At 42.6% G+C, this 144,179-nt stretch overlaps 3 protein-coding genes and 3 long non-coding RNA genes across 12 annotated transcripts; 3 read left to right on the forward strand and 3 right to left on the reverse strand.

The window, feature by feature from the left end:
• Positions 1-2,601: 2,601 nt before the first annotated feature.
• Positions 2,602-51,107, reverse strand: cenpa (histone H3-like centromeric protein A). 6 transcript variants are annotated; one of them, XM_079591308.1, is made up of 5 exons: positions 50,976-51,106; positions 50,512-50,649; positions 19,568-19,683; positions 19,358-19,432; positions 2,602-3,233 (listed from the first exon to the last, which is right to left on the reverse strand). In XM_079591308.1, the coding sequence occupies exons 2-5, from the start codon at positions 50,618-50,620 to the stop codon at positions 3,105-3,107; spliced, it is 429 nt and encodes a 142-aa protein (XP_079447434.1). In that variant the 5' UTR covers positions 50,621-50,649; positions 50,976-51,106; the 3' UTR covers positions 2,602-3,104. The 6 variants fall into 6 exon arrangements, with proteins under 6 accessions (XP_079447434.1, XP_079447438.1, XP_079447437.1 ...); XM_079591312.1 differs by having other exon boundaries at positions 2,741-3,233; positions 19,568-19,680; positions 50,976-51,107; XM_079591311.1 differs by having other exon boundaries at positions 2,741-3,233; positions 50,982-51,050.
• On the forward strand, positions 35,015-38,450 carry LOC306987219 (uncharacterized protein). Its single transcript, XM_079591307.1, has 2 exons — positions 35,015-37,952; positions 38,006-38,450. Exon 1 carries the CDS (start codon positions 35,043-35,045, stop codon positions 37,857-37,859), a length of 2,817 nt encoding a protein of 938 aa, XP_079447433.1. The 5' UTR covers positions 35,015-35,042; the 3' UTR covers positions 37,860-37,952; positions 38,006-38,450.
• A 10,680-nt stretch (positions 51,108-61,787) lies between the features above and the next one.
• On the forward strand, positions 61,788-64,805 carry LOC306987076. The gene is made up of 4 exons (XR_013795088.1): positions 61,788-63,691; positions 63,836-64,165; positions 64,242-64,292; positions 64,418-64,805. It is a non-coding gene; the product is annotated as an uncharacterized lncRNA (long non-coding RNA).
• Positions 64,806-73,325: 8,520 nt separating this feature from the next.
• LOC306987074 lies at positions 73,326-89,197 on the forward strand. Of its 2 annotated transcripts, XR_013795085.1 has the most exons (6): positions 73,326-75,714; positions 76,684-76,824; positions 85,703-85,804; positions 86,563-86,684; positions 86,827-86,942; positions 88,068-89,197. It is a non-coding gene; the product is annotated as an uncharacterized lncRNA (long non-coding RNA). The 2 variants fall into 2 exon arrangements; XR_013795086.1 differs by lacking the exons at positions 73,326-75,714; positions 76,684-76,824 and adding an exon at positions 78,060-78,206.
• On the reverse strand, positions 74,161-78,670 carry psmb10 (proteasome 20S subunit beta 10). The gene is made up of 8 exons (XM_079591056.1): positions 78,397-78,670; positions 78,057-78,150; positions 76,929-77,026; positions 76,676-76,816; positions 76,400-76,515; positions 76,247-76,305; positions 75,474-75,625; positions 74,161-74,300 (listed from the first exon to the last, which is right to left on the reverse strand). Exons 1-8 carry the CDS (start codon positions 78,453-78,455, stop codon positions 74,189-74,191), a joined length of 831 nt encoding a protein of 276 aa, XP_079447182.1. The 5' UTR covers positions 78,456-78,670; the 3' UTR covers positions 74,161-74,188.
• Positions 89,164-90,897, reverse strand: LOC306987075. The gene is made up of 3 exons (XR_013795087.1): positions 90,799-90,897; positions 89,987-90,088; positions 89,164-89,302 (listed from the first exon to the last, which is right to left on the reverse strand). It is a non-coding gene; the product is annotated as an uncharacterized lncRNA (long non-coding RNA).
• Positions 90,898-144,179: the final 53,282 nt, after the last annotated feature.

Consider the following 144,179-nt stretch of genomic DNA (forward strand, 5'->3'; position numbering starts at 1 on the left):
GTATCCGCTGACCTCCCTCAGGGAGTGTTAAACACGATCACACAAGCTAGAGCTCCGTCTACGCGACGGCTCTATGCGTCGAAATGGTCAGTTTTCCCTGGCTGGTGCACGTCTCGCGGCGTGTCACCCCCAGACTGCGGAGTGATAGAGGTTTTATCCTTCTTACAAGAGATGTTGGATAGCGGGAGATCCCCTTCCACACTCAAAGTATACGTGGCGGCTATAGCGGCTTTCTCTGAAACCGCGCACGGCCAGTCCATAGGAAGGAACGATTTAGTCATTCGGTTCCTTAAAGGAGCTAGGAGACTTAATCCACCCAGACCTCCCACAGTTCCCATTTGGGACCTTTCCACGGTGCTGGACGCCATGAAGGGTCCTCCTTTCGAGCCTCTTCAGGAGATTGATATGAAACACCTGTCGCTCAAGACGGTGTTTCTCCTGGCTCTCGCTTCAGTGAAGCGCGTTGGGGACAGCGCGTCGTGCATGGAATTTGGGCTTAATGACTCCAGAGTCGTGCTCAAACCTAAGCATGGTTACGTTCCGAAATCCCTAAACACACCGTTTAGGGCGCAGGTTATTTCCCTGCCTGCCCTTCCGGTCACCGGGGATAGTATGGACGAAAATCTCATCTGCCCGGTTAGGGCGTTGAGAGCTTATGTGTCACGCTCGTCTGCTTTCAGACAGACAGAGCGGCTCTTCGTTTCATTCAGTGGGCGTCTCAAGGGACTGGCCACTTCGAAACAGAGCCTATCCAGATGGATAGTGGACGCTATAGCTCTAGCGTACGCATCCAAAGGCATTCAGTGCCCTTTGGGTGTTAGGGCGCACTCCACGAGAAGTATGGCTTCTTCGTGGGCTTGGTCGAGTGGGATTGCCTTACAGGATATTTGTATGGCGGCAGGCTGGGCCTCACCGTCTACATTTATCAGGTTTTATAACCTTGAGGTACCCGCCTTACAGGCCAAGATATTTTCGGTTTAAATAGCCGTATTTGTTAGACTGACTTTTCAGTCGTCTATTATGGCATAATTATGCTAAAGCTGCTGAGCGCAGTTTTTTTCTGTACTGATCTGCTAAGCGCAGTCAACTCTATACTGATCTGCTAGGCGCAGTCATCTATATACTGATCTGCTGGATGCAGTCACTTTTGTGGGAGATGGTGGTTAGAATCCACCTTTTTCAGGATTCTCTGTGAGTCCTAAAGGTGATTATGTACTGTATGAACCCCAGCTCAGTGCTCTGGGTCTATGGTGTCGGATCACTGCACACACGGCGTCTTACAGGGTGTTCCCCAATGCGTTGCTACGACAATGCAGTACGAGAGTATCTCTCGTAAGAGAACGTACTCGGTTACTAACGTAACCTCGGTTCTCTCTAGAGAGAGGAACGAGTACTGCGTTTCTTGCCGTGTGTGCGCTCTGGTTGCTTTCGCTTTAAAAATCAGAGTTCATAAGCCTGTGAGCGAAATATATAGCCCTAAGCCACGCCTGTTTCGGCGGGACGTGACGCAGGAGGGCGCGAAGCGCCCTCATTGGGTGTGACGTCACTCATGGGCTCGCTCCATTGGCTTAAGCATTTGCCGCACAGCAGCCAATAGGCGCGCGAGCCGTCTCGCCTAGGTCTGTATGCTGTGGCAATGCGTTTTACATTGATACAAAATTAAGGATAATTTTTTGCTTCAGTATTCTCGTGGAAAAGGATTTTCCCCAATGCGTTGCTACGACAACGCAGTACTCGTTCCTCTCTCTAGAGAGAACCGAGGTTACGTTAGTAACCGAGTACGTTTTTTGTCATTGCATGCATGTAAAACTGTTGTTGGGGACTCCCAAAACAACATTAGGAACATTTTAAATGTCATAATAGGTGCCCTTTAAGTGTGTCCCCGGCTTTAGCAGGGATAGTTAAAGAAAAATGGACATCCAAAGTGAGGTGCGATACTCTTAAGCCAGTGGTTCCCAACCTTTTGTCCTTGAAGCCCCCCCTCCTTACATATAAGAAAAACCTGACCACGTATAGAACCCAAAGGAAGTAATTATCAACTGGTTCCGATCAGTGGCTGATTATTTGGAGCATTCCTAGAAACTACCTGTGAAGAGGTTTTTCATATCCATATTTGACCTAAAAGCATATAAGCTCCTAACCTGGCTCCGCATTCCTACGTACTTCCGCTCAATTTTCATTTTTCTTCAGAACTATGTCTGGGATTGTGGTGTATTCTTGGGTTTTCTCCAGTCAAATTTCAGTCTTTTACCGGTCCAATCAGCAAACAGAGGGAGTGGCTGAGAACGATGACGTTGAGGTTGTGCGCTAGTTTGAGTCGTCATACGTCACGACCAAACGTTAGCGATTGGTTATGGCAGATCCAGAGTGGCTCTGGGCAGTTCCAATAGTTTTAAACTACAACAGAGTACCCGCCTTCAAGGAAGTTAACGCTTGTCAATGGAGAGAGGCCAGACTCTCTGTACAAAAGAAATGTACGAGAGTCTGGTAGAAACAGGCTAATAAGCTCCCGCAATCCCCCTGCAAACTTCACATGGCTGTATCTAAGCAGATAAAAGGACTGAAATGAACTGTTGTATAATTAACTTTTGATAATGTGGTACTTAGGAGTGTGAGGATATCAAAGCCCAACTAATTTATGCAATAATTTAGCATGCAGTTAGCCACCCATGATCAAAAACTTAAAGAAAATACATTTTTCTGATATGGATTGCCCAAAACAGCTGCCAAACACAAATATCTGAATAATCAGCAATACTACAAAACATCTATTTATTAACAACAAACATCCTCAGAAAAAGAACACAATCTTTGTAACTTTACAACACAGAATACAATGTTTATATTACAATTCTAAAGAAATTAGCATTTTTTTTTTAAAATTAGTTAACCAATAGAAACCTTTGTTAACCTTTGTCACCAATAGAATTCCATTTCACACAAACATTTGGCTTCTTTGGTTGCATATATGCAACTGTTTTAACAACTGATTTGAGGTCTGAAATAAAAGATTTCAATCGAAGAAATATATAAAAATTGTCCATTCCACGTCTGGAAGAAAATTGGTCAAATCCAAAAAAGAGAGAGAGAGAAAACAGCTAACATTACATATGTTCAACACCTCTGATTCGCCGAGCGAGCTGTATGTCGCGTGGAAACAATGTCACCCTCTTGGCATGAATAGCACAGAGGTTGGCATCGGAAAACAGACGGACCAAGAATGCTTCTGCAGCCTGAAAGCACATAGAAGAGTAACAATTTAACAACTATAACATACTTTAGATTATTATAATTAAAGAAATATATATATAACTCCTAGTGTTAAATGTGCAGTCAATGCAATGAAAAAAAAAAAATCATTAAAGGCAATGACTAAAGCAACTGCCATGATAAAAACAGGTTCAGGTGTGACATTAGCCGTGATAGAGTTAATCACAATTCCACTTGGTATTTACATGCATTCCAAATGCGTCTTCTGTTACCGCATGCTTTTCAGAAAATCTGATTCTGCTTGTTTTTTGTTTGTTTTTTAACATTTAGATTACAAATAAAGTAGGGGTTTAACCCTGGCATCCTGGCCGAATTTGCCCATTGGCCCCTGTCCATCATGGCCTCCCATATACAATGATTGGCTTCATCACTCTGTCTCCTCTCCAACAATAAGCTGGTGTGTGGTGGTGGTGGGCATTCTGGCGCAATATGACTGCCGTCACATCATCCAGGTGAACACTGCACATTGGTGGTGGTTGAGGAAATTCCCCCCTTCTATATAAATGTAACAAATTATTATTATTGGGAATAACTGTACTTTATTTACTTGGGGTTAATGATTGTACATTTTATCTTTTGTTATACTTTATTGGAATGAAATAAAATAAATCACAGAAATTGTTAGTGCAATTTCTGTCTTAATGACTGATGTGATGTGACAGATGTGCAATATTGACCTGCTCATTCACTATAAAGAGCATTTTCCACACTTTAGAATAATATTCCTCAAAACTAAAAAAACACAAATGGAAGCATTGAAAATATATCAAGTTCTGTCATGAATCTCTCGATGGCACAGGTCCTTAGTGAAATCTGCAAGCTATCACATCATTCACTGCATGGTGAATGATTGGTCTCGGTTGCATCTGCAGCCAATGAGCTTGCTGCTCAACATTTAAATACTTTACTGTTAGCAAGTCTTGAAGTGCACTAACAGAATTAAGTAAGTGAACAGTCTTTTCAATATTCCAGCATTCTGCCAGCATTTATCAGTTCCTGATAAATTAAGCAAACATGGTACAAAATCATGTTTGATGTTTAAGAAGTTGTACCCCAATAAACCAGTTAAAGATGAATCTATCCAGTTGAAAATGAAAGATCTAAGACTTGAGAAATTATAAAATGTCGGGCAGTCAGGTTGAGGAACGACCACTCCCCGAGAAGACAAAGGAGATATCAGGATATTAATATTTTAACTCTCTCTTGTGAAATTAGCATCACCATTCGAGATGCAAGTCTCACCTCAGTACCATCCTAATCTACATCACTTTCCCTTGACCCCCCCTTCCTTCTCTCTCTCATGCTGAGATTACATGAATTCACCCCAAAATCTATATGGTTTCATGTGAACAATTCACTCCGTGCACAATATGGCTATCCAAATCATTCGAACTTGAGTGCGCGGGCCAGTACTTCTGGTGATCTGACGGCGAGAGCGGGAGACAGCGAGAGCAAGAAACAACAGCGACTGCGATGCATTCCCCGTTGACGCTGCGGTACGGGGTGAGTGGATGCAGAAGATCCGGAGGGATGACTGCAACCCGACCAAATTTTTAAATGCATATAATTTTCAGTGTAAAATATACACAAACTTATATTAAATTGTTTGTGGTACCTAGTCAAGTCAAGTCATCTTCAATGTGGATTGTTTCAAAGCAGCTTTACAGAGATAAACGGGATAATTTAAGGTAACAGATTGTTTTGGCTTTATAGCGGTTCTTGAATAAAGATATTTTCCAGCTAAATTTAGTTTTGATTTATTCACTTCCGTCGAAGTGATCATTTGTTATTAAATTAGGGGCCGCTAAGACGACACCGTTTTTTTCTCTATACAGACTTTAAACGCGAACCTGTGAGAAACGCTGATGACGCTCACGTGCGCATCAAGAATTAATTCTATAGTGATATGCGTTTGAATATATATGTGCATGTTTGTAATTCCCTGCAAACCATGCCTAAAAAAACTACTTGTCTTAAATTTTGAAACAGAATTTTATTTTATCACTTCGGGGTAGGTACGCGAGTCAAATTTCCCCACAACGCTTTATCTGTAGAGTGGTAAAGGGATCCTCCATAGGGAGAGGATAGTTGGCACTTCAGCACTGCGTTGACATTGGGTCCAGGCGAAGGTCCTTTGTCAGATCTGGATACGGCCTGGATCCGGCAGGCTGCGGGAAAACCTCGGGATAAACAAAGACACTAAAATTAGCGTAGATGCCATTCTTCTTATGATGTAACGAGTACATCAGGATTTAAGGGAAGTGTTCCCAGTTCCGGCTGACCTAATCTATGCAGCCTAACATTGAGTTATAGAAGTTTATAATGCATTATGTGAATGCTAGGTCAAAGAGATCGGTCTTTAATCTAGCTTTGAACTGACAGAGTGTGTCTGCTTCCTGGACAATGGTAGGAAGACTGTTCCAAAGTTTTGGTGCTAAATAGGAAAAGGATCTACCGCCAGCAGTCGATTTTGATATTCTAGGTATTATTAACTGGCCGGAATTTTGAGATTGCAATAGACGTGAAGGACTATAATGCGTTAAGAGCTCGCTCAAGTACTGCGGAGCAAAACCATTTATTGCTTTGCAAGTAATCAGCAATATTTTAAAATGTATATGTTTAATAGGTAGCCAATGCAGCGTTGACAGAACGGGGCTAATATGGTCATACTTCCTGGTTCTGGTAAGAACTCGAGCTGCTGCGTTTTGAACTAGCCGTAGTTAGTTTGTTAAGCGTGGAGGGAAACCACCTAGTAGAGCATTACAGTAATCTAGACTTGAGGTCATGAACGCATGAACTAATTGTTCCGCATTTGTCAATGACGGAATTTATATTTTTAAGATGGAAAAATGCTGTTTTACAGATACTAGACACGTGACTTTCAAATGAAAGACTGGAGATTGGTAAAAAATATAGCCTAATAATTAGTTTAAATTAATACATTTAAAATTGTTATTCTGAAAATAAGGCCTCGTTTACACTGCAGGTCTTGATGCCCAATTCTGATTTGTAACCTTTATCCAATTTTTTGACCGTCCGTTTACACGTTCTTTCAATTGTATCCGATTCATTACACTTGTCATATATCTGAAACATCGTGCATGCTTAAAGGGTTAAATTCTCTTGCACAGATGGACGAATGCGAAATATGCTTGATACTAGCTCTGCGATATGTAAAGTTCGCCAAACTTAACCATGATTTTGAGGTGGAGGACGACGAAAGAAAAGTGCCATCATTGCAGCCTGAGAGAGAGATCTCAGGACTGGCGGGAGCATATTGTGTTTAAATATTGGCTTTAATGGGGAGCACTGTGTCCGAAATTTTAGGATGAGCAAGCCAACCTTTGATATGTTGATATACATGTCAACGTTTGTCCACATTCCTCTCCTACGATGTTTCGTCGGGCCATCCGTCCCTTTGCAGATGCACGTTAGGGTTTCTCTCGTCATTTAACCGTGGAGACGTTGCCTAATGCCTCAGGAAATCCAATCTGTCTGTTTACATGTCGCATTGGCACATATCTTATTAATATCCGATTTGTTTCCACATATGAAAGAGGCCTGAAACCGATCTCGAAATATCCGAATGCAAGCGTTTTTTTCCTGTTTACACGGTAATAGAACACATCCGATCCATCACATATGAGCAAAAAAATCGGAATTAGGTCACATTTCACTTACTGTAAACGAGGCAACATTTCAGCACTTTTCATGTTAACACAAACAATGATAAAAGTGAGGAGTTAAGAGTCTGACATTGCTGTGTGTGTGTGTGTGTGTGTGTGTGGGGGTTCCTTTCAAAGTTTTCTTAGACTTTGAAAACCCCTGATTTAAACCATGCTAGTGCAATTCCACTAGTGCCAACATAGTTTTCTAGTGTATATAAAAGGATGTTGTGGTCAATGGTGTCAAATGCAGCACTAAGATCAAGTAACACTAATAGAGAGATACAACCACGATCGGATGGATAAGAGCAAATCATTTGTGACTCTAACGAGAGCTGACTCGGTACTATGGTACGGTCTAAATCCGGACTAAAAATCCGCACAGATATCATTTCTTTCTAGAAAGGAACATAGTTGTGAGGATACTGCTTTTTCTAAAATCTTTGACAGAAAAGGCAGATTCGAGATCGGCCTGTAATTGACTAATTTTGTATGATCAAGTTGCGTTTTTTTAACAAGCGGTTTAACAGAACAGCCTTCTATCTGTACCGTTTTGAGTTCTTTGCTCGCTGTTTTGCTATTATTCTCGTGCACTGACTCGTTCACTAAGCTGAACAGCCAATCAGAGTTCCCTCTTTCACCGACGGCCCAACAGTGATTCAACATGTTGGCCCAAAAAAAAACCAGACGGTATCAGACTACAGCCAATGGTGCGGAACACACCGGGATAACGGCGTCGGCCGACGTTCAAAAACGGTCCAACATTGCCAAACGGCCGATCGTAGGCTTGGTGTGTCCCGGGCTTACAGAAATGTCACAAGAGGCTCGGCGCGATTTGTTGCTCAAATCAGCCTGTGATACTGAGTGTGCTCAAGACACTCAGCATCATGTATTTTCTAATGTCAGGTTTGCATCTTTTCTCTTCATTCCAGAGCATTTGATGTTTTGTATTTTTTATCTTTGAACTGATTATGTAATTGGCATGATACATTTATCTGAATTTCCCTTAGTAATGCTCATGACCTCTGTCTAAAGAAATGATTACTTTAATGTTACATTACTGGTATTTTAAGTGTATACAACCAAGGGGGCTATACAAAAAGATCTTAGATAGAGTAATCGTGAATGTGACCGTCTAAGGTATTAACCAATTACCTCTGTTTAGTGACCCAAAACGGACAAGTTTGTGATCGTGGGCCCACATACCGTATTTTCCGGACTATAAGTCTCACTTTTTTTCATAGTTTTGCTGGTCCTGTGACTTATAGTCAGGTGTGACTTATATCAAAATTAATTCAAACTAACTGAGATGAACCAAGAGAAAACATTAACGTCAACAGCCGCAAGAGGGCGCTCTAGTTAGCGGAGTTGTTCAGAAGTGACACAGAGGAAGAATTCAATGGATTCAGTGTTGTGGAATGAGATCACGGGAGCTTGGTGAACTCGCTGGCTTGTTAATTTAGCCTATTCAGCCTCCCAGGTATATGTTTTTGTGTTCTTTATGCTATTGTGTAGGGTTTCCCGCAGAAAATGTGTTAGTTAAGGTGTAACATAACTTTGTGTTAGCCTACGTGTCGCCACCATACACATCAGCATAAATGCTGATAAATTATTTGTTATTAAAGCATTAACATTCACAATCCACTATTAATTTAACATAAAAGCTTGCAGGCTGTGTGCATGGTTTGCCATGACTGAATGCGCGCAAAGTGCGCTCCCTTAATAATTCCTAAAAAGCTGACATCAGTTCATCGCGATCTCATACATCTCTGTTATTATCAATGAACCTGACTGCATAATAAATCTTTCATAATATCTTTTATAATCAGAGGATTTGCCAGCATGCAGAATTCAGCACTGAACAAAAAGTCAATTTTGAGCGGTGAGGGGATTCTCTTAAATGCTTCTGATTGGCCATTGCGTTCAAGAAATCAACACATATGTCTGTGATTGGCTACATCGCTCAACGCTGCAAACATGTTGAAACTCTGGCCTGTAAATCGTTTCTATTTTGTTTTAGTTGTTCTTGAGGCTTTTCTGCAACAGATGAATAACAATTTATTAGTTTTTGTTTTATTCATAGATGTTTCTATTTAATCGTTTTATTCTCCCGCAGCCGCACACACAGAGCAGTGCATTAGGCTACCGCCTGCACTCGTCCATCAAATCTAGTCCCGCGCCGCACGTCTCTAGATCATGGGCCCGGCCCGAGTATAGCAGCAGGAAATTTCGGGCTCGGGCAGAGAATCTAAGTTCTAAACAGGACAGAGTAACACGGCAGATATCGCTCATATATATTTTTTTGACGACGTAGTTAAGGCGGCAGGCGTGTGTTGCTTAGGCGGCCGCCTAAGTTCCAAAGTGCTGCGGAAAACCCTGTGTTACGTTAACTTAACATGCCGGACACCTATTCAGCCTGTTGTTCTGTGTGCTATTGTGTAGTTGAATAACTTGCCTTTCCAGATTAAATGTCTGTTCTTGGTCTTGGATTTTGTGAAATACATTTCTAAATAAATGCGACTTATAGTCCAGTGCGACATGTTTTTTTTTCCTCTTCATGACGCATTTTTTGACTGATGCGACTTATACTACGGAATGACTTATAGTCCGGAAAATACGGTAATATGAACGGCCGGTGTGAGGACCTCATGTGCGACTTTGGCACCCGAGTAAACGAGGATAATAAGAGTAAAGACTTAAATAGAATAATCAAATGCTAAACTATTATATAAATGACCAATAACTAATTGGCATTCTAACCTAAATTCGAGGTTGTGATAAAATGGAGTCAGATAAAAGCTTAATTGGAATCAAATTACTTTGCCACGCGGAAAAGACAGTAACAGGCAGTAAACCTTCACCCGCCTATCGGAAACTGTCGTTGGACCGATTGGGCAGGCCTTAGAAGACTACACAATAACGCAAGGCAGCGGCATTTGCAATATTTTACTTTTAAAGTGGTGTGGACATGTCCCACCCACAAATTACATCTATGCCAGGAATGCTCCACTAGTGAACATTATTGCTGCTTGTGAAGAGTGAAAAAAGAAAGAAAGAGAAACAATATAATTGGTTACACTTTATTTTAAAGTGTCATAGTAACATTGTACTTAAGTACTGAGTAATATTAAAGGGATACTTCACCGATTAGCATTAAGCTTTGTATCAGTAGAAACCCGGTAGTATTTTCGAATGACCGTGCTTCCCTCCCTCATGTCCTCCTGAGACGAGAGATTTATGTAATTTTTTGTCTGAAAAAAACCTCCGATGGCGCAAAAATCGTCATTTTGTGTTATCGGAGGCTTTCCTGGCCAGAGGCTAAAAACTACAGCGAGTAGTAGGAGCTAGTTCCTCATGTTTTTAACCCGCCCATAGTGGGTGGGATCTCACTCACAGAATGTACAAACAGTATCAGCCATCTTTTTTCTGAAGCTAAGCTAACAGGCTCTTGCTCTGTGGAGAAAGCTGAGTAGTAGGGGTGACCATACGTCCTCTTTTTCCCGGACATGTCCGGCCGGGATTGCCCGGGCTCTTCCTCCCGACCGCCAAGCAGGTCTTGCTCTTGCTTTAAGACTAAAATGTTTGGGACTGATGTTGCTGCAAGAATTGGTAATTCTTGAAAATATTCAGTAACCAATATTTTAGTTTTGAATTAATAATAATAATATGTTTAATTTATATAGCGCCTTTCCCAAGCTCAAGGACGCTTCACAATAACAGTAGAGAACAAACAATAATTTCAAACATGAGTGGACAATAGACATTTGCCTAGTCCAAGCGAATTAAACATTCTTATTGCCTTCTGATGAAAGATGCAGAAAGAATGAAAGTCTAATGTCTAAGGGACAAATTTAAACCAATTCAGGTTAGGACTCAGAAAGAACTGAACAAGTCTTATCAATCAGGAGTTTTCTTTTCTAGAAATGAAACTTAGTCTAAAAGTGAATGTTTTGTTTTAAATGTAGGATTGAAAACTAAGATGAGTTAGTAAATTAATGATTTGTGAAATGGTCAGTCTAAAAAAATGCTGAGATTTCAAATCTGAAAAAGTAGCTTAAAGACTTTAACACCTTTGTTCTGCATTTCCACCTTTGAGGGGACACATCTGCTGTACTGCCATGGCTGAGTTTACACAAATCAAAGATAAGAGCCAGGCAAAAAGGCCAACCACAGAAAAGCATGGAACAGACCCCCCAATCATGTCCCCAAGAAGAACAAAAAGATTAGACTTGCTCCTGTAATTGTCAAGAACAGAAGGACTGAAATTGAAGTTGACAATGAGGAGGAGTATGAGGAGGAAGGCGAAAGACGAACCTGCATCGTAACTGATTGCAAGCTGAGTTTAAAACATCAAAGCGATGACGAGGATAACCTGTTGAAAAGGTTTCAGCAGTTGACAGCCAAACAAAAACAGACTCTGCTAAAAGCTGTTTAGCCGCAGGGAAACTGAAGAGCCTCTCTCTGCAGCACCAACAAGTGACATCTCATCCAACAACTGATGGACTATAGGAGTATGCAAAAACGACAAATGAAGACACCACCCCAAAGTTAAAAGCATACACAGACGTCTCAAGAACTGGAGCCAAAGATGATGTCCTAGTAGATTGTGCTGCTATACAAGCCATAAAGGAGAGCGGTGCACATACAGCGGCATTAAGACAACTAAAGCAAGTTTTGCCATGTAAACTGATTCAAGATTAATCATCCAGAAAACAAATGCCATCAGTGGTGGAAGCTAAAACAAAACTGCATCACGACAAGCAATGCAGTAAGGATGACCACAAGGAAATTGGACTATGCTCTTTTGAACATGTCCAATAAAAACCTAACATCTGACAGCCTTGCCCAAACTGATGAAAGACTCAGCCTGGTAGGACACAATGCCAAGAATCAATTTTCACCATTAGAATCCAGGAGGGAAATTCAGGATCTCGTGGTAACTGATGAAGCAGTTAATGTGCAGAGAAGAGATGGACTGACGTGAGCCATTGGGATTTGAAACATCTGCCTAGAGACGAGGGATAGACGGCAGTAGTGTTTATTAGGGCTGTCACTTTTTGTTCGAAAATCAATTGCACAATCGATCGGACCAACCAACACAAGTTTCGAAAATGAAAATAGGGAATCGATTTTAAGGGCTTTCAGGACGCAGAATGCGCGGCGCTGGCCGCTGGGTTCAGCGTTGCGCTTCAGATTTAACGCGATTTGCGTGATTGAACTTTGACCGCGGCGTGTGCAACGCTTGGTTGGCCCAGCAACAAAACGTCTCGCTTTATCTGTAGCCTATTGAATGGCTCAGCCATTGAACCGCACAGTCCAAAGGCATAGATCTGACCAATTGTTGGTGTGTTTTGGAGGTAAAAACAAAAGAGCTGCTTTCACAAAACAGAATGTCCCGCAAGCCATTGAAATGAATGGGTCTCATAGCGCCGCGAATTCCGTGCCCTGTCTGAAAGGCGCTTTCTCTCAGAGCGCGTCCAGCTCGTCACGATACGCCCGCAGCGAACGCGCATCACACCGCAACTGCAGGTTCTGATAAACACATAACAGCAAATTATAGCCTACTTCTGCATAAGGTGTCGCCAGTATTTAGAAAATTTCAAGCATAGGCTACAGATAGCTTACAGACTCGGGCTACAGGCTACGTAGGTGAAATTTGTTTGACATTTCTAATCGTGAAAACAGCCAATTACAGCCTGCAATAATGTTTTTCATTGATGTTATGGCAGTCCACTCTGCTTTTCGAGAATGTTACACTCCTGTTTGTAATTGTACACGAAATTTCATGTCAATAAATCATCAGAAATATTGTGCGTCTCAAGCGCCCTCTTTACGTTTGTCCTAATGCCTGTTAGTGGTCCGTGGATTGGCCTATATTTGGCGTTGAAAATGGAAACGTCTTTAGACATGGAAAATTGATTTTACAATCGATTCAATGAACACTTATGTCTCGAAAATCGTAAAGGATTTTTTCACAAAAGTGACAGCCGTAGTGTTTATCAGAGTCCAGATATGGCGGGACTAGGGTTTTTAGGCTCTAGCTTGTCGCCTGAGGATGAAGACATAAACCTACAGCCACTGATAAACACAGTAGTGTCCTGCCAATATTAAATAGGGACAGTTTTTCAGGCAGTTATGAACTATGCGTTTAAAATATTTTCCTTGGCAAGATACGTTCTTCGTTTCTCTTTTGTGTGATTGCAGGTGTTCCAGCGTTCCAGAGGATGAGCAAAGACATCCAACGTTTAGACTGCACTGGCCACCTAGATGAAAACTCATGAATATACACAGAACACAACACTATCTGCCATTTCCAAAAGATCACCACTCCAAAATAAAAGCTTCCAGAGGATGCAAAGTTTCACCATGAATTCTTATACTGTAATTTTAAGAAAGAACCTGTATACAGCATGTGTACATAATATCTATTTGTTTTATGTTCTTTATTTTTTTATGTGATCAAATATGATCAAAGGTAGGATTGAAAGATTTTGTATTTTCAGTCATCAGATTCATTTACATTGTGACTGTGTATCAGATGTAATCCACTCTGTCTGTGTCTGCAAAGGTGTGTGCCAAATGGCCCATACAGATGTATGGCCCATTCAGATGTATGGCCCATAGAAACTGATTGGTGTGAATGAATAAAAAGAATCAGCATTGCTCAGAGTGGATTAGCAAGTTAGATCGATCTCCTGTTAGATCGATCTCCAGAACTTTGGGTTAAGATTGTTGAAGGGCGACATGCTAACATCGCTGCTGAAGGACTGCTACAATACAAACCTTCAATAAGTTCTTCTCCCCACAAGAACTCTGGTCAAGCTTACTTATTTTATGTATTGGAGAAATCGAATACATTGGCGAGCCACCCAAACCACTGCTCGGCCAAATACAGCAAAATCTAACAATAGCCATGCAAAATGGCTCTATATCAGATGGGCTGCAGCGTTCATTTTGTGTGAAGATTGTTTATTGATGAAATTAAACAAAACATTTCAGATATATTGTCTTTCAATGATTCAAGTGCCTTTTCCTAAATATGGCTGTTTTCAAGGGTTTCCAGGATTTAAATGTCAAACAGTCAAATTCAAGTACTTCAAGTATTTCAAGCGCCTTGTACGAACCCTGGTAGGCGCGTGAGGCGCCGGCTCGATCACTGTTTTTTTTTTTTTCTTCTAAGAGAAGAAACTGTTACTCTGGTACTGTTTTATGGTCATACAGATAGAAGCAAGACATCATTCAAAACTGTAAAAAATTTGTAAAATAAAGAAAACAAGCAGGATGCCATTCTCGGTTTCCTTTCCGTGAACTTTGGAGCGCGTGATGAACAATGAACTGAAACTCAACAATTTTTCCTTTCGTTTTGTTAATCTGTAATTATTTAACTGAAATATATTTAGACATTAAGCCTATATATTCCTTTTTATACATGTAGTTTTATTCTGTTTTCTCCGTTCACAGAAGCGATTTAAGTGCGTAATGTGACGTTGTGTGAATTCATGTTCTACACTATCCAGCAGTTTTTGCTGGTTTCAAAACACACAACAAGCTGCATTACCTGCTATTCAATTTCACTTAAATATAGGCCTGATGCTTGACGGTTGGTGACATATCCTTGGAAAAGCTAACGCCAGCACATTGCCATTGCAACCTAGGCCTGCCTATGATGACTTGACAGCGGAGCACGGGCATTTTACTCATGTTGGATGCGTAAACATCACATTTGCATAGTCCGTACTATTTGAATTCGTGATTGTTTAACTGACAAATGAAAATATTAAACAGAACGATAAAATAACGTTATTAACCGGTTAATGGCCATTTCAAATACCGTATATACGGTACCCGAATATAAGATGAGGTTTTTGTCCTAAAAATAGGCTGAAAAATGGGGGGTCGTCTTATATTCGCGATATAGACAAAATCACGGCGGCAAAGGGAGAAAGAACAACGGAATTAATATGAAATAGTGACTGAAACGCGACCCATTATGACAAAACCAGCTTTCCCTTTCAAGATGTTAATCTGCACAAAAATCCTGATAATCGAGCCATCGTCTGATAAAATCAAATACACATAAGATAAAAACAATATCTGTGCTGTGATTTCGGCTATACTTGCATGTAAAATTAGAGAAGCAACATAATATCTGTGTTTAACTGAATTAAAACGCTGCTCCTCTCTGCCGCGCGAGACGCAGAGCGAGAGAGAGGTGCGCGAGAAAGGTGCGCACGGTACACAGAGAGAGAGAGAGAGAGAGAGAGAGAGAGAGAGAGAGGAGAGAGAGAGAGAGAGAGAGAGAGAGAGAGAAAGAGAGAGAGAGAGAGAGAGAGAGAGAGAGAGAGGAGAGAGAGAGAGAGAGAGAGGAGAGAGAGAGAGAGAGAGAGAGAGAGAGAGAGAGAGAGAGAGAGAGAGAGAGAGAGAGAGAGAGAGAGAGAGAGAGAGAGAGGTGCACGTGCTGGAAGAGAGAGAATGAATTATCAGTGCAATTTTCAAATAGAATGATTTTCTGTTGAAAACCAGATTATTTTTTTTTTTAGAAAAAAAAACTTGTTTTGTCCCAAAAATAAGTCTGCAAAATGGGGGGGGTCGTCTTATATTCGGGAGTCGTCTTATATGCGGGTATATACAGTAAGCGTTTTGGTTCAGAACGATTCAATTAGATTTTGTTTCTGTTTCTGGTTGTTCCTGTCAAAACTTAGTTCTGTTTTCGAACCAGTTCGGAGCCCTGCCTGTGAGACCGAGCTCTAGAAAAGCAAAGCACTCTTAGCAAATCACTAAATTGTTTAGCTCTTCAGTACTTGAAAGAGCACTTAAAGGGATAGTTCACTTTAAAATTAAAATTCTGTCATCATTTACTCACCCTCAAGTTGTTTCAAACCTGTATTAATTTATTTCTTCTGCTGAACACAAAGGAAGATATTTTGAAGAATGTCGGTAACCAAACAGTAGACTGTACCCATTGACTTCCATAGTAGGAAAAAAAAATACTATGGAAGTCAATGGGTACAGTCTACTGTTTGGTTACCGACATTCTTCAAAATATCTTTCTTTGTGTTCAGCAGAAGAAATAAATTAATACAGGTTTGAAACAACTTTTGGGTGAGGGTGAGTAAATGATGACAGAATTTTAATTTTAAAGTGAACTATCCCTTTAACGCATTATAGTCCTTCACGTTTATTGCGATCTCAAAATTCTGGCCAGTTGATAATCAAAATCAAATGCAGGCGGTAGATCCTTTTCCTATTTAGCACCCAAACTCTGAAATAGTCTTCCTAGCCTTGTTCGGGAAGCAGACACGCTATCATCTTGGCAGGTGAAGAGGTGGTTCTGGTGTGCCTTGTAAATATATAACATTTGATGATTGCATAACTGATCACAACTCTTTTCAAAACTACTTTAAATCTTATAAAATTGTGTTAGTTATTTTTAGGAGTGGAGTACTGAACTGGGGCTACGCAAATTCCAAACAGAGCTATATTCCACACACTAGCGACGCCAACATGCTCAGAATTTTCAGAACATTTAAACTGTCTGAAGAATTTATACAACATTATACTTGTACTGCCTGTAATTTGTCCAGATTTAATGAATGAATGAGGCATTTATATAGCTATAGGTGGAGAGAAGAGAGAGAGATAGAGACAATTCAATCGATGGGGATTATTAGGAGGCCATGATTGGTAAGGGCCAATGGAGGGAATTTGGCCAGGACAACAGGGTTACACCCCTACTCTTTACGAGAAGTGCCATGAGATAATAAAAAAATTAAAATAAAAATGTATAACATTACTGTATAAGAATCTAATTACACATTATAGTGATTTTTTTTTTATTCCTTTGCTTTAATGATCTTAAGGACCCTGAATTTATTTTTCTTTTGGGGTTATTTGTGAGCTGCACATTTACTGACATTTACCTTTACTACATAGGCCCACAATTTTCCCTTAAAAACTAAAAGAAGTTCATAGTTCATAGCCTCTACGGTTACTGTGCAATGATTTAGATATACTAGTAGCTTTTTATGGAGCGAATTATGTGCCATAATTAAACAAACAAATCCAGCATTTTGCAAACAAACTCGATCTGCTTTGCAAAGGAAAACTCGACTCGCAAACAGAGAGCAATGTTCAAATACAAAGGTCAATTTGAGCGAAAACGCAGTGGAGTAACCAATATTGTGTTTTACAAATATAAATAAATGAGCCTAGATAATATTTTACAAATAAATACAAACCATCCTACAAAAATTGCATGTAACCTTTGAACAAATACCAAATTTAGTGCATACAAATGCATATCTGTCTGTTAGGATTGTGAGACACTTGGCTTTTTATGAGATCTCTCGGCTCGATTTTCTCACAAATGTGTCCAGGCATATTTTCTTACAAATGCAGTGGAGTAACTTCCTCTTCTAAAACAGCAGATGGCGCTAAAATAGGGGATCACTAATTTAGTAATTTCACACTATCCAATGTAGAAAAAAAATGTAAAAAGCAACATATGATGGCAGAGCTTTCCGCTTAGATTCCCCTATCCTAGAGGGAGTGAACTGTAAATTGTATTAGCCTAGTATTTTCAATTCAAAATGGTGAAATTAGTCAAAAGTTTATGAAGCTGACTTGACTTTATGACCATTAACAAATTATCTTGATGCTATGGAATATCCTTGCAGCACTAAAGTCGAGTTAAAATATTAGGCAATAATTTCACAATCTTTATTATACACACCTCTGAAAAACACAGAGATCTAGACCTCGATCACCTCATAGCTGGCTACAACCAGGCTTGACTTACTACAGGTGAATAATGCAAAATCTCACCTGTAGTGATGCCCTGTGCTAATGTGGATTTCTGTCTAAATATGTAATAAACATTTAGCAAAATAAAACCTCAAGATGTTTATTAATTATACATAAAGTATATTTTTCCTCAGCTGTAGGCAAAGGCCAGCACGTTTCAGCGTGCTTCTGCCGGGAGACTAGCGCTAAATTCACCTTTGGCTAAGCCACGCCCTAGAATGTAGATTGACCAATCACAGCGCAGCCAAGAACGAGGTCCCACAGAGGTCCGACACTTTTTCACAGCGCTCCATTGACTTTAACACAGGCGTCTCATATTTTTGGTCTCGGCAGGCTATTACCGTCGTAGTTTTATCAAAAATATGGTTTAACGTTGTGCCTGGGGCATTTGTAACACAGATACGGGTTTCCCAGAGAGGTTGGAGGGGGGTGTCCGTTTTTTTCCCTTCCCAAAACCGAATTCAAATCCTGAAGTGTCGTCTTTGAATTTAAACTGTGTGGACATCCTCACTGTCAGCGAAACCCCTAAAGATCAACAAGCACACTTTTGCGTGCCCTATTTTTGCTTTTAACCTTACTGTGAAGTTATACTAGTTAGACAGTTTTATGCTGTTTAGGTTATGATTTCGGTTCTCTACCCTAATTGTTGATACTCTGCTAATAAATACAACTTTATACTCTTTGTAATAACGATTACAGAAGTGAAAGGGACCTACCCAGCTTTGCATGAACAGTGTTGCTCCTGATATTGTTAGTCCCAGCCTCCGTCTCGATTAGGATATGTGGTGGTTCATTTTTTGACTGTGACCGTTATGCTTTTGCCTCTATTTGGATGCCTTGTTGTTGCTTGCGTTTCACCGCTATGTCTTGAATATAGCCTTCGAACGCATATTGCAGCCCCTTTTGCCTACTTCTATCGGACACTTTATTTGCTGCTTTATAAAAGTTTGATAAAATTCCAGCAGGAAGAGCTGTCACAGCATAAGCCATGTTGATACCAAACCAGAGCCCAGATTAAGTTGTCGGAGGTAGCAACAGTAACTAAGGGGGGCGGGGCTTAGCCAAAGGTGAATAATTCCCCAATTTTAGCGTCATCTGCTGTTTTAGAAGAGGAAGTTACTCAACTGCATTTGTGAGAAAATATGCCTGGACACATTTGTGAGAAAATCGAGCCGAGAGATCTCATAAAAAGCCAAGTGTCTCACAATCCTAACAGACAGATATGCATTTGTATGCACTAGATTTGGTATTTGTTCAAAGGTTACATGCAATTTGTAGGATGGTTTGTATTTATTTGTGAAATAGTATCTTTTCTCATTTATTTATAAAACACAATATTGGTTACTCCACTGCGTTTTCGCTCAAATTTACCTTTATATTTGAACATTGCTCTCTGTTTGTTTGCGAGTCGAGTTTTCCTTTGCAAAGCAGATCGAGTTTGTTTGCGAGTCGATTTTTCCTTTGCAAAGCAGATTGAGTTTGTTTGCAAAATGCTGGATTTGTTTGTTTAATTAAGGCACATATTTCGCTCCATAGCTTTTGCCATGGACCAATAATGGACCCATCCAAGAACTATACATTTTATAATGCAAAATAAAAAAAAATTAATCGTCACCTACCTCCTGTAAAGCCATTAGAGCATATCCCTGCCACATCATGTGCTCTCGACTAAATGTCTGACACACCTCTCTCACCTGTAAGGGAAAATAAAAAACTTTTACAATACTGTTACATCTATGAAAACAGCTTGCTCATGTTTAGAATTAGGTGTCAAAGGCTATTCATGGGATCTGAAGTGAATGTTGAATTATGCACAGAACCAGCAGTACCAGTCGCGAAAATGGGGCCTTGCGCAGCAACAGATCAGTAGACTTCTGATATTTCCGTATCTCCATGAGAGCTCGCGTGCCAGGGCGAAATCTGTGTTTCTTCCGTGGGGATGCTTCTAGTACAAAAACAAAACAGCAGGTATTTAGCTGATGCTTTGACATACAGGTCACTTTTCACAGGTGAAGCAGGAGTAGCCACTGATATATAGAGAGAACATTATACAGATCAGTGGGGTTAACTGACCGTCCCATAAACCCTGAACTCTCGTTGATTAACCCTAAACCTTTCTTACTCGTAGGTAGTAAGATATGACCAAAAAATATATATATATCGTATTTCACTATATGAAAAATGTATTTCATGATAATGAAATGCAGGGGCGATGCTAGACCTAATTGACTTGGCACAGATTTGATCGATAACGTAGCTTGATAACTTCTAAAATAATGTTTGATTATCTCTTCTTATTTGGCATTGTTTGCAAGTTGATTTAAATATCATCAGTGAAATGTTTGTTACATAATGGATTAAATAAAATTAATTAATTAATTAATTAATATGACCCCCAATGTCACCAGAATGGTGCCGTTTTGGTGCCGTTTTTGCCAACTATGCCTACTATGTCTCCGTTTACATCTCACAATTCAAAAAAAATTTAAGAACCATGAGATATAAACTCGGAATTGCAAGAAAAAAAAAGTCAGAATTGTGAGAAACTCGTGACTTCCATAGACTGCTACTGCAGAACTGTAATTTTCTGCTACCATGTGCAATTACACATGCAGAAGGAGCATGTGAAACCCTAGGGAGGGGTTCTATCAGACCAATAACAGTGCTTGCGGTCCGCGTAGAATTGACTGTGACAGGACAGAGAGTTGGGAGACGAACGCAAGTAGGTAGAGTGCAAAATGACGAACACCTGTATCTCGTTGCAGTAATTGCCGTGAGGAACCGGATAAAAGCCACCTGGAAGCAGGAAGCGGAAAGAGAGAGGCTGTGGAATCGTGTGCCGTTGCTGTCTGGAGAGAAGCCAAAGGAACTGCTGTTCCTGAAGGCGGCCATCCTCTAGAGGGTCCGCCTGAGCCCGGAACAGCGCCAGCGCTTCCGGTCACAGGAAATGGGAGAAGGTGGCCCTTTGCGATGGCCAAGCAGCTCCGGGACGCATGCCGCAAATGGCTGTTGGCCGTGGAAAGCGACATAGATAGAAGGTTGTGCTGGAACAGTTCATTGCCTGCTTGCCGAAGAGGACAGTGCAGTGGGTCCAGTGCCACCGGCCTACATCGCTGGACCTGGCCCTGGCGAGGCTGGTCTACCTATCAGGCTTGGGTGGATTCAGGTTGTAACCAGACCTCCATCCATCAAAGCCTGATCCAGTCAGGGGCATTGGATAAGAGCCGCATGGTTAAAGTGAGGGGTGTGCACGGGTGGTATGGCCGGGGGGGTGAGTGCACAGGTGGGAGAAGCTGTTCTGGGACCAGTGGCAGCTGATCCAGGGGAACCAAACGTTCTGGAGAGGCTGAATGATGATTGTCCCCAGAACAGTCCCACGATGTAATGCTAAAACGGGCATTTGAACAAGTCTGTGCTATCGACGGACAGCTTCTCCATCCTGAGCGAGTGCTCAGATATCCTTATTACTAAAGGGATACTTCACCTCTGTAAAGATGAATGTGTATTTAAAATAGGTAATTTATGCAGTAGAAAAATGTGAAATTATTTTTGAATTTGGAGCCTTCTATACTGAGAAAAGCCAGAAAATGTATTTGTGGTTCATGTGGATGAAAGACAACAACTCCCAGAATGTATTTGCTTCACTGCCCTATGAGGCCACGCCTACCGGTAAGAGAGTGCAGCTGTTAAAGGAGAACTCCGGTCAATTTTTTTTTTTTTAAATGTAAATTTGGAGTGCTGTCAATACAGAGAACAACAACAAAAATCGGTGTTGCCTACACTGTGTTATCCTCTTTATAAATTTGCACCCTGTTGACTTCAATGGGGCAAGTTTTAAACCTGCTTTTAGCCTCTTGATGTGGACATCCTTGATGTGTCATTACAAGTTCCCAGCCATGTGAGTGATTATTTTAGAGTTAACACAGGTGAATCTGACTGCAGTAGATGTGAAAGATATGAATAAAAATTATGTTATTTCAGACAGCGCAAATACCTGTATTTACATCCTGTTTTCAGTCGAAGTCCAAAGTAGTCGATTGTCGAGTTCACACGCGTGATCATAGGTAACTAAACCTATGCGCGTGAACTCGACAATCGACTACTTTGGACTTCGACCGAAAACAGGATGTAAATACAGGTATTTGCGCTCCGACCAGAACATCGACCAGTTCAGGGTCATCTCATTGCTCAGTGTGGAGGGTAAAATCTTCTTCAGCATCATGGCCAAGAGGCTCTCCAACTTCCTGTTGAGCAATAAGTACATTGATACGTCTGTGCAAAAGGGAGGAATACCAGGAGTTCCTGGTTGTCTGGAACACACAGGCGTAGTAACCCAGCTCATCAGGGAAGCAAGAGAAGGCAGAGGGGACCTGGCTGTACTGTGGCTGGACCTCACCAACGCCTATGGCTCAATACCCCACAAGCTGGTGGAGGTCGCACTGGAGAAACACCATGTACCGCAGAAGGTGAAAGATCTCATCCTGGACTATTACAGCAAGTTCAGCTTGAGAGTCTCCACTGGCCAGCTAACATCTGACTGGCACCCGCTGGAGGTGGGGATAATCACTGGCTGCACCATCTCAGTGACACTCTTTGCACTGGCAATGAACATGTTGGTCAAGGCAGCTGAAGCAGAGTGCAGAGGCCACCTCAGCAAGGCTGGAGTAAGGCAACCTCCTATAAGAGCATTCATGGACGACCTCACAGTGACAACAACGACGGTACCAGGAGCCAGGTAGATCCTCCAGGGGTTGGAGAGACTCATGTCATGGGCACGCATGAGCTTCAAACCTGCAAAGTCCAGGTCTCTGGTCCTAAATAAGGGGAAGGTTACAGACAAAGTCCGCTTCAGGCTGGGAGAACACCAGATCCCGTCAGTCACTGAGAGACCAGTGAAGAGCCTTGGGAAGGTCTTCAACTGTAGCCTGAATGACAGAGACTCCATCAAGGCAACCGGTGCTGACCTGGAGCGATGGTTGAGAACAGTGGATAAGTCTGGGCTCCCTGGAAGATTCAAGGCCTGGGTCTACCAGCATGGAATCCTCCCAAGAATCCTCTGGCCTCTGCTTATCTATGAGGTCCCCATGACAGTGGTGGAAGGTTTTGAGCAAAAGGTGAGCAGCTATCTGCGCAGATGGTTGGGCCTGCCACGTAGCCTAAGTAACATCGGGCTATATGGGAACACCAACAAGCTCAGGCTCCCTTTTAGCTCAGTCAGGGAGGAGTTCATCGTTGCACGGACACGGGAACACCTGCAGTACTCTGGATCTAGAGATGCCAAAGTGTCCGGTGCAGGGATTGTTGTGAGGACAGGGAGGAAGTGGAGGGCAGCCGAGGCAGTCCAGCAGGCAGAGACGCGGCTCAAGCACAAGGCCATCCTTGGAACAGTGGCGCACGGCAGAGCCGGACTTGGGAGTCTAACAGCGACACGATATGACTCTGCCAGTGGAAAGGAGAGGCAGAGACTGGTACAGGAGGAGGTGCGAGCTTCAGTCGAGGAAGAGCGAACCAGTAGAGCAGTGGCCATGCGTCAGCAAGGCGCCTGGATGAAGTGGGAGCAGGCGATGGAGAGGAGTGTCACCTGGAAGGAAATCTGGAAGTGGAACCCCCAGAGAATCAAGTTCTTGATTCAGGGGGTCCATGACGTCCTCCCAAGTCCATCCAACCTGTGCACATGGGGCAAAATAAAAACACCTGCATGCCCTCTTTGTTCCAAAATAGGGACATTAGAACACATCCTGAGCAGCTGCTCCAAGGCGCTGGGTGAGGGCCGGTTATCGATGGAGGCACGACCAGGTCCTCAAATCCATCGCTGAGGCAATCAGCAAGGGGATCAAGGACAGCCGATACACCCAAGCTACAGCCAAGGCCATTCACTTCATCAAGGAAGGACAAAAGCCAGAGAGAGAAAAAATGTAAAAACTGCTCTGTAGGTTTGCTCTCCACGGCCCGAGACTAGGTGATGACAGTCGACCTGGAAAGGCAACTGAAAATCCCAACACACATCACCCAGTCCAAATTGAGACCTGACATCATCTTGGTCTCTGAGGCCACAAAACACCTGATCTTGTTAGAGCTGACAGTGCCCTGGGAGGAGAGGATGGAGGAAGCTCAAGAGAGAAAAAAGAAGAAATACCAAGAACTGGTGGAGGATTGTCAGAGGAACGGATGGAGGACCAGGTGTATGCCAGTAGAGGTCGGCAGTAGGGGATTCACCAGTTACTCCCTGAGCAAGATAGAATGTTTTGCCGGACTGGACAAAAGCGAAGCGAACTGGGCGAGAGAGACCGAGAGTGTCTGGGCGCGAGCAATAGTGCGCGAGAGAGACCGAGTGTGTTTGGGCGCGAGCAATAGAGCGCAAGAGAGACCGAGTGTGTCTTGGCACGAGCAATAGTGCGCGAGAGAGACAGAGGGTGTCTGGGCGCGAGCAATAGTGTGCGAGAGAGACCGAGTGAGTCTGGGCGCAAGCAATAGTGCGCGAGAGAGACCAAGTGTGTCTGGGCGCGAGCAATAGTGCGCGAGAGAGACCGAGGGTGTCTGCGCGCGAGAGAGACCGCGCGCGTGTCTGCGCGCGAGCGATAGTGCGCGAGAGACTTCAAAATAACAAGAGACTTTTCAAATAACAATGACAGAATTTTATTCACTGACATCGGGATCCCGCTTACATGGCTACCTTCCAAGATTCCAATATTCCAAAATATTGATTTAAAAAGGAGTGTATTGATTAAAAAACTATTGTATTGCTTCCGTGTCCATGACAACGCTCTGTTTTTCATGGCAATGGTGTGCTATCAAGAAATAACAGACTGCATTCTACATTAGAATTTAACCAAGCCATGTAATAATAGGTAATAATAATTATAACAGAATATAATATCTCTAGTCTATCCTAATAATTATTATAAATACAATGTATATAAAATATAAATACAATTAAAAATATTAATAAATTATTTGTTTTTATTTATTCTGGAGATGCACTGAATTTTGGTGAATAAGAGGACCCAATTTATGTTGATGCACATATTTGTACATTAGCAGGAAATGTAGCACAATATGGATGTAAAAAGCAGTTATAATTAGCCTATGTGACAAATCAACAAATAATCGTGATAATTAATCGTGATCTCAATATTGATCAAAATAATCGTGATTATCATTTTGGCCAAAATCGTGCAGCCCTAACGTGGAGGCAGCGGAAAAACCATCCAGATGGCTCTGGTTAAAGAGGGGAGAGCAGTGGGGGCAGTAGAATGCCACTTGGACACAGGCCGGGGTCTGATCAGCCTCGGTCGGGTCGCCTGGACGAGGGTGTCTGTTGTAAGACCCGAAACACCCAGTAACTCCTGGAAACAACACTGATGATGTGTCCAAGGTTGTGCATCAGAGGATGTTTCTGTAAACTGTATATTCTGTGAGTGAAATCTCACCCTCTATGGGCAGGTTGAAAACATGCGGATCTAGCGCCTTCTACTGGCTGTAGTTTTTAGCCTCTGGCCAAAAAAAGCCTCCGATGACGCAAAATTTTTGCGTCATCGGAGGATTTTTTGCAGACAAAAAATACATAAATCTCTTGTCTCAGGGGGATATGCAGTCCTGCTGTATACCACAATCAAAAACAGCTTATACAAAAAAAGTGAATGAACATCTGCAGAGAGCACAGTCAAAATGTAACTTTTTGTGACTGGTATTGCACTGACACTGTGACTGTGGAGCAGGGCCGGCGCTACCAATAGGCGGAGTAGGCAGTTGCCTAGGGCCTCGGGCTTGGAGGCGGGGCCTCCAAAACATCCCTATCGATATGCTTGACTAAGCTGTTTGTCCATTGGATATACCGGTAACAATTGTCATCCACCTGTAGTTAAAACCAATTAATATCACTGTTTAAATGTGAGTCACTCCCACCCTCTGAATGTATGAAAGAAGAGATTGCAAATGATGAATAAATAAATCCAACTTTTCTGCAAATTGATCTGATGGCGCAGAAACGAACGCATCCTTCAGGGGGCTGCTAAGCGTAAGGCTAAGCAGGCACGCAAATACAGTCCAGCTCGTGATGGAGGTATCATCTATTTTGGAGTGATTTTAATGTATTGTAAAAAATAAACTGAGCCTGACTGACGATCGGCGTCGGTTTGGGATCTTTTTTTACGGTTATGAGTTCAAAAGAGCGCAAGCACCGTTGATGGACTGAATTCGCTTCTGACACTTTGAATCCGAGCGTACAATGCTGACTTTTGTTAGAAAATATAAATACGTTCTAAACGAACCGTCCGAAAGAATCTGTTCGTGGAAATGAATTGGACTTCACTGTGGGAGAGATGGAGGCGAATTCATGAACTGTTCATCTAAATCTTTCAAAGGAGTCGATTCCCCTCGATGGTATCGAATACAACCTGTGGAATCGAATCTTGATTCCTAACGCTTCTGCATCAAGGAATCGATTCTTTTGGAATCGATTCCAGCCCTAGTCAGGAGCTGACTGGCAAAATACTAAAGAAAAAGTAAAGAAGTTTGTCAGTCAAAGAGCAAACGCACTTTACCAGAGCATTGCTTATTATGTTTCAAAACAGTAGACTGCCTGTATATCTTCTGAAACGCAGATGTTTAGCCTACATTTACTGCTCTATCATAACAGACCTAGGTTACTTAATTTTTTTTGTTTTCCAATCAAATACTGTTCTAATATTTATTGAAAATAAGTTTGCAATTTCAAGCATATGAATAAGTACACGATTACAGTTGAAAAAATTAACTAGGCTTTTTATTTCCACTAGGAGCTGATTTGTGTATATTTATATTAAATGTATTTCTCTACTAAAATAATATGACTATTTAGTCTATCAAAAACAAAAATGTTCATTATCCCAAATAGTGGGTTATTGTGTAAGCCTACTATAAATAAATTACTGAACAAAATTACTGCAAACAAATTCCTGACTGATAAAAACAAAACAAAATAGACATTAAATTAACATTAAGCAATGAGGAAAATAAACATTTTTAAAACAAAACCAATAATTTTTTACAGTGTAGAAAAACATGTAGCCTGACATTATTTGTTTTAAACACTAAAACATTTGAGTTTGCTTCCAAAAAAAAGCAGAAGAGTGCCTCTGTAGGTGGCCATGGAATAAGAATAAGTGCTGGTCCAGATTACTTTTCAGATCAAATTTTTTGTGTTTACCTTAATTAAAGTTAAATTAATTTGCAAATTTAAAGCTGCAGTCCGTCGTTTTTCCTCTTTGTCGCCATCTCTGTTCGAAATCTGCAATTGCAGTTATTCGCGGAATTATTAACTGTGCGTGGGTAGTAAATCGGCATGAGACAGCGCGGATGAACACAATGTATTGAGGAGAACCTGTCGCTGCCGCGTCGCTGTGGATACTGTACTGTCATCAGCAATGTCAGAGTATACCTTTTGAAAGTGTCAACATTAGAATTTTCATCGGTAAATGTCATCTGAACAAGTAAGTAACATTCACTTTTGTTCTGACCAAATTCAGGGGGTGGGGGGAAGCATTGCAGTAGGCTATAGCATGCTGATTAAATCAAACGATTGCTTATATCACGTCAAAACGTGAAAAATATATTTTTTCTGAAGTCCGAAGTCTTTGGGTTTTACAACTGGTGAATCTCCAGTTGTCACTGGTGATTGTCGCTTTAAACTTTCGGGATCCGCCATACCAAGTGCTAAGCTAAAACTCCACCATCATCCACACACGCTATAATAGCCGACTAGCCGGGGACTCCTTCTCTATGTGTACAGAAGTGACGTAATGACGCAAAGACATGCTCGAAATTCCCGCGGAAATCCACCAGTACCACTAGAATTAAAATCATTATTACAAGCTTACCGTTTTGAATCGAGGTAAGGCAAGCAGATCGTTTTGAACACTGTCTGGTTACGTTTTTTTTCAAAAATTTATTTTTTTATATTTTTAAACCCAAAAAAGTGCCGGACTGCAGCTTTAAGTAAAAATGTAAAAATACTGATAACAGGATTTGTACAAATAAAATGGTTAGGAATCATATTTGTTTCAAGTGCTTTTTATTTAATGATGTTTTATTAAAGTTCAGGAGGAACACGTTCACAAAATTAAACCTTATTAAACACGAGTGGAGCACATTCAGTTAATCAACCCAATCAATGAATAAGAGGTGTATTCTGCAGACTTACTTCTGTTCATTGACAGTTTATCAGCATCCCTCCACCACCCCATCTCCTCACTTTGATTTTAATAATCTCTTATTGGATGTAAACAACACAATCCAAAATACAATGCAATCTAGTTCTAGATTATTCCCATCACAAATGGGGCACGCCAAATACGCATAATCTTTACTCAATTTAATTTGATGCAAGAGTGAACTCGTGAATTCTGAAAGGTGGAGGGGAGGAGGGCGTGGCGGGGGCCTCTAACATACATTTTGCCTAGGGCCTCCAAATGTCTAGAACCGGCCCTGCTGTGGAGGGCAGTATAACATTTTGTTTGATAAACACCTTTAAGTAGCTTAGGTCCTAAACCCAAAACTATATTTTGTATCTTTATTATATTTGGTTTCGTAAAATAATAATAAAAAATTAACAGAAGTAATTCAGGGAAGAATTTTTTAAGTATAAAATATACGAGTATAAAGAGCTATAAATTCACTGCAACTTATCCAACATCCTAAAGATAAATGATTATAATTAGAAGATATTTATGGTGTTATAAAATATCGCATAGCCTATTTATTTTCCAAGCAAAATGTATATATTAGTCAGAATTATTGCACTCTTATTTGGCGCACATGCGCGCAGCTGCGCTTGTTCAATGTGAAGTTTAGCAGCAAAATGGAAATATTTGCATACTATTACTTTGCATACTAATACTTTCCAAGATTTACAGATGAAGAATATTCCAGTGAAATGTAAGTTTTGCAAACACCATGTCTCAAACGCATAAAACAACACAAAATATATGCTGTTTGATGGGGGATCGATTTGATCTATGATCGACCTCTAGGGCTGGACCATCCCGGCCGAGCCCCCAAATTGTTATGAACCTCCAGTGGAAAGTCCGGGGAGGAGGAGGTTGGTGACAATAATAAAACCATTTCGGGTTGAAGGAACAAAGGAGACCGATTTAACAGCAAGTGTGGCGTTTATTTACAACATTAAATAACCAAACAATACAACAAGACAAGTCTCAAAACAAAAGAACAACTACAACTATGGGACGATTACCGGTTTCACAATAAAATGTACTGACGGTTAGTATTATCGTCTAAAATGTAATTATCATTAAAACCGTGTTTGATTATCGCGATTTTAATAACTCACTGTAAATCCTGTCCAGCCAGCAACAGTCTGACGCAGGCGCAATGTTGTTGTTTTTTTATTCGAGAAGGAATGGCGGATGGCAGCGACCATGCTCGGGAGATTTTTCAGCCTTTTAAGAGGACCAAATCTGAGGTGTGGTCATATTTAGGCTTTTACAAAAGTCATGAGGGAAACTTAATCGAGGATGGCCACCCTGTCTGCAGGACAAAAAGTCGCTGCAACAGAAACACTTCAAATCTGCCGAGTCGTCTTGTGTGACCATCACCCACTGTTGTATAGCGAACGCAAGGCAAGTTAACTTTGACCTCAATACCAAAACTACATCTGTGAAATAATTGGTTACAAAATGTTGTTTTGAGTTTAAGTATTTTAGCTCACTCACAAAGAAAAGTTTGCAGCAAGTGGCTTTGAGCCAAAGACGAACGAACATGTTCAAACAAGACTATTATTAAAGGATAATTCCGGTATTTAACACCTTGAGTCTATATTGTAGTTTGTTTTGGAGGAACAAGAGTGGTGGACAAAATTTTTGTGACAATGGTTCCTCTCTCGAGTTTTTGACTATAATAGAATTGGCCATGGACCCATTTAACATTGGAGTCAATGGTCATGTCCGAAAATGTTATTAAAACAGCCAATAATGTTCGTTTACAAAACTGTTAAACTCACCGAGTGGTTAGTGGTGTTCGTTGATAATTATAAACAATATATCGTTGCAATATATGATTCCAATCCGTTTATTTTGCTATAGTGGAACTATTTTTTCAGACACTTCACAACCATGTAACTTCCGCTCAATATTTGAATCTGAAGCGTTAGCACACTCCCGAGTCCCGACCACTTGATGGCGATAACCGATGTTTATGTCTTGCGGGACACTCACGGTCACAGTCGAGTTCAACTTCATATTGCACTGGTCAGTGGTCACGTCTTTCAATATGGTTTGAATTTGTGCGGTCAAAAATTGCTGTAAAGTTCCTAAAAAAATTATTGTTTATTTCGCTTACTCTCCCGGAGCACAGTTGCTCTGCTCGCTAGCCTTATGGGAAACGGAAGCGAGCAAAAAGACTACATCGACCAAATGTAAACAGCCCCCTTTCCGTTTCTGGGAGCGCATTTATATTAACGAGCACTCAGTCCTTAAACAGAATTCAATGGGATTTTACAAAATGACGAATAAAACACGACAGAAACTGTATTTCGCAACACTTTTTGTTTCTGGAACATCAACTAACATCACTAATCACTCGATGAGTTGCACAGTTTTGAAAACTAATGTTAAAGGTTGTTTTAATTACATTTTCGGACATGGCCATTGACTCCAATGTTAAATGGGTCCATGGCCAATTCTTTTATAGTCAAAAACTCGAGAGAGGAACCATTGTCAAAAAAATGTTGTCCACCACTCGTTCATCCAAAACAAACTACAATATAGACTCAAGGTGTTAAATACCGGAATTATCCTTTAAGACGAGTGCCATTTAAGGGATAATAATGTATAGATTTATTGTACACTTATTACACAGATTTTTTAACCACATAATTACGGGGACATATTGAATTGAGATTAATGTTTTAAATCTTACTTGTTTATAAATCGATTTTGTACAGCGAGCATACAAAACAATCGTCCAGTCAAGATGATCACAACAAAATTATCAAACTCTGTAAACAATAAATCAACTCTGATTTCATTTTCAATACAATCAAAAATGGAGACGCAAGACGGCAAGTTGTATTTGAATGAAACGAGAGCGCGCACCCGTTGTGATACATGGATGTGCGCTTTGTTATAATGCGTTGCTATGACAACGGTCATTCAATAAGCAAGGAAATGCCACAGAATAGAATCTTGCTTAAAAAAGTGCATAGAGCTGCTTGTTTTATTTGTTGTTTGTTGATTTTCAAAAATAAAACTTGTTGAAATGTTTTCAGGGTGAGATTCAGTTATTTTTGAACACATTCATCTCACATTTTGTTTGAACATTCATCACACATTTTGTTTGAACAAAACCGTGATAATATTTGATAATCTCACGATCATTTTGGTCACTATAATCGTGATAAAAAAAATTCATACCGTCCCATCCCTACTCAGGACATATGGAGGATACAAAATCAGTGGAGTTTGATTCTGTTGCAATTTGTTCACGGTTGACCCCCATTTTGGCTTAAAACGCCTGGACTATATAGCCTATCCCTCACACACACGCAGAGTGCATGCATACTCTACCAGGGGTCTCCAACACGTCGCTCGCGAGCTACCAGTAGCTTGTGGCCTGATTGGAGGTAGCTCGCTCACCAAGGGGCCTTTCACATATCACGATCTTTTGTTTTTTCAAATGTCATCTCATTTTTTCCAGGCGCAGCGAGAACTTTTCAGAATGCCGCATACACGCAGGTCATGTGACAAGAAGTCGTCCATCTTTTGTTTTTACAGTCTATATCTATGATACCAATATATATATATATAAATTTTCTTTCCACAGCCTTGATTAAAATTATAACATTGATAGAGTTTATTTGGAATAGAAGACACCTAGAATTAGGAAGGTACTTTTGCAGAGGCCCAAATCAAAAGGAGGAATGAGATTGCCAAATTTTCAGATTTATTACTGGGCGAGTAATATAAGGATAATGGCCTATTGGTTACAAAAACAAGCTCAGTTATGGGTAAGCGTAGAAAATGCATTCTGCTATCCTTCTTCGCTTTCAGCTCTACTTTTTTCACCTCTACCAACTATACGCCCTGGACCAATAGACAATCCTGTAGTTTCACACAAACTCAAGATTTGGTCCAAGGTCTTTCGCTCCCTCATTTAAAGGGCACCTATTATGACATTTAAAATGTTCCTAATGTTGTTTTGGGAGTCCCCAACAACAGTTTTACATGCATGCAATGACAAAAAACACTTTTGTTGTCGTATAATACGCATTTATTTTTACCTGATTTGCTCACCGACTCCCAAATAAATCGTTCAACGACTCATTTTTCCAAACCCCTCCTTTGCGCGACGCTAATCTGCGTTGATTGGTCAGATGACCCAGTCAGTTGTGATTGGTATACTTATTGTTTAACACGGAGTACAATGATGCTTTTATCAATTAAACTGTGTTATAATAATGATTATAGTCCACTGCTTTGTAGTTTGTAGTAAAAAACTAAAAATAAGATAAAGAATTTAATGTTATGTTAGCGAGCATATAGCCCAGAGTTCATATTGTAAAAGCACAATCAGTCTTTGTTTGCATTAGCCCGATGCATAAACATAACGTTCTCTTACGTAGAGTTCTCTCGTACTGCGTCGAAAGAACGCTACGGGAAAGATATTTCTTTGTCGAGATTGAAGCCAAAAATTAATCCTTAATTTTGTAATATTGTAAAACGCTTTTCTGAAGCATACAACCTAGGCGGAGCAATACAGCTCACCCATTGGCTGCTCTGCCAGAAAAGCACAGCCTATGCGAGGCCAGGACGCTGACCAATGAGGACGCTTCGCGCCCTTCTGCGTCACCTCCCGCCCAAACAGGCGTGGCCTAGGCCTATAAATACGAGCATAGCTGTCTAACACGCCGATTTTCTTAAATTCAACGAAGCTGCACGCATCGCTGGATTGATTCGAGCCACCACAGCCGTCTGGATACAAGCACCTCAGCAGGACGAGCCCTTACCTGAAGCCGCTGGTCTTCGCCGCCTTCAGCCGCCGTTCCCTGCTGCGCTTCTCCGGCGTGGATATATCCTTTCAGTTTTGTGTGTGTTTTGTGTGTGTGTTCGCCTACCGCGTCACACGCTTTTTCCTCACAAAAGAGCACGAGCGTCTTTATAAAGATGTCTCGCTTTTCCTGCGGCTCCTGCCGAGCTGCGCTCATCGACGGGGACCACCACGAGTTATGTGTTTCCTGCTTGGGCGAGGAACATGCAGCTATCGCTCTCGGTGATGGCGGCTGCCATCACTGCGACATGATGCCAATCGCGACTCTGCGGACTCGCCTTGCATCTTTCGCCGAAGCTGCTCAACCGCCCCCTGTAGCGCCGCGCCGTAAAAAGCGCCGTGCTCAGCGGGTCCCGGAACCTCCCTCCACGAGGAGCTCGCCGCCGCCGCCGCTAGCTCCTCTCAACGTCTCGCTCGAGTCGCTCACCGACGGACAACAGCCGCAGCACGCCGCTTTGTCCGTTATGGATGACGACCAGCAAGCTGTATCAGAGGGAGATGATGATTGCTGTTCGCTTCTCGCTTCGGAGAGCGAGGGTTGGGCGAGCTCTGTGGACCTCCCCTCCCCCGCTGTTCGAGAGCGCAGAGGAGGGAAGATCAGCATCGAGGCGGAACTGATGCGTCTGCTCACACAGGCCGTGTCGAGCCTCGGCCTCGATTGGTCGACGCCCGAACAACCTGCACTCAACCGGCTGGATGGACGCTTCCTCTCTGGAGACCGCGCTGCGCCCCCCTCCAGACACGCACCGTTTCTTCCTGAGCTTCACGAAGAGGTAGCGAAATCATGGAAGGCGCCATTTTCAGCCAGAGTACGTACTTCTGCCTCGCCAGCATTCTCCGTAGTGGACGGTGCTCGAGACAGAGGCTACCACGCTCTCCCTCCGGTCGAGGAGGCGGTAGCGACTCACCTTTGCCCACCCTCTGCGGGACGGCGGGCTAAGGGAGTCCTACCATCCAAAGCTTGCCGCACGTCTTCAGCTCTGAACGGTCGCGTGTATTCCGCCGCCGGACAAGCTGCATCGGCGCTGCACACCATGGCGGTGCTTCAAATCCACCAGGCCAACCTCCTCTGCAAGCTAGACGAGGAAGGCCCGGGCGCGATCAGTGTTCCGGACCTGCGTAGCGCCACAGACCTAGCTCTTCGCGCTACAAAGTCCGCCGCACACGCCATCGGCAGGATTATGGCCACAGCTACTGTTTCTGAGAGACATTTATGGCTGACTCTCTCTGAAATGGCGGAATCCGAGCGCTCTGCGTTTCTCGACGCCCCCATTTCACCGACTGGCCTCTTCGGATCCTCCGTGAAGGACTTCGCGGACCGATTCGCCGAGGTACAGAAAACTTCGCAGGCCATGAGACATTTCCTGCCAAAGCGCTCCAGTTCCGCAACAGGCCGCCCTAAACAGCCGCCTGCCCGAACTCAGCAGCGCCCCGCGCCCGCCGCGCCGGCCCAGCAACAACAGGCCCGAGAGAGACCACGGTCTCGCTCCGCCGGACGCCGCCCGCCACCGCGTGGTCCTCGGCCCAAGATCTCAATCAAGCCCGAGGCCTCGACGCCATCCTAGCCCTGCTAGGAAAAAGACGGTGTTCGGGTCCCGCTGCGGCCGGACTTCCACCAAAGATTCCCGCTTGTACAGCCCTAAGTTCCGTGTTTGTACCAGTGTACTCAGCAGCCAACAAACCGGCCGTAAAGCCCGTTTGCCTGCACACAAACGCCGTTTTCACGGCGACCCAGATAAATCTAAAAAAGAGTTTAATTTCTGGTGTTCCGGCCAAGGCCGATGGTGTAATGTGTGTAACTGCAATGCCCACCCAGTGCCCATTCATTCACACAAGCACAGCCCCGTTCAACACAGGGTTTGCACACATAAAATCGGCTCACACCGATTGTGCTTTACGTGTAGTGAGCGTGCCCACTGTCCAGTGCCCACAACCACTACACACTGCACGTTCCGCGGTTTCTGTAAAAACGAAACTAACGAACGGTCAGTCAGTACACAAACACAGTGTCCCCGGTGTTATAAATGTGCCCGCCACCAAGCGCCCACGTTTATTCACAAACATAACGAGCCCCGTAGGGCTCGCCCCGCGTGCTCTCTCTCAACTCAGAGAGTCGAGCGCGCGCGGGACGCATACTGTGTTAAACATGTCCCCCGCCTCAGACGCCACGGCGTCCATGTCACAGCACATGGTTGCTCTCGTGTCGCCGCCATTTCGCGACCAGAGCCCAGATTACATTCAACCCCTAGTCACACGTGCAGATGCATGGGAAGGACTACCCGGGGTTTCAGAATGGGTGCTAGAGACTATAAAAAGAGGCTATTCGCTACAGTTTTATCGACGCCCTCCCCGTTTCACGGGAAAAGTCGAAACCACGGTAAAAACAGAAGTAGCACATCTACTTCGAGCCGAAATAGCGAAGCTATTGAGCAAAGGGGCCATAGAGCCTTTATCTCAAGCTCAGAGCGAAGGGGGCCTGTACAGCAGATATTTCCTGGTACCGAAGAAAGACGGGGGTCTCAGACCCATTTTAGATCTAAGGCGTCTGAACAAAACGCTTGCAAAGCGGAAGTTCAGAATGCTCACGACCAGAGGTATCCTCGCGCAAATTCGCCGAGAAGACTGGTTTATGGCAATAGATCTGAAAGACGCGTATTTTCACATACAAATTGCGTCACGTCACAGGCGATTTTTGAGATTCGCCTTCGAGGGCCGGGCATATCAGTACACAGTCCTGCCATTCGGCCTATCCCTAGCACCTCGTACATTTACAGTGTGCATGGACGCGGCGCTGGCACCCCTGAGACTCCGGGGCGTTCGAATTCTGAACTATTTGGACGATTGGCTAATTCTGGCTCAATCGCCGTCAGAACTCGCTCACCACAAGACACTAATACTCGATCACCTCGAGTGCTTAGGTCTGAGGGTCAATTGGGAGAAAAGTTCACTGTTTCCCAGTCAAAGGATCTCCTTTTTAGGACTGGATCTGAACTCACTGTCTATGACAGCACAGCTGTCATCACAGCGCAGGCGAAATACCCTGCAAATGGCGAAATCCTTCCTCAGCGGCCACATAGTGCCACTCAGGAGATTTCAGAAAATGCTGGGCCTCATGGCCTCAGCCTCAACAGTGCTGCAGTTGGGCCTGCTGCGCATGCGCCCACTACAGTTCTGGTTGAGAGCGCGCGTACCGCGCCGAGCATGGCTACACGGTCGCTATCGCCTCAAGGTCACTCAGGAATGCATTTCAGCCCTGACACCATGGAGAGCGTCAGACTGGTACCGGTCAGGTGTAAGCCTGGGGACTTCCTCGAGCCTGAAGGTGGTGTCCACGGACGCGTCCACCTCAGGCTGGGGAGCACTGCTCGACGGCAGTCCGCTCTTTGGCCAGTGGTCAGAGCGAGCCAAACTACCGCACATAAACTGCCTGGAAATGATGGCAGTGGACTTTGCGCTGAGGCGCTTCTGTCCCCGGATAAAAGGACACCACGTCCTGGTCCGCTCGGACAACATGTCGGTAGTAGCCTACATAAACCGCCAGGGTGGCGTGAGATCCCGGAACCTATTCAGGTTAGCGGAACGCATACTGGTGTGGGCCCAGCACAACCTGCGCTCGTTAAGAGCAATGCACGTGCCAGGCCACTTGAACGTAGGCCCGGACAGACTCTCACGGAACAACGTTCCCACTGGAGAGTGGTCCCTACACACACAGACAGTGCGTCTGCTGTGGAAAACGTTCGGCAGAGCGGAAATAGACCTGTTTGCAAACCAGGAAAACGCTCATTGCCCAGAATTCTTTTCGAAGAGCACGAACGCGCTGGCCAGAGTCTGGCCCCGCCGCCCGCTCTATGCTTTTCCTCCTGTCTCACTCCTGCCTCAAGTGCTGGAGCGTATCAGGGAGAGCGGATGCTCAGTACTGCTAGTTGCTCCATTCTGGACGAATCAGACCTGGTTCCCAGCTTTGATGCAACTGAAAAGTACTGCCCCGTGGCCGATACCAGTGAGGAGAGACCTCCTCTCACAGGCCAAGGGCTCGATTTTGCATCCTCACCCCGAGCTTTGGTCCCTACACGTATGGGCCATAAACGGGTACCCGCTAACCTCCCAAGAGGAGTGTTAGACACGATCGAACAAGCTAGGGCTCCGTCTACTAGACGGCTCTACGCTTCCAAATGGTCGGTGTTCTCTGGATGGTGTTCAGATCAAGGTCTGTCACCACTTCAGTGTGGAGAACCGGAGATTCTCTCCTTCTTGCAAGAGCTATTGGATAAGGGAAGAACCCCATCCACGCTCAAAGTCTATGTGGCTGCCATATCAGCGTTCGTTAATCCAACGCTTGGCCGTTCACTAGGCAGGAACGACCTGGTGGTCCGCTTCCTGAGAGGCGCCAGGAGGTTAAACCCTCCAAGGCCTCCTTCAGTCCCCGTTTGGGACCTTTCTACAGTGTTGAACGCTATGAAAGGGGCCCCTTTCGAGCCTATTCACTCAGTTGACATGAAACACCTGTCTCTCAAGACCGTGTTTCTTTTGGCTCTCGCTTCAGTGAAGCGTGTGGGAGACTTGCAAGCGCTCTCAGTGAGAGCTTCTTGTATGGAGTTCGGTCCAAACGACTCTATAGTCGTGTTGAAACCGAAGCATGGGTACGTGCCTAAGTCCCTCAACACACCGTTCAGGGCTCAGGTCATCTCCCTGTCGGCCCTGCCGGCCTCAGAGGACGGAAATAGCTCCCTTTGCCCGGTCAGGGCATTAAGAGCTTACGTGTCCCGCTCCGCTGTTTTTCGACAGACGGAGCAGCTCTTCGTTTCGTTCAGCGGGCGCTCCAAGGGACGAGCCGCAACGAAACAGAGTCTGTCTCGATGGGTAGTGGACGCCATTGCGCTAGCCTACGCATCTGGAGGCTTGGAATGCCCTTTGGGCATCAGAGCACATTCCACGAGAGGCATGGCCTCCTCATGGGCTTGGTATAGCGGAATCTCGTTACAAGATATCTGTATGGCGGCAGGCTGGGCCTCCCCGTCTACATTTATTAGGTTCTATAACCTAGAGGTTCCTGCGTTGCAGGCTAAACTGCTCTCGGTCTAGAAGACTATGTATAAGTGTTCCTGCCCCGCACTGCGGCCCAGGTCACTTCAATGGTAATATGTACAAGTGCTCCTGCCCCGCGCTGCGGCCCAGGTCACTTCAATGTCTAATATGTATAAGTGCTCCTGCCCCGCGCTGCGGCCCAGGTCACTTCAATGTTTTAAGCATCACTCACTGACAATGTGTCCCATGAGCATGCTATTACCCCTCATATATATCTATATTTACATATATATGCTATTATGCCTTGAGAGGCACTACTATAAGGGATGATGCTATTTTAGCCGCTCTCCTTATACTTCTTGGGGTAGGCGCTTGTATACCAGGGCGCGCGCGCCCTTAGGTGTCTGTGTCGATCCAAGAACACGCACGGCGGTTTGCATGGGGTTCCCGTAGCGTTCTTTCGACGCAGTACGAGAGAACTCTACGTAAGAGAACGTACTCGGTTACTAACGTAACCTCGGTTCTCTCTAGGAGAGGGAACGAGTACTGCGTCTCATGCCGTGCGTGTCCACGCTGCGTCGCTTCATTGACGAAAATCGGCGTGTTAGACAGCTATGCTCGTATTTATAGGCCTAGGCCACGCCTGTTTGGGCGGGAGGTGACGCAGAAGGGCGCGAAGCGTCCTCATTGGTCAGCGTCCTGGCCTCGCATAGGCTGTGCTTTTCTGGCAGAGCAGCCAATGGGTGAGCTGTATTGCTCCGCCTAGGTTGTATGCTTCAGAAAAGCGTTTTACAATATTACAAAATTAAGGATTAATTTTTGGCTTCAATCTCGACAAAGAAATATCTTTCCCGTAGCGTTCTTTCGACGCAGTACTCGTTCCCTCTCCTAGAGAGAACCGAGGTTACGTTAGTAACCGAGTACGTTTTTACAAAAAAAAAAAAAAAAATGCAGTTACGTTACTACGAGGTATTACCTACTCTGTTTAAGACAACTCCGAAAACAACGACAAACACTTCACATATCTCAATACAATTGTCATTAAAGACCTAGAAGCTAAACGGTGCTTACACAACAAACAAAATAATTATTAAGCATGCTACATAAAACAAATGCAACAATTATTAATAACTAGGGCTGGGATAAACGATTATTTTTTAAACGATTAATCTAGCGATTATTTTTTCGATGCATCGATTAATCTAACGATTATTTTTCCCAGTCCGATTCGATTCGATTATCGATTATCTGCCCATTAATTGACTATAATAGCAATTTATACATGTTGATTTACATGTCTGAATGAAAAAAACATGAATTCCTTAACATTGCAATATATGTTTATTGCTCTTAAAATTCCAAAATAAAACATTATACAAGTGCAAAGTAATGCATTTCTTAGTCAGAGGTAGCATTCAATAAAACCTTGAAAACACAAAGGCCGGAAAAAAAGTGCATCTTGTAATGAAAATAACAACAACTTGATGTCTAGCATTCAATAAACAAATTAAAAGGTCACCCAGGCAGCCACCCTTTCTTAGAGCTATTGAAAGAATACAGTAACTATTGTAAACTTGGGGGCTTTAAGCTAATACAGAAAGTGCTTTTCCAACAAAAAATAATGAAAATAAACATTCAGAACACAACATTTATGTTGAACATAGGCCTAGCTTACTGAAAAAAACTTCATTCACAATTTCACATGCAAATAACAACTTACACTAGTCTCTGACACTTTCCTTTCACCTTAAGAATACTGTGTGTGTGTGTGTCTCTGTGTGTGTGTGTCTCTGTGTGTGTGTGTCTCTGTGTGTGTGTGTCTCTCTCTGTGTGTGTGTGTGTGTGTGTGTGTGTGTGTGTGTGTGTGTGTCTCTCTCTCTCTGTGTGTGTGTCTCTCTGTGTGTGTGTGTCTCTCTCTCTGTGTGTGTGTGTCTCTCTCTGTGTGTCATTCAAGACAAAATACAGTCATATATTGGAGTGGAGGAATGTGAGCATTTCAACATGCTCAGGAGTCAGGCTTGCCCTTTTTTTAGTAACAATGTTCCCAGCAACTGAGAAAAGCCTTTCAGATGGCGTTGATGTGGCAGGTATAGACAAATAGGATTTGGCTACTGCAGCCAGGATGGGGAACCTTGTGGCGTTATCCTTCCACCATGTAAGGGGGTTGTTATCCCTTGGGATAGGGTTTTCCCCGAAATACAAAAGCACCTCTTTCCTGACTGTCTCACTGTCCCCATCACCATCCTCCTGGTCCATGTTTTCTTCATTGCCGTCTTCCCCCTCAGAATCTGTGCCCAACAAAGTGTCCAACAAAGAGCAGGACCTCCTCTTTGGTGGGGAGCTTGCTGAGGCTTCCTGCCCCACAGCTGCCTGTAACAATCTCTGCTTCCTTCTGATATCAAGAGCAACAGTCTGTATTTGTACTTGTAGTTTGAGTGCATCATCTGCTGGAAGGAACTTCAATTTCCGAAAACGGGGATCAAGTGCAGCAGCAATGAGAGACACATTTTTCCCATCCTCTTGAAATACAAACACCTCCTGCCACCTTGACAATATCTCCTCTTCTGCTTTGGTCTGGAAAAAGGTCATGGCAGCAGAATCAAATGATTTATTTCGGGTGGATTTCAGGAGACCCTTCAGCAGGGGGGGGGAGAACAGAGGCTGTGACATAAGATTGACCACTAAGGAAAACCGTGGCTTGCTCATAGGGCTTGAGCACCTCTTCCAGTTCCCCCAGAAGAATCCATTGATCGTTTTTCAGATCAAGATGGTGCTTTCCGCGCTGTGTGATTTCTGGATCTGATAGCGTCACAACCACTGGCCATCGCTGCTCTAAAAGACGTTCAATCATATAGTATGAACTGTTCCAACGGACTGCTACATCCTGTATCAGTTTATGTTCAACTGTGCCCATCTGTTTTTGTTTTAGCTTCAGCTTAGTGGTAGCTGGCTCACTTTTCTTTATGTGTTTTACGAGGCACCGTGTAGCTGAGAGTGCCTTGTTAATCACAGGGTTGTCCATTGAATGATTGACTACCAGTTGAAGTGTATGCCCAGCACACCGATGGGATACCACCCCAAATCTCTCTTCCAAGATTCTGAGAGCTGCCACAATGTTACGTGCATTGTCATGGACAATAGCAAGGATATTCTCAAACGAAATGTCAAATTTTTCTGCCACATTCTCCAGCCAGGAGGCAATATTTTCTGCTGTGTGGCGTTCTTCAACTGGAAGTGTTGTCAAATTGAAGGAGACAAGATCCCAACTGTCATTAATAAAATGACAAGTTACCCCTAAGTAGGCTTCTGTGACCAGACTTGTCCAAGCATCAGTGCTAAGGGAGATTTTGGATGTGGCCATTTTAAGTTTGTTTTTAAGTTTCTCCACTGAAGTTTCGTACTTGTTCTCCATCATAGTAGTGAAATGGCGCCTACAGGGCAGAGTGTAACCTGATTCAAAGGTGGTCAGCATTTCTTTGAATCCCTCGCCCTCAACCACAGAAATCGGCCTCATGTCTTTAACAATCATTGATAAGACGCTCTCAGTAAGTATGGCAGCCTCCTGGGGGGTGCAGGGTGTTGTATTTTTCTTGTGAAAGTAATTTTCCACACTATTCTTCTTATCCCTGAAAACAAAGTACACACACATTAAAATAAATATAATAATAAACCAACACCAAAGAAACACAATATACGATTTTTTTATATATCCACCTCAGCCTACAGGCTATGCCCATTGATTAAGTATCAACAAGTAGGCTAATCAAACCCTATGTGTGTAACAACAATATATTCGTTTTCCTTAAAATTTGAATTAACAGAACAACTTAAACACTTTGCAGTTTGAATGATGTTCTGTATAAACAAAATGACGGAGTATGTTTTTGTTTCCACTGTTCGATCGCGCCTCACACACACAAATATAATTAAACACTCTGCGACTTTGCGATCGCGCCTCTCTCTCTCTCTCTCTCTCTCTCTCTCTCTCTCTCTCTCTCTCTCTCACACACACACACTGCGCCTTTTCGATCGCGCCTCACTCTCACACACGTACAGTCGTACACAAATATAATCAAACACTCTGCGACTTTGCGATCGCGCGCCCCTCTCTCTCACACACACACACACACACACACATATAATCAAACACTCTACGACTTTTCGATCGCGCCCGCGCCTCCATCTCTCTCACACACACACACACACACACACACACAAATATAATCAAACACAATGCGACTTTTCGCTCGCGTCCGCGCCTCTCTCTCTCTCTTTCTCTCTCTCTCTCTCTCTCTCTCTCTCTCTCTCTCTCTCTCTCTCTCTCTCTCTCTCACAAACACACGTAGTTAAAAAACATACACTGTAGCCTAAAACCTTAGGTTTGGACAACGTATTATAGCCTACTCCAACATCGAGTGCAAAGTGGGGAGTTGAAGAAAAACTTACGGTGCTCTGTCATCTGCAGCTGCTCCCGGGTGGCGCCTCTTCAGGTGCTGGTGCATTGCCGTGGTGCTAGAATGGAAGGCCATCTCCATTTTGCACAGACGACATATCACGGAATTGTTTCCTTTTACATTAAAGAATTCCCATACTTTAGAGGACCGAGTGCGTTTGCACTTCTGAAAGTCTGAGGAGCGAGTGGTGTTGCAACTACTCTCCGACGCCGCCATTTTTGTTTTGGGTCTGACTAATCGACGTGCATATTTTGCGTCGACGTATTTTTTGCGTCGACGTCATCGATGACGTCGACGCGTTGTCCCAGCCCTATTAATAACACTTACAGGTTGTGATTTGGAGGAGGAAGCTGATGCAAATACACTTGGAACTGAACCTTTCTTCAATATCAGCCGAGTCGCGAATCCAAGTTTGATTGCATTTAAGTTGGTAAAGCAATCGTCTTCAAAATGGCGCGAACAAAGCACAAGGCTCGGACTATAGGCCTACTTCTGTGGTATAGTTGTTAGGGGTGTAACGATACCTTCATTTCACGATTCGATATATATCACGATACTGAACTCACGATACGATATTATTGCGATACTCCCAAGACATATGATAAAAGGTTAACAAAAAATGTACTGTTGATTAAAATGCTAACTTTGATATTACATTGTGGGTTTAAATTAACAGGTTTGGACTTGGTGCTTGTAATTCAAGGACAATGGTGACACCAGAATAAAAATATTCATGATTCTGAAGCTGACCATTGCATTATTATACATTATAATCAACATTATATAGTAGTTTAATGTAGTACTGACACTAAAACTCTGAAAACATGATTTTTTTTCTTATACAGTAATTTCTATTTTGGGTGAACTATCCACGATACATATTGTCACTATCCACGATACGTATTGTTGCATTTTTGTATTGCGATATATTGTGGCACGATATATTGTTACACCCCTAATAGTTGTATATATGAATTGTAGCCACTTAGTCTTCAAATGCTCCTCCTTGGGCAGATGAAAAAAAGTTGTCTTTTGAGTCGCACTTCAGAACACCGCGTCTCATCGCCATGACGTTTTCAAGTTTTCCCTGCTGGCCTTGGAGCGCAATAAGTGGGCGTATCGTATTCAAATAACTTGACAAGTTGACGTCAACTAGTCAGAGAAAAAGCTTTGGTCTTCTAACGATTCATAAAAATTACTCAGAGTCGACTCTTACTTTTGAAAGACAATAACTTTATATACGGTGCACTTTCATATTTCAAACTTTGCAGGATGTTTTTGTTCACTTAGATCTATGTTACACACTACATGAAAGGTAAATTTCAAAATTCCATAATAGGTGCCCTTTAAAAATACAATATTTGACGATTGGGTTGGAAAAGGAATTTATAGTTTTATAGACCTATTTATTGATAAACTATTTCCATCATTTGAACAGCTACAAAAATACAACATACCTTGCATATTTGCAGGTGCGAAACTTTATTAAACAAAATAATCCATTGTATCCCAACTCTCCCAATCAATCCATAATGGAATTGATACTTATAAGTGACCCCCACAATAAAGGAGGTATTTCAAATATATGAAATATATGATGTCCTAGGAGGAAGATTTGGGTATTGAAATTACAGAGGAGCAATGGGAGGCAGCCCTTAAACAGATTCATAGCTCATCGGTATGTGCTTCATGCGATCGTTGCCAGCTCCAGATTTGGAGGTGCGCAAAAATTGTGAACCTACTGGAAAAGTATTTTTCAGGCATTGTCAAGAATATTGCAAACATTTATGTAGGAAAAGTTCTTGAAGAAGAGACACTGAATTACTTTTTAAACAAGTAGGATCTACTTAATTTTTTTTATTATGGTTATTTCTTACATTTGTGTATATGTGTGTTATTGATAAAAGTATGTATGAGTGAATAGATGTTGGTTTATATGTCTCAATAAAAAATACAATAAATAAAGTAAAAAAAATATATATATAAAAAAATACAACCTATAATATTCGACAGGCAATCTTCGGCCATAAGCGACAGAGAGCAACCGCTAAAGACCATTTTATGACGTGATAGTATGTCCCAAAGCTTGTCTACTCTTCTGTTACACCCTCAAGTATGTACTTTTTTTTCGTAGTATAAGTAGACAAATTGAGATGCAGCAATTCAGGCATTAAAACAGATTTACAGAAATGGAGCAATTGGTCAGTACGGTATATGATTATCAGTGTATATATGTGGAAAAGCTGCTAAAGACACAGAAGTTGTTTTTATGTTTAATTTAATGTCTTCACTGTTTCTTTTACCCTGTGTAGGCAACATCTAAGCAGCTTTCTCTACCGTGAACAAGATTGTTATTCCCCGATGCTGATGTACAGACCAAACGTTAAATCTGAGGTAGTAGACATATTTCTCTCGGTTGTTTAGTTTCCTTAACTTTATATCGCGGTGCTATATCACTAGTGTTTCCCTCATACGTCATACTCCAGGATTCCCCTGCCGTCGGGACATTTTAAGCACTTAACGTAGCTTAATGGACTAATACAGTGATATAAAAGACCAAACTCGCACCTGGGAATGCATGCTAAACCATAAAAACTACAGGCAAGCAGATGGACTCAGAATATGAACGTAACGTGCAAAATTTCAAGTGTTTCCCAGTGAAATACTGGCATAAAGATGGCTTAACATTGGATAGACGCAAATTTAGGTACATCAGCATCGGGGAATAACAATCTCGTTCACAGTAGAGAAAGCTGCTTACATGTTGCCAACACAGGGTAAAAGAAACAGTGAAAGCAGCTTTTCCACATACATACACTGATAATCATCATATATACTTTATAAGTACCGTCTCTCTACCCCGTTGCTCTGGTCTTTGTCAACAGCCGCTTGCAGTCGACTAACAGCAGATGGAGATTATGGATCGCAATCTACTGCTATTCCTGCAGTTCCCGGATGTGCTATGTTAAATTTTCTGTCGAATTTGAACCACCGAATGTGGAAGCAAATTTGTAAAGTGAAATAAAATCGACCCAAAATTGCCGGTTGAATATTATAGATTGTATTTTTAAACAGAATTTATATTTTGTAAGTGAAGTCTGAAAATGTAATATATATTATTGAATTTTTAATAATGAAAATGTGTGTGAAATATTTTGAATTGAAATACTCACAGCATAAATATACAACCATGTTGAATTTCAGCCCATAAAAATACAATGCATTAAAATTAGGGATGCAAACGATTAATCGATTAATTGTCGATAATACATTAATCGATCAAACTTATCGATCATCGATTAAGCAGGTTCATGCGCGTGCGTGCTGCTCAACCGCGAAACAAGCGAGCGCGCCGGAGTTATGTTTGGGACTGTTTTACACCTTCATCATGACTAAGTTTGCGTGTGCATTCGCAGCCTTTTGTTTTGTGCAAATGTAAGTTGTAATAGTTTATTATGTGTACGTTTATTATGTGTTTTATGTGTATCTATATCTGATTTATCTCATAGCCTATATTGGATGCATTTGGTTAAGAATTGTTGAAGCGTGATCTTTAGCGCGCGCAGCTCAAACGGCAATGAACGACTAATAATGACTATTGGGACTGTCATATTACATAACATTATAAAGAGAACAATAGTGTAATAAAACATTGTGAAGTATTTGGGTTTAGTTGCCGTGTCGCGTTGTTCCAGGAAGAGCGCGTCCACAACATGAGTCATTCTGAATGGCACGTAACTCAAATTCACTTGTGCATTCACGTCATTTTGTGCAGATATAATTTGTAATATTATGTTTATTTTGTATATGTCTGACTAATCTCATATAGATTGCGCTTCTTTGAGATAAATAACGCGCTAGCAAAGTGCTCAACGGTTATTCATTCAGCGCGCGCCGCTCAAGCAGCATTAATGCACGACTAATAATAACGATGATTAATTTGGGACTGTCATATTACATAACATCAGAACACTATTTTATTAAATCGTTGTGAATTCATTGGGTTTAGTTGCCGTTTTCAGTGCGTTTCAGTGCACGTCTAACGTAACACACTGCAAGCACGCATCTGAGGCGGCGTTGGTGACACGTTGTATTATTAGTCGTTATATTTGATTATTAAATAATTAATTTAATTTAATTATCATTCACATCGAAACATTTTACAATCCTACTAGCCCTTCATTTGGATTAAAAAAACATTCTCATTCATTTGGTGAGTAACATAGCGTTTTGAGCAAACCCTGTCATGCTGTTGGCCATATGCACTGCAGCAGACGCATAATTGATCATTAATTTAAATTACGATCGATCATGGGAATTTGTGAAAATTGACATCCCTTTAGTTCTATATTTGAAGTTTCCAGGTCTAGTAATCTTACTGTTACCTTTCTCAGACCAAGCATCAATAAGTGCTGCTAATGTTTCAAGTTTTTCAAGTTTACCAGATAGATTATTATGTAGACTTAATATAGTTTAGGCTATGCCTACCCATATAGATTTTTATTTAACATTTATTTTATGTTGCTTAATGTTTGCAACAGGTGAGCCAGTGCACAATTATTTTTTATGTATTTTAATTTTCTGTGCATAATTTATTTTGTTGCCATTATGTACCGTATCCCAACTGTTACAATAAAACATCATTTGAGCAATATAACATGCATTTTTGTTCAGTATATAAGCAATATTTTGCTTTTTATGTTAAAGACACTATTGATACCGTGAGAAATGTACATTCTCAGGAAAATAGCCGCTTATCAGTTAATCGTTAATCGATCGATAAGGTCAATCAATTAATGATTAATGAATTAATCGATAATTTGCATCCCTAATTAAAATGCAACCACGGTTAATGGAATGCATATTTTTTCAAAAATTGCAAGTAGTGCAATTCAACAAGCTGTCAAGCTTGAAAATTATGTTATAAAGTTACTCTTTATACTCGAGTTCGCTCGGCGGCTGCTATGACACACTTGTTGCACACTGCAGTAAGCTAGATCGATATTAGAATATTAATAAATGCTGGATGGTTTGTGTTGCTAAATGGCATGGAATTAATTTTAAAATATGTATGACAGAGAAATGTTGCATTACTGTTACTAAAAAATAAAGCTGCATCTGATTATGTTATGCTGGCCACTTGACAAAATAGTGTTTTTCTCTGAGGCATGGTAAAAAAACATTGAACTCAGGGAAAATCAAGAAAACAAGTCATTCAAACAATAAGACTAACAGTGTTGAGCTATATACAACGATTAGTTTTCTGTCTATAAGTGTATCCAGGGTGCGATTTGCCGGGGGGGATGCGTGGGATTTCCCCCTTTCTGGTCAATGTATCCCTGCCTCTGCTTAATTATTTGTATCCCCGGTGGGGATAAATTTATCCCCCCCTCAAAGTGATCATAGTGCTACTACATAGGGGCGAGACGGATCACAAAACTTATCACGGATTTGTGGTTTGATTAAAGTCAATTTTATTTTAAAATGATTACTCACTCACTCTTGAGCGTCTGGCGCGAGTGATTTCAATGTAACGCGCGTCTAGAGGTCCTGCGGCGTGGTGTTTAGCGCGGCGCTGTGCTTAGCGCAGCGCGGTAGACGCGAGCCTCATTCGCGCATCCAGTTTGCGCGAATGAGGCGAATTGCTAATACAGATCATGTCTTTTCTATCATTTCACTGTAGCTCAGCATCGCGATCGATTAGTGTTGTGCCAGTTCATACTTAAAAAGAACTAGCTCAAATTTCAGTTCACACATCTGATAATGAACTATATCATGTTCATAGTTCTTTTTTTTATGAACTAAGTTCACATATCTAACACGTTCATTTGTTAAATTATTTTAACAAAGATGTAGGCTATTATTATTATTAATAATGTTATTTCAACACAATATCTCGTTATTTCGAAATAATATGTGTGCGTGTAGCCTATTGATTTTTATTAATAAACAAGTGTTTTCTCTAAAAGTGTCGATCGCCATCTCCGTGTGAACGCGCTTATAGAGAGAAATGCACATAAGCCTAATAATGGATTACATAATCAGAGAGTAGCCTTTTTCTTTTTTCGTTTTGAATGATTTCGTTTAAAGACATTTCAAGCTTTGTGTATTTGATGTATTTGTTATGTCTGTGTGAGGCATACACTGAGTTTCGTTAAGTTAGGATGTGCTCTAGTTCACGTGCAATACAAGTGAGCGCGCGGGCGCCTCCGTTAGGCTATATTTGTTTCGTCGGCCTATTCATTAAATACAGGCAATTGGTTGATGAAAAATTGATTAAAATTAAGATACAATTTATACAAAACGAAATTCACTTTAAAGAAAGGCTTTCTATAACAACTTCAACTTCAACGGTCAAAATCATGTCTGACCCGCTCCATGTCTCATATTGCGCATCCTATCTTACTTCGTGCTGTTCACTTTTCATAAATCAAATGGAAATCAATGAAAAAAAAAAAAACATAAACAAATATGAAACGCGCTTTTTTAATGGCTACAACAGTATAGTAGGCCTACTAGCCTACTCTCTATTTGTACAAATTTCTGCACATTAATTTAATTCTGAATTTTGCACACACAAGTTGAAAGGCATTTGTTCAAATCAAGTTCACGGATAATTGTGCGTGCATTTATTAGCCTAATCATTATGATACTAAAATCCTAACAAATAGGCTATGCTATGTTCAAAAAAATCAGATGAGCCAATAATATGAACGGTTAAGCATTTTCCTCCCATAGAAAACCATTAGGCTATAAGAACGCTTAATGCAGATTAGAATGTCCCCTTATTATGTCGAAATAACGAGATATCGATACTAGGCTACTGTGTCCACCGTGGTCTCCTTTTTGATCAGCGGAAACGATTATTGCTTGTTTGGGATCTGACTGTCCAGCGTATTTGAAAAAGTTAAGCAAACTTTCCTGTCTTTTTGACATTTTTCCCCTGAGTGAAACGACCGAGGCTAACAGCAATCTCAACTCGTAGCCTACAACAAGCGCGCAAGTCATGTGTCACAAACATTGAACACTAGGCTACACAAACAGTAATTTTTTTTTTTCATTTAGGCAATTAATTTTAGTGACACAGGAGGTGCCGGATCCAATAAAAAAGGTTCCGGATCCAATGTCGGATTAAGCCCTGGTAAAACCTGACTTTTCAAATGAGCGTGAACGTGAACTGCGCGTGTGCTGCTCATTCCTGCCAGAGTGAGCGCCGCTCTCGTTCACGTTCATTGTATGAAAAGTGATTCGTTCAGTTCGGCGAAATATGAACGTCGTTCATTGAACGCGTTCATGCACAACACTGAGATGTAAAGTTAACGCTATTGCATGATCACAGTTCATATGTGTGGGGAAAGATAAGCTATTAGAGTAAAAATATTGCGTTAGGCTACTTCAGTTAATAAGAAAAAAGATTTTACAATTCCTCCAAATGCAGTGATGTTCATGTTCTCATGATCTATTTTTATGAATAATTTTTTTTCAAAACATCCCCCCCTCTGTTTTTTTCACAAATCGCACCCTGAGTGTATCCAATCAGTTGTTCCCTTGTCTAATAAAACACAATATATTAAAGCGCCTTTGGTGTTTCCATGGTTTCTGCAAAAAGTATGCCATCACTGATAAGCGACACAATGACACGTCCGTGTGCTGGTTAAAATTGCTTATTTCTCTGGATTTAAACATTTCTTGGAAACATATGGGATAGTGCAAGTACACAAGTCAACAAAATATATAACACTGTTCTAGTAGGTTTTGGATATTTTAATCCAAAAATCTTACATATTGTGCCTTTAAATTAAGTACCAGACTAAAATGCATGTTTGAGCTGTTTTAACTGAAAGCATTTTGCACTGACAAGATGCACATCAGTTATGTTTTTTTGTCTAAGGCATGTTTATAAAAGCTATTTAAAATGTCCTAATTTAACTAAATTCATCTAAGCTCTGTCTGTGAAACCAGGCCTTGATTTACTTGTTTAACCCCACCAGTGACATTTGTGACCAAATTTGCCTGCGACCGAAGAGTTATATTTTAACTTAACTATAAAATTGCTAATCTCTTGAATTATTACATGGCTGGTATAAAACATGAATAATAACATGATCAGAGCCCTTTAATGGCAGTTGCATTATACTGCTGCTGATGTTGTCTTTAACCACTACACCAACCCACCTGCCCTAAAAACTGCATGAAAAATGTTGAGTCTGCGTGCATTATGCACATAAGAGAGGGAAGCCAATATAAGAGCTCACCGGAGGGTCCGCTGGTGCGGCGGGTTCTAGCTGTTAACGGTGGTGCAGGGGGAGATCTGCGTCTGGGGGTCGTTGGCTTTCGCTTGTGTGCCGATTTATCGTGCCGCATGGCCACAATATCAGATCAACAGCACAAGACTGCAATACAACAAATGCATCTGTTAATAGCGTGTCAAATGATGCAGATCACATTATTCTCTAAACACACATCAACTGTTTGATCTATGAGATTAGTGCGTCTCCATAAATAACCGAAACGTAAATGAAAAGTGGCAATCTCACATTAACCTTCAGAAAACGTATTCTTCAGTTCACATGCAACACTTCACAAACTATTAAAATGAATTACGTTAAATGAACAGCGACTGCTCAACATCAGACACTTTCTCTCTATTCTGAGCAAATTCAACAGGCAATCAAAGTCCAGGTAATCAAAATACACAAAAAAATAACATCATATTTACCAGTACTTAATATCGTAGTTTGGAAGTCTTCTATCACGCACGAATTCAAACAGTATTGTACACTGCCCACACAGCTCCCTAGCCAATGAGGGAGGTAATTCGCACGTGACGTCATCGTAAGGAGATGTGTGATTGGGTAACTCCTCTAAACGTATTTTCTATGGATTTTTTATACAACAATTCAGTTTTACTATGATGTGTACTACCATGTACCAGATAAAGTGCTAAAAATATGTTTTATTTCCTTCCAAAGAAATAGAATGAAAGTTTGAATCAAGGAGCATTAAACAAAAAGCGATGGAAAATGAGTGGACTTTAGCTTCAGAAGCTTATGCATGTACTTCCTGTTACTTTTCTCAGCGCTAGTCCCGATGATCAATCAAAATCGTATCTAGTTGGTTGGATAAATAAGTATATTTAGGGTGCTCCTCGCTCACAGCCAGTGTTGCCAGATTGGGGGTATTTGATCGGTTTGGACCGGAGAAAAATAAATGCATTGGACAGGTGGACAAACATTGGGCTACTTTTAAAAAATAAAAAGCAGCCCAAGCATTAGTCATGTTATTTTAATACATACGAACACATGTAAAAGTATCACAGAAAAATAATGTGTAGTGTTGTGCAAAAAACACATGCAAAATGCATTTTCCCTAACTCAACCCTCATTGGTTCGGGGCCGAGCGGGTAAGGGAGACCTAGGGTAGAGGGTTGCCACCTTTCATCAAGGACACAAATAAAGAATAAGTCAGGAACTGATTATTTCAACACATGACAACTTGACAGCTCAACAATAAACCAAGAAAACATATGTAAACTTGCAACAGAACACCACGTTTTTTTTTTTTTACAAATCTGCACCTGGATGGGATGAATTTAAATTTTTTATATAAATTTACATAAATTAGGGCTAAATTATTATGTAATTATTTGTCGCATTTTTATCTAAATATTTTTTAATGTCATAAACTGTATATGACAGGATTATTTATTATGTGTATACAGTATTGTGCAAAAGTCTTAAGCACGTTAGTGTTTTCACCCCCACAATTTTTTTTAAGCCAGTTAGCCTATTTCTATCTTTTGCTAGTGTGTCCATCAGTTTACATTACCAGACATTCTTTTTGCCATTAATTTTAATAATCCAGTAAGGTTTTTGTTCAAGTGCCTTGGAGATGTTACCACAGTTCTTTTAGATTTAGTCTGTCTAGTTTTTTTTCTGTCGCTTAATGTAATCACAGACAGACTCGATGATGGCGAGATCAGATCTCCGTGGCTGTTGAGCCGGTCGGCTGTTGTCAGACTCCTTGTGCATACACTACACATTTTTGTTAAAATCTCACTGTATTATAACTATTATTGTCTAAATTAATGTTTGAGAGACAAAAGAACACTTTGTCGGTTTCCTACCAGTGCATGACTCTTTGGTGGACTGACAGAGGTGCTCTTGAAACACAGAGAATTTGGGATTGGACATCTCAAAATGCAGAGGACAAGCATACGACATAGGGGAGCAATATGAGGGGTACGAATTGCAGTGTCCAGCATTATTCATGCCATGCACTAGCCACACTCTAGTCAAGTCAAGTCATCTTCATTTATATATTGCTTTTAACAATGTAGATTGTTTCAAAGCTGCTTTACAGAGATAAACGTATAATTTAAGGTAACAGATTGTTTTGGCTTTATAGCGGTTCTTGAATAATGTTATTTTCCAGCTAAAGTTAGTTTTGATTGATTTACTTCAGTCGCAAGGATTATTTTTTATTAAATTAGGGGCCGAAATTAATATTAAATTAAAAACAGACTTTAAACGCGAACCTGTGAGAAACGCGTGATGGCGCTCACGTGCGCATCAAGAATTAATTCTATAGTTATGTGCATTTGAATATATGTGCGCATGTTTGTAATTCTCTACAAACCAAGCCTAAACAAACTACTTGTCCTGCCTATAAATTTGATACAGAATTTTATTTTATTTTATCACTACGGGGTAGATACACAAATTTTCCACAATGCTTTATCTGTAGATTGGTAAAGGGATCCTCCATAGGGAGAGGCTAGTTGGCACTTCAGCACTGCGTTGACATCGGGTGCAGGCGAAGGTCCTTCGTCAGATCTGGATACGGCCTGGATCCGGCAGGCTGCGGGAAAACCTCGGGATAACAAAGAATTAGCGTAGATGCCATTCTTCTTATGATGTAACGAGTACATCAGGATTTAAGGGAAGTGTTCCCAGTTCCGGCTGACCTAATCTATGCAGCTTAACATTGAGTTATAGAAGTCTATAATGCATTATGTGAATGCTAGGTCAAAGAGATGTGTCTTTAATCTAGCTTTGAACTGACAGAGTGTGTCTCCTTCCCGGACAATGGTAGGAAGACTGTTCCAAAGTTTTGGTGATAAATAGGAAAAGGAGCTACCGCCAGCAGTCGATTTTGATATTCTAGGTATTATTAACTGGCCGGAATTTTGAGATCGCAGTAGACGTGAAGGACTATAATGCGTTAAGAGCTCGCTCAAGTACTGCGGAGCTAAACCATTTAGTGCTTTGTAAGTGATCAGCAATATTTTAAAATGTATACGATGTTTAATAGGCAGCCAATGCAGTGTTGACAGAACGGGGCTAATATGGTCATACTTCCTGGTTCTGGTAAGAACTCGAGCTGCTGCGTTTTGGACCAGCTGTAGTTTGTTTATTAAGCGTGCATGGCAACCACCCAGTAGAGCATTACAATAATATAGCCTTGAGGTCATAAACGCATGAACTAATTGTTCTGCATTATTCATTGAGAGCATATGACGTAATTTAGATATATTTTTAAGATGGAAAAATGTGGTTTTACAGATACTAGACACGTGACTTTCAAATGAAAGATTGGTATCAAAGAGCATACCCAGGTTCCTAAACGCCGACGAAGACTTAACCCTTTAGAACCTGAAGCTAAAATGGGTGTTTTTCACATATTTTGATTTTTTGACTGTAAAATTCTAAAACAATGTGCTATCTTCATGTGCAAGGTGTCATCTTTTTCAGAAAAAGATTAGCTTTCAACAAATAACAGTTATTGACCATTATTGTGTGTGGTGAGTTTGTAAATAGAATTTAAATATACAAAAATAGACAAAAAAAGGTTGCACAGTTTTCATTTAGGACACTTTTTTTCATACACGCACACATACAAATGCGTCCATTCATATTGGCACGCGCACATACACATGCATACAACACATGTAAAGATACGTGAAAAAGTAACGGCCATCCGCCTCCCAAGTTTCATTAAAAATCATCCCAATCCCCTCTTCTGCTGTCTACCACTTCTTTCACCATGTATTTGTTCGTGTCTTTTATTATTTTATGCAATCCAGAAACACTCTAACCTGCCGCGCTTCGTATCTCTCAGTGCAAATCCTTCCTTCCCGCTCTGCCAGAAAGCCCGCTGTCATTTGCTGACGGAAAGCATGAAATTACCGTAATAAGCCGTATATTGCCGAAAAGCGCATGTTGTCTACTGTCAGAGGCAATTTGAATGGTTTTGATAGTGCAAACGGCTGAAGACGAGGAAGGCCCGGAAGCGATCTGCGTGCCGGATTTACGGACCACCACGGACCTCGCTCTCCGCGCCACTAAATCCGCTGCACATGCCATCGGGCGAAATATGGCCTCCATCACCGTGGCAGAGAGACATCTTTGCCTGACGCTCTCTGAGATGGCGGAGTCGATCCCATCTCTACCGCTGGCCTCTTCGGATCGTCCGTCAAGGATTTCGCGGATCGATTCGCTGAGGTACAGAAAACATCGCAAGCCATGAGACACTTTCTGCCCAAGCGCCCCAGCTCTGCGACAGGTCGCCCAAAACAGCCGCCTGCCCGCACTCAGCAACGGTCTACGCCCGCCGCCGCGCCTCAGCAGCGACAGGCCCGAGTCCCCAGACCCGAGACCGCGCTCTCGCTTAGCTGGACACCGCCCTCCGCCGCGTGGGCCTCGGCCAAAGATTGCGATCAAGCCCGAGGCTTCCACGCCTTCCTAGCCCCCCTAGGAAAGCGACGGTGTTCAAATCCCGCTGCGGCCGGATTGCACGGATTTCGGACCAAATATTTTCCCTCGCACAGTTCCAACACATGCGACCGTGTCAGTGTATTCTGCAGTCAACAAACCGGCATCACGGCCCATTTGCCTGCGCACAAATGCCGTTTTTACAGCGACCCAGATAAATCTAAAAAAATGTGTATTATCTGGTGTCCCGGCCACGGCCGATGGTGTTATGTGTGTAACTGTAATGTCCACAACTCGTACACACAAGCACAGCCCTACACAATATAGGGCTTGCACACATAAAATCGACTCATGTCGATTGTGCATCACATGTAGTGAATGTGCCCACTATTCAGTACCCACAAACAATACACACTGCATGTCCCACAGTTTCTGTAAAAACTAAACCAATGCACGGTCAGTCAGTTCTGATAGACAGTACTCTCAGTGCTATAAATGTGCCCGCTGTCACGCACCCACATTTATTCCCAGACATGCCGAGCCCTACGGGGCTCGCCCCGCACGCTCTCTCTCAGCTGAGAGAGCTGAGCGCGCGCGGGCTGCCCGCTCGATTAAGCGCGCCCCCTGCCTCAAACGCTGCAAACACAGCGTCCATGTTACAGCACACGGTTGCTCTCGCGTCGCCGCCATTTCGCCACCAGGGCCCAGATTTCATTCTACCCCGCACTCATGCGAGTGCATGGGAAAAACTTCCCGGGGTTTCAGAGTGGGTGCTGAACATTATAAAAAGAGGTTATTCGCTACAGTTCTCACGATGCCCCCACCGCTACACGGCGCGGGTCGAAGCTACGGTGAAAACAGAAGTAGCACATCTACTTCGAGCCGAAATAGCAAAGCTATTGAGCAAAGGGGCCATAGAGCCTTTATCTCAAGCTCAGAGCGAAGGGGCTTTATACAGCAGATATTTTCTGGTGCCAAAGAAAGACGGGGGTCTCAGACCCATTTTAGATCTGAGGCAGCTGAACAAAGTGCTTGTGAAGCGCAAGTTCAGAATGCTCACGACCAGAAAAATCCTCGCGCAGATTCGCCGATTGGTTTATGTCAATAGATCTGAAAGACGCGTATTTCCAAATACAAATTGCATCACGTCACAGGCGATATTTGAGATTCGCCTTTGAGGGCCAGGCTTATCAGTATACAGTCCTCCCGTTCTGCCTGTCTCTAGCACTTTGTACATTTACAGTGTGCATGGACGTGGCACTGGCCCCCCTGAGACTCCAAGGCATACAAATTCTGAATTACTTGGACGATTGGCTGATTCTAGCCCAATCGCGATCAGAGCTCGTACAGCACAGGACCATATTACTCGAACACCTCAAGGTTTTAGGTCTCAGAGTCAACTGGGCAAAAAGTTCACTGTTTCCCAGTCAGAAAATATATTTTCTGGGCACAGAACTGGACTCGCTGTCCATGATAGCACAGCTATCACCACAGCGCAGGCTGGGTATTCTGCACATGATAAAAACTTTCCGCTGCGGCTCCATAGTTCCGCTCCGGAAGTTTCAGAGGATGATGGATAATCATCCTCTGAAACTTCAGACGCCCCCATCTCAGCATCATCAGTACTACAGCTGGGCCTGCTTCGCATGCGCCTGTTGCAGTTCTGGCTAAAAGCGTGATTGCCGCGTCCAGCATGGGCTTCCAGTCTTTGTCGCCTCAAGGTCGATCAAGAATGCTTGTCAGCTCTGTAACCATGGAGAGTGACCGACTAGTACCAGTCAGGTGTAAGCCTGGGGACTTCCTCGAGCGTGAAGGTGGTGTCTACGGACGCATCCACCTCGGGCTGGGGAGCGCTGCTCGAGGGCAGACCGTTCTTCGGCCAGTGGTCAGAACGGGAAAGGCTCCCACACATAAACTGCCTGGAGTTGTTGGCAGTGGACTACACGTTGAGGCGTTTTTGTCCCCAGATAAAAGGACATCACGTCCTGGTCCGTTCGGACAACATATCAGTGGTGGCCTACATAAATCACCAGGGCGGTGTCAGATCCCGAAACCTTTACAGGTTAACGGAACGCCTCCTGGTTTGGGCCCAGCATAGTCTGCGCTCGCTGAGAGCAGCGCACGTGCCAGGGCGCCTGAATATCGGCCCAGACAGACTCTCACGGAACAACGTTCCTACAGGAGAGTGGTATCTACACCCACAGACAGTCCAACTGCTGTGGAAGACATTCAGCAGAGCAAAAGTTTCACGGTGTCTGGTTCATGTTCCCTGGTGTCCACTAGAGGTCCTCGTCCCCCACGGTGTCTGTCACATTATGAACTGCATTCCCCACAATCACTGTTCATTGCACTCAGCTGTTCCCCGTCATTGCTGTTCCTGTGCCCGTTGCTGTTCCTGTGCCGGTGTCCGTTGCTGTTCCTGAGCCGGTGTCCGTTGCTGTTCCTGAGCCGGTGTCCGTTGCTGTTCCTGTGCCGGTGTCCGTTGCTGTTCCTGAGCCAGTGTCCGTTGCTGTTCCTGTGCCGGTGTCCGTTGCTGTTCCTGAGCCAGTGTCCGTTGCTGTTCCTGTGCCGGTGTCCGTTGCTGTTCCTGAGCCGGTGTCCGTTGCTGTTCCTGTGCCGGTGTCCGTTGCTGTTCCTGAGCCAGTGTCCGTTGCTGTTCCTGAGCCGGTGTCCGTTGCTGTGCCGTGGCTGCCCGAGTGGTCGTCTTCGCCCTGGCCGCCCGATGGACCTGCCCCGCCCCGGCCGCCTGCACAGCCGGATCTGCCCCGGCCACCCGAGGGAAGGTCTCCGCCGTGGCCGCCCGAGTGGTCGTCTCCGCCGTGGCCGCCCGAGTGGTCGTCTTTGCCCTGGTCTTCACCGCCGTGGCCGCTCGAGGGGTCTTCACCGCCGTGGCCGCCCGAGGGGTCTTCACCGCCGTGGCCGCCCGAGGGGTCTTCACCGCCGTGGCCGCCCGAGGGGTCTTCACCGCCGTGGCCGCCCGAGGGGTCTTCACCGCCGTGGCCGCCCGAGGGGTCGTCTTTGCCCTGGTCTTCACCGCCGTGGCCGCCCGAGGGGTCTTCACCGCCGTGGCCGCCCGAGGGGTCGTCTTTGCCCTGGTCTTCACCGCCGTGGCCGCCCGAGGGGTCTTCACCGCCGTGGCCGCCCGAGGGGTCTTCACCGCCGTGGCCGCCCGAGGGGTCTTCACCGCCGTGGCCGCCCGAGGGGTCTTCACCGCCGTGGCCGCCCGAGGGGTCGTCTGCTTCGCCTGGGCCGCTCGATGGACTGTCTGCTTCGCCCTGGCCGCCCGATGGACTGTCTGCTTCATCCTGGCCGCCGGCTAAACTGTAAACCTTTGCGATAGCTGGACCCAGGCTATGGAACAAATTGCCATTATACATCAAAACAGCGTCCACAGTGTCTGAGTTCAGAAAACTTTTAAAAACTTATTTGTACTCGTATGCGTTCAATGTCTTGTGAAAGTTGATTTAAATTTTTGTAATGGTTCTATTTTAGACATATCTTATCTTGTACAGCACTTTGGTCAACCAAGGTTGATTTAAATGTGCTTTATAAATAAAGTAAACTTGAAACTTGAAACTAGAGCCCCGTCTACTAGACGGGTCTATTCCTCTAAATGGTCTGTGTTCTCTGGCTGGTGCTCAGCCCAGGGCGTATCACCCCTGCAGTGCGGGGAAACGGAGGTTCTCTCTTTCTTACAAGAGCTGCTGGATAAGGGTAGGACCCCATCCACGCTCAAAGTTTACGTGGCGGCTATAGCAGCGTTTGTCAATCCAACGCTTGGCCGGTCACTTGGTAGGAACAATCTGGTTGTTCGTTTCCTTAAAGGAGCTAGGAGGTTGAATCCTCCCAGACCTCCTTCAGTCCTCGTCTGGGACCTTTCTTCGGTATTGGATGCCATGAAGGGTGCCCCGTTTGAGCCTGTGCACTCAGTTGACATGAAGCACTTGTCTTTTAAGACAGTGTTTCTTCTGGCTCTCGCTTCAGTGAAGCGTGTGGGGGATTTACAAGCGCTCTCGGTGAGAGCGTCGTGTATGGAGTTTGGGCCTAATGACTCTAAAGTCGTACTAAAGCCGAAACATGGGTATGTTCCTGAGTCCCTCAACACACCGTTCAGGGCTCAGGTTATCTCCCTGTCGGCTCTGCCGGCCTCCGAGGAAAAGGACGACGCTAGCTTCCTTTGCCCGGTTAGGGCATTAAGAGCTTACGTGTCCCGCTCCGCTGTTTTAAGACAGACGGAGCAGCTCTTTGTTTCGTTCAGCGGACGTTCCAAGGGACTAGCTGCATCAAAACAGAGCCTGTCTAGATGGGTAGTGGAGGCCATAGTGCTAACTTACGCATCAAAGGGACTGCCATGCCCGTTGGGCATCAGAGCACATTCTACGAGGGGCATGGCCTCCTCGTGGGCCTGGTCTAGTGGAATCTCGTTGCAAGATATTTGTATGGCGGCAGGCTGGGCCTCCCCGTCTACATTTATAAGGTTTTATAACCTAGAGGTTCCCGCCTTGCAGGCCAGACTGTTCTCGGTCTAAAATAGACACATATGGTGTTTCTGCCCCATTTTGTTACTCAGATTGCCAAGCTGTTTTAAGCATCACTCACTGACAGTTATGTCTTTATGAGCAATGTATTGACCATAGACTGTAAAAAAATATGGACGTAGTCGTGTCCGTGACGTCACCCGTAGGTTTCTGAAGAGCATTTTTGAAGCCTAAAGTGGGCGGAGCCGGCCGTCGCCATCTTGGCCTCGCGTCACAGCTCGTCACTCCCGGATAACAGAATATGGGCAAAGAGGCGGAGCTGAGGAGCCTGGCTATCTGAAACCACGCCCACCTAGCGCGACGTTATGGAGTTAGCTCCATGGTTAGCGCAGGCTTGGGAGCTAATGCTATATGCTACTGACAGTACCAAGTCTGCGACTGCACAGGGGCTCGCGCTAAAGTGACAGTTGATGATTAAAATCAGAATGCCAATTAAAAAGGTCCTGTTTTTGCCCTTCGAAATATTATAATAGTTAAAAGACATAGCTACAAGTGAGACTGTGTATCGTGATTCTGTACAGCTATTCTGCTAGTTGAAAATGTATTATGCAGTAACTTTACAATATTACTCCGAGAGTGTGTGTGAGTGTGACCGTGATTATGTGCATACATGTCAGTCACTCTTTTATTACAGTATCTGGTCCTTCAGCGCGGCATCGCTCGTCAAGTTCGTAGAGAGCTTTATTATTCAGTCCATTTTAAATTCTGATTTTGGCCGCATCTCAATTCTCAAATGAGTCAAAACATAGATATATTACCTATGAAGTTCAAGTAAATGCGCTAGAAATCCGCGCTCATTCAAGGACGTGCATTTATTGCATGGACGGAGAGACACAGACACCTGCAGGATTTCATCTGACGGTACATAAGCATGTTATAATCTGTTCTAGAGCAACGACACCGCAGAACGAGTGTAACCTTTATATCTATTTAACGTATAACGACGTTTTTAAATCTGAAAACTCCACAAAAGCAACGAAATTGTCAGACATCCATTAGTGCATGTTCACAGAGGAGAACAACTGAAATACAGCGCTGGTTGTTCTCTCGAACGATACTCGACGACAACGGCGGAATCCAAAACCGTGGGCGAAGTAATGGGTGTATTAAATTATATGAAATAATCCCGAAAAAAAGAACAAACACGGCAGAGATGGCAAGTTCAGCAGGTGGAATTTGCTGAGGTGAAGTGACGGCTAACCGGCTAGCATTTACATCAGCGGGAATTCACCTGTCACTCAAAAGTGGACACACCCTTAATTTTGCAGAACTTTAAATATTAATCAACTAAACGAGTGAGTTCTAAAAAAATTCACCCCCCTCACAGTTGTTATGAAGGGCAAAATTAGCTGTATCTATAAAGCCACAGAGAGAACCAGGCTGTAAACATGTTTTTTTCTGCTGTAAAGTTGGACATTTTAACATGCGGGAGATACAGATTTGACTCCCTTCTGCAGCCAGCCAGTCGATGAATTGCCGTTTAATTCACTTCCGTGTTGGTTTCAAGAGAGAGACAGGGAGGTTGCCGCTTGGTATTGACCCATCATATATATTTATATACATATATATGTTATAAATGCCCTTTGGGGCACTGCTTATAAAGGAATGATGCTATTCTAGCCCCTCTTTCCTGGAACTCTATGTGAGTTTTTTCTGGTGATCATACACTATGTGTGCTCCGGGCGCGCGCGCCCTTGGGTCTCTGGTGTCGGGTCTCAGCATGCACAGCGCTTTGCACTGGGTTCCCGTAGCGTCTTCGACGCAGTACGAGATAACTCTCGTAAGAGAACTTACTCGGTTACTAACGTAACCTCGGTTCTCTCTAGAAGAGGAACGAGTACTGCGTCTCTGTGCCGTGCCTGCATCATGCTCTGGTTCGCTTCGGCGATGAAAATCAGAGAATGGCAGCCGCTGCTCGGGTATTTATAAGCCTAGGCCACGCCCATTCTGGGGGAACGTGAAAGCGCAAAGCGCCCTCATTCGGTCAAGCGTCATGAGAGGCCTTGCATAAGCTGCTGCTTTTGCTGCAGAGCAGCCAATAGGCGTGCAAGCTAGTTCCGCCTGTGGCTGTATGCTGCTGCAAAGCGTTTTACATTATTACAAAATTAAGGATACATTTTTGGCTTCAATATCTCGAAAAATACTCTTTCCCGTAGTGTCTTCGACGCAGTACTCGTTCGTCTTCTAGAGAGAACCGAGGTTACGTTAGTAACCGAGTACGTTTTCAGCGTTTTCTGTATAATCAAAAATATTTATAACAAATAGTTGTTCTGATAAAAAAAATACTTTGAACCTGTTTATTTATTTAAACACACTTGACATCAATAATCAGCCTGTGAATCTCAACAATGGTGACAATAATAAAGCATGCACATTCTGGGTACCACCAAACAAAACTCATCCATGGCTCCCATCATGCATTGCTGTATGAATAAATTATTATCTGAATTGTCTTAGTAATTTCCTTTTCCTAATTGAATATTCTTTTTGTCACCATTGTTGAAATTCATACACTGATTCTTGATGTCTGTGTGTGCCTAAAATAAAGATTTTTTATTTATTTATCAGAACCATTTATAAGAAATCCTTTGGATGAATGTATATCGTCACAGGATCTTATGATGTAGATTCACTGTGATGCTATAATCAATAATAATATGTTAAGACATGACCACCAACACCTGATCACCTTTTCTTTTTGTCCATCTGTCTGTTATAACTCAGTTACAAAAGCAAAACAAAATCTAAAGTTAAATATGTAAGGGTCAACTGGCCAAGGGTCAAAAGCAAACACGGATCTCCATAATGGCGACTTAAAAAATTAGATTTTCTCCTTCAGTGATTCTGCTTGTTAACATCAGGTGTCTTCAACAATGCTCAATCATCACTCAATTAATCACATAATTATCTCATTAACTTTTACACTCTTGAGTGTTAATTTAACACTATATTTTAACACTTCCATCCTCTCTCAAGGAGTGTGGTTCCAGAGCCCAAGCCGTGCGTGATTCCAACTATCTCTAGCTGGAACCTCTCGCACAATCTCAGGCTCCTTCCCCACCAGCGAGGTGACGTTCCACGTCCCTAGAGCTAGTTTCCGTGTCCAGGGATCGGGTTGTCGAGGCCCCCGCCTTCGACTGCCGCCCGATCCTCTCATCACCGACCCATTACGGTCTCTCCTGTAGGTGGTGAGCCCACGGGAAGGCGGCCTTCGAGCTGAGCCCGGCCGGACCCCGTGGGGGGAGGCCTGGCCACCAGGGGCCTGTTTCAATAAGGAGCTTCAACCAACTCTGAGTTAAAACTTGAACTCAGAGTTGACTTACCTTGAGATGGGAAACTCTGAGTTTTCGGTTTCAGATCAGCTGAAATTAGACTCTGAGTTAAGCGTGTGCACCACAACTATAAAAAGCCATTATCAATGGAGCGCAGATATTATGAGTCACCATGGCAACGGCGCCAGACAAAAAGCGGTCTTCATATTTTTCACCAGCAGAACTGGATGTGCTTATGCAAGCATATGGAGAGTACGAACATATATTTTTTTTAAAAAAGCAACACGGCTGCAGCGGCGAAGGATAGAGAGTTAGCTTGGGAGAAAATAGCTGCTCGGGTCAATGCGTAAGTTTACATTTGAATTACTTTTATACAGTGTTGTGTGTAATTAATTACTAAGTAATCTAAAAACTGTAATTTAATTAAAGGGATTACTCCGTAATTTAAAGTAAAATCTGATGTAATTGCATTAAATACTGCATAGACTATAAAGCAATTATGTATAAAACAATAGTGGATTTAACATCAAATTTTAAAAGATATATTTTTTCAAGAATAATTCATGCATTTGTAGAATGATTATTTGAAAGCATTAAAAGTGCAGTTTCTTGTCTCTCCTTGTATTGTTCAAGTGGTTGATGTTGATATGGGATTTAGAAAGTAATTAGTAATAAGTATACCAATACTTTCTAGAGATAGTAATTATTACATGAATCTAATTACACTGTTGAAGATGTAATTTGTAGTTAGTTAATAATACAAGTAACTTGCCCAACTGTTATAATATCAGAGGTGAAACTGGAAGAGCATGTTATTCAACCTAATTTTACATGATTGTAGGTGCAATCCTGCAGGTGTTAAAAGAACATGGCAGCAGCTGAAAATGAAATATAAAAACGTAATTCAATCAGGTAAGGCTTGAGCATATCATGGTTGTAGTCTACCTGACTTTACAAACATTTGACATATTAAATAACTAAATAGCATCTAGTGTCTAGCAGTGCAGCAGCATTTTTGACCTAGGTCTAAATGTTCATTCTCATTTGACTACTCAGCCAACAGAAAGAAGGCAGACGCTCGCAAAACGGGGGGAGGACCTGCACCACCACCTCTGACAAATGCAGAGGAGATGGCCCTGAGCCTGAATGCTGGAAGGCCAATGGCTGAGGGAATTCCTGGAGGGACTTCATCAGAGCCAGTCACTCCTGAAGATTCAAGTGCCTTCATAAAATGTATGAGGTCTACCTATGTGTTTTTTTATATAGGCTATTTGTGATCTTTCTATTTATTTTACTTTGGAATGGGTTTTTCGTTGGTCCCAACAAAATTCTGATGGTAAAATCTGTCTTTTGGAGCCTCCTGTCCCAACAGAACCACAGGCAGTTGTAAGTAGCCGACTCAATACAACAGAAATTATGACAAATAGTGTTATAAAGTGTACTAAAATGCTAATCTTCACAGGATGATGGGGATGAAGAAACCGTTTCTGCTGCCACAGAGAGGCCTACAGAGGTAATGTTAGTAGTATGTGTCTATCAAACAATCTACACATTCACATTTCTTCACCTTTTTTATGTGGAGTAGCCTATAGAATCTAAGTTTATATCCAAGTATAAACGGACATCTCTCACCCCCAGAGTGTGGAAGAACAGCAGGAGGACGGTCCATCAACTTCTGGTGCACAGATGAACACAGTTCAGTGATTTTCAGTAAATGCCACAGTTTAATTCTGTAGAATTTTAGAACTACATGATGTAACTGTAATCTACTGTATTTTCAGTTGCCAGTTAATGAGTTATATAGACTTCTTCTTATTAAAAAGATAGAAAGAAACGGCAAAGAACTTATATACTTGGACCGCCAGATCCAAAAGGCAGATCTAGAAATCGAGATTCTAAAACTAAAGCTAGAGGTGAGTGCATGGTCACAGGTGAATTCTAAGAAGTATTGAAAATATATTAAAATCTTTTTTCTTTTCTTTTTTTGAATGTGTAGGAAATAAAGAACACCATATAAATTGCTGTGATTTTGTGTTTATTCATTTTTTTTTTATTTTGTAGTTGGTGGTGGTGGATATAATGTGTATTAATCTGAGAAGGCATTGCGGCATATCATATCCCGGACTACCCTTCCATCCTGGAAATCTGCCGGGTTGATGGGGTCTTCCTCTGGGTCTTGTATTTGTAGGGCAGGGTGTTGCTCCCCTCTAATTATTGCAATATTATGGAGAACAACACATGCCACAATAATGTCGCAGGCTCTTTCAGGGGTTACCCTGAGGTGACTTAGGCACTGGAAACGTGCTTTCAACAGGCCTATGGTCATCTCCACCCGGGCTCTCGTCCTGCAGTGTGCCACATTGAAGCGGCGCTGGGGGCCTGGTTCAGGTTCTGGGTAAGGGGTAACTAGTGTTGGTCGGCATGGGTAACCCCTATCTCCCAGCAGAAAGCCATCAATCTCTCCTGTAAGAAAGTTCACATTGCTTTAGAGCTGCATAAGTTCCCCTGTAAGTGTGTAGTGCATACATTGAAATACGTGCATTTACTTACCCCTTTCCAGTCTGTTGCTCAGGGTTGACTCACGATACATTCGTGAGTCATGAACAGAACCGGGCCACTTGGCCTCCACATTTGTAATGAGATGTGCAGCATCACATATGATCTTGACAGTGCAAAGAATGAGACATGTTATAGTATTGTGATGTAGTCTTTGACCATTAGAAATAGTAGGCTGTCAGTGTACCTGCACATTAATACTGTGGATGGACCTCCTGTTGACATACAGTAGTCAGCTTCATTTTCGGAAGGTGCAATGATGGGAATATGTGTGCCATCAATGCATCCAACCACATTCGGAAATCCTAAAAGGAATTTTAATTATTAGTTTACTTCCAGGGGTCGCAGCAAGATGCTCTTAACTGAACATCATTTATCAGGTTAGCTCATTTAAACCGATTTATACATCACTGACCTGCAATCCTGTGAAACTCCTCTTTGATGGCTCTGATGGGTTTGTGCCCAGGAAACAGCACAAAAATTCTCAAAAAGCGCTTAAGAGCGAGGCACACTTTCCTTACAACTCTGCAAACAGTATCCTTACTAATATGTTCTGCATCCCCGATGTTATACAGAAAACTACCATTTGCCAAGAAACGTAATGCAACGCAAAGCATCTGCTCGGATGTAAGAGCACGGCCGCGATGGCTGATATTTCTGATGTAAGGATGGATGAGATTATGGATGTATCTTATTGACTGTAAAGAAAAACGGTACCACTCAAATAAAAATGAATATGGATATGACAAAAAATCCACTCTGGGCCTCAAAATCCTCTCCCGACGTAAATGTAACTCCCTACGGATTAATGCAGCCTCTTCATCCACAGGATCGTCCATAAAAGGACATGCCATTTCATTCATTAATTTGATCCGCTCTGCGTGACTGAAATGTGCGCAATGAATGAATGTACCGAAAGAATGAATGAGGTGTTTAAATACCACTTCCTCTTTAAAAAGGGGGAGGAGACCGAAATAAACTCTGGGTTTACTGAAGAAAACCTGCTCCCGACCAGGTTAGGTTCACAGAGTAAGTTACCATGGTAACTGACTCTGAGTATAAGTTACCTCTCTTTCAGAAACGGGCTTGACTTACTCTGCTTTCTTGGGTTTGATTTACCTTCCATTCTGAAACGGAAAACCCAGAGTTTCCCTCATTTCAGGGTTTTTACTTAACCTCCTTTCTGAAACAGGCCCCAGGTGCTCGCATACGAGCCACAACCCCTTGCTTTAACTACGTTGTGTGGTGAAGGTTGTTACAGCGTTGTCACAATGTTGACATTAAACCACCGTTCAGGGCCATTGCTTAAGGTTTTGCCTATGGTCTCTGGACAACCACTGGACTACATATGTACTCGTCACTGCCCTGAAGCGGGAAAATCAGCCTTTTAGATTCCAACCACCTGTTGGGCTCATTGTGTTCTCATTCATCATCGAGCAAGGATACGGTAGTATTGCGTTTAATTTAGCCTCAGCTATCAAACAACCTACAACGGTTAACGACCTTTATCGGCCGGCTTTCGATTACTGTCTGCCACACAGAACCCGGTTTTGTTTATTACATTTTCTGATCTGCCTTTGCTTTTTATGTTTTATTTATTAAACTTAAAATACATTCGTATATTCGTTTATTTTTTTTATTTTTTTTTTCACAAATGTATGACTTTTGGAAGTGCAATTTGATTACCATATGCAGTTTTAATAAAGTTGAATTAATGAAACGTTTTTACTCCGTCATTTTCCGGAAAATGGAACACAAAATGGAATTCCAGTCATTTTTTACTATATAAGAGGAAGAATGGTCTAAAAATGTTAAATCATCTAAATCAGTGTTTCCCAACCCTGCTCCTGAATGACCCCCAACACTGCACGTTTTCTTTGTCTCCCTAATCAAACACACCTGATTTACCTCATCAGCTCATTATCACATGGGTTAATGAGCTGATGAGTTGAATCAGTTGTGTTTGATTAGGGAGACAAAGAAAACGACAAAGACCATATACCTGTCAGTGTTTTGCTTGTTATGTCATGTTTTGGCCTCTAGAGGTCCTCATGGTGCTATCGTGCCCTGCTTATTCAATTTGTAATTATTGTTATATATTAGTGTTATTAGGTTCACATGTGTCTCATTCAGATGTGTGTATTTAAGTCACTCTGTCTCATAGCCTCTTTGCTTGGTGTTTAATTGTTCTAAAGCCAGTTGCCCTAGTAAGTGTTCTTTAACTCGGAGACATTTCATTTTCTCTTTCCTGTGGATTATTCCCTTCTCTGTTTTATCTTTTGTGAACTGTCTCCTCTGGAGTCTTTTGCTGAATAGCTTTGGAAACATTTTTGATTTTTTTTTGTGAAAAGCCCCGTTGGTAGTGATGGTGAAATTAAGCTTTGTGAAGCACTGAGGCTTTCACCTCAAGTGTATAGTAAATTGGTTCATTACTCTAAGCTTTTCAAAATGTTGTACACTAACGACATCTTGTGGTCAAAAGGTGGAAAAGCTACCTTTCCCAATTTTTTAAAAATTGTTTTATGTAATAAATCACTTTGTGCTGAGAACCACAAAGCAATAAAAAGCATCAATGTTGATGTTTACACTATGTATGAACAAATGAGTCTTAATTAATTTATGAAAGAATTAATACATAGGACAAATTAACTCTGCTTTGTTCAACAAATGCAGCTTTAGCCGTAGTCCTAAACCTATGAGGTCATAGGCAAGGCTCATATAGGCATATATAATCTTTTCTTGGCTGGTTCCATGCTGAAAATTCAAAAGAGCTCACTCTATGTTTCAGTCTGTCGGTCTCAGTTCACTACCGAAGCGCATGACACTCGAAACCTGCGCAAGGGGTATTTTGGAATCAGAATATGAAGCAGTCACGTGGTTTTCTGTCGAAATTAAGCTTCGGACGTCACTGATCACATGGTTATGGCAAGACAAATCAAGCTCCGGAACAGTGGTTCATGTGAGATGTTTCGGGGTTTTTTTTTTTACAAGCTTCGAAGCCTAGGTGCCGAACGTCACATCACTACCCGTTGGACTGGTTTTGCTTTTTGAGGATTACTTTTTGATGATTTTTACTCCAGCTGTGTATTTCTGTTAACTAATTCTGCATCTCATCTTCTTCTGAGTGTGCCTCACTGTTGGGTTCACCATCTCCAGTGGCTCAAGGATTGAGAGTCTGACTCTCACGCCAGAGACCCGAGTTCTAGTTCTAGTAGGCTCTGACAGAAACACCAAGCCCAGAGACGCCCAGCGCACAAGAACTCTTCACTACCGTGGCTCAGCATGAGTCCTCAGTCCAACGTCATGAAGAAATGCTAGTCCAACAGGAGGCATTGGTGGTTAAGCATTCAGAATTACTGTCTGATGTCATGTCTGTCAGATCTTTGATCGGCTCCCTTCTACCCAAGCTACTCCTTCAACTGCCGCTTCTGTACCTCAAATTTCAATTCCCCTTGCCTACCTCCACCACAACGATTCTCGGGAGACCCCAATGTTTGTTGTGGATTCCTCACTCAGTGTTCCCTTACATTTGAGCTACAGCCATCATCCTTGCCTTCAGACAGGGCCAAGATTGCATATGTCACCACTCTTCTTTTGGGTAAGGCCCTCTCCTGGGCAACAGCTCTCTGGAACTCCCAGAGCCCCTTCTGCTCAAGTTATTCTGCATTTGAAGAGGAATTCAAACGGGTCTTTGATCATCCCATCAGCGGCCGTGAGGTGTCTAAATGACTGCTGTCCCTCCAGCAAGGTAGTCGCACTGCTGCAGAGTATGCCATCCATTTTCGCGCTATTGCAGCCGGAAGTGGTTGGAACAATGAGTCTCTCATGGTGTGCTTCCAGAACGGTCTTTCTGAGGTACTCAAAGATGACCTTGCAACAAGAGAGCCTACCCGTGATCTCGAGACCCTCATTGACCTGGTGATCCGACTGGATAATCGTCTGAGGGAGAGGAATTTGAGTCGCCAGTTTGTTTTCACACCTCCTGTCAGTTTAGTTCCCACAGAGAAGTCACCTCCGTACCAAGGATTTCCTGAATGAGGGAGCGGTGTTGCCTATACAGTGGACTGCCTGGACATTTCCGTTCTTTCTGCCCAGAGCTCTCAGGAAACACTCGTTCCCATACAGGCAAGGAAGGACTGTAACATGAATTACTCGCATTGCCCCACCTTCCAATTCAGGATTGATTCTCCCCATCACACTTTCTTGGGGAAATCAGAAGCATCAACTTAAAGCCTTGGTGGATTCAGGTACAGCCAGGAACTTTATGGACTTATCTCTTGCTAGGAGTCTCCAGATCCCCTCTGACTCACTCGAAACCCCTCTAACAGTTACCGCAATGGATGGGAGACCTCTGGGCCCCGGGAAGGTAACCCTTCCTACCGTTCCTTTTCACCTCTCAATTTGTCAACACCAGGAGGAGCTGTATTTTCATCTGATACAATCTCCAGAGTTCCCTGTGATTCTCAGCCACCCCTGGCTTCTTCACCATAACCCCCATCTTGACTGGACCACTGGCGCTATCCTCAGTTGGGGTCCCACTTGTCCTGTCACCTGTTTGAGCCCGAGTTCCCCTGACCCTACTCTCAAGACTCAAGAATCCCTAGACCTATCTCAGATCCCCACTCAGTACCACCTCCTCAAGGCAGTTTTCAGTAAAAAGAAAGCCACCTCTTTACCACCACACCGCCCTTATGACTGTGCCATTGACCTGCTTCCAGGTACCTGTCCCCCCCCAGAGGCCGCATCTTCTCCTTGTCTTCTCCCGAGCGTGCAGCTATGGACAATTACATTGAGGAGGCCCTCGCGGCAGGGATTATCCGTCGGTCCACTCTCCCTGCTGGTGCTGTTTTTTTCTTTGTGGGTAAAAAGGATGGGGGCCTTCGACTCTGCATTGATTATCGAGGCCTCAACAAAATCACTATCCAGAACCGTTACCCATTGCCACTTATGGCCACAGCTTCTGAGATACTGCAGGGAGCTTCCATATTCACTAAACTTGACTTGCACAACGCTTACCATCTTGTGCGCATTAGACAAGGGGATGAGTGGAAGACCAGATTCAACACTCCTACCGGGCACTATGATTACCTAGTTAAACCCCTCCTGAAAAAGAGCAATCTGGATAAGACTATATTAAGCAACTATAGACCGATCTCAAATCTTCCTTTCATTGGCAAGATCATTGAAAAAGTTGTTTTCAATCAGCTTAACAAATTCTTAAGCTCGAATGGATACTTTGAAAATTTTCAATCTGGTTTCCGATCGCATCACAGCACAGAGACAGCGCTCATAAAGATAATAAATGATATTCGCTTAAATACTGATACAGGCAAATTATCAGTGATGGTTGTACTCGACCTCGGTGCTACATTTGACACTGTTGATCACAACATACTTATTGACAGGCTGGAAAACTGTGTGGGGCTTTCTGGGATAGTCCTAAAATGGTTCAGGTCATACTTAGAAGCGAGAGGTTATTATGTGAGTATAGGAGACCATAAGTCTGAGTGGACATCCATGACATGTGGAGTCCATCAAGGCTCAATTCTTGCGCCACTCCTATTCAACCTGTACATGCTTCCAATGAGCCAAATAATGAGAAAGAACCAAATTGCTTACCGCAGCTATGCAGACGACACACAGATCTACTTAGCCCTATCGCCTAACGATTACAGCCCCATTGACTCCCTGTTCCAATGCATTGATGAAGTAAACAGTTGGATGTGCCAAAACTTTCTTGAGTTAAACAAAGACAAAACTGAAGTCATTGCATTTGGAAACAAAGATGAAGTTCTCAAGGTGAATGCATACCTTCACTATAGAGGTCAAACAACTAAAAATCAAGTCAGGAATCTTGGTGTGTCTCTAGAGTCAGACCTTAGCTTCAGTAGTCATGTCAAAGCAATAACTAAATCAGCATATATCATCTGAAGAATATTGCAAGAATTTGATGCTTTGTTTCCAGTCAAGACTTCGAGAAACTTGTGCATGCTTTCATCACCAGCAGGGTGGATTATTGTAATGGACTCCTCACTGGCCTTCCCAAAAAGACCATAAGACAGTTGCAGCTCTTACAGAATGCTGCCGCCAGGATCCTGAGCAGAACCAGAAAATATGAACACATCACACCAGTCCTCAGGTCTCTAGAGGTCCTCATGGTGCTATCCTGCCCTGCTTATTCAATTTGTAATTAGTGTTATATTCGTGTTATTAGGTTCATATGTGTCTCATTAAAGATGTGTGTATTTAAGTCACTCTGTCTCATAGCATCTTTGCTTGGTGTTTAGTTGTTCTAAAGCTAGTTGCCCAAGTAAGTGTTCTCTAACTCTGAGACATTTAATTTTCTCTTGCCTGTGGATTATTCCCTTCTCTGTTTTATTTTTTGTGGACTTTCTCCTCTGGAGTCTTTTGCTGAATAGCTTTGGAAACATTTTTGAATATTTTTTTGTGAAAAGCCCCGTTGGACTGGTTTTGTTTTTTGAGGATTACTTTTTGATGATTTTTGCTCCAGCTGTGGATTTCCGTTGCTTGTATTTGTGAGTGCGTCTCACTGTTGAGTTCACCATCTCCAGTGGCTCAAGGATTGAGATTCTGACTCTCACGCCAGAGACTTGAGTTCTAGTCCCGGCTCTGACAATACCAACTACAAGCTAATACGGAGTAAGATGCTTCCAGAGGTCATAGATTAGGGGTCATCAAATAGCAGACTGAGAAACTTAATTACAACGCTACCTTGTCATTACATCTCGCGGTCCAGCAAATACAATTAGCCTATTAGTAATACAAATGCCTCTGACCTTTTTAAATAAACAAATTTTGACAAGATGTTTTTTTTTCTTCTTCTACATTTATGTGATGTAACACATATGTTCCAATTCAAAGAATCACATTAAACAGTTTTGTGTTTGTTTTACTCTAGTGGCAGTCACATGAAAGGTGCACATTCCATGGTGACTGTTATCAAAGTGGAGCATACAAGGTGAAGTTGGACAAACAATGTTTGTATATAAATGTGCATGTCTCTTTGTCTTACCGGCCTATCTACTATTTTGAATTCACTGAAGTATACATTTCATGGTCCATATATTACAGTAAACACAATTCGTCCTAAGTTTACCCCTTTAGTATAATGCAACTGAAAGACTAACATCTGTGTGTTTAGTTGCATCTAATAATTTTGATAGCATTTCATTTTTTAGATTTGGAATATTTTCAAAATGGTATTATACTTTAGAAATATGTATAATATCATGAATATCCTGTTCATGAATGAAAAAATAGTTAATGTAAGCTACTTTAAAAGATCTAACTATTGAACGCATTTTGTGCTAAAGCAATGATAAATGAATCCACAGTTTAATTTACATTTACACATACATTTCATGATCACAGGACACATAAACATGTAGGTGGTCGCAAATGTGTCACAAACTTTGCATATTACAAAACAATGTAAAAATGAAAAATTATACTTTTTATATTTATTCTTGGTTTATCATGCCCTTTCCCTACATAATTACATTTTATTTAAAAAAAACACATTTTTTACAATAAAATATTGCAACTTTATAATGGGTCTTATTCAGCAGCTGATACATTTTTACATTTACATTACATTTATTCATTTAGCAGACGCTTTTATCCAAAGCGACTTACAAATGAGAAAAAATAGAAGCAATTAAACTAGCAGTTGGACAACAGTATGTAAGTGCTATGACCCTTCACAGTACAATCCAATGCAATTTTTTAAATTTTTTTTTAGTTAGAATAGAGAAGAAAGTGTTAGTATTACTGGATCAAGTGCTGCCGAAAAAGATACGTCTTCAGCAGTTTCTTAAAAATGGCTACGGACTCAGCAGCTCTGGCTGAGTTAGGCAGATCATTCCACCAGCAGGGAACAGTCATGGTAAAGGTCCGAGAGAGAGATTTTGTGCCTCTTTGAGATGGCACCACAAGACGACGCTCGCTTGCAGAGCGCAAGTTTCTGGATGGCACATAAGTCTGAAGTAGTGAGTTAAGGTATAAGGGAGCAGTGCCAGTGGTCGTTCTGTAGGCAAACGTCAGTGACTTGAATTTGATGCGAGCGGCAACCGGCAACCAGTGCAAGGTTTTAACTGACTGATTTATAGTTCCCCACCGGTAACAATTGTGACCAAGAATAATTCTCATGCTTTCACTAGCTTTAAATATTTAAAAGGCATGCAGTTTGTTTCTTCATGAGTTTGTAAAATATGTCTGCTCACTTTGCTGTGAACAATGTGGTAGTAATCAATTTGTGAAAAATACAGATGTCCCATTATGTTGAAATATCTGGTTGTAAGCTCTTATAAGACGATAAAACAATTTATGGTTAATATTTCCTTTGTATCCAACAAATTAATATTTAGCTTGATTGTTGTATTTGTTGTTGTTGTTGTTGTATTTGTATATGTGCAATGGAAGCTTCAGTACCAAGAAAATTCCTTGTGCATGCAAGCACACTTGGCAATAAAGCTCTTTCTGATTCTGATAGGTTTTTTAAAAAATACAACAAAAATGACAAACTTTCATTTTTTAATCTTACATTTTATTGAATGAACTATTTTATGTCTGATGGGTTAAGGAAAGGTATAAGGAAACACTTTTCAATATTATACATTTTTCCAAAACAGTCTTGAGTAGCTCAAATGCAAATGACTGAATACATGGAAAAAGTCCTAAAGCATATGGCTACTTCTAAAAATAGGAAAAATATAGATTTCCAGTTTATATCCAGAAAGGAAACCTATACACATTTAGGCTACCTATACACATTTAGGCTACCTTATTTCTCAAAGAGTGAAGGAAGGAGTGTAAAGAAATGTGAATATATTCTCATTCAGTGTCCATCACTTGGACAGATTCATCCACAACATCCAGTGTTAATGGAATAACTGTTTTTGTGAGCACAGCAGTAGTGCCTGGCTTGTATCTGTACGAACCCTCCCTGGTGCATTAGAAGAAAGAGAGAAAACGTTTTTGAATGTTAAGATATTTTATAAAATAAATATGTGCAGTTGTAAACTCAGAAGGTTATTAAACCATAGATCAGGATGAGAGTTGATTAGGGGTATATTACAGAAAGCAGGTCATGCATAAGTTTACGTGGCATAAGTAAATATATAGCATTATATAGTATATATAAAGAAACCTTGACATTCGATTTCATTAAAAATGTCTATAAATGTATTATCTTTAGTAAATCCTGACTGTTTTTTTTTTTTTACCCCAAAAATCTGGCCCTATTTTTACTTAAAAAGGGCATAGAATGGTTCACAAGTGAGTAAATATAGAGTGCAGCAGGGATGACATTTTGTAGACCAAAACCCGGAAATGAGTTAGCATTTTAGCACTTCCGGTTCCACCGTCCTGAAGTCAATAGATTTTTAAATGTTTATTTATTTATTTTTAAGCCAGAAATAAGGTCTGTGGTTAGGGTTATCATTGCAATTTTTTAAAAGCTTTTACTTGTATTGAAAAAGGCTGTTGCTAACAAGTGGCTATGTGAATGGGACTACAAAGGTTGTCAGGGACATTAAATGTCATCACACTGTGGAAAACTCATCTACTCGCTAGTCGGAAGTTGTCAATTTGTTGGAAGCTTAGTGATGTTGAAACTGAGGTCCCTGTGATGTGGTGTAGTTTGTTTATAGCCTTCAGACAATTGTATTTAGGCTTCAAATTTAAAAGTTGATTACTGGTGAGTGACACCTGCGCAACGTCTCTCGTGCCATCCTCCCACGGCCCTCGACCTCGTCCTGCTCGCCATATTGTTCATTTGTGAAGATTATCATGATGAACAAAAAGTCTAAGAATCTTTTTTTTATTATTGTTCACAGAGCTTATTTTCTGCAATAATTAAAAAAAAAGCCAATGAAAACATCCTATTGAGTTTTTGTTGAGGAAACCAGGGTGATGCTAATTTCTGGGTTGGCCAACAAAAATAGTAATCACTGCAGAGCTCTACTAGATGTACCTTCCTGTATGAACATACTACTGGCCATGTTTTGGAACCGATAACAGAGTAAGAAATGTAATCAACCTAGAGTTCGGGGTAACCCTGCTTTCTGGAAAACCCAGGAAAATGGATACATTGTACTGCTGTCTTCCATAATCTTACCTCAATCCTTTCTGAACAGGCTGGTCATATCCCCTCAGATAATCCACAGCTTTCTCTGTGATCACACATAGGTCTACATTGCTGCCAGAACCAAGATCACAGAAGATGCCTGCAGTGATGGCATCTCTCACCAGCTGCTTTCCTTCCTCCAGCTTTACATTCCCAAGCGTAGATGTGGGATTGACAAGAACAAGAACGTGTGTTTGGGAAGTGGGATTCAACAATAAAGATTACATTGAGGGTAAGAAGCAAAGAAAAAAAGAAAAGAAAAAAAGTCAGATTGTAATAGAAAACAGGAACAAAATTCCTTAAATTCTGAAACAGGATGCAACAGTTGGTTAACAGTTGGATGTTTAGCAAAAAACTAAATATTTTTATTTTAAAATATGTTGATTATACGTGCCGTATAATCGTTAGTTTTATATTGTACTGTTTCGTTATTTACAATTATTCATTGGATTGTTAGTTCATTTCCACATAAAATTTGTTCTTTTAACTTTTGTCAGCAAATGTTACATTGAGCACTCAAATTTGGTAAAAGGAAGATCAAACATGCTTGCTTGACACACAAAAACGATTGAGGTCCATTCATTGAGCTTCCGCAGGGACCAATGAGGATTGTTTTCGAGCATCAAGCTAGTTTTTGGGTGTACTTCCCCTTTGAAGGGCCCTCAGGGGTCCCTAGACCCCTAGTTAAAATGCAAATGTAACTACAATAACAGCACAATATCATGTTGGAAAATATCAATAAGAATGTCTAACAGTTGTCTGACCTCCATATTTGGCTTGTAACGATCTTCAAATAGAGAAATGGCAGCAGCTGCTCCAGACCCTGTAATATATAGTTTTGATAAATAAGTGCAGGTGGCAAAAAAAAAAAAAAAAAAAGTCTGATAGTGTTCATTCAAACAAAGGGGATAAAGTACCCATGGTAAGGAAAGGAAGCTTATCATAGGAACCATGAGGGTAGACGCTATAGAGCTGTGGGCCGTTAATATCCACACCTCCCACAATTAGAGAAGAACCAATGTGCCCCTGATACCTACAAAAAAATGGGAAACAATCAGCCCTAGTCCTGGGACTATACCTGGATAAGATATATTTAAAAAGCCCTTTAAGATAAAGAATGATGATGTATTTTGATGTATCAATCATTTTGGCATAATCACTTGAATCAAATTTAACGACTTTGACACTTTCACCTGAACAGCATCTGTTTGAGCTGTCGGGTCACCATGGCCACAAGAGGAGGCCGTCCTGTGCTCAGCGAATGCAGTTCTACATTTGAAGACATCATCTGAGTAGTGACCTCAGCATCAGCAGCAACACCTGCCCCACAACAGCTATTGTGGTAAGAAGAACGAAAGAAAAGAAAACAATAAAAACAGGCACTATAAAATTTAGTTTAGACAGAGACTTGATCTATGATGATGAGCAACCAAAAGATTCACTCACTAGATTTTGGGAGCTATGTAGTGGATTTTCATGCAGTTTTTATCAGCTACAACCATATCATCCGTGGCTCTGGTGTCTGCACCTAAAATCACTCCATCCTAAAATAAAATCCATTTATTTTTTGGTTTATTATAATTAAATATTACATACCATCATATTAATTTAATATAGTATTTTTTTTTTTTGCAAAAATTTATAATTACTTTAATTACAATATAGACTTAAATGATATGGACATGAATTACAACATAGACTTATACATATAATGGTAACACTTTACAATAAGGTTCATTAGTTAACATTAGTTAACTACATTAGTTAACATTAACAAATAATGAACTGCACTTATACAGCATTTATTCATCTTTGTTAATGTTAATTTCAACATATACTAATACTTTATTAAAATCTTGTTAACATGAGTTAATGCACTGTGAACTAACATGAACTAACAATGAACAGCTTTATTCATATTAACTAACATTAACAAAGATTAATAAATACTGTAACAAATGTATTGCTCATTGTTAGTTCATGTTAGTTAATACATTAACTAATGTTTAATAAATGAACCTTATTGTAAAGTGTTACCAATAATTATAGAATTATACATATTTAGTAATTAAAGGACAAGTTCGGTATTTTACACATAAAGCCCTATTTTCAGATCGTTTCTGATGAAATAGAACTGTTAAGTTTAAAATTTGGACAGATGCTGCTGTCACGAGAATTTTCGTTTTCTTTCGCTTTCTCCCCCCACCTCCACAATGGCTGCATATGTGCACAGGAATAATCCTTCCTAAAACGCATTAAACTTTCGTTGACTGACTCACCGAGTGGTCAGGGGTGTTCACTGATATGCTCACACAAAAATCGCTGCAAAAGATGCTTTCCAGCATTCTTCCGTTGAGAGCTTGGAAACTACGATAAAACCTGTTGGCATCTTTTGCAGCGATTTTTGTGTGAGCATATCAGTGAACGAAAATTCTCGGGACAGCAGCATCTGTCCAAATTTTAATCTTAACCGTTCTATTTCATCAGAAACTATCTAAAAACAGGGCTTTAAGTGTAAAATACCGAACTTGTCCTTTAACAACACAAATCATGCTTTGCAGTATCAAAACAGACTTTGAATATCAGGCCAGCAATGGTGGTGCCAGTCTTCCTGGCGTTCGGTGCACTGTAGCCCTTCTCTGATAAATTTGCTTCCAGAACAGCATTTCTAGGAATGAATAAACAAACAAATATAATACAATCAAAAGATATGGCATTATTAAGGTAGGCCTACTTTTTGTTACTATTATGTTGTTTAGGAGTAGGCCATGTTTCTACACTTTGATGTGTTGGATACGTGTTGTCTTCGTTACATTCTGCATATTAGCGTTTGGCAATCATTGTAAATTGTAGTTATGTCTTGATCATATTATTTATTGTTTACGTCTTGATCATATTGTTATAGATGTCTCACCTGCGTGTGTTCTCAAAAGAGAATCCTCCGGTCGGCGTCTTTGTGGATGTGTGTAGCATACTTCACCTGCACACTGTATTGATATCTAAAGTATAGCTCTAACGATCAGCTTTGGGTAAAGGTCTTTCTGATCACCGCTTTTGAACGTTTACTCGCTTCAGCTTTACACAAAGAGTCGGTGCGTCAGCACTTTTAACGCCCCAAACTGCAGAAGATCCTTCTTTCACTTTCACTTGCTGACACATGATCGCTTCTCTAGGCCATTCAGTCGAATGAAGCAGTTTACTTCAACCGAACGGTTAGGGGTTACTTGTCCATATAGGTAGGTCTATTTTCTTGTGAAAATGTTTTTTTTTCTATATAGTTTTATTCAATTATTTATCTATTTAATCTGGCCAATTTAAAATGTGAAAAATAGGTTACACCAACAAACGCAATTTTTTAGTTAGATTAAGAAGAAATAATATACCCTTAATTCAAAATTCTGATTAAAGAACAGGTTAAAGAATTCTGAAAATAAAGAATGTTATTTACACATGCAGAAATTGGAACAGTTTGAATGGATGGAGCAGGTTTACAAACAGTGTAGATTTGAATGTCATCAGCATAATTATAATTATAACCGAATTATAACCGTATAATCGGACCCAGCGGTAGTATAAAGATAAATAATAATGGCCCAAGAACTGATACCTGACGGATGTAACGCTGGGGAATTCTAAATATGCAGGAGAGTTGGATGGGATCCAATTCCAGTCAATAATATTTATTAACAAATCAATAAAAAAATACAAGGACCAGAACATCTTAGAACAACGAAAACAAGAAATATAGCTGCAAGCAGCAATTATCGGGGCCAAGCACAAAGAAGACAATAAGACATGCCAACATGGCTGGGAGTGTCAGACCAACTGCAAAAATGAGAAATTAAAGACATTTAAAGATGATTTTGGGCAAAATGGCTGAAAAATCATATATACAGTAACTAAAAATGAATTAATGAATTATCAAGACACATACCGAGTTTTGTAACAGTACACCAATGCATTCGTAAAGTGTTGCATTTAATATCATGATATTACGACGCCCAAAATGGCCGATATGGAAAAATTGGATATCAGTTGACTCGGCATGACGGCCTGAATCTAACGAGACCACTTATATGATTTTTGGACAAATTGTTTAGAAGTTATAACAAAGAAAATATTTTTTTCGTATCTCCGGACCAGTAGGTGGTGCTGCGCCAAAACACAGCATGTAGCCTCAAGTACCAAATACCGAAACATGTACCAAGTTTGGTCTGAATATGATTAAGCGTTGCGGAGATACAGCCTCACGACTGTTTTTGCAAGCGCTACGTAAATTTTTTTTGCACGGTATTCGAGAATGGTTTGACGAATCGACTTGAATTCCATAAATTTTGTTGCCATGGCCTGAAGATGATCTGTGAAAATCGGAGCAACGGCCTAGAAGGAGTTAGAAAAAGTAGGTTTTTCAGAGAATTCAAAATGGCAGACACATTTTCATGACGGAAAATTAAAATTTTCAATTGGATTGAATCGCCTTGAGCTAAGGAATCTTTTTGTTTGGATAATTTTGTTTCTAGCCTATACGGTTCAAAAGTTATTAGCATAAACATGAGTGAAACTTTGGACAGTTGGTGGCAGTAGAGGGATTGGGTTAGAGACTCCAAATTTGTTATGGTGACAGATCAGACTATCTGTGACAGATCATAACTTTCCCACAAGCGGTTTTATGGGCGACTATAGACTCCTAAAGCGGAAGAAGAAGAAGAAGAAGAACGCCAATGATTTCAATAGGTGCCTCCGCACCTTCGGTGCTTGGCACCTAATTACACGGGTTTTCTCTTCTGCTATTGACGCTTGCTGGTTGGTGCGAGATGCATTCAGGGATACCTGGCTGACTCAAGTCAGCACAAGTTGAGAAGTCACCTCTCAATGCATCCTCGGTAAAAGGGGCGGATCAAGAACACATCCGGGGATTTGAACTGGACTTGGCTAGATGTGAACTTTGAATTGGAACAGTACTTGGGCAGCGACTGATGACGTTTCACAAGTCCACAAGAACATAAGTAGCTACAGACAAGAACGCATATTGAGAAACGGCCAACGGCTCTACCATTGGAGAAAGCGTAACGGTAACTTTGATCACGTGTGCCTTGATAGCCAATCACATTACAGCCTTGACATCATTACATTTTGCATTTTGTTCAGTCACTGTTTGCATAGAAAGTAATGAGAAGTGTTATAAACTGAATCATACTGGTCATGCAATTGTCTGTGACGGGGGATGGGTGGGGCAGAAATGGGCAGTATTTTAATGACATGTATTTGAAATACGTATTAAATTACTTTTGAGTTAGGGCTGCACAATTATTCGAATTTTAATCACGATTTTGGCTTACTACGATCAAATTTGCGTGATCGTGCGATATTTAAAATGCGTCAGCTCCATATTAAAGTTTTTTGTTTTTTTTTAGCAACTCGCTCGTCTGATCACGTGGCTCCATGAGCCAATAATCAGAGTTGTTCCCTGCACCGCGCAGCTTAGTTTCTAGATATAGAAACTAGAATGTTTTGCCGGACTGGACAAAAGCGAAGCGAACTGGGCGAGAGAGACCGAGTGTGTCTGCGCTCGAGCAATAGTGCGCAAGAGAGACCGAGGGTGTCTGTGCGTGAGCAATAGTGCACGAGAGAGACCGAGGGTGTCTGCGCGCAAGCAATAGTGCGCGAAGGAGACTGAGGCTGCGTCCCAATTCGCATACTATCCGTCCTAAATAGTATTCGAAAGTAGAATTAGTAAGTCCCAAATCGTAGTATGTTGAAATAAGTGTTCCAAAGATACCCGGATGGTCTACTATTTCCGGTCAGAATCCGAAGTGCAGATCGATGAACACTCTAACGGCTAATATTGCCCATAACCCATCGCGCGTTGGGCGAGGATTCGGTTAGAACTACAAACACGAGTGAAAAGTGTTAAAAAAAAACTACAGACATGGAGGACGCGCGAGTCCGGCGTTATGTAGAGAGGTTTATGGCGCTTTTCCATAACCAGTACCAGCTCGACTCGCCTCGGCTCGCGTTTCGCTCCGTTTTCCATTGCAGATAGTACCTCCACAATAGTACCTGGTCGTCATAGCGATGCGACACACACCCACTACCCACACACACAGGACAATGGAGGAAATCGAGTGTATGCTGTTTTACATAATATTAGTAATGGGTATATCATGCAATCTCTGGCAAAACTATTTTAAAAAGGCGGGGTTATTCAGGATACTCCGTCTGGCGCGTGCAATCATGACGCAGTGAATAGTGACGATTCTCTCTGACCAATCAGCAGTCTGCCACGTTTCACGTCATATTTTAGTATCGCCTCAGCTCGCTTAGAACCTCGCTGAAGGTGATATGAAAAAAAGTACCTGGAAGCATGTACCGGTACAACTTTTACAGTGGGAAACCAAAAAAAAGCGAGTCGAGGCGAGGCGAGCCAAGCCGAGGCGAGCCGAGGCGAGCTGGTACTGTGTAGAGGAAAAGCGCCATTAGATAAAGGGGTTTGAGTGATTAATTATCAGTATCTAACCTGACGAAAATGTATTTATTCAATGTTGTCCACATTATATTGCATCTGCAGCAGCATTGTGAACTTTTTTAAAGACACGTTTAGCCCAGTCTATGGTTTAGCCATTAACTTTTAAATACATCATTATATTCAAATTCCAAACACATGAGGAGAGTCTCCGCATGAAAGACCCGCGACTGGCAGATGAACGTGCTACTACATTTCTCTCCGAAACGGTAGGAAATGAAATTAGATTGAATGGAGGATTTTAACTGTGACAAGATGATTGACAGGGCAGTTTACAGTGACAGGATGCACGCGACAGATCTGTCCGTTAAAGATGACGAAGTAGTATGTCTCAAAGCTTGCCTACTTTTTTGCTACACACTCAAAAGTATATACTTTTTCTTCACAAAAAGAGTACATACTTTTAGGTCATAGTAGCCTATAAGTAGGCGAATTGGGACCCAGCCCGAGTGTGTCTGCGCGCGAGCAATAGTGCGCGAGAGAGACCGAGGGCCCTATCTTGCACCCAGCGCAATTGACTTTGAACACCGACGCATGTATCATTCCTATTTTGCACCCGCGCACAGCGGACTTTTCCCTCCACAGACGCACGTCGGTAAATTAGGGAATTAATTTGCGCTCGCGGGGGCGGTTCAGCGCAAAGAGGAGGCGTGTTCCGGCGCAAAACTCCCCTGGTGCTATTTTCCAGTTTTAGAAAGCAATTGCGCCACTGACCAGAAAAAAACAGTCTAAAGACAGTGGCGCGTTGCGCGTTAGTGATATGGTATTTTAAGGGCGCGTGCTTGGCCATAATGTAGCGTGTTAACGCGCATCCACTTTGATTCTCTAATAATTATAAACAGACGCAGCAGTTTTCATTTTTGCAAATCATACATTATTACAAGGAAAAATATTAACACACGAGGGAAATCATTGTTGTGCCCGTGAAGATGTGAAAAAGATCTATCTAGATTTAAAAAAAAAAAAATCTAGATTAGGCTACACATTTACCCAAATTATACGCCTGTTTAACCAAAGCTAATTTGGGTGGGTTTCTCCCATCATCCCCAATGTCACTTCTCTGTGTTTTACGGTCCTGACGAGAACGTCGGCCTCCTCGGCTGTGAACTGCTCCTGGTGTGCGCCTGGCAAATCCGCCGTTATAGCAATGCGCCGTGGAACAAGCGTGCCGGCTCTTAAAGGGAATGTGAGAGGACGCTCTGATTGGTTTATTTCACGTTACGCCCAAACCACACCTATGAATAATGAAGCTACTTCAGACCAACCCCTTTCAGATTTGCGCCAGGCGCAAGAGTCGTTTATCCCGCCGGGAAAATAGCAACAGCGCCGGGATCCGCCCACAAAGTTACTTGCGCTTTGCGCTTTGACACTTGCGTTTCAGATCGTTAAAATAGGGCCCCGAGGGTGTCTGCGTGCGAGCGACTTCAAATAACAAAAGACTTTTCAAATAACAATGACTCTGAATTTTATTCACCGACATCGGGAACCCGCTTGCATGGCTACCTACCAAATAAATCAATAATTTGACACAAAATATTGATTTAAAAATGAGTTTATTGATTTAAAAACGATTGTGCGTCCGTTAAATAACTAAGTTTACATTTACATTTATGCATTTGGCAGACGCTTTTATCCAAAGCGACTTACATTGCATTATCCTATACATTTTAGGTATGTGCAATCCCCTGGAATCAAACCCACAAACTTGCGTTTTTAACGCAATGCTCTTACCACTGAGGAAAGCAGAGTCATTCTGTTAAGTTCTGTTATCAAGTAATAACAGACCGCATTCTACATTAGAATTTAACCAAGCCATGTAATAATAGGTAATAATAATTATAACAGAAGATAATATCTCTAGTTTATCCTAATATTAATTATAAATACAATGTATATAAAATATAAATATAAATACAATATAAAATAATAATAAATTATGCACTGAATTTTGGTGAACTAGAGGACCTATTTTATTTTGATGCACATATTTGTACATTAGCAGGAAATGTAGCACAATATGGATGTGAAAACAGTTATAATTAGCCTGTGACAATCAAATTTGTTTTGGTTCAAATCAACAAATAATCGTGATAAGTAATTGTGATCTCAATATTGATCAAAATAATCGTGATTATCATTTTGGCCATAATCGTGCAGCCCTATTTTGAGTATTTTCATTTTTTTCATTTTCAATGAAATGTAATTTGTAATTAATAATTTGAGAGACTGTAATTTGTATTTAATACTTAAAAGACTTATTTAAATATATAATTTTATTTCACATATATTACTGTAACAATGAATGTATAAAAATAAAATAAAAACAAACAAGGTGGGCTGATCCCTCTCTAAGGAAGTGTGTTGCTGCAGCCATACAAAATAATGAGGTAACATGAATGTGGCTTATGTTCGGCACCCTGAGGCAATTCCCATGTGTACACGTAGAGCTAAAAACTCTCAGGTTTGTCTGTAAAGCACCAAATTTCAAGCGCTTGGCTTACCACCCAGAGTCACATGCAGGGCACATGCAGTCTATTTATAGGCTAAATGTCTAAAATGTTATAAATTAGTCTACTAAAAATATTTAGGCCTGTTAATTTAAAGGAATTAATTGTGTTAAAAATTGTTTAAAATTAGTGATGACTCGTTTCTTCCACAGTTTTTGAGGGAATCTCTTATTACTATGAATAATTTTTTTTTTTACAATTGCTAACAAGCGTTTATCAATACTTAATGTACTTTTTCTTGAAGGGGTGGTTGATTATGATTTCACTTTTTTAACTTAAGTTAGTGTGTAATGTACTAATGTTGGTGTTTGAGCATAAACAACATCTGCAAAGTTACAATGCTCAAAGTTCAAAGCAAAGGGAGATATTTGCTTTTAAAGAAATTGCTTTTTAAGGACTACAACAAACGGTTGGTAGGGACTACACGACATTCCTCCCGGGTTAGTGACATCACCAACCCTAGAATTTAGCCAGGTGTTGGTAAGTAGTCGTAATTACGCTGTCCTAATAATGTTTGATATAATGTATTTTCTGTGTGTCGAAATTAATCAGATTAGCTCAAGTTCAGTCACTGCATTATATCTGTCATCTCAACGGAGGCTTTGCGTTTCATTGCTTTCTATGAAAATGGTTTCTATGGTGATTAAACACTGTCTGTCACGTGATGTGCTATACAGTAGGCCTAGAGTAGACCTTCAATCAGTTAATCATATTCATATCAGGTTTTTAAGTTGTACAATTAGTTCCAAAGTTGTATATGTAGTAGAAGCACAGTAAAAACAGCACCATGCTTTTACCACAGTAACATTAGTTTTACTGTGATAAGTGTAGTAAAAAGACAGTAATCACACAACTTACCATGCTTTTACCACACTATTGGTAGTTTTAATGTGGTACTTATTGTAAATGCGCAGTAACCACAACACTAACCATGCTTTTACCTCAGTAACCTTAGTTTTACTGTGATGGGTAGTAAAGGACAGCAATCACAAAACTTACCATGCTTTTACCTCAGTATTGGTAGTTTTAAAGTGATAATTGTTGTAAATTATGCATATTAACCACAACACCTTCCATGCTTTTAATGCTTAATAATGTAACATCCAATATTTGTAAGGAAAATCAGTACTTTTTCCTTTAAATAATCCTATATATTATACATAATGATATTTTATTTTCTCTGTTTTCAGCTGAAAAGACCAAAAGGGCCTTTCGAACTCAGTCAGCCCATTATTGTTTGAGGACAAGTAAACGGAGGAGACGGACCGCTGCCAAGACAAATATTCGCAATGGTACGTATGTGTTGGTTTTAACCCTAAATCAAACATTTTATCAAGCATTTGTTGTTTCTTAAACCTGTTCTTACAAAACCCATAGCCCAATCAGTATGAACAGTCTCAAAGTCTTAATAATTCACAAGATTTAACAAGTTGTCAAATTCGTACGATACTAGTACATATTTGTATACTCGTACATAATCCTGCAGCTTTTACTCCTAGTGCTCATTGGCTACTGCCTCAATTCCTGTACATATTTATCGCGATATTTGTAAATCAGTTGCGCCCCTTCTTGGATAGTAGTCTGATGTCCCACACACTGTCAGAAAGTTTATATTAATTGCATTGTGTATTCATTAAAATTATTACAAATTAGTCCCTGTCTGTTGTGTTCATGTTCCAATGTCCAATGATACATGATGTCTCTCCACACCTCATAACCTACCTCTGTTTGCAAGAGTGGAAAAGCTAATCTGACTTGTCACATGACATCAGATACGCGATTATTTTGTCGTAATCAGATCAGTTACACTGCTGATAACTGTCCCGTTTGCATGTAAATCATGTTATTTTTAAACGAGTTCATATGATTATTGCTTGCTATTAAAGACATACTTTTATTCATAGAAATGCCCACATATCAGTGAACGTATAACATAAAAATGCTTTTAACATTTAATTATGCAACACTCTTTACAGAAATATATCCCACAGTTGTATAACTGACTGCTTGCATGTAATGTAATAAAATTACCTTCCTTTCTGTATTGCAGGATTACTTTGTCCTTTTTTTTAGATCTCTACAACATCAAACTCAACACCTCTTTTAAGAGCCAACTCTCACAAGAGCTACTAGTGAGTCGCAGCAGATCTTGCCGTGATCAGCCCTTCCCAGGTAAAGTTTCTAGAACATTTCAATCAGTATTTACTCATCAAATGCTCTCTCCTGAATCGTAAGGTAAATTATAACTGTCTTAATTTATGTTTCAAGAACAATAGTAATTGCACGAGTAAGTAGATACTTTCTTGTTTTACAGCAGAGAAGGAAGACCAGTCCTTATATCAACACAAGCTAATCAAATAAGTCCTTTGTTTCGGGTGAGGAAGGAACATCTGGTGCCCAAAGAAGACAGAAAGGTGCGCAAATCCATTGGTATGTCTTGTATTGAAACAATGCTGTAATATGTAGTACATAATTTGTTGTTGACAATTTTACATTGTACAGGTTACAGGAAGCTCTTGAAACAAGTGACAGAAGAGTATGTTGTCTTGAAAAAAATCAAGCATTACTTGCAAAGGCAAAAGAGACCATGCCTTTCTTAAAGATATTTTAAAATAGGTTGCTGTTGATATGGGTAAAACATTTTTTCTTCAGTATTTAGCTTATATAATGTGCTGAAATATTATATATATGTATATATATACATATATATATATACACTCTCAACCTTAAAAAGGAGAACGCAAAAGGGCCAGAGTTACCCGTTTCTGATTTAAATTTACAAAGCAGCAGTCAGTACATTATATAATATACACATTGATTTATTTTATACACATATATATATATATATATATATAATACTTCAATGTGTATATTAATGTACTGACTGCTGCTTTGTAAATTTAAATCAGGAACGGGCAACTCTGGCCCTTTTGCGTTCTCCTTTTTAAGGTTGAGAGTTTACCTCCAACCCTAATTGAGCACATATGAAAGTCTTCAGCTTTACTTATAGACAATAGGCAGGAGGGTTTGAGGTTGGAGCTAAATCTGCAGGACAGTGGACGCTAAGGGCCAGAGTAGCCCATCACTGCTTAATATATCGCAGAACATAGGCCCCGTTTACACGAAGTGAAGACACTGATATTTCCCTGCGGTTTGGCCTCTCATTTACACGAAAACCCAGTTTTTATCACAGAAAACGATTATTTCTAAAAACTCCGGCCAAAGTGGAGATTTTGGAAAACTTGTTTGCACGTTTGCATGTAAACTGAGAAAAACTGAGTTTTAGGCAGCGACGTCACAATATGAGACTATTTTCGGGATTCTGATTGGCTAACGTGGGCTTGAGCTTCTTGTTACACTGCCACCTACAGGTTTGGCATGCTCTGGACGGCATATACACGGGTTCGTGTGCACAATGTTATTTTTGAAAACGAAGAGGGGTGAAATGTCCGTTTATGAAAATAGCCATCCACGTGTAAAAGTAGCCATAAGCTGACCTGACTGTCCATTAAACAACTTAATTTGTATTGTTTGTGTTTTTTGCTTTACTTTCAGACCAGGACTGGAGAACGCCTGACAATGGGATGTTGAGACTTCTTCCTCTGGTTGAGAAAAAGCTACACCACATCAGTGATCACATCTTCTGTTCATCTGTTGTACTACAGGGTACACCTGAACAAACTGTTTAGACGAGGAAGAAGAACATGAACATGATCGAGACATGTACAGGGAAGAGCAAGAAACCAGTTTAGTGATAATGAATCATTATTATCAAATCTGTTTTCTGTATCATAGGTGACTGAATATGATTCTCTGGCACTCATTTTGTGGCTCAGCAGCTGTGAATGGATTAATATGATGTTAATGTATTTTTGAAGACACATTTTTATTTATCTTGAATCTCATTGTCTCATTGCTTCAATAAAATACATTCACGGGTATATTACATTTACATTAACCAGGTAGTGATGTAATGATGATACCATAGATGTAGTTATGGTGGACATTTACTATAGTGACCACTGTAATAAAAGGTTTAATGAAGCTAAATGTAAGACATTAAGTCCATCTAAATGTAAAGGTAACAAACTCAGAATAATGTCCAGTATGCAAGTGTCTCATTTCTGTAATATTCTTTCAGCACCAATAAGATTTCCATAAATATGGATTGTTTTCTAAAGGTTTTCCTGAACACTCTCACTATCTTCAATTGTTCGGACAAACACCTGCTATATACACTTGCAGAAATATACATTTGTCTATTGCATCATGAAGTCACTGCATGACTAGAACTAATGGATGGCAATGAATATGTCCTTTAGCAAAACACCTGATGCGCACTGACACTTCTTTGATGAAGGCATTAGGCAGACATCAAGCACAGTTTATGAAGCTGAAAAGAGAAAACAGATAAATCACTATTTTCAATATTGGTTCTGCATATATCAAAGAGATCCTGAGGAGGAGTGGGACTTCACATGAAGACTTTCAGAAACTGTGACAGAGCAAAGGGTGCACATCGCTGGACACATCCGACGCATGCCCAAACAACACCACCCAAAAACAGTGATGAAGTGGACACCACCAGGAGGATGCAGGAGACCGGGAAGACCTAGGAAGACATGGAGACAGATGTTTCACGAAGAGCTGAAGAATGTCAGTGTCCCATGGGAAGATGCGGAGAACTTGGCCACGGATCGAATACGTTGGAGGACACTTGTTGCCCAATGTGCCCAGCACAAGACTTGATGATGATGTTGGGAGTTTATCCATAACTGTGGGATATATTTCTGTAAAGAGTGTTGCATAATTAAATGTTAAAAGCATTTTTATGTTATACGTTCACTGATATGTGGGCATTTCTATGAATAAAAGTATGTCTTTAATAGCAAGCAATAATCATATGAACTCGTTTAAAAATAACATGATTTACATGCAAACGGGACAGTTATCAGCAGTGTAACTGATCTGATTACGACAAAATAATCGCGTATCTGATGTCATGTGACAAGTCAGATTAGCTTTTCCACTCTTGCAAACAGAGGTAGGTTATGAGGTGTGGAGAGACATCATGTATCATTGGACATTGGAACATGAACACAACAGACAGGGACTAATTTGTAATAATTTTAATGAATACACAATGCAATTAATATAAACTTTCTGACAGTGTGTGGGACATCAGACTACTATCCAAGAAGGGGCGCAACTGATTTACAAATATCGCGATAAATATGTACAGGAATTGAGGCAGTAGCCAATGAGCACTAGGAGTAAAAGCTGCAGGATTATGTACGAGTATACAAATATGTACTAGTATCGTACGAATTTGACAACTTGTTAAATCTTGTGAATTATTAAGACTTTGAGACTGTTCATACTGATTGGGCTATGGGTTTTGTAAGAACAGGTTTAAGAAACAACAAATGCTTGATAAAATGTTTGATTTAGGGTTAAAACCAACACATACGTACCATTGCGAATATTTGTCTTTGCAGCGGTCCGTCTCCTCCGTTTACTTGTCCTCAAACAATAATGGGCTGACTGAGTTCGAAAGGCCCTTTTGGTCTTTTCAGCTGAAAACAGAGAAAATAAAATATCATTATGTATAATATATAGGATTATTTAAAGGAAAAAGTACTGATTTTCCTTACAAATATTGGATGTTACATTATTAAGCATTAAAAGCATGGAAGGTGTTGTGGTTAATATGCATAATTTACAACAATTATCACTTTAAAACTACCAATACTGAGGTAAAAGCATGGTAAGTTTTGTGATTGCTGTCCTTTACTACCCATCACAGTAAAACTAAGGTTACTGAGGTAAAAGCATGGTTAGTGTTGTGGTTACTGCGCATTTACAATAAGTACCACATTAAAACTACCAATAGTGTGGTAAAAGCATGGTAAGTTGTGTGATTACTGTCTTTTTACTACACTTATCACAGTAAAACTAATGTTACTGTGGTAAAAGCATGGTGTTGTTTTTACTGTGCTTCTACTACATATACAACTTTGGAACTAATTGTACAACTTAAAAACCTGATATGAATATGATTAACTGATTGAAGGTCTACTCTAGGCCTACTGTATAGCACATCACGTGACAGACAGTGTTTAATCACCATAGAAACCATTTTCATAGAAAGCAATGAAACGCAAAGCCTCCGTTGAGATGACAGATATAATGCAGTGACTGAACTTGAGCTAATCTGATTAATTTCGACACACAGAAAATACATTATATCAAACATTATTAGGACAGCGTAATTACGACTACTTACCAACACCTGGCACACGTGAACTGATGCCAAACATCGCGAGGTGTTCGGAATGAGACTTCTTCAGCGCGATTTCCTACTAACAAAATAATTTTTTTAAATATCAATAAACAGCAAAGCAATCCAGCTTCCCTGGCAATAAGAACGAAATAATATAATTAAAATAAATACATAAACCATGATAAGATCTCGTGAATAAATGTTGATTAAACAGCTTCTCTACGGCAGCCCGATAGGTAGATAGAATCGTGCTTTGATCACGAAAGATGCTTCCCATTGAAATACATTAGTTTTAAAAAACGTGCTGGAATTACGAAAATAACGAAATAAACGTGCCCGTGCCACGAATAAATAGATTAAATTACGTGACCATATCACGAACTGCCGTGAGACTGGGTTGTGTAATTCTAACAAAATTCAAACTTTAAACATATTTTGCTGTAGCAATTTAATGGACCTTTATGCGTACACTTTCTATTTGAGCGAATGCATGCAGATGAATGATGAATGAGCAGTTATTTCAGAGCAAGAACGCCCCTTGTGTAAAGCCAAACGTGATTGGTTGAAGCGAGAGCGTGCTACGATTTTCCAGCTCGATGTGGCCGTTATCTGATTGGCTTGAGTAGGTGGTGGGTGGAGTCCACTTATTTGTAGATTTATCTGCACATCAACGCTAGAAGTGTTTCAAAATCCACAAATGCGTGAGGGGATTCACAAATGCACAGGAACCGATTCACAAATGTGTGCCGCGATATACAAATGCACAGAAATCGGTTCACAAATAAATGCCAGGCAGAGTTGTGTTTGTAAAATTATAAAACATTTGTAAATATTTTATTTATTTGCAAATCTCATTTTATTTATTTGTGAATTTTATAATTTTTTGTGAATTACATTTATTTGTGGATCTTAATCTATTTATTTGTGAATTCGATACATTTTTGTGAATCTCTTTACATTTATTTGTGAATATGAATCTATTTATTTGGAATATTGCAACAATAATAACCCCATATATTTCTTTGCAAAAAGTCCTCGATAGGTAAGTTTATATACATTATTGTAGACTACTTCTGATGTTACATCAGCCAGACAGTAGTTTATATTTGACCTCTTGAACGAATTTCTGGCCAAAGTGTCCAAGAACTTTAAATGTACATACTATAGACTGCTTTTAATGTATCATCAGACAAAGAATAGTCATTATTTTTTCCAATTAAACTTTTTTCTGTCCAAAATTTGACATATTGAAAATATTTCTGGCTAAAGTGTCCTGGAACTTTAACGTTACATACTCATAGACTACTTCCAATGTTTCACCAGCCAGACAATTGTCTATATTTCACCTGCTGAACATATTTCTGGACAAAGAGTCCGGAAACCTTTGCCTTTTTTTACATAATAATAAATTTCTGAGAATGTTACATCAGCCAGACAGTAGTGCATATTTGAACATATTTATGGACAAAGTGTCCTCGATCTTGAACTTTATAAACATACTCAGAGACTCAGCCATACAGTAGTTTACATTTGACCTTTTGAACATATTTCTGGCCAAAGTGATCTTTATGTTTTTATAAATTTTCTTAGACTCTAATTCTTCATCAGCCAGACAATTGTCCATATTTCACCTACTGAACATATTTCTGCCCAAAGAGTCCTGACACCTTAGCTTTCTATACAACTTTTTGTATATGTGGTGAAATGCAAAGTATTGCTGTGGTCCTTGTTCGATCCCACGCCCCCCCCCCCCCCCCCCCCCCCCCCCCCCCCAGCAATTGCGATGGAGAATATAAGGCGAGAGGTGCGGTAAACGGGTGTTGCGTCATATTCCGCTGATCGCACTTCCGGCGTCTCGTTGCGCTGCACGAGGGGTATGTATGAGTGTTTTCGCCGTGGGTTTCCATGTGGTCGACGCTAAAAGTCCTTTTTTTCTTTAATGTTTGTTTGCTAACAGTACTCTGTCGCGCTGGCGTTTGGTTGAGTGTTTGTTGCACCCACGGATGATCCGCAACCGTTGCTTTGCCGATGCGCTCCGCTGTACTGGCGAACTGCATGTGATGCCTTTGTGGGTGATTTCGGCTGTCGGCATGCGATCAAATAGAGTGATGGCTGCCGGATAGATGATGCGTTTCGCACGATTCGGAGTGTAATACATTCTGTGAGTGGGCCTGGCCTGTTTTGCTCCAATCCACATCTTGCAGCGTCTTGATTTCGGCATGGCTTGCACCTTCAACACTGCTGTTTTGCTTTAACTTTTTGTTTTGCTTTAACTTTTTGTTTTGCTTTGCTTTAACCTTTTGTTTTGCTTTAACCTTTTGTTTTGCTTTAACCTTTTGTTTTGCTTTAACTTTTTGTTTTGCTTTATCTTTTTGTTTTGCTTTAACTTTTTGTTTTACTTTAACTTTTTGTTTTGCTTTAACTTTTTGTTTTGCTTTAATAATTTGAATTGCATTTATTACTGTGTCTTGTCTTTATTCTTTTTGTTTTCTATTATTTTGCTTTTTCTCTCTATTATTTTTGGTCTTTAGTAAGTTAAACATTTGCTTTGTTCTCTTTAAATGCGGGTTTGGCGATCGCTTTGCGTTCGGTAACGCTTGCTTTCTGTCTTATTTAGTTTTCTTATATTAGTTTGTTTTGCAGTTATTGTTTGTTTTTGTTTTGGCTTCCTTTATTTTGCTTTATATTTGGTAGAATTGGTTTTGCATTTATTGAGTCCTGTTATTTTGTTTTGCTTATTCTTTTATTGCAATCCGTATTTCTTTTTTGTTTGTATAGTTTGTTTCTGTCTTCATTAATTGGTTGCAAACAGTAGAGCTTGTTGCAATAGTTCAGTGTGTTTTCCTGGATTTTGTTTAATTGATTATTTTTGGTAATTATAATCCGCTGGTTTTTGTATTTGACTGTTCGTTGACATTTCTTTTTGTATGTTGTAATCTTTCTTTTTTTTCATACTGGAGCTGGGGCCTGGAGGGAGCTGGGGCCTGGAGAGGGCAGGCTGACCTTCCCGTGTGGCTATCTCACTGTTCACCAGATTGGCGTGGAGTTGCCGTGAATCCTTTGGAGGGTGTGAGTGTGGTTTGGAGCACGTGTGGTTATTCTCATTGTTACTGCGGGCATTTTTTGAAGCCCGGTCCAGCCTGCCGCCCTAGTGGTAAGCCCCAGCTCGTTTGTTGTGTGTGTTTCTTTTTGTTTGATAATTGTTTTGCAGCAGGTGGTGTTGCGTGCGGTGTGGAACCTCCTTGCTGTTATGTGTGCTTCCTTGACCGAGACAAATGTTTTAACGATTTAATTGTTTAATAAAGATGTATACATTTTCTACAAGGTACCCATGCCTTTTGGTCATTTCCTGAGGAATCGAACCGGTGCCCCTTGGGCTTTTCCCAGAGTTAGTTCTGGGTGGCGTAGTCGTTATCTCTTTTTTTTTTTGAATCAGTAATATCATTTAGAAATTTAAGTTTCTATTACTGCTATTCGCCCTTGTAATATCTCTGATTGCCACATTTGGCGCAGTCGGCAGGGTTTTCTTTATTTTTACCTGAGGTGTGGATACCTTGTGTTTTTTTTTTTTTTCTCTTTTTTCTTCTTTCAGAAGCAAAACAGCAGTGTTCGTTCGTGAACTTGGAACATCTCCTTTGGGTAAGATCCATCACCTACCAGAACTTTGTAGAGTTTTTTTATGATGGAAGAGGAAATGCAGGAACTCCGAGAGCTTGTGGCTGAATTAAGAGCTGATAATGCTAAATTGAGACCGAAGCGCACACAGATTGGGTCGCCTGGTCCTAGTAATGACTCTAGTTTACCTGGTCCGTCCGTGGTTGCACCTCAACCAGTTGGGGCTGGTGCTGCATTGACTGAGCGGTTTGTTTTTATACCAAGAGACCGAAAGTGTCCAAAATTTAGCGGTAGGTCCGGGATAGGGATTAATGAGTGGGTTGAAGAGGTAGAGGCTTGTATGCGTGCTCGTCATCTATCCGTTGCAGACCAATCCTTTTTTTTTGTTTGATCACTTGGAGGGGGAGGCCCGGGAAGAGATAGAGTATCGGCCCTTAGAGGAACGGGAGGACCCTGCCAAAATTATTTTGGCCCTGAAAGAAGTATATGGGTGTTCTCAATCATATGTTGCGTTGCAGGAGGCTTTCTTCTCTAGGAGGCAGCAGGATGGGGAAACCCTATTGGAGTTTTCCCTTGCTCTTATGTGCCTCCTTGAGAAGGCTAAGCAGTGTTCGCCGGATGCGATTTCCAAATGCTGAGGTATTGTTGCGCGACCAATTCGTTGAACATGTTCTTGACAGTACCCTTCGTCGTGAATTGAAGCAGCTGGTCCGTCGCCAACCCACCGTTACACTTCTAGATGTTCGTGGCGAGGCCATTAGGTGGGAACGCGAGGGTATGCCCGGAGGAGCGCGAGGACGTAGCCATTCTGTCCCATTGGCACTTGGGTTTCAATATGGGGTACAAAGTGATTCGCGTTCTGGAATAGACCGTTCACCTCGACATTCGGAGGTGAGTGAACTTAGGGAAATGTTGCATTCACAGCAGCAACAGCTAACTCAGCTTACGCAAAGTATCGCTCAATTTCGAGAACAGCCTCGTCGTGGCCGACCTTTCCGTAATAATTCCGTTATATGTAGAAGGTGCCAGAAATCTGGCCATTTTGCTGCGGAGTGTGATGGGGAGCGTGTTGCTGCTCCCTTGCTGCCTCGGTCGGACATTCGGGCGCCGGAAACATAGACCGTCTCGTTCAGGCTCGTTGCCGGAAAACTGATTCCCGCCGAGTTGTTGGGCCACAGCTCGGTTGGGGAATATATTGGCTCTGATTTGTTGGGTAGTGGTGGCCCTGTGTCGCAACTGATGTCTTCCTGCCCGCATCTGGTTGTCATTATGAGTGGTGTTCCTGTATCCTGTTTGGTCGACACTGGCTCCATGGTATCTACGATTACGGAAAGTTGTTTTCGGGAATCTTTTGAGCCATGGGGCCAGGATCGCCTTATGTCTTGTCATTGGCTGCAGCTGAGGGCTGCCAATGGTTTGTCTATTCCTTACATAGGTTATGTGGAATTGGATGTGGAGCTTTGTGGTAGGGTGGTCCCGAAGTGTGGTGTTCTGGTTGTCCGGGATCCTCCTGGTGGCATCGGTGCTCAAGCCCCTGGGGTGCTGGGGATGAACATATTGGGCCGATGCTACCAGGAACTCTTTGGACAACATGGATCCTCTTGGTTTAAATCCCCGGCAGTGTCGCACGCTCCCAAGTCAGTTTTTCAGGCTTTACAGTTTTGTCATCAGGTAGGCATTCAGCAGTCTTTTAATGGTATAGGCAAGGTTATTTTTATTTATTTTATTTATTTATTTATTTGACAGGGACATTGCACAACAAATGTGTTGCACAGACCAGAAATAGCTACAAGCTAATTTTCATCTGTAGTCCCTGGACAGAGGCAAAGTGACAGCAGGTTAATACAGTGGACAATGAGCATTCCCACTGATGAGTCCATTCACAATACAAAATACAAATAAAACACCTGCAAACGGATCATCTCAACAAACAAATAATTGCAATACCAGCAATATTTACAACTATTTACAGTTCCCTTTTAAATTTACCTTCTTACATTTTTAACAAAACCCCAATTAACCAGTTTTGTGCTAATGATCACAAATCTGACCGTCTTTCAACCACTTCTTCAGGTTAAGTTTAAACTGTTGCAAGGTGCTACTCTCTCGCATAGTTAACGGCAACGAGTTCCACATCCCTGCCGCTTTCACAGTGAAGCAATTCTGTCCAAAAGTAGAGGACCTAAAGTTGACATAACAGTCTCCTCTGGAGGAGGCTCGCGTTGTTCTAAGGCCTACCTCTTCACACGATTTCACAAACCTTCTCAGGGGCTGTGGTGCCAAATCATGAAAAATTTTATAAACTAAATTGACATTCGAAAATAAAACAAAATTTTCAAACGTTAATAATTTATATTTCTTCACAATATTACAGTAGTGGTATGACACAGGTTTTTTTATCTAAAATTTTGAGTGCCTGTTTGTACAAGCTTTGGAGCGGCTGTAACGCAGAGTTGGTTGATAAAGACCAATTTGTGATGCAATATGTAAAATGTGACAATATCATCGCATGCATATAAAGCTTGGCTGCATCTGTGCTCATTTGTGGGTGAATATATCTGAACTGCGATAAATTAAATTTTACAGTTTTTATCAGTTTTGAAACATGCTTTTTAAATGACAGTGTCCTGTCAAACACTACGCCTAAATACTTGACAGACTCTGCTTCGTGAACTCTTGTTCCTTTCACAATAATTTCCGGTGCAGAGTGAGAAGTATTCCTTATTGAAAAGAAAGTGCTGATAGTTTTGCTAAAATTTAATGTCAAGCACCATCCAATCTGAAATTTTTTCCATCGCTCCCTGGAGCACAGCTGCTGCTTTTTGACTTGATTTTGCATGGACATATATCACGGCGTCATCGGCGTACATTTGTACGTGAACTTCAGGACAAATAGCTGGAAGATCATTTATATACACACTGAACAAGAGAGGGCCCAAAATGGAGCCTTGTGGCACCCCAACTGAGCAGTCTAAAAACGAAGACATAGTGCTCTTAATTCTAGTGCAGTGCTTCCTATTCTCTAAATAAGATTTAAACCATCGTAATGTCTCGTCAGAAATATTTTAAGCGGACAATTTAGATAACAGGATGTTATGGTTTACCGTGTCGAATGCTCTTTTCAGATCTAAAAATATGGCACCCACTACCCCCCCTTTATCCAACATGGCTTTGAGTTGTTCAACAAAATAACAAAGTGCCGTTTCAGTCGAATGGTGTTTTCTAAAACCGAACTGAAGAGGATTCAGGGGGTGCTCTCCATAATTCAAATGATCCATTAGTTGCATGGCCACTACTTTCTCGACTACCTTAGATATTACAGGTAGGATACTCACTGGTCTATAGTTGGCCAGCTCAGCTTTATCTCCTCCCTTATGCAAAGGTGTAACCACTGCCTTTTTTAGACAGTCGGGGAAGACCGCTTCTCTGATGGATCGATTGATTAGCTGAGTAGTAGGTCGACATAGGGTGGCAGCATTCCTTCTAACCATACACGAATCTAAACCATAACCATCCTGTGACTTTGAAATTTTAAGTCCTTGTAAAATTTTAAGGACTTCTTGCTCCGAGACCTCACTTAAGTGAAACACTGGTTTAGTTGACTCTACATATTTGATTTCCATTGTTCTGTTACCAAAAACAACAACCAAATCATTAACAGAATCTTTAAAAAAACTATTAAAAGCACTAGCTACCTTTGATTCTTCTTGCGTTAGAACATTGTTTATTTTAATTTCATAACATTTCTGAGACGTTTTTTTACGAGAAATAGTATTAATGTGCTTCCAGACTAAGTGATTGTTTCCTTTAGCTTGTGTTATCAAATCAATAAAAAAGTTTGCTTTCGAAGTCCTTAGTTCTTTCACTACTTCATTCCGATAATCCTTAAATAGACGCATATCATTGTCAATGTTCGATTTTAAAGCCTTTTTAAGTAGATAATCTCTTCTCCTCATCAATTTCCAAATGTCTTTGGTCAACCAGGGTAAATGTGCCTTTTTGTTCAAGTTAACGCACTTTTTAATAAATTTCGCCTTAACGTTATTGATTAGATCTAAAAAGCTCCCACAAAATGAGCCTATTTCATCCTTAGAGTTCAAAATATTCCAGTCTACCTTCTCCAACTCTTGGTCAAAATGTGCCAAATCTTTATTGGGTATTTTATAAAAGACCTCTTTCTTATTTGTTCTAAATGTAAATCTATTTTTGTTTAATTTCCTTGCTATAAGAACTAAATTATGATCTGACATACCTGTGATAAAATTAAAAGATTTTATTATTCTGTCGGATTTATTTGAAAATACCAGGTCGATTTGTGTTTTAGATGTTTTGGTTATCCTTGTCGGTCCCTTTATTAGCTGTTAAAAATTATAAAGACCTATTATTTCCTTTAACCTTTTCCTACTGTTTTTATCTATCCAATTTACATTGAAATCCCCAATGTAGTTAAGGTGCGGGGTCCTCGAGCCGCCCGCATCCCTGCGGGTGCCCTCAAATTGGTAGAAGCCACCTGTTCTGACTATTTCTCTAGTGGGGTTGCGCTTCTTGAGCCTCCAGAGTTTGGACTCCCAGTGGGACTGTTGATCTCCCCGGCCCTTGTTAAGGTGGTCAGGGGTATGGTCTATGTGCCAGTGGTCAACGTTGGGACTACTGACGCTCTCCTGTTTCCTCGTCGAGTGATTGGTACATTGTCGAGTGTGCATATTGTTAGTTTGCCTCCAGGTGTTACAGAGGTCAGGCCTGAGCTGGGGATGATTTGTTCTACCAATTCCCAAGTAGGGTCCTTAACCGTGCCAGGGCAATTGGATGCTTTGGACTTGTCCCAGTTGTCTGAGGATGAGCAAGGTAAGGTTAGGGCCCTTCTTTCGAGGTATCAGTCCGTTTTCTCCACTTTTGAGGGAGATTTGGGGTGTACAGATCTCCTGTCCCATGACATCCCTCTCCTTGATGACACTCCCGTTCGACAGCGTTACCGGCGCAGACCTCCATCCGAATACGAAGTAGTTAGGGCACACATCAATCAGCTATTGGAGACGCAAGTAATTCGAGAAAGTTGTAGTCCGGATGCTTCTCCAATTGTTCTCGTTAAGAAGAAAGACGGTAGTCTGCGCATGTGCGTGGACTACCGTCAGTTGAACTCCAAGACTCGAAAAGATGCGTTTCCATTGCCACGCATCGAGGAGTCGCTGGATACGTTAACTGGTATAACCAAGTCCCGGTTGCTGAGGGGGATAGGCATAAGACTGCGTTCTGCACCCCATTCGGTTTATTTGAGTGGAACCGGATGCCGTTTGGGCTCTGCAATGCCCCCAGCACGTTCCAGCGATTGATGCAACGACTGTTTGGAGACCAACAATGTCAATCTCTTCTCCTCTACTTGGATGATATTATTGTGTTTTCTTCTTCTGTCGAGCAGCACTTGGAACGGTTGGAGGTTGTTCTGGGACGGCTGGAGCGGGAGTGTCTCAAGGCCAAGCTGGATAAGTGTGTGTTTTTGCAGTCACAGGTGAGGTACTTGGGCCATGTGATCTCTGCAGAGGGCGTGGCCACTGACCCGAGTAAAACGCAGGCAGTGTCACAGTGGCGTCGTCCATCTAATGCCACAGAGTTGCGTTCCTTCCTTGGCTTTGCCAGCTATTACCGCCGTTTTGTGGAGGGGTTTGCTAAAATTGCAGCCCCTCTACATAGGCTGGCCGCAGAGTTCTCTAGTAATAAGAGCAGGCCTAAGAGGGGTATCAGGTCTGAATTTATGGATGCTTGGAGCGAGCAGTGCCAGCATTGCTTTGAGGAGCTAAAGGCGAAACTCACTACTTCACCAATTCTTGCGTATGCAGACTTCTCTCAGCCCTTCATCCTGGAGGTGGGAGCGGTCCTTTCACATGAGCAGGACGGTAAGGTTAGACCCATGCTAGTCGTAGTCTTAGGCCCACTGAGCGCAATTTGTCTAACTATAGCTCCATGAAGTTGGAGTTTTTGGTGCTCAAGTGGGCCATGACCGAGAAATTTAGAGAGTACCTGTTAGGAGGTCGGTGTGTGGTTTTTACCGATAACAACCCCCTTAGCCATCTCTCTACTGCCAAGCTCGGGGCTACGGAGCAGCGCTGGGCTGCCCAGCTGGCGGGATTTGATTTTGAAATCCGTTATAGATCTGGGAAAAGTAATAAAAACGCTGATGCCCTCTCCCGGCAGAACCCTCCGGAAGTGGGGGTACTGGGAGGACTAGTTCCAGGCACGGTAGTGCCTGCATCATTGCAGCAGGTTTTGGAGGCAGGACCAATTGTAGAAGTACAACAAGCAATGATAGCTGCTTTGCCGAGTTATTCATTAATTGAAGTTGGTGCTTTGCAGATGGCGGATCCCGTTATTTCAGAGATCTTACCTTTTTGGAGGCGGAAGGTTCGCCCGGGGCCGGAAGAACGTCTGCCCATGTCTGCCTTGGCCTTGACGTTGCTTCGACAATGGGATCGTTTGGTAGAGAGAGATGGTGTACTTTATCGTAGGGTTTATTCCCCAAATGGGGGAGAGGAAGTCCTACAGTTGCTATTGCCTACTACCTTGAAGGTTGATGTCCTTACCCAGTTGCATCAACGGCATGGGCATCAGGGTATAGAGCGTACAGGGGAACTAGTTCGGCAGCGGTGCTACTGGCCTGGTATGTCTTCTGACATTGTTTCTTGGTGTCAGGAATGTGAACGATGCCAGTCTAGTAAGGATTTACAGCCACTGGCTCAAAGTTTTATGGGTCACCTTTTGGCTTCGAGGCCAAATGAAATCGTGGCCATGGACTTTACTCTGTTGGAGCCATCCAGTTCAGGAGTTGAGAATGTTCTGGTGATTACTGATGTGTTCAGCAAATATACTCTTGCTGTTCCTACGAGGGACCAGCGGGCGGAGACGGTGGCGCAGGCCTTGGTAACCGAGTGGTTTTATAAGTTTGGTGTGCCAGGTCGTCTCCATTCTGACCAGGGGCGAAATTTCGAGTCCCTGTTGATCCGTCAGCTTTGCTCCCTGTATGATGTACAAAAATCTCGCACGACACCATACCATCCGGCCGGAAATGGCCAGTGTGAGCGCTTCAACCGGACCTTGCACAATCTATTGCACGCATTGCCGGCCTCTAGAAAGAGAGATTGGGTAGCCTGTTTGCCCCAGGTCCTCTTTTGTTACAACACCACCCCCCATCGAGCCACTGGGGAGTCACCCCATTTTTTAATGTTTGGGCAGGAACCACGGTTGCCAGTGGATTTTCTGTTGGGTAGGGTACGGGAGCCAGTGGCTGGTAAGGTGCACGAATGGGTCCAGGAACATAAGACCAGGTTGCAGGTGGCATTTGAAGGTGCACAAGAACGTTTAAAGATCATGGCAGAAAAGCGGAAGGTAAAACATGATCAATCTGTCCATAGTGCCCCTTTGGCGGAAGGCCAGTTGGTGTACCTTCGGGACTATGGTAACAGAGGTCGCCACAAGATCCAGGATCTTTGGAGCCCGGTAGTCTACCAGGTTGTGCACGCTCCTCCAGCAGGGGGTGCAGTTTATTCCATTGCTCCCGTTGATGAGTTGAGTAAGGTGAAGACCGTACACCGCTCGTTGCTTAAGAGTCGGGCCCATAGGGACCCTCCGAGCAGTGTCCCTTCGGGGGAGCTGGTGGAAATCCCAGAGGACTCCTCGCAGGAGGAGGAAGAGGAGGTAGATTTGGTTAGTGTGATACCTCCTGGAGGTCGGGGTGGGGAGAGCGTCGTGTTGGGGGCTGTAGTTGTGCCTTTACAAACTAGCCCTCAATTTTCGGATACACCCCCTGACTTGGTTAGAGGCCCAGTTAATTTTGGTGAGCCGGGGCTAGACGTACACCCGCTGGTTCCTGCGGTAGTAGAGGAGCTTGAGAGAGGCGATACTTCACTAAGACGAATAGGGCGAGTAACGGCCGGTCACCATCCTAATCCTCACCATCTCCCCCGTAGAGTAGGAGCGTCGCTTTCTATTCCTTCTGTATCTAATTCTGTAGCTGCTATCTTTAGGCCTTGGAATTGAGGTCGAGTCGTCAGTTATTTCATCGTCGGGGTCGACGAGGGAAAAAAAAAGGGGTAGATTGTGGTGAAATGCAAAGTATTGCTGTGGTCCTTGTTCGACCACCCCCCCCCCCCCCCCCCCCCCCCCCGGGTAGCAATTGCGATGGAGAATATAAGGCGAGAGGTGCGGTAAACGGGTGTTGCGTCATATTCCGCTGATCGCACTTCCGGCGTCTCGTTGCGCTGCACGAGGGGTATGTATGAGTGTTTTCGCCGTGGGTTTCCATGTGGTTGACGCTAAAAGTCCTTTTTTTCTTTAATGTTTGTTTGCTAACAGTACTTTGTCGCGCTGGCGTTTGGTTGAGTGTTTGTTGCACCCACGGATGATCCGCAACCGTTGCTTTGCCGATGCGCTCCGCTGTACTGGCGAACTGCATGTGATGACTTTGTGGGTGATTTCGGCTGTCGGCATGCGATCAAATAGTGGTGGCTGCCGGATAGATGATGCGTTTCGCACGATTCGGAGTGTAATACATTCTGTGAGTGGGCCTGGCCTGTTTTGCTCCAATCCACATCTTGCAGCGTCTTGATTTCGGCATGGCTTGCACCTTCAACACTGCTGTTTTGCTTTAACTTTTTGTTTTGCTTTAACTTTTTGTTTTGCTTTAACTTTTTGTTTTGCTTTAACCTTTTGTTTTGCTTTAACCTTTTGTTTTGCTTTAACCTTTTGTTTTGCTTTAACTTTTTGTTTTGCTTTAACTTTTTGTTTTGCTTTAACTTTTTGTTTTGCTTTAATAATTTGAATTGCATTTATTACTGTCTTTATTCTTTTTGTTTTCTATTATTTTGCTTTTTCTCACTATTATTTTTGGTCTTTAGTAAGTTAAACATTTGCTTTGTTCTCTTTAAATGCGGGTTTGGCGATCGCTTTGCGTTCGGTAACGCTTGCTTTCTGTCTTATTTAGTTTTCTTATATTAGTTTGTTTTGCAGTTATTGTTTGTTTTTGTTTTGGCTTCCTTTATTTTGCTTTATATTTGGTAGAATTGGTTTTGCATTTATTAATGAGTCCTGTTATTTTGTTTTGCTTATTCTTTTATTGCAATCCGTATTTCTTTTTTGTTTGTATAGTTTGTTTCTGTCTTCGTTAATTGGTTGCAAACAGTAGAGCTTGTTGCAATAGTTCAGTGTGTTTTCCTGGATTTTGTTTAATTGATTATTTTTGGTAATTATAATCCGCTGGTTTTTGTATTTGACTGTTCGTTGACATTTCTTTTTGTATGTTGTAATCTTTCTTTTTTTTCATACTGGAGCTGGGGCCTGGAGAGGGCAGGCTGACCTTCCCGTGTGGCTATCTCACTGTTCACCAGATTGGCGTGGAGTTGCCGTGAATCCTTTGGAGGGTGTGAGTGTGGTTTGGGGCACGTGTGGTTATTCTCATTGTTACTGCGGGCATTTTTTGAAGCCCGGTCCAGCCTGCCGCCCTAGTGGTAAGCCCCAGCTCGTTTGTTGTGTGTGTTTCTTTTTGTTTGATAATTGTTTTGCAGCAGGTGGTGTTGCGTGCGGTGTGGAACCTCCTTGCTGTTATGTGTGCTTCCTTGACCGAGACAAATGTTTTAACTATTCAATTGTTTAATAAAGATGTATACATTTTCTACAAGGTACCCATGCCTTTTGGTCATTTCCTGAGGAATCGAACCGGTGCCCCTTGGGCTTTTCCCAGAGTTAGTTCTGGGTGGCGTAGTCGTTATCTCTCTTTTTTTTTTTTTTATCAGTAATATCATTTAGAAATTTAAGTTTCTATTACTGCTATTCGCCCTTGTAATATCTCTGATTGCCACATATACATGATCATTGACCTTTTCAGTGTTTCATCAGCCATACAGTAGAACAAATTTGACCTATTGAACATCTTTCTGGCCAAAGTGTCCTGGATCTTTATCTTTTTATGCATACTCTTAGACTCTTGATTCTTCATCAGCCGCACAATTGTCCATATTTCACCTGCTGAACATATTTCTGGCAAAAGGGTCCTCGATCTTGTCCTTGATCTTTATAAACATGCTCAGAGACTACTTCTGATGTTTCATCAGCCATACTGTAGTTCACATTTTACCTTTTTAAATGTAAATTAAACTATACAACTTTTTGTACATGGTCATTGACCTCTTTGGATGTTTCACCAGCTGTACAGTAGTCCAAATTTGACCTATTGAACATATTTCTGGCCAAAGGTTCCTGGAACCTTTAATTTCTATACATACTAATAGACTTCTGAGAATTTTACATCGACCATATAGTAAATATATTTTATCCTAATGAAAGTATTTGTATCCTTGATCTTGAACATTCTATACACACTCATAGTCTCCTTCTGATGTTAAATCAGGCAGACATTAGTTCAAATGGCATGAAAGGCTAACATACTATGCAGTACCTTTCAGTAGTCCATATTTGAGCTACTAAACAAATTTTCTCGCCAGAGTCTTCAATTTTAAAACTTTCTTCTCAGTGACTCCTGATGTTTCATCAGACATAGAATTTTCACTTTTGAAATTTTTAACCTATTTCTGGCCAAAGTGTCCTTGATTCTTTATCTTTTAATGCATACTCTTAGACTCCTGATTTCTTCATCAGCCGGGCAATTGTCCATATTTCACCTGCTGAACATAATTTCTGGCAAAAGGGTCCTGGAAACTTATACATACAAACTATACATACTATGCAACTTTTTATACATGCTCATTGACTTTGGATGTTTCATCAGCCATACAATAGTCCAAATTTGACCTATTGAAAATATTTCGGGCCAAAGTATTCAGTTTGGGGACACTTCGGCCACTATTTATGTTCAGTATGTCATATTTGGTTGAATGAAAAATCAGAAGTTTGTACAGAAAGTTCAAGATCGAGGACTCCTTGGCCAGACATATGTTCAATAGGTCAAATATGGACTACTGTATGGTTAATGAAACATCACAAGGGATCTGTGAGCATGTAAAGAAAGTTAAAGATCGAGTCCTTGGCAAGAAATTTGTTTCTTTGGTCAAATATGGACTAGTGTATGGACTACTGTATCCTCAGAAGTAAATGAGAATGTGTAGAACGTTATCCGTTGACTTTTTTTGACCGGAAATATTTTGAGAAGGTCAAATATGGATTGCTGTATGTTTTATGTAACATAAGTGGACCAAGAGAATGTATATTAATTCACCCTTTGAGGACTCTTTGGCCTGAAATATGTTCAATAGATCAAATTTGGACTACTGAATGGCTGATGAAACACCTGGATATGTATAGAGAAAGTTCAAAGTCGAGGACTCTTTAGCCAGATATAAATTCAATAGGTCAAAAATGCATTACTGTATGGCTGATGAAACGTCACAACGAATCTGTGAGCATGTATAGAAATTGTATAGACTCTTTGGCCAAAAATTTTAGTAGGTCAAAAATGGACTACTGTATGGTCAAGGTAACATTATCAGAAGGCTATGAGAATGCAGAGTGTGTTTGCCTTAATGACCCTTTGGCCAGAAATATGTTCAATAGGTCAAATTTGGACTACTCTATGGCTAATGAAACCAACCGGAATGTTGTGAGCATGTATGTAAAGTTTAAGATCGAGGACTCCTTGGCAAGACATTTGTTTAGTAGGTTTAATATGGACTATATATATTGGAGATCGATTAATATTGGAGATCGATTGCTCCTGTCTGCCTCGCTGTGACTGCTGCTGCTGTGAGTTTGTTTGCTGCGTCTAAGCCTCGTATTAGCTTCGTATTTCTTTCTGTTTTGAACCATCATTTATTATAAATTCTAGTTGTTTATACTACTAAATACAGCTTACTCAACATCTCAGATTAACCTGACATTGCTAGCTTCCGTTATTGTCAGCACAACACGCTAACTCGCTAGCCTTTTAACGCACCACCCGTGCGCTCAGTTATTTATTTTTCTCTCGCGCGCCCGCGCCTTTGAGTTCATAAAAGCCCAGGTGAGTAAGAATCAGTCAACAAACACGGTGAGTAATGTCTTCTCCTGTTATTGTCACCTGCACTTCATGTCACATGTTTACCATAGCCTTCTCTGTCGGCAATATAGGATTTATATGTGATAAATGCAAGGAGACAGTCAGGCTGACGGAGAAGATTTCAGAACTAGAGACACGCATCCAAACTTTAATCGAGAATAGTAAGAAGAGTGCTAGAGCTTTAGATACTATTTTGGATGCGCCTAGCCTAGTGAACTCTTTACATGAGTCGGTTCCGGGTGAAGTAGAGCCCGTGCAGCAGGGCAGATGGGTGACAGTGAGGGATCGCTCTAGTCGCGGATCAAAAAACCACTTTTCCGTTCCGATAACAAATCGATTTGCCCCGCTCAGTGAAACACCCACTGAGAATTATTCTGATTGTGCCCTAGTTATTGGCGATTCTATTACACGGAACGTGAAAATAGAGACACCAGCCACCATAGTCACATGTTTGCCGGGAGCCAGAGCGCCTGACATCAAAGCAAATTTGAAAGTGCTGGCTGGCTGTCTGGGTGGTGTCCACGAAATAATATAGAATTCATAGACAATTGGAAAAGTTTTTGGGGCAAACCTGACCTGTTGAAAAGAGATGGTATTCATCCCTCCTGGGATGGTGCTGCTCTTCTCTCTAGTAATTTGGCTCATAGTCTTAGAGATAAAACATGACAATCTGGGCCTCAGGTCAGGAAGCAGACAGACTGGCTTAACCGACCGTCTGCTAGCGGCCTCACGTCACCAAGGTCAGATAAATCCCATCACATAGAGCCTCTTTCACCTAGATATCATCATATAGAGACTGTGTCTGTTCCCCGAACTTGGAAATCAAAAATACGTTCAAACCCATCTAAGGTTAAAAATTTAATTGATCTTCAACAAATAAAAAATAGATATAATACAAATGAGCAAATGATAAAGCTTGGGTTGCTGAATATTCGATCTCTTACTTCAAAAGCGCTAATAGTTAATGATATGATTACAGATTATAACCTAGATGTGCTGTGTTTAACAGAAACCTGGCTAAAACCAAACGATTACATTGCTTTAAATGAGTCAACCCCACAAGATTACGGTTATAAACATGAACCTCGTCTGAAACGTAAAGGAGGAGGTGTTGCTGTAATTTATAGTAATATTTTCAAAACCACTAAGAAATCTAGTTGTAAATATAATTCTTTTGAAGTGTTGGTGCTTAATGTAAAAATATATAGTGTAAACGATAAATCACGTTTGAAAATTCTGCTGGCTACTGTATACAGGCCACCAGGGCACCATACAGACTTTATCAAAGAATTTGCGGACTTTCTATCAGAATTAGTATTGGCTGCAGATAAAGTACTAATTGTTGGTGACTTTAATATACACATAGATAATGAAAAAGATGCATTGGGATTGGCATTTAAAGACATTATAAACTCAATTGGAGTTAGACAACACGTGTCAGGACCGACTCATTGTCGTAATCATACTCTAGATCTAATACTATCACATGGAATAGATGTTGATGCCGTTGAAATACTGCAACAGAGTGATGACATCTCAGATCACTATCTAGTCTCGTGTAAATTACATTTAGCCAAGGCTGCAAAGCCGACTCCGTGTTATAAATATGTTAGACCGATTACTTCTGCTACTAAAGATTGCTTTATCAATAATCTTCCTAATCAGTTTCATCATCTCAGCATCCCGGATAGCTTAGAAGAACTTGATATTGCAACAGAAACTTTTAACTCTCTCTTTTCCAGCACTTTAGACACAGTTGCTCCGCTGCGCTTAAAGAAGATTAAAGAACATAGTCCAACGCCGTGGCACAACGAGCACACTCAGGCCCTTAAGAGAGCAGCCAGAAAAATGGAGCGCAACTGGAAGAAAACAAAACTAGAGGTGTTTCGGATTTCATGGAAGGAGAGCTCGATTGCTTACAGAGAGGCTTTAAAAGCTGCTAGATCTGCTTATTTTTCAACCCTATTAGAAGAAAATAAACATAATCCTAGGTATTTATTTGAAACAGTGGCTAAACTAACGAAAAAGAAAGCTTCAAGCCCAGAAGCTTCCAAGAAACACAGCAGTAATGACTTTATGAACTTCTTCACTTATAAGATCGATAATATCAGGGACAAAATTATAACTATGCAACCGTCTAATACAGTATCGCATCAGGAAGTGCATTGTAGTCTCCCTGAGGGAAAATTTGATTCATTCATTGCTATAGGAGAGGAAGAATTTTGCAAACTCGTCAAATCATCTAAATCCACAACGTGCATGTTAGACCCTATACCGACTAAGCTGCTGAAAGAGATGCTTCCAGATGTCATAGATCCTCTTCTTAATATCATTAATTCATCTTTGTCTCTAGGATACGTACCAAAAACCTTTAAGCTAGCTATGATTAAACCGCTTGTTAAAAAACAGCAACTTGATCCTACAAAACTAGTCAATTACAGGCCGATCTCTAATCTGCCATTTCTGTCAAAGATATTAGAAAAAGCAGTATCCTCACAACTGTGTTCCTTTCTTGAAAGAAATGATATCTGCGAGGATTTTCAGTCCGGATTTAGACCGTACCATAGTACCGAGACAGCTCTCGTTAGAGTCACAAATGATTTGCTCTTATCATCCGATCGTGGTTGTATCTCTCTATTAGTATTACTGGATCTTAGTGCTGCATTTGACACCATTGACCACAACATCCTTTTAAATAGACTCGAACATTATGTTGGCATTAGTGGAATTGCACTAGCATGGTTTAAATCATACTTATCTGACCGTTATCAGTATGTAGCAGTAAATGAAGAGATGTCTTATCAATCACAAGTTCAGTATGGCGTACCACAAGGCTCAGTACTAGGACCGCTGCTGTTCACTCTGTATATGCTACCATTAGGAGATATCATTAGGAAACATGGAATTAGCTTTCACTGTTATGCCGACGATACTCAGCTGTATATTTCTTCAAAACCTAACGAAACCTACCAATTCACAAAATTAACGGAATGCATAGCTGATATAAAAAATTGGATGACTAGTAATTTCCTACTACTAAATTCAGAAAAAACAGAGATTCTAATTATTGGACAAAAAACTTCCACACGTAATAACCTAGAGTACTGTCTAACACTTGATGGCTGCTCTGTTAAGTCTTCGTCGTCGGTTAGGAACCTGGGTGTGCTCTTTGATACCAATCTTTCATTTGAAAGTCATGTGTCTAGTATCTGTAAAACCGCTTTCTTCCATCTTAAAAATATATCTAAATTACGTCATATGCTCTCAATGAATAATGCAGAACAATTAGTTCATGCGTTTATGACCTCAAGGCTAGATTATTGTAATGCTCTACTGGGTGGCTGCCCTGCACGCTTAATAAACAAACTACAGCTAGTTCAAAACGCAGCAGCTCGAGTTCTTACTAGAACCAGGAAGTATGACCATATTAGCCCCGTTCTGTCAACACTGCATTGGCTGCCTATTAAACATCGTATAAATTTTAAAATATTGCTGATCACTTACAAAGCACTAAATGGTTTAGCTCCGCAGTACTTGAGCGAGCTCTTAACTTATTATAGTCCTTCCCGTCTACTGCGATCTCAAAATTCCGGCCAGTTAATAATACCTAGAATATCAAAATCGACTGCTGGCGGTAGATCCTTTTCCTACTTAGCACCAAAACTTTGGAACAGTCTTCCTACCATTGTCCGGGAAGCAGACACACTCTGTCAGTTCAAATCTAGACTAAAAACACATCTCTTCGGCCTAGCATACACATAACACATTATAGACTTATATAATTAGGCTGCATAGTTTAGAACAGCCGGGACCGGGAACACTTCCCGTAAATCCTGATGTACTTGGTACATCATAAGCAGGATGGCGTCTACGCTAATATTAGTCTCTCTGTCTATCCCGAGGTTTACTGCTGTCCACCGGAACCAGGCCGTATCCAGATCTGATGAAGGACCAGCGCCAGGACACGACGACGACGCCGCTGACCTGAAGTGTCAACCAGTCTCTCCTCCTCTCCACTCCGACTTCAACCAACCGGAACTGGACAAATACTCTGATTCATTCTGAACTTCATACACTGTTCACTCATTGGCCAGAGGAGAACTGGCCCCCGACTGAGCCTGGGTTCTCCCAAGGTTTTTTTCTCCATTCTGTCACCTGATGGAGTTTTGGTTCCTTGCCGCTGTTGCCTTACCTTCTGGCTTGCTTAGTTGGGGACATTTAATATTCAACAATATTATAGATCTGCCTTAAAGGTGGATGATGATGAAATTGTTTTTTTTGTATTATTTTCATGTTATCACTGTGAAGCTGCTTTGATACAATCTGTATTGTAAAAAGCGCTATATAAATAAAGATGACTTGACTTGACTTGACTATTGTTTGGTCGAAGTCAAATTATTAGAATGCTATGAGAAAGTGTCACCGGGTGACCAAGCCGGAACCAAAAATTCGGCGCAGAGTTCCCCCGGGGGAGCACTTCCGGGGTAACACCAGGCCGGTTCCGGTTTACCGTCATGGCCGACCGCAAGAGAAAATTAGTCACAGCTGAACAAAATTAGCGTGGATTACGGGGGCAAACAAGAGCGCGAACGTTTTAGAGGATATAAAAGGGAGTGGTTGAAGGAAGGAGAAGGTGTTCAGCAAATGGGGAAGTACGGAGCGTGAAGCACTGGACGAGAGAGAGAGAGAGAGAGGACGGGCGAGGGTGAAGATTGTCCCTTATGAAGAGTTAAGTACCCAAATTCGGCTTGTTGTACAAACATCGTGAGAGAGTTGATGGAGACAGTGTGAAAATCGTCCTTTATGAAGAGTTAAGTAGCCAATCCCAGCTTGTTGTATACACATCGTGAGCGAATTTATGGAGGCTTTGTGACCTAAGGGAAGATATGTATCTGTGACTGTTTCTCTCTTTGGCGAGGTTGAGTCTGGCGATGGGAAGGCACGGTTGTTTTCTGGAATAACCCCCTTAGCAGTCTCCTTATCGTCACATTCCCCCCCCCCCCTTCTACTGCTGTGTTACAGGAACTTAGAAAGCCAGTCACCCATGCCGCCTGGAGCTACCCTCCTGGAGATTCTCCTAGTCGTCTTGAGCTCCATCACTACCCGAAAGAGACAAAGGAAGCACGTTACTTATGCTGGTCTGAGTCACTTACCTGAAGGTACCTTTTGCCTGAGCCCCCTGAGTTCAAGTGTTGTCTGGGAAGAGTAGAGAAGCGCCAGTCATCACGCCGCCTGTAGTCATCCTCTTGGAGATCCTGGTAGTCGCTCCGAGCTCCATCGCTACCCTAGGGAGACAAAGGAAGCCTGTTATTCATGCTGCTCTGAGCCACACACCTGAAGGTCCCTCTCACTCTGAGTCTTGGAGCCCCACTGCTGTAACGAGAAGACAGAGGAAGTTAGCCGTCCAAGGGCCCGTGGGCGTCGAGCAGTGGAGTCCCCCGAAGAGGGGAACAAGTTTTAGCCTCTGGGCAAATGCCCTTTTAGATACATTTTTAAGATTTAATAAAGACCAATTACTTACCTCACTTTGTGTCCGGCCTCGTGGTGTTCCGTGTTGTAGCTCCTCAGAGTGGTAGTTGGTACGGGTGGTGGCTCTTCCCCACCCCCGGCCTGTGACATAACTTGGCGTAGTCGGCAGGGTTCCACTCTGAGTTGAGCAGCCAGGGGACCCAGGATGGCGGATGAAGCACCGCCTGTGGGCCGGCCTCCAGTCACTCCTGTGTTTATGGGAGCCCTGTGGGCCCAGAAGTATGGTGGGCCCGGATCGGAGTTGAATCTGACAGAGTGCCAAGGGGCGGGTGGGTTCCACATGGGATTTTATTTATTTATATATATATGTATATATATATATTTTTTTTATTTAAATTATTGTTATTATTATTTTTATTTATTTATTTTTATTTTATTTAGTTTCTTTTTATTTTTTATGTTAATTATGCTTCATTATATATGCTTATATATAGACATGTATGTAAATGGATGTTTATATACATTTATATTCTATTTCTGTGAAGCATGGCTGTATGTTTTTCTCTAAATGAAAAAATAAAGAAAAATTTGATTAAAAAAAAAAGAATCTGACAGAGTGGAGAGCCCAAGTGGAGTATCTGGTGGGATTGCAAGGCTTGAGTGACTCCCAGAAGGTCCAGTTCGTCTTGAACTCCCTGGAGGGGGAAGCAAGGAGAGAGGTCCAAGCCGCACCTGCAGCCACTCGAGCCAATGCAGCAGCCATCTTTGAGTTCCTGGCAGGGCAGTACGGCGATGCCACCCCTGTGGCTGTGCTCTTAGCTAAGTTCTTCAACTATAAACAAGGTCCCAGGCAAACTCTGTCTGCGGGAGCAGCATAAGCGGCTGAGGGGGCGGAGAGATCATGGACTGGGGGCAGAAGAGAAGGTACTGCGGGACCAATTCCTCCTGGGCCTACGCGAAGGGCCTTTGCGGCAGAGCCTGCGCCTACAGCTTCGCAGAAATGCAACCTTAACCTTTGAGGACCTCCGCCGGGAAGCCCTGGCGTTGGAGCAAGACTATGCAGAGACGATGGATTCGCCTGTGTGCATGGCTGCCCGGGAGGTTGGTGTTCCCGTGCCCTCTGGGCCGTCTGACTGGAAACAAGAGTTACGGGCTGAACTCAAGAAGGACGTCCAGGAGCAAATGGCCGAACTGTCCAAGACTCTCTTGGAAGAGCTCCGTCAGGGACGACCGGAGCCCACCGCATCGACTCGAGAACGTTCATGGTCGGATGGAGGGCGAGATTCGGGAAGACATCCAGGTCGGGCCAGTGGCCCTAGGTACCAGTGGGACGAACAGGGACGACCGATCTGTAATGGTTGCGGAGAACCTGGCCACTACAGCCGGCAGTGCAGTGCGCTGCGGAATTCTCAAGGGGGTTTTTAGAGCAGCCGGCCACTGCGGGTCAAGTGGTCGGGACCCCCTTTATTGACCCTCCCCTATCTATGGCCCCAAGAGACCGCTTGGTCAGGCAGTGCCCACTGGTGGAGATCCGAGTGAACGGCACCATGGTGCGGTGCCTAGTGGATACGGGGTCTCAGGTGACCTTGTTCTCAGAAAGTCTGGCCAAGGAACTGATGTTCGGTACTTACCTGAGGCAGAAGCCCCCTGGCTCATTCTGCAAAGGGGCGAATGGACTAGAGATCCCCTACATTGGGTACCGGGTTACAGACTTCGAGATCCACGGGACAACCGTACTACAGAAGGGAGTAGTTATTGTCCGGGACTCTTGTTTGGGGACACACCGGGCCTTGCTAGGAATGAATGTGATTACGGATTGTTGGGAAGAGTTGTTTCAGAGGGGACCCGTTCGTGCTGCCCCGATGGCCGAGAGGAGGGAGTGGAGACGCATTGTGGCTGACTGCCGACGGATACAGATAGCCAGCTCCCAACAAGATCGGGAAGATAATGGCCGGGTGGCCTGTTGCTATGCCCTTTCTGTCCCGGCCCGGAGTGAGGCTGTTCTTTGGGCTCGGTTGCCTGCTCGGGCTTATGGGCCAGAAGATTGGGTTCTGATTGAGCCCCATTGGGATTGTCAGGGAGTGGAAGTGGCGCGAGGACTGGCCGTGGCCCGTCGTGGCCGAGTGGCGGTGCGGAACAGGAACCTCTACCCTGTACACCTCTACCGGCATCAACGTTTAGCCCGAGTGACCCCGGTGGGGCCCCATCAAGTGAGAGAGGGCCGAGAAGTTAGCTTCTGCCAGGTGAGCGCGACAGTGGTGGAGGTGGCCCTGACACATGAACCATCCCAAGCCGATGGCTCCGGTGGAGACCTGCCGGTCTATCTGCAGGAAGAGTCATTGCAAGGAGAAGACCTAGAGGAGGACCAAGTCGGTCAGCTTCAGAGTCTGTTGGCCAAATGGCAACACGTGTTTTCCTCTCATGAAGAAGACCATGGTTGTACAAACGTGGTGAAACACTCCATCCCCACGGGAGATGCAGCACCCAGTCGGGAGCGGTACCGGCCGGTCCCTCCGACCCTGTATTCCGAAATTCGCACTCTGTTGAGAGGGATGCTAGAGCAAGGGATCATTCGAGAAAGCAGTAGCCCGTGGGTGGCCCCGATCATCCTGGTGCGCAAAAAGACCGGCGCTTGGAGGTTCTGCGTGGACTATCGGAGGCTGAATCAGGTCACTAAGAAGGACGCGTTTCCCTTGCCTAGGATCGAGGACTCCCTCACCAGCCTGACACATGCCGCCTGGTACTCTACCCTCGATCTCGCCAGCGGATACTGGCAGGTACAGGTGGAGGAGAGGGACCGGGAGAAGACCGCCTTTACTACACCCTTCGGCCTGTTCGAATGGGACCGGATGCCCTTCGGCCTTTGCAATGCCCCCGCCACCTTCCAACGGCTCATGCAGCGGTGTCTGGGTGGGCAGCTGGTGGACACCACCTTGGTAGACCTGGATGATGTCATTGTCTACTCGCCGGACTTTGCGTCCCATCTATTACATCTTGAGCAAGTGTTTCAGGCAATGGAGAGGTATGGGCTGAAGCTCCAGCCCAGTAAATGTCAACTACTCCGGAAAGAGGTTAAATTCCTGGGGCATTGTGTTGGGGCTGCAGGAGTCGCGGTGGACCCAGACAAGGTGTCGGTTGTCAAAGACTGGGCTCCCCCAAGGACTGTACGGCAAGTGAGGTCGTTCCTGGGTTGGGTATTACAGGCGGTTCATTAAGGACTTCTCCAAGATTGCCAAGCCACTAAACCAACTGCTGGCGGGCTCGGGTCGCTCGCGGGGCCGTGGATCCCCCTCGGTCGCCTGGGATGCGGCGTGCGAGGAGGCCTTTCAGGGACTGAAGCGGGAATTGCTACAGGCCCCAATTCTGGCTTATGCAGACATCACACAACCCTTCGTCCTGTATACTGACGCAAGTAACATCGGACTAGGAGCGGTGTTGGCTCAGAAACAGCAAGGAGTAGAACGGGTCATCGCTTATGCGAGCCGAAGCCTCCACCCCGCTGAGCGAAATGATGCCAACTATAGCTCCTTCAAGATTGAGCTGCTGGCTATGAAGTGGGCTCTGTGCAAAAAAATTAAAGATTACCTATGGGGAGCCAAAGTCCTGGTGGTGACCGATAATAGCCCGTTGGTTCACTTGCAAACGGCTAAACTGGGGGCGGTCGAACAACGGTGGGTGGCACAATTCGCTAATTTCGACTACCAGCTCCATTATCGGCCGGGGCGGGAACACACCAATGTAGATGCCTTGTCTCGACTACCGGTGGGCAGCAGCAACAGTCGTCCACCTGTGCTACCTGTAGACGAAAAGCTAATGTTTAGAGTAGTCGAGGCTCCTGGGGCACAGCAGGAAGAGGTGCCGGCAAGCTGGGGATGGGATCAACAGCGTTGGAGGAGGCTACAGGGAGAGGACGAAGGGCTGGTGGCCATACAAACTTACTTGGAACAAGGGGGACCCCGTGGGCGGCCGAACGGCATGGCCTGACGCGGATTGTGGGTAAGCTCCTGGGACAATGGGAGGGACGTTTGTTTGAGGGACGGCGTAGTCTGCCATAACATCCAGGATTCTAAGACTAAGGAGACCGTGTGTCAGGTGGTGGTGCCAGAAAGCCAAGTACAGCACTTGCTACGGGCGTATCACGCTCAGTTGGGACATCAAGGGAAGGAAAGGACTGTGGCCCTGGTGCGGAGGCACTTCTATTGGTTGGGGATGGAGGCGGCTGTGGGCCTGTATGTCCAGGGATGTGCCCGGTGTATGTTGTTCAAGGCTAAAAGAGAAGCTAAAGCCCCGATGGTTCTGGTACGGCCTAGGGCCCCACTACATATGATCGCCATGGACTTCCTGACGTTGAGTCGGCCCGCTGACCTTTGCCAGAACATCTTAGTGGTGACTGATCTATTTACCAAATATGCGTGGGCAATTCCGACCCCAGATCAGACGGCAGTCACCACGGCGAATGCCCTCTGGAGGACAGTATTCCAGCTATTCGGGTGCCCTGAGACCCGGATCAAGGACCCAATTTCGAGTCTCGAGTGATCCAGGAGCTTTGTCAAATCTATGGGTGCAAGAAGACTCGCACCACTCCATACCACCCACAAGGGAATGGGGGATGCGAACGGTTCAATCAAACCTTGCTGGGACTTCTGGGAACGTTAGATATGGACCAACAGAGCCGGTGGACAGATAGCCTTCCGGCTTTGGTGCAGGCCTATAACAACAGTGTCCACAGCACCACCGGGTATGCCCCAGCTTATTTGATGTTTGGGAGGCACAAACGTCTGCCCACCGATCTACTCCTGGGGACGATGGCAGCTGAAGAACCCTCAACCCTTACCGAATGGGCACATCAACACCATCGACAGCTCCATACAGCCTACCAAACGGGTCACGGATCACATCGGCAGAGCAGCGACCAAGAATAATATACGACCGAACGGCACGAGAAGCTACCGGGAGAGCGGGTGTTGGTGAGAGATAATCGGCAACAGGGTAAGGGTAAGCTCAGCGATCGGTGGGAAGCTACGCCATATGTGGTGGAGAGCCAGTTTATACCATTCGACCCGAAGGAAGATCGGGGCCTGAAAGGGTGGTGCATCGGAACTTACTTCGCCCATGTCCAAATTACCCGAGGCTTTTGGCCGCAACCCCCGTTACACCGATGGCTCAGGGACCGCCGCTGGTGGGCTGGGCAGTGTTACCAAGAGGCCCAGACGTCGAGGTCAGGGGAGTAGAGCCGGTCTCCCCGCCCAGGCGATCGCAAAGAGAAACCCGAGCAGTACCCCCAGAGAGATATGGGGAGTGGGAATCAGAGTCCCGTTCTAGGGACTAGAACGGAATGGTGGGGGAGGATGTCACCGGGTGACCAAGCCGGAGCCAAAAATTTGGCGCAGAGTTCCCCCGGGGGAGCACTTCCGGGGTAACACCAGGCCGGTTCCGGTTTACCGTCATGGCCGACCGCAAGAGAAAATTAGTCACAGCTGAACAAAATTAGCGTGGATTACGGGGGCAAACAAGAGGGGATAGAGGATATAAAAGGGAGCGTCAACGTTTTAGAGGATATAAAAGGGAGCGGTTGAAGGAAGGAGAAGATGTTCAGCAAATGGGGAAGTACGGAGCGTGAAGCACTGGACGAGAGAGAGAGAGGACGGACGAGGGTGAAGATTGTCCCTTATGAAGAGTTAAGTACCCAAATTCGGCTTGTTATACAAACATCGTGAGAGAGTTGATGGAGACAGTGTGAAAATCGTCCTTTATGAAGAGTTAAGTAGCCAATCCCAGCTTGTTGTATACACATCGTGAGCGAATTTATGGAGGCTTTGTGACCTAAGGGAAGATCTGTATCTGTGACTGTTTCTCTCTTTGGCGAGGTTGAGTCTGGCGATGGGAAGGCACAGTTGTTTTCTGGAATAATCCCCTCAGCAGTCTCCTTATTGTCATATTCATATGGACAGGTTGATGGCTAATTTCACTGGTACTTGTGACTAGCGACAATAAAGGCTACTACTTATGACTTATATTCGCTGACCTGAAGGTAGCTACTTCTGAGCTCCCTGGTGTTTCCAAAGACCCTCCATCTTGGGTACGTCAGTTCTACTGCTGTGTTACAGGAACATAGAAAGCCGGTCCCTCACGCCGCCTCGAGTCCACCGACCTCGAAGACCGCTACTTGCTGAGCTCCCTGGTGGTTTCAAAGACCCTCCAGCTCGGGAACGTCAGCTCTACTGCTGTGTTACAGGAACAGAGGAAGCCAGTCACTCACACCGCCTTGAATTCGCTGACCTGAAGGTCGCTACTTGCTGAGCTCCCTGGTGGTTCCAAAGACCCTCCATCTCGGGTACGTCAGTTCTACTGCTGTGTTACAGGAACATAGAAAGCCAGTCACCCACGCCGCCTGGAGATTCTCCTAGTCGTCTTGAGCTCCATCACTACCCGAAAGAGTCAAAGGAAGCCCGTTACTTATGCTGCTCTGAGTCACTTACCTGAAGGTACCTTTTGCCTGAGCCCCCTGAGTTCCAGTGTCGTCTGGGAAGAGTAGAGAAGCGCCAGTCCTCACGTCGCCTGGAGTCATCCTCTTGGAGATCCTGGTAGTCGTTCCGAGCTCCATCGCTACCCTAGGGAGACAAAGGAAGCCTGTTATTCATGCTGCTCTGAGCCACACACCTGAAGGTCCCTCTCACTCTGAGTCTTGGAGCCCCACTGCTGTAACGAGAAGACAGAGGAAGAGTCCCCCGATTGACTGGAAGAAGAGGGGAACAAGTTTTAGCCTCTAGGCAAATGCCCTTTTCGATACATTTTTAAGATTTAATAAAGACCAATTACTTACCTCACTTTGTGTCCGGCCTCGTGGTGTTCCGTGGTGTAGCTCCTCAGAGTGGTAGTTGGTACGGGTGGTGGCTCTTCCCCACCCCCGGCCTGTGACAAATGCCTTTGATGACACTTTGTCCAGATAAATGTTCAATATGACAAATAAGGACTATGTCTGGCTGATGAAACATCAAAAGGAGTCTGTGAGTATGTAAAGTCAAAGTTCCAGGACACTTTAGCCAGAAATATGTTCAATAGGTCAAATTTTGACTAGGCCTACTTTATGTCTGATGAGATATCCGAAGTAGTCAATGAGCATGTACAGAAAGTTCAAGCTCAAGGACTCTTTGGCAGAAATATGTTCAAAAGGTCCAATTTGGACTGCTGTCTGACTGATGAACCATCCAAAAGAGTCAATGAGCATGTATAAAAAAGTTGAAGTTTGGGGACACTTCGGTCAGCATTTATATTCCGTAGATCATATTTGGAAAACTGTATGGCTGATGAAATTTACTATAATATGGTCGAGGTAACATTATCAGAAGGCTATGAGAATGCATAGCCTTTGATGACTCTTTGTCCAGAAAAAAAGTTCAATTGGAAAAATAAGGACTTCTGGCTGAGGAAACATCAAAAGCAGTCTATGAGTATATAAACTTCAGAACCGAGGACTCTTTGGCCAGAAATTTGTTTAGTAGGTTAAATATGGACTATTGTGTGTTCAAAGTAATATTATTAGTATGCTATGAGAATACATAGTATGTTTTCCCTTTGATGACTAATTGGTCAGAAAAGTGTTCAATAGGACAAATTTGGCTGATGAAATTGACTACAATATGGTCGAGGTAACATTATCAGAAGACTATGAGAATGCATAGTATGTTAGCCTTTGATGACTCTTTGGCCAGAAAAAAGTACAATTGGAAAAATAAAGACCACTGTGTGGCTGATGATACATCAAAAGCAGACTATGAGTATGTCAAATTAAAGTTCCAGGACACTTTGGCCAGATATTTGTTCAATAGATCAAATTTGCCTGGTCTGGCTGATGAAACATTAGTAGTAGTCTATGAGAATCTAACATTAAAGTTACAGGACACTTTGGCCATAAAAATGTTAAATCGGTCAATTTTGCAAAACTGTATGGCTGATGAAACATCAGAAGAAGTCTAAAAGTATGTTAAAAATGTAAAAGTTCAAGGATTATTTGGCCTCAAAGCTTTCATTAGGTAAAATTTGAACTATCAGTCTCTCTGATTTAACATTAGAGGAGACTATGAGCATGTATAAAATGTTCAAGATCAAAGACACTTTGGCCAGAAATATGTTCTTTAGTTTAAATATAGATAACTATTTTGTCAATGTAACATTCTCAGATGTCTTCTAGTATGTATAGAAAGTAAGGGTGTATTCACACAAGGAAAGTCCGATGGTTCACTTTCTTTGGTACGGACCAAATAATTGTTTTTGTTTTATTGTTTGGTACGGTTCGCTTTCACACTGCTCTTTTTGCAAGTGAACCAAAATGTGTAAACAAAACGACACGTGTGCTAAGGTCGTCCATTCATTGGACAAGGATTCTCAAGTAGAGAAATCAAGAAGTGCAAAAAAAAAAAAAAGGCTCGGAGATATAAATAAAAAATGTAAAAAAATTAAAAATAAATTTGGAGATATTTCGTAGTGCAATATTTGTTCTTTTACTGTTTTTGTGTTATTCTCTAACGCAATATGAAGAAACTAATGAGTATCATATGACACAATGTCATCTATACAATGTTATAATTCGGATTTTGAGAAGACGACGATGTGCTGCAAGACGGTTCCGGCGGAGAGAACATGCTCTCATGTGCGCCTACCATGGGATGCTGACAGTGGGTATAAAGTATAAAGTAAGTTTAGATTAATAGAGAGGGGCTATGTTCACACATTCAAATAATGAGATTCTTATTGTATATACTGCTAACAAGTGCTGTCAACAATAACGCTTGCGATTAAGTTTGACCAGTTTAACGTAAATTAACGCAGCACCCACATCCCATACCCCCCCACAACCCCCACCATCCTTGTATTGTAACTATCGTTACATTATATGAACTCGCTCGTATTCATGCAAATGCTATTAAAGCATTTATGCGCGATTAGACTAAAGAGAACGCTCTGTATATGAATGTCCTGATGCGCACACACTCATTCATTCATTCCATTCCAATGATCAGTGTTGTGCCAGTTCATACTTAAAAAGAACTAGCTCAAAGTTCAGTTCACACAGATGATAATGAACTAGTTCATGTTCATACACTCTAAAAAATGCTGGGTTGTTTCAACCCAATTTTGGGTCAAATATGGACAAACCCAAACGTTGGGTTAAAAATGTAATGTAAAAATTTAACCCAACGGCTGGGTTTGTCCATATTTGACCCAAAATTGGGTTGAAACAACCCAGCATTTTTTAGAGTGTAGTTCTTTCTTTTTTTTAAATGAACTAAGTTCACGTTCATTTGTTAAATTCTTTTAACAAAGATGTAGGCTATTATTAATAATAATGTTATTTCAACACAATATCTCGTTATTTCGAAATAATATGTGTGCGTGCATCTGTAAATCCGGTGACGCGTGTATTGAGTTTTATTAATAAACAAGTGTTTTCTCTAAAAGTGTCGACTCGGCTGAAAAGATGAAGTTGACGATCGCCATCTCCGTGGGAACGCACTTATAGAGAGAAATGCAAGTCACCTTTATTTATATAGCGCTTTTTTTTTTTTTTTTTTACAATACAGATTGTATCAAAAATGCACATAAATACACTCTAAAAAATGCTGGGTTGTTTCAACCCAATTTTGGGTCAAATATGGACAAACCCAAACGTTGGGTTAAAAATTTAATTAAAAAATTTAACCCAACGGTTGGGTTTGTCCATATTTGACCCAAAATTGGGTTAAAACAACCCAGCATTTTTTAGAGTGTACATTTTAGAGTAGATTTTAAGAGAATTTTGGAATTCTCTTTCACACTTGAACGAACAATATTGGGTTGATATTGATATTGGGCCGATATTAGGTCGGTTCATGTTCACATCGTAAACGAACCGTACCAGAGTTCGTTTGGAACCGTACCGAGACCACCTCTTCAGCTGGGTCTCGGTTCGATTGTTTGGTCCGCACCCGAGTTCGATTGCTGTATTCACACCTGTCCAAAAGGTCCGGACCAAGGGGGGAAACGAACTAGAGTTCGATTCAATCGAACCAAACAAGGCAGGTGTGAATACACCAAGACGCTTTGGCCAGAAATATGTGCAATACGTGAAATATAGACAATTGTCTCATGAAGAATCGGGAGTCTAAGAGTATTCATAAAAAGATAAAGATCAAGGACACTTTGGCCAGAAATATGTTCAAAATGTCAAATGTTTGACTACTTTATGGCTGATGAAATATCCAAAGAAATCAATGAGCATGTACAGAAAGTTCAGGATTAAGGACTCTTTGGCCAGAAATATGTTCTAAAGGTCAAATATGCACTTCTGTATGGCTGATGTAACATTAGAAGTAATACATAAAAATGTATATAAATGTACCCTTTGATGACCTTTTCGCCTAAAAAATGTTCAATGGGTCAAGTTTGGACTACTGTCTGACTGATGAACCATCCGAAAGAGTCAATGCGCATGTATAGAAAGTGGAAGTTTGGGGACACTTCGGCCAGCATTTATATTCCATAGATCATATTTGGACTACTATATGGTTGATGAAACATCAAAATGGAGTCAATGAGCATGTACAGAAAGTTCAAGATCAAGGACTCTTTGGCCAGAAATTTGTTCAATAGGAAAAATATGGACTTCTGGCTGGGGAAACATCAAAAGCAGTCTATGAGTATGTAAACTTCAGAACCGAGGACTCTTTGGCCAGAAATTTGTTTAGTAGGTCAAATATGGACTATTGTGTGGTCGAAGTAACATTATTAGTATGCTATGAGAATACATATGTTACCCTTTGATGACTAATTGGTCAGAAAAGTGTTCAATAGGACAAATTTGGACTACTGTATGGCTGATGAAATTGTCTATAATATGGTCGAGGTAACATTTAAAAAAGACTATGAGAATGCATAGTATTGTAGCATCTCACAGGAGGCCAGAGTTCAGTTAACTGGTTTATTGAACAGAAGCACAACGTGCAGGCATTCAAACACAGGGCTCTGTCTCGCCCAGAACAGCAAAGAGACAGAACTTCCTCAACTCAAACACTATATCCCCAGGGGGGTCCGCCCCCTTTCCCCAGACCACCAACCAACAGCACGGCCGGGGTTACACATAGCAGATAACAGCCTTTGACAGTCGCTACATTACCCCCCCGCGTCAAAGATCCTCGACCCAGAGGGAACAGCAACTACACACAACACAGCAACAACTTTACACAAAGTCTCTCAGGTGGGCCGGCGGTCTTGTCTGCCTCCGGGGCCGTGCAGGTGCTGTAATATCATGAGCTGGAGAGAGTGGCCCTGCGGAGGGGGGTGTGGTGGAAATGTCTGGATGTGTGTCTGTGTGAGTGAGTGCAGGGTGAGTTGTGTCCGGGTGGGGGCTGTTAGGGGGGGTCTGTGAGGGCCTGTGTGGGAGCTGGGGGGTAGCGTCTCCGTGATAGGGGGCCAACCTATCTTTATGTATGGCCACTCGTCTGCCTGTAGTCTCCTGGCATACTCTCGTCCTGGGGGCACAGCTGGGGTGTCAGGGGGGAGGCCAAAGGCCATTGCTGGCGGGGTGCGGAGCTCTCTACCCAGCATGAGCAGAGCTGGCGTGCAGGCTGTAGACTCCTGGACAGCGGACCGACAGGCCATCAGCACCAGCGGGAGGTGCTTGTCCCAGTCGCGTTGGTGTTTGGCGGTGACGATGGCCAGCTGCTGGATCAGGGTCCTGTTGAAGCGTTCTACTAAGCCATCGCTCTGCGGGTGTAGAGGGGTGGTGCGAGTTTTGTTTATGCCCAGTCTGTGACACAGGTCGGTGAATACTCGTGACTCAAAGTTTCGCCCCTGGTCACTGTGTATGGTTTGGGGCGTCCCAAAACGGCAGACCATGCCCTCCAGTAAGGCTTCAGCCACTGTCTCTGCCTCCTGGTCAGGGAGGGCATAAGCCTCGGGCCACTTGGTGAAATAGTCCATGACTGACAGCACGTACCTGTTCCCGTTGTCAGTGACCGGGAGTGGACCAACTATGTCTACCCCAACTCTTTCCATGGGTGCGCCGACAGGGAACTGTTGGAGCTGGGCGTGTGACTGTTCAGGGGGGCCCTTCTTTGCCGTGCAGCTGTCACACCGCCTGCAGAAGTCCTCTACGTCCCTCCTGAACTGCCCCCAGTAGAAGCTTTGTCGTAGGCGACGGAGAGTTTTGGTGACTCCGAAGTGACCAGCCCCCGTGGCCCCATGCACGGCCTTCAGCACAGTCAGTCTCTCTGCTCTGGGGACCACCAACTGCCACCTCAGCTCTCCCGTCGCTGGGTCCTTCCAGACCCGCTGTAGCACCCCATCGGTGAGCCGCAGGGCCTGGAACTTTGCCCACATCCCTTTTGTCGCTGTGGAGAGCGGGGCCACCTCCTCCCATGGTGGCCGTGTCCGCATCTCCTCCCACTGGAGCACTGGCTGTATATCCATATCGGCCTCCTGCTGTTGTCTCCACTGCATTGTTGAAATTTCCATGAGCTCGCAGCACTCGGCCACCGCGGCCCAGCTGAAGGTGGCTGCCTCCTGACCCTGTAACTCCCTGTCTCGTGTTTCCTTCCGATCGCAGTGGCGGCATCCTCCCTCCGCACAGGGTCTGCGGGACAGGGCGTCGGCGTTGGAGTGGCGGGCTCCCGCTCTATGCACCACTTTAAAGTCATAGGACTGTAGCTCCTCCATCCAGCGTGTTACCTGGCCCTCTGGCTCTTTAAAGGACATGAGCCACTGGAGGGCAGAGTGGTCCGTCCTGACGGTGAACGGTAGCCCACAGAGGTAGTATTTGAAATGTCGAATGGACGATAACACGGCTAGGAGTTCTCTGCGTGTGACACATTAGCGGCGTTCGTGCTTATTAAAAGTCTTACTGTAATACGCCACCACTCTCTCACCCTCTGTGCTTAGCTGTGCTAGGACCCCGCCCACTCCCTGACCACTCGCGTCACAGTCCAAGATGAACGGGAGGGAGGGGTCAGCCGGAGCCAACACAAGAGCCTCCCCCAGCGCCTTCTGTAGCGAGGTGAATGCTGTTTGACACTCACTGGTCCACACAAAGTCTTGGTCTTTGTGTAGTAGCCTGAACAGCGGTGCCGCCACACAGGAGAACCCCCTCACGAACCTCCTGTAGTAGGAGGCTAAGCCCAGGAAGCTTTTCAGCTGTTGCTGGTCCATTGGTGTGGGCCAGTCTCTGACCGCTCGTACCTTTTCCTCCATTGTGCCGATGCCATCTCTGCCCAGCCTGTGCCCAAGGAATGACACCTCTCTCTGCATGAAGTGGCACTTTTCCGGGTGGAGTTTGAGACCCGCTGTTGCTATACGCTTCAAAACATGCCGCAGGGACTGGAGAGCTGCCTGGAAAGTGGGGCCGTGGGCGAGAATGTCATCCAGGTACACCACACACTCACACCGAGGGACTCCTGACAGCACTTTATCCATCAGTCTTTCAAATGAGGCTGGTGAATTGCAAAGGCCAAATGGGAGGACTTTGAACTGCCAGAGGCCCCGGCTCGTGCAGAACGCTGTCTTTGGTTTGGCAGCGGGAGAGAGAGGCACCTGCCAGTATCCGGACCTCAGGTCCAGCGACGTGAACCAGGCTGACCCCGCTACCTGGTCTAGAGCTTCATCAACCCGTGGCAGGGGGTAGGAGTCCTTCCTTGTAACCCCATTGAGCCGTCTGTAGTCCACACAGAACCTCCACTGACCGTTCCTCTTTGGGACCATGACCACAGGGGCGGCCCACGGGCTGTCAGACGGTTCCACGATGCCCGCCTGCTGCATTTCCCACAACACCTTGTCTGCTGCTTCCTGGCGTGCCAGTGGGAGGCGACGTGGGCGTAACTTGATAGGCGGGCTGTCACCCATATCTATGTCATGCTGTATTAGGTGTGTACGCCCCACATCACCTTCATTAAATGCAAAAATGTCCTTGTACTGTAGCAATAGTTGCCACAATTCTTCACCCTGTTGGGGGTCTAGATGAGAACAGTTCTGTTGCCATATGCCTCGTACTGCCGACACAACGCTTCCCTCCTCCGTTTGGGGAAGCCGGGCTGCTAATGGGTCAGAGACCCCACTCTTAGGAATCTGTGTGGTGTGTGTTGGCTGTGGCGCAGGTTGGGCGGCTAGATGGTGTGAGGGGGGTAGTGGGGGTGGCGGCTGGCATGTTCCGAGCAGCGAGGGCTGTAAAGTGCCTCTGCTCGGCTGTGAGTGGGGGGGTGGGGGGCTACGCGGGTCTCGACGAGGGTTGGGCCTGCCGGTCCCTACAATGGGGTCGCTGTTGGCTTCAGCGGTGTTTGCTGACACAGTGGTTACCTGGGGTGTTGTAGAGTTGGTGCCCAGGGGGGGTGGAGCCATGTTGACCGGACGTTCCCTTGGAAAGCACAGGGTGGCCTCCGCCAGGTCCAGCCGACAGCCCGTGTTCTTCAAAAAGTCCAGTCCGAGAATGCAGGGGTCCTGGACTGACGCCACCCACGCCAGGTGGCGCACTGTTTTACCGCCCACCACGAATGTCAGTGTCCCCTTGCCTTTCATGGGTGACAATTCCCCAGTCACCGTCCGCAGGTGGACTGCTGTTGGCTCCACCACCGTTTGCCTGGGGAGCACGTCGGGCCGTACTAATGTCACTGTAGAGCCGGTGTCGACCAGCGCCACGCACGTTACTCCCTTCACAGTGACTGGAATGTGGCAGAGGTCCCCAATTGAAGTCCGGCCCACTACCGCCACCGCCATCGGGCCGGTCATGTCTGAGGGTGTATGTGGGGGGCTGGGGTTCGTGGTCCGCGTTGCCCCCTCTATGCGGACCCGAAGTCGTTTCCCCGGTGTCTGGGTGCTTTCGGGCACGAGCGTACCAGGTGGCCGGGTTCCCCGCAGCCCCAGCACAGTCTAGTAGTGCGGTCAGAGCGCCGTTGAGTGCCCAGGGAAGCTGCCCGCACCAGCTCTGTCAGCTCCGCTGCCCATGCTGGTGTTTGCTGAACCTCCGCTGCTGCTCTGACCTGGGGACTGTTGTGTTCCTGTGTGGGCATTGTGATGCAGGCACGGGCCGTCTCCCTCTCTGATGCCCTCTCCAACGCCTCCTGCAGGGACTGTGGGTGTGTCAGCTGTACCTCCACACGCAGTTCGGGCGGCGAGAGGGCTTGCATGAACTGGTCGCGGGCTAACTCACTTTGTACCATCGTGGGCATGCTGCTATATGCTCTGCGGGTAAGGCTCTCAATGTCATTGGCTAGTTGCCGTAGCGGCTCGCCGTGTCTTCGGTATCTGTTATTCAGTTCATTGCGTAGCAGCTCCGCTCCTGTAAAGTTCCCGAACCGTCGCTGGAGAGCCCCCACCAGTGCGACGTAGTTCTCTCTATCATCTACATCTAAGAGTAGCAAGCATGCTAAAGCCTCGTCCGTAAGGCACATCGCCAATTGTAGCGCTTTGGTCTCTTGCGACCAGTTCTGTGATTTAGCAAGCAGTTCGAATTGCGCATGAAAAGCTTCCCAGCTCACCTTCCCATTGTACTTTGGAGTTTTCACGGAGCTAGCCGCTACCGCTGTTATTGTGGACTGGGCGCCGCCATTGTTGTTTACATCTGACTTTCCCGCGCCGGAGATGACGTTGGTGTCTGCGCCCCTCTCCGCTTTTGGCTTGCGGGTCGCGAAGCCTGCATGTCCTCGTCTGTCAAAGCCAGCCTCGGATGCCATCGCTTCCATCGTGCCCCTAAGATGTCCTCTGCTGTCCTCCAGCCGTCGCAGCTCCCTTTGTAAGTCACCAAACGTCCATTCTGCAGCTCTGGCTCCTTCTCCGTCACTCATCTCCTCACGCACACTGTGGCGACGCGGTCTCGCTAACGCTAAATTATCTAACTGTTAACTTACTAAACTGGTCCCTAACTAGTAGTGCGGGGTGCACCCTCGATCTTTCTATTTTTTATTTGTTTTTATTTTTTACTTCTGACACCAGTGTAGCATCTCACAGGAGGCCAGAGTTCAGTTAACTGGTTTATTGAACAGAAGCACAACGTGCAGGCATTCAAACACAGGGCTGTGTCTCGCCCAGAACAGCAAAGAGACAGAACTTCCTCAACTCAAACACTATATCCCCAGGGGGGTCCGCCCCCTTTCCCCAGACCACCAACCAACAGCACGCCCGGGGTTACACATAGCAGATAACAGCCTTTGACAGTCGCTACATTATGTTAGCCTTTGATGACTCTTTGGCCAGAAAAAAGTTCAATTGGAAAAATAAAGACCACTGTCTGGCTGATGATACATCAAAAGCAGACTATGAGTATGTCAAATTAAAGTTCCAGGACACTTTGGCCAGATATTTGTTCAATAGATCAAATTTGCCTGGTCTGGCTGATGAAACATTAGAAGTAGTCTATGAGAATCTAACATTAAAGTTACAGGACACTTTGGCCATAAAAATGTTAAATCGGTCAATTTTGCAAAACTGTATGGCTGATGAAACATCAGAAGGAGTCTAAAAGTATGTTAAAAATGTAAAAGTTCAAGGATTATTTGGCTTAAAGCTTTCATTAGGTAAAATTTGAACTAACAGTCTCTCTGATTTAACATTAGAGGAGACTATGAGCATGTATAAAAATTTCTAGATGAAAGACACTTTGGCCAGAAATATGTTCTTTAGTTTAAATATAGATAACTATTTGGTCGATGTAACATTCTCAGATGTCTTCTAGTATGTATAGAAAGTAAATGTTCCAAGACGCTTTGGTCAGAAATATGTGCAATACATGAAATATAGACAATTGTCTCATGAAGAATCGGGAGTCTAGTCAAGTCAAGTCATCTTTATTTATATAGCGCTTTTTACAATACAGATTGTATCAAAGCAGCTTCACAGTGATAACATGAAAATAATACAAAAAAAAAACAATTTCATCATCATCCACCTTTAAGGCAGATCTATAATATTGTTGAATATTAAATGTCCCCAACTAAGCAAGCCAGAAGGTAAAGCAACAGCGGCAAGGAACCAAAACTCCATCAGGTGACAGAATGGAGAAAAAAACCTTGGGAGAACCCAGGCTCAGTCGGGGGCCAGTTCTCCTCTGGCCAATGAGTTAACAGTGTATGAAGTTCAGAATGAATCAGAGTATTTGTCCAGTTCCGGTTGGTTGAAGTCAGAGTGGAGAGGAGGAGAGACTGGTTGACACTTCAGGTCAGCGGCGTCGTCGTCGTGTCCTGGCGCTGGTCCTTCATCAGATCTGGATACGGCCTGGTTCCGGTGGACAGCAGTAAACCTCGGGATAGACAGAGAGACTAATATTAGCGTAGACGCCATCCTTATTATGATGTACCAAGTACATCAGGATTTACGGGAAGTGTTCCCGGTCCCGGCTGTTCTAAACTATGCAGCCTAATTATATAAGTCTATAATGTGTTATGTGTATGCTAGGCCGAAGAGATGTGTTTTTAGTCTAGATTTGAACTGACAGAGTGTGTCTGCTTCCCGGACAATGGTAGGAAGACTGTTCCAAAGTTTTGGTGCTAAGTAGGAAAAGGATCTACCGCCAGCAGTCGATTTTGATATTCTAGGTATTATTAACTGGCCGGAATTTTGAGATCGCAGTAGACGTGAAGGACTATAATAAGTTAAGAGCTCGCTCAAGTACTGCGGAGCTAAACCATTTAGTGCTTTGTAAGTGATCAGCAATATTTTAAAATTTATACGATGTTTAATAGGCAGCCAATGCAGTGTTGACAGAACGGGGCTAATATGGTCATACTTCCTGGTTCTAGTAAGAACTCGAGCTGCTGCGTTTTGAACTAGCTGTAGTTTGTTTATTAAGCGTGCAGGGCAGCCACCCAGTAGAGCATTACAATAATCTAGCCTTGAGGTCATAAACGCATGAACTAATTGTTCTGCATTATTCATTGAGAGCATATGACGTAATTTAGATATATTTTTAAGATGGAAGAAAGCGGTTTTACAGATACTAGACACATGACTTTCAAATGAAAGATTGGTATCAAAGAGCACACCCAGGTTCCTAACCGACGACGAAGACTTAACAGAGCAGCCATCAAGTGTTAGACAGTACTCTAGGTTATTACGTGTGGAAGTTTTTTGTCCAATAATTAGAATCTCTGTTTTTTCTGAATTTAGTAGTAGGAAATTACTAGTCATCCAATTTTTTATATCAGCTATGCATTCCGTTAATTTTGTGAATTGGTAGGTTTCGTTAGGTTTTGAAGAAATATACAGCTGAGTATCGTCGGCATAACAGTGAAAGCTAATTCCATGTTTCCTAATGATATATCCTAATGGTAGCATATACAGAGTGAACAGCAGCGGTCCTAGTACTGAGCCTTGTGGTACGCCATACTGAACTTGTGATTGATAAGACATCTCTTCATTTACTGCTACAAACTGATAACGGTCAGATAAGTATGATTTAAACCATGCTAGTGCAATTCCACTAATGCCAACATATTCGCAAAAGTCTAAGAGTATTCATAAAAAGATAAAGATCAAGGACACTTTGGCCAGAAATATGTTCAAAAGGTCAAATTTGGACTACAGTATACTGATTAAATATGAAGGAGTCTATGAGTATGTAAAATTATAGTTCCAGGACACTTTGGCCAGAAATATATTCAATAGGTCAAATATGCACTAATGTCTGGCTGATGAAACCTCAGAAGAAAGTTCAAAATCGAGGACTCTTTGGCACAGAAATATGTTCAATATGCACTACTGATTAAACATCACAAGGGATCTGTGAACATGTATAGAAAGTTCAAGATCTGGGCCAGAAAAATTGTTCATCAGGTCAAATATGCACTACTTTCAGGATAATGCAATATCTAAAGGGGACAAAAAGTTGAAGTTCGATAACTTTTCTGGCCCAGAGTTTTATATGTTCAAAAGGTTCCATATGGACTACTTTATTGACTACTCTACATGCAAGAACCAACGTGTTCTATATTGCATTAAATATTACAACATAGAAGACGTGCTGTTTTCATTGCACTGCTTACAAAAAAATAAAATAAAAAATAAGATTTCCTTATTCCATTGTGGATTGAAAACAAAACATTCGTCGTTTTGCATTGTATTGCGTTACGAAACCTTTGTGCATTGAGGAATAAACATATAAGATATGCAATTGTATTGATGCATTGCATAAAATAACTAACTTATCCTTTTATGCATTGGAGAAAAATCATATTATTGCATACACGAATTTTCTTATTCAGTTGTGCAATAAAGAGATAATGCACCACGGATTGTTACATCGTGTATGCAATACAATGCAATAGCACACAAGTTATCACAACACAAGTCAGTTATGCAATGAATTGAAACAAGTGAATATCTTGTTTTATTCTTCATGCACAGCTTTTTAGGTTAGGTCGTGAAAGCAATGCAACAGATATACGTTATGCACATTGAAATATGTTAGTTGTAGGCAGAGCAATGAAACGCAATATCTTTATTATTCTTCAATGCAAAAATATATACAAAACAATTGCATATCTTGTATGTTATTCTTCACTGCACAGCGAAATAAATTACATTGTGTATGCAATGCAACGCAAAAGCACATATTTTTCGTTATCGCTTTAATGCACAACTAAATAAAACAAATATTGTTTACAATGCAATGCACAGCACATATTTCATATTATACTTTCAATGCAAAAACGGTTGAAGTTAGATCGCGTGTGCATAATGTAAAATGCATTGAAACTGTATGTCTTTTGAGTTATTCTTCATGCACAAATGTTTAAGTTAGGTAGTGAAAGCATTGCAATTCAACGCACGTCATAGATGTTATGCCTTATCTCTTCAATGCACAACTGAATAAGAAAGATAATTTATGCAATGCATTGAAACAAGTGCATATCTTTGATGTCATTTTTCAATGCATATCTTTTTAAGATAGATCGTGTGTGCAATGCAAAGCAACACAACATGCTATGTGTTCACATTGCAATGCAACGTACGTCATAGATGGTATGCCTTATCTATTCAATGCATAACTGAATAAGAAAGATTTTTTATGCAATGCATTGAAACAAGTGCATATCTTTGATGTTATTTTTCAATGCATATCTTTTTAAGATAGATCGTGTGTGCAATGCAAAGCAACACAACATGCTATGTGTTCACATTGCAATGCAACGCACATCATAGATGTTATGCCTTATCTCTTCAATGCACAACTGAATAAGAAAGATATTTTATGCAATGCATTGAAACAAGTGCATATCTTTGATGTTATTTTTCAATGCATATCTTTTTAAGATAGATCATGTGTGCAATGCAAAGCAACACAACATGCTATTTGTTCACATTGCAATGCAACGGACGTCATAGATGTTATGCCTGATCTCTTCAATGCACAACTGAATAAGAAAGATATTTTATGCAATGCATTGAAGAGTGCATATCTTTGATGTTATTTTTCAATGCATATCTTTTTAAGATAGATTGTGTGTGCAATGCAAAGCAACACAACATGCTATGTATTCACATTGCAATGCAACGCACGTCATAGATGTTATGCCTTATCTCTTCAATGCATAACTGAATAAGAAAGATATTTTATGCAAAAAAACACACAGAAAAAACACACCCTCCCTACCCCAACAAGAGAGCCATAAAGGTATATTCACACCCATTAAAAAAAAACAAAAAAAAAACAAGATCACATTATTAGTATTACTCAAGAGTCATTCCATTCTGTTCTAAGGAAGGAGTCCCAGATCCTGTAAAATATGTGATTTTTTTTTTTTTGATTGAGTAAGTCAGTCTTTCCATTGCTATACAAGAAGACAATTCTTTGATCCAGAGTGATAAAGATGGACAACAAGTACTTTTCCAGTGTATGGCAATCAGGCGTTTCGCTTGCAATAAACACAGATTTATAAGCTTCTGTTCATGTATTTTTAAAGATAAGGCAGGTGGAAGTAAACCAAGAATACAGATTTTGGGGCAAGATATCTTATATCTATATATAAAATCTATATAGATTTTTCCACAGATATCTGGGATATTTGGATTGAATCTATTCAACTTTTCAGAAGTTATATATGTTCTCATTATCCAATTATATTGGATCATTTTAAAACGAGTGTTGATCGATAATGTTTGTGCTTGGACACAAGTTTTTTCCCATTCATTTTCTGTAACATCCATTTGGAGATCATCAATCCAAGCCAGTCTTTTATGATTTGTTGAGTCTTTAGAAGCATTAACAAATTGGCTGTATATCGTAGAGATTTTACCTTTATCATTGGGATTTTTAACTGCCATTTCTTCTAAACTACTTAAGGGAGGACACTGATATGAATGAGTCTTAGATCGTATGAAATTACGGATCTGGAGAAACTTAAAAAAGTGAGACTGGGGGATTTTGTGTCTTTCCCTTAAGATTTCAAAGGACATCATTGTATTCTCTTCATACAGGTCTGCTATTTTCTGTATGCCTTTCTGCCACCACAACTTAAAGCCCGAGTCTGATTTGCCTGGAGCAAACATTGCATTACCCCAAATAGGGGTGAGTTGAGATAATACAGGTGTCACTCCCATCTCAACTTGTGATTCATGCCATACTGAAATAGTGGTTTTAGCAAATGGGTTAGTTGTATGTTGTTTGAGTCTCCTTACAGAGTCAGAGTATAAATATGTATCAAGACTCAGTTCTCCTGCGCCTTTTTTTTCAATCTGAACCCATGGAGTATTAGATGGACTAGCAAACCAGAAACATGCGGCTCTCAGTTGGGCTGCCTTAAAATACCATAAAAGATTAGGGAGTTGTAACCCCCCTCTTTCAAAAGGAAGGTACAGAAGCGATAAGCGAAGCCTGGAGCGTTTCTTGTTCCAAATGAAATTAACAAATGTCTTCTTTATATTTGAAAAAAATGAAGTAGGAGGAGTTAGGGGAATTGATTGAAACAAATATAGAAATTTAGGGAGTATATTCATTTTAATGGTGTTCACCCTTCCGATAATGGTGAGCGGAAGAGACATCCATCTATTTAAACTTTCATTTACTTGAGATATCAGAGTGTAGTTGGATGCAATCAGATCCTCCACCCGTGGAGTAACTTTGATTCCCAAATATCTAAATCCATCGATAGAGGTTTTATAGGGATGTTGAACTGTTGGATTCAGCCTTTCTTGTTCATTAAGAAAAAGTATAGATGACTTTGATTTGTTAGCTTTATATCCCGAAAATATTCCAAAGTCATTGATCAAATTGTTAAGGGTGGTAATTGTAATTGTTTATACATGTGTCTGTAGAGCCACTCTTCTCATAAACAATATTAAGTACTCGCCTGATATTATGGAAGGCCTGTCTATTTCGGACAAAGCCATTTTGGTCAATTCCTATTATGGAAGGCATGTTATCCTCTAACCGAAGGGCTAAAACCTTTGCTATAATTTTGGCATCGGAATTCATTAAAGAAATCGGTCTATATGATTCACATCTGTCTTGGGGCTTGTCGGGTTTGGGGATGAGTGTTATTAAAGCTTCTCTAAGAGAAGGGGGAAGGCAGCCCTCGAGTAAAGACTCTTTATACATTTCTAATAGCGGAATCACTAATTTATCCTTAAAGGCTTTGTATATATCTATTGGTATCCCATCAGGGCCGGCTGTTTTTTCATCTTCATTATAGCATTTAACACTTCTACACTAGTTAAGGGTTCATCCATTTGTCTTTTGGCTTCACTGTTCATAGATGGGAACTTGAGATTATCTAAAAATATATTTTGCTGCATACTCTGACCTGTAGATTCTGCAGTATATATTGCTTGGAAATATTTGTTGAAAGTTTCATTGATCTCCGTTGGATCTGAAGTCAGATGATCCAGCTGTTGTGTAAATGCTATTTATTGCTTTACTCGATTGGAGTTGTTTGATCTGCCATGCTAAAAGTCTGCCTGACTTCTCTCCATATTCATAAAATGTTTGCTTGAGACGGATTAGGCTGGCTTCAGCTTTTGCTGCAGATAGGTCATTATACTGCGCTCTTAAAATGAGCAATTCCTGCTTATGAGGATTCAGATTTGACTGATCTATGTAAATATCTTGTTCCAATTTTTTTATTCTTTCATCTAAATTTTGTAATTCCAATTTCATTTTATTATTCAAGGAACTTGTGTAGCTTATCATTTGACCCCTGAGGTATGCTTTAAAAGCTTCCCATCTAACAGATGCCGATGTTTCTTTCAAATTAATTGTAAAGAATAAATCTATATGAATTCCAATGAACTCCATAAATTTTGAATCATGAAGCCATCTGTCACGGTGTGGGTTTTGTTCCCTGTTGTCTGTCATGTGATTCCCTGTTTGCCATGTGTCTTGTTAATTGTCTGATCATTGTTCCCATGTGTTTCTGATTAGCCACGCCCCCTTGTTATCTTGTTTAGCTTGTTTGTCTGTGTATTTATACCTCTGTGTTTCAGTTGTTGGTTGTCGGTCGTTGTTTGCTGTTGCTTGTAGCTGTTTCCATGCCCCATGTTCCTGTCCTGAGATCCGTGTTCCATTGTTTGTCCTGGATTAACAGTTTGTTTCATTAAAGTGCTTGCAATTGGATTCTCTCTCCGCTTCGTCCTTGCCTCAGCGTTACAGAACGACCGACCAACGATGAATCCAGCGGCACAGATTGTGTGTCTCCGTCAGGGAGACCGGCCCATAGAGGAGTACGTGAGAGACTTTATTGAACTGGCAAATGTAACATCAATGGACTCTTTGTGCCTCATGATATTTTTTAGAGGGGGACTATCTGAGCCACTCGGGTCAGCCATGCCACTGTACGATCCTCAGTGGACTTTAGAATTTTATATTGAGTTGGCCCTGTTACTGAGCGGTTCAACCTTTACTGTGGGTTTGCCGGACGAGGAGCCCTGCAACCCTACAGTACCCGCCAAGCCAGAGTCGTTCCACGTCAGCCCTGCCGAGCCTACGCTCCACGTCAGCCCTGCCGAGCCTACGCTCCACGTCAGCCCTGCCGAGCCTACGCTCCACGTCAGCCCTGCCGAGCCTACGCTCCACGTCAGCCCTGCCGAGCCTACGCTCCACGTCAGCCCTGCCGAGCCTACGCTCCACGTCAGCCCTGCCGAGCCTACGCTCCACGTCAGCCCTGCCGAGCCTACGCTCCACGTCAGCCCTGCCGAGCCTACGCTCCACGTCAGCCCTGCCGAGCCTACGCTCCACGTCAGCCCTGCCGAGCCTACGCTCCACGTCAGCCCTGCCGAGCCTACGCTCCACGTCAGCCCTGCCGAGCCTACGCTCCACGTCAGCCCTGCCGAGCCTACGCTCCACGTCAGCCCTGCCGAGCCTACGCTCCACGTCAGCCCTGCCGAGCCTACGCTCCACGTCAGCCCTGCCGAGCCTACGCTCCACGTCAGCCCTGCCGAGCCTACGCTCCACGTCAGCCCTGCCGAGCCTACGCTCCACGTCAGCCCTGCCGAGCCTACGCTCCACGTCAGCCCTGCCGAGCCTACGCTCCACGTCAGCCCTGCCGAGCCTACGCTCCACGTCAGCCCTGCCGAGCCTACGCTCCACGTCAGCCCTGCCGAGCCTACGCTCCACGTCAGCCCTGCCGAGCCTACGCTCCACGTCAGCCCTGCCGAGCCTACGCTCCACGTCAGCCCTGCCGAGCCTACGCTCCACGTCAGCCCTGCCGAGCCTACGCTCCACGTCAGCCCTGCCGAGCCTACGCTCCACGTCAGCCCTGCCGAGCCTGCAGACCCAGAGACTCTTCACGTCAGCCCTGCCGAGCCTACGCTCCACGTCAGCCCTGCCGAGCCTGCAGACCCAGAGACTCTTCACGTCACGCCTGCAGACCCAGAGACTCTTCACGTCAGCCCTGCCGAGCCTACGCTCCACGTCAGCCCTGCCGAGCCTGCAGACCCAGAGACTCTTCACGTCACGCCTGCAGACCCAGAGACTCTTCACGTCACGCCTGCCCAGCCAGAGACTCTTCACGTCACGCCCGCCACGCCAGTGTCTCCGGACAAGATGGCCACCGCAGCGCCAGTGTCTCCGGACAAGATGGCCGCCACCATGTCGCCTGAACTTGTTCCTGAGCCCGTTCCTGAGCCGGTGTTTGAGCCTTTCTGGCTGCCTGAAGGGTCGTCTCCTCCCTGGCCGCCGGAGGGTTGTCTCCGCCATGGTCGCCCGAAGGGCCTCCTCCGCCCTGGCCGCCCGACGGGTCGTCTCCGCCCTGGCCGCCCGACGGGTCGTCTCCGCCCTGGCCGCCCGACGGGTCTTCACCGCCGTGGCCGCCCGAGGGGTCTTCACCGCCGTGGCCGCCCGAGGGGTCTTCACCGCCGTGGCCGCCCGAGGGGTCTTCACCGCCGTGGCCGCCCGAGGGGTCTTCACCGCCGTGGCCGCCCGAGGGGTCTTCACCGCCGTGGCCGCCCGAGGGGTCTTCACCGCCGTGGCCGCCCGAGGGGTCTTCACCGCCGTGGCTGCCCGAGGGTCCTGCTCCACCCTGGCCTCTTGCACAGCCTGCTCCGCTCTGGCCGTCTGTCCAGCCTCAATCTCCAGGCCCTCCTCCGCTCCACGGGCCTGGCCCTCCATCCCTCCCCCGAGTCCGCCTCCGCTTCACCGCCCACCTGAACTTTCATGTTTTGTTTTTTGTCTTTGTTTTTTGTCCCTTATGGGCGTCAGGAGCCGCCCATAGGGGAGGGGCTATGTCACGGTGTGGGTTTTGTTCCCTGTTGTCTGTCATGTGATTCCCTGTTTGCCATGTGTCTTGTTAATTGTCTGATCATTGTTCCCATGTGTTTCTGATTAGCCACGCCCCCTTGTTATCTTGTTTAGCTTGTTTGTCTGTGTATTTATACCTCTGTGTTTCAGTTGTTGGTTGTCGGTCGTTGTTTGCTGTTGCTTGTAGCTGTTTCCATGCCCCATGTTCCTGTCCTGAGATCCGTGTTCCATTGTTTGTCCTGGATTAACAGTTTGTTTCATTAAAGTGCTTGCAATTGGATTCTCTCTCCGCTCCGTCCTTGCCTCAGCGTTACACCATCTAGGGTGTAACCTCCATCTACAAGGTCCCTTGATAGTTTTCGACATGCTATATACAAGTTTAACTGGGCCATTATCAGAAATCACAATAGACTCATAGGAACAGTCAAAAATCTGGTGAAATAAATTATTAGAAATCAAAAAGTAGTCTATTCGTGAATATGATTTTAGTGATGAACTATAGCATGACTATTCAGTTTTGTTGGGATATTTTCTCCTCCATGGATCGCATAAATCTAGTTCTTTTTTGAAATTATGAAGTGTTTTCCTACTTTGCATGTGAGCTGTGTCTTTACTGTTGTACCTATCTAAATTTGGGTTTAATGTTACGTTAAAATCACCTCCTATGATTAAATATCCAGGTTGGGATGCCAAAGTTAAGAACAAGTTTTCAAGAAATTCTGGGCTATCAGAATTGGGCCCATCCACGTTCACCAGGGTAATTGTGTTGTCTAAAAGAGTGCCTTGTACAATTACACTGTAAAAAAATTCTGTAAAAAAAACAGCCAAATTTTACAGTAACATACTGTTTTTCATTAAAACAGTAATATACCGTAAAAAAATGCCTTCTGGTGATATTTGTCGTTTTCGAGAAACTAGCCTACAGGAATATACTGTGAATTAACAGCGCTCAAAGTCGACACTAAGAGGCTGTGTTCCAAAATCACACCCTATACCCTCATTCACTATTGCCTAGTTCACTAATACAGTCTACTTGACTGAGTGAATAATTTCATAGTTAATTCAGTTAATTTTCGAAGTTAATTGAGACACTGAGGAACACCTGCTGTTAACTATCAGAATCACTCCTCTATCAGAACAAGAGGAACAGAAAAATCTTAGCAAAAGATCTTAGCAAGGAGGATTAAACAACTCCACAAAAAGCATTACCAGATTCACTTATTACTAACCTGACTTTATTTACATCTACAGAAGGACTTATTGAAAGGTGGCAGAGGTTTAATGTCATTTTATTTTCATTTGATGTTACCATGATGGTGATCAGTGTTTGCTTTAGTTGGGCTCTTGATCTTTGAATATTAGTTTTTCTTTGGCTGCGGTAGCTGTGTCTTAAAAATACATTTGCTATGGCGAAAAAGCTGAAAGAATACAGTATAATATGACTATGGCTGTTTGATAATGGTCTCAATCATCATATAGTGGCCCAATTCACTGATCTCATTTGTTGTCTAATAATATTATTGATGTTTTATATTTTTGATTTTGGTGTTATTGTGATTTTACAGAATTATATTTTTCTGAAATTTGGCATTTAGAAAATATGACGGATTTTAAAAAGTTTATACTAAGAACATTTTGAATTTTCAGATTAGCTAGACACACACACAGACATCAAGAATCGGAGTATGAATCTCAACAATGGTGACAATCAAGTTTTATGCTGCAATGCATGTTGGGTACCAGCATAGTACAAAAAAATCAGCCACCACTCCCAGCATGCATTGCAGCATGAATAAATTATGCAGCTGAATTGTCTGGTTATTTTCTTTAATTTGTACTTTTTGCTTTTATTTTTGCTGTTGGTTTTGTATTGACTTTTAGTAGCGTATTCTGTGATGTTAAGATTTTATGTTATCTTTTTTGTTGATTGTCACCATTGTTGAGATTCATTGGCTGATTCTTGATGTCTGTGTTTGTCTAACTGAAACCATAGTTCAACATTTTTTTTATGAATTATGAGTTTAAAAATCCTTCACAACCGATTGCATAGCACTGCTTGGTCTTTTGCGTTAGTTTCACAGTGTAGTAATATTAAATTAAACCGTGTTAAAAAACACATTTTTGATAAGTAATTAGAAACTGATTGAGATCAGAGAGACAAACATTATGTGATGACGTAATATTCAAAACATAACCAACAACACCTGATCTCAGTTTTGTTGGCTTTGCTTCTGCCACAACAAATGTGTTTCATACATACACAGTTAAAGCAGCCAAATAAAAACTAATGTTAAAGTCAAGGGTCAGGAGCCCAACTAAAGCAAACACTGATCTCCATAATGGTAATGTCAAATGAAACAAAACAACTTCTAAACCTCTGTTAATTCTCAATAGGAATTTCAGTAGACGTATGAAAAAATGAATTAAGTCAATCTGGTTAATAATAAGTGAAGCTGGTAATGCTATTTTTTAGAGTTGTTTAATCCTTCTCTGCTGAGATCTTCAGAGATTTCATGTCTTCTGTGGCTGAAGTAAGTTGTAGTTCTTGTGTTTCACTTTTTTATCTTCTTGTTGTTTCTCTGTCCTTGTCAGGTGTTCATCACTAATGCTCAATCATCAGTTAATTAATCACTGAATTATATAATTAACTTCAACACTGCTTCAGTGTTACTCCAACACCCTGTAGTGTGGACATACAAGTGTTCATTTAAAACTGAAGATTTTGCAGTGGGGTTTAAAGGGTTAAATGTGTCAAATAAAAAAAACTGAGTGAAGTGTAATTTAACGGTAATCAACTGTAAACTAATTTACGGTATAAAACTGTAGAAAAACAGCATTTTACTGGCAACCACAGCTGCCAGTAGATTACCGTAAAATCAAGGAAAAACAGCAATATTCTGTAAAATTTAACAGTCAGGTTTACTAAACAAAATAAGTTAATTTCACTGAAATATTAGTAAAAGTTCATAGAAAAAAGTTTTGCGAAGTCAATAACTGATAAAGAGAGTAAATATTAAACTGAAGTGTTTTATGTGTTTTGCACAAGATGATACAGGAGAGATCTTTTAGTTTAATTAATGAGTTTTGTGGGTCACCATTGTGCTGGAGAGTAGAGCCTGTGTTTCAGTCAAAGATGAACAGAGTAACACTGATGTTATGCTGCCCGTTGCTTTATTTAAACGCAGGAACTATAGTTGCTGATGCAGTGACAATCTCGTTGCTAAATACTTTAGCACATACATGTGTGCTACTGTTCGCTAAATGCTAACTGCAAAGATTTTAGTTAATGTCATGTTTTTAATTCATTCACGATTACACATTAGATGTTTGCAGTATTATATTAAGAGATATTCATTTTCAGTGGACTCAAATGAAGTTCACAATACTATCAGTTTAAATACTCGTTTTTAAACTTGAACTGTTTGAAGCAATCGGTTTCCCAAATGATACAAGTTACCTTTCATTGTATTTTTACAGTAACATGCTGTAAAAAAGGAGAGCTGTATAATAACGGTAGAGGCCTGTAAATTAACAGTACTTTGCTGGCAACCACAGCTGCCAGTAGATTACTGTTATTTTACAGCGCAATTTTTTACAGTGAGAGTTGTAAGTTAGGCTAAAGCGCGTTTTTGAAACATGCGGGTTATTTTTAGTTTCACTTTCTCTAGCAGCGCAATATAAAACATAGCCTAAATGGCTCGCCCCTGTGAAGGATAAATTTCGCTCTTAAGACCATTACATCAAGTGGAAAACATGAAGATATCAGAAAAGAGATCGACATTTTTTTTTATTAGGGCCCAAGCCTTGAAAAGGCGAAGGCCCTATTGTTTTTCTTGGGATTATTATTTATTAGGGCCCAAGCCCTGAAAGGGCGAAGGCCCTATTGTTTTCCTTCGGATTAATATTATTATTTTTCTTACGACTATTCGGGCACTTTTGGGGGCCTTAACGTGCTCAAAAACTCTTGAAACTTTGCACACTGGTCAGAACCCGCGGCCATTAGAGCCGGACTGAAGCTGGTACCCGGGCGTGGCAGGGGGGCTCGACAGCGCCCCCTGCAACGGGGTCTGAAAACTTGGTCCATAAATCAAACACGCTTGCATGAAATAATATGAAACTCGGTACACTTATAGATCTCACCGGTTCATATATCCTTCATGCTCTGACTTTTTACCCCAGCCCTTATAGATAGCGCCACCAACTGGCAGCAGGAAGTGTGTCACTTTCAAAATGCTTTGAATTCACCCTCTTATTTTTACCCGATTTGCTTCAAACTTCATCTGTATAATGTAAACACACGACAGATGTAGACCTGGGAAAGGATTATTGATATCTTTAATACTGTCGCCATGGCAACGCTTTAAACTTTTATATTCTTTTTGGATGCATTTGAGGCTCTTAACATGCTTCAAATTGCATGAAACTCAACATGCATATCACATTTATTGCCTAGTACACTTGTGCGAAGTTTCAGAAACGGGCGTGGTAAGGGGCTCAGTAGCGCCACCTTTAGTCAAAAATGGGGTATTAGTTTTACCTACAGTAACAAAAATCGGTATTTATATTTATCTCCCCGAGCCGGACAACTTTCTAATTTACAGTCATTAGCTCCGACCAACAGGAAGTCAGATATTTTGGTTTGAATGTGATTTGATGGGAATTTTGCCAGTCTCTCTCAGGGCCCTATTTTAACGATCTGAAACGCAAGTGTCAAAGCGCAAAGCGCAAGTAACTTTGTGGGCGGATCCCGGCGCTGTTGCTATTTTCCCGGCGAGATAAACGACTCTTGCGCTTGGCGCAAATCTAAAAGGGGTTGGTCTGAAGTAGCTTCATTATTCATAGGTGTGGTTTGGGCGTAACATGAAATAAACCAATCAGAGCATCCTCTCACATTCCCTTTAAGAGCCGGCGCGCTTGTTCCACGGCGGATTGCTATTATAACGGCGGATTTGCCAGCGCACGCCAGGAGCAGTTCACAGCCGAGGAGTCCGACGTTCTCGTCAGGGCCGTAAAACACAGAGAAGTGACATTGGGGATGATGGGAGAAACCCACCCAAATTAGCTTCGGTTAAACAGGTGTATAATTTGGGTAAATGTGTAGCCTAATCTAGATTATTATTTTTTTATCTAGATAGATCTTTTTCACATCTTCACGGGCACAACAATGATTTCCCTCGTGTGTTAATATTTTTACTTGTAATAATGTATGATTTGCAAAAATGAAAACTGCTGCGTCTGTTTATAATTATTAGAGAATCAAAGTGGATGCGCGTTAACACGCTACATTATGGCCAAGCACGCGCCCTTAAAATACCATATCACTAACGCGCAACGCGCCACTGTCTTTAGACTGTTTTTTTCTTGGTCAGTGGCGCAATTGCTTTCTAAAACTGGAAAATAGCACCATGGAAGTTTTGCGCCGGAACACTCCTCCTCTTTGCGCTGAACCGCCTGTACACACCGGTACACATATAGATTTAATCGGGCCGAAACAACTTTCGTGCTCTAAGTTTTACGCCAGTCCAACATGAAGTCGGCTATTATGGGTTGTTAAAAAACGAATCCCCCTGGAATTTTATATACTCCTCCTAGAAAATTATTTTGATCGCCACCAAACTCGGTCAGCATGAAGTCAAGACATTGAGGATGCTAAATTGCGGACGGATTTTTGATATCTCAAGGAAACGAATTTATGGCGAGAAAAGAGAAACACGATGTGTTATAACGTCTTCATACATTAACTGATCTTGATGAAACTTCAGTAGCGTGTTTGTTGTAAGAGAGCGATCACATGGATGTAACTAATGTGAGTCAAAGTTATAGCGCCACCAACTGGCAGCAGGAATTGTGTTACTTTCAAGATGCTTTTGACTAAAGTGGGGGGATTATTTTTACCTACAGTCACAAAACTCGGTATGTATTTTGTGCACATCGAGCCGGACAACTTTCTCATTTACAGTCATTAGCTCCGACCAACAGGAAGTCAGATATTTTGGTTTGAATGTGGTTTTGTCTCTCTCTGACAGAGTTCCCCCTGCCATTCTGTGTGTGTGTGTGTGTGTGTGCGTGTGTGTGTGTGCGTGTGTGTGCGTGTGTGTGTGTCCGTCTGTCTGTCTGAAAAAAAAAATATATATATAAATATAGCTGCAAGCAGCGATGGAGGGCCCAAGCCGGGGGCACCGCCACCCCGGTGCCTTTAGTGTAACTAAAGGCACCAGGGTGGCGGTGCCACCGGCTTGGGCCCGTAATCGCTGCTTGCAGCTATATTTATATATATTTTTTTTTTTTTAACAACCCACCGAGGTGGTAAAAAGACTGCCACCGTCACAGCCCTAAATATAATAAGATAACCTTGTTTGAAATACTATATTGACTGGGTTGCATTACTTAAAAGAGACTAAAATACAATTTTCAATTACTAAAACTAGACTAAATGTCATCAGTTTTCGTCGACTAAAACTTGACTAGACTAAAAAAAGAGTATGAACGTGACTAAAACTAACAAAAACTAAAATGACAGATTGACACAATGACTAGACTAAAACTAAAATTAAAACAGGCTGCCTCTCGCTGTCACTT

This window comes from Phoxinus phoxinus (genome assembly GCF_949152265.1).
Source record: "Phoxinus phoxinus genome assembly, chromosome: 19".
Classification (NCBI taxonomy): Eukaryota; Metazoa; Chordata; class Actinopteri; order Cypriniformes; family Leuciscidae; genus Phoxinus; species Phoxinus phoxinus.

Coding starts and splice junctions, on each gene's coding strand:
- LOC306987219 (XM_079591307.1), top strand. CDS start 35,043: ATGGGAAGGACTACCCGGGGTTTCAGAATGGGTGCTAGAGACTATAAA.
- psmb10 (XM_079591056.1), bottom strand. CDS start 78,455: ATGCTACACACATCCACAAAGACGCCGACCGGAGGATTCTCTTTTGAG. Junction 78,151..78,396: donor TCTTTTGAGAACACACGCAG/GTGAGACATCTA, acceptor ATTCATTCCTAG/AAATGCTGTTCTGGAAGCAA. Junction 77,027..78,056: donor TTGCTGGCCTGATATTCAAA/GTCTGTTTTGAT, acceptor ATTTTATTTTAG/GATGGAGTGATTTTAGGTGC.
- cenpa (XM_079591308.1), bottom strand. CDS start 50,620: ATGCGGCACGATAAATCGGCACACAAGCGAAAGCCAACGACCCCCAGA. Junction 19,684..50,511: donor CCGCACCAGCGGACCCTCCG/GTGAGCTCTTAT, acceptor TTTTTGTACTAG/AAGCATCCCCACGGAAGAAA. Junction 19,433..19,567: donor AGGCCCCATTTTCGCGACTG/GTACTGCTGGTT, acceptor TTTCCCTTACAG/GTGAGAGAGGTGTGTCAGAC.